This window comes from Poecilia reticulata, chromosome 19 (genome assembly GCF_904066995.2).
Source record: "Poecilia reticulata chromosome 19, P_reticulata-male-v2, whole genome shotgun sequence".
Taxonomy (NCBI): domain Eukaryota; kingdom Metazoa; phylum Chordata; class Actinopteri; order Cyprinodontiformes; family Poeciliidae; genus Poecilia; species Poecilia reticulata.
In genome coordinates this window covers 495,726-605,725 of record NC_088848.1, presented here as the reverse complement: position 1 = coordinate 605,725, position 110,000 = coordinate 495,726, and the positions used below count along the sequence as shown (strand labels likewise).

At 45.5% G+C, this 110,000-nt stretch overlaps 11 protein-coding genes and 1 non-coding gene across 20 annotated transcripts in view; 5 read left to right on the top strand and 7 right to left on the bottom strand.

Annotated features, from left to right (window-relative positions):
- Positions 1–2,810: 2,810 nt before the first annotated feature.
- On the bottom strand, positions 2,811–2,903 carry trnai-uau (transfer RNA isoleucine (anticodon UAU)). The gene is given in 2 exon segments: positions 2,811–2,846; positions 2,866–2,903. It is a non-coding gene; the product is annotated as a tRNA-Ile (tRNA).
- Positions 2,904–12,473: 9,570 nt separating this feature from the next.
- Positions 12,474–36,972, bottom strand: LOC103481144 (inactive rhomboid protein 1). 3 transcript variants are annotated; one of them, XM_081600491.1, is made up of 20 exons: positions 36,517–36,971; positions 28,568–28,778; positions 28,307–28,437; positions 26,758–26,904; positions 22,871–23,090; positions 21,916–22,122; positions 18,142–18,261; positions 16,828–17,015; positions 16,515–16,745; positions 16,327–16,438; positions 16,177–16,251; positions 15,810–15,971; positions 15,629–15,729; positions 15,211–15,274; positions 15,028–15,122; positions 14,833–14,908; positions 14,209–14,309; positions 13,375–13,528; positions 12,835–13,058; positions 12,474–12,763 (listed from the first exon to the last, which is right to left on the bottom strand). In XM_081600491.1, the coding sequence occupies exons 2-20, from the start codon at positions 28,763–28,765 to the stop codon at positions 12,568–12,570; spliced, it is 2,802 nt and encodes a 933-aa protein (XP_081456617.1). In that variant the 5' UTR covers positions 28,766–28,778; positions 36,517–36,971; the 3' UTR covers positions 12,474–12,567. The 3 variants fall into 3 exon arrangements, with proteins under 3 accessions (XP_081456617.1, XP_081456619.1, XP_081456618.1); XM_081600493.1 differs by lacking the exon at positions 26,758–26,904 and having other exon boundaries at positions 12,475–12,763; XM_081600492.1 differs by lacking the exon at positions 14,209–14,309 and having other exon boundaries at positions 12,485–12,763; positions 36,517–36,972.
- A 2,056-nt stretch (positions 36,973–39,028) lies between these two features.
- Positions 39,029–42,179, top strand: hbae4 (hemoglobin alpha embryonic-4). 2 transcript variants are annotated; one of them, XM_008436244.3, is made up of 3 exons: positions 39,029–39,357; positions 39,724–39,928; positions 41,966–42,179. In XM_008436244.3, the coding sequence occupies exons 1-3, from the start codon at positions 39,266–39,268 to the stop codon at positions 42,092–42,094; spliced, it is 426 nt and encodes a 141-aa protein (XP_008434466.1). In that variant the 5' UTR covers positions 39,029–39,265; the 3' UTR covers positions 42,095–42,179. The 2 variants fall into 2 exon arrangements, with proteins under 2 accessions (XP_008434466.1, XP_008434463.1); XM_008436241.3 differs by having other exon boundaries at positions 39,219–39,357; positions 39,724–39,970.
- Positions 42,180–44,552: 2,373 nt separating this feature from the next.
- Positions 44,553–45,576, bottom strand: hbbe2 (hemoglobin beta embryonic-2). The gene is made up of 3 exons (XM_081600638.1): positions 45,425–45,576; positions 45,131–45,353; positions 44,553–44,758 (listed from the first exon to the last, which is right to left on the bottom strand). Exons 1-3 carry the CDS (start codon positions 45,514–45,516, stop codon positions 44,630–44,632), a joined length of 444 nt encoding a protein of 147 aa, XP_081456764.1. The 5' UTR covers positions 45,517–45,576; the 3' UTR covers positions 44,553–44,629.
- A 4,498-nt stretch (positions 45,577–50,074) lies between these two features.
- Positions 50,075–51,116, top strand: hbae5 (hemoglobin, alpha embryonic 5). Its single transcript, XM_008436239.3, has 3 exons — positions 50,075–50,232; positions 50,605–50,812; positions 50,886–51,116. Exons 1-3 carry the CDS (start codon positions 50,138–50,140, stop codon positions 51,012–51,014), a joined length of 432 nt encoding a protein of 143 aa, XP_008434461.1. The 5' UTR covers positions 50,075–50,137; the 3' UTR covers positions 51,015–51,116.
- Positions 51,117–51,207: 91 nt separating this feature from the next.
- On the bottom strand, positions 51,208–54,213 carry LOC103481143 (aquaporin-8). The gene is made up of 5 exons (XM_008436439.3): positions 53,592–54,213; positions 53,035–53,161; positions 52,745–52,959; positions 51,937–52,071; positions 51,208–51,862 (listed from the first exon to the last, which is right to left on the bottom strand). The coding sequence occupies exons 1-5, from the start codon at positions 53,840–53,842 to the stop codon at positions 51,817–51,819; spliced, it is 774 nt and encodes a 257-aa protein (XP_008434661.1). The 5' UTR covers positions 53,843–54,213; the 3' UTR covers positions 51,208–51,816.
- Positions 54,214–55,701: 1,488 nt separating this feature from the next.
- On the bottom strand, positions 55,702–61,253 carry lcmt1 (leucine carboxyl methyltransferase 1). Of its 2 annotated transcripts, none has more exons than XM_081600779.1 (11): positions 60,368–61,253; positions 59,581–59,672; positions 59,371–59,492; positions 59,179–59,255; positions 58,163–58,224; positions 57,990–58,092; positions 57,498–57,618; positions 57,112–57,213; positions 56,870–56,961; positions 55,967–56,099; positions 55,702–55,911 (listed from the first exon to the last, which is right to left on the bottom strand). In XM_081600779.1, the coding sequence occupies exons 1-11, from the start codon at positions 60,451–60,453 to the stop codon at positions 55,822–55,824; spliced, it is 1,080 nt and encodes a 359-aa protein (XP_081456905.1). In that variant the 5' UTR covers positions 60,454–61,253; the 3' UTR covers positions 55,702–55,821. The 2 variants fall into 2 exon arrangements, with proteins under 2 accessions (XP_081456905.1, XP_008434460.1); XM_008436238.2 differs by having other exon boundaries at positions 56,002–56,099; positions 60,368–61,252.
- A 5,908-nt stretch (positions 61,254–67,161) lies between these two features.
- Positions 67,162–77,807, top strand: LOC103481010 (heparan sulfate glucosamine 3-O-sulfotransferase 6). Of its 2 annotated transcripts, XR_014085100.1 has the most exons (3): positions 67,162–67,805; positions 75,088–76,449; positions 77,386–77,807. XR_014085100.1 is itself a non-coding variant. In XM_008436237.3 (2 exons), the coding sequence occupies exons 1-2, from the start codon at positions 67,375–67,377 to the stop codon at positions 75,704–75,706; spliced, it is 1,050 nt and encodes a 349-aa protein (XP_008434459.1). In that variant the 5' UTR covers positions 67,162–67,374; the 3' UTR covers positions 75,707–77,807. The 2 variants fall into 2 exon arrangements, 1 of the variants encoding a protein (XP_008434459.1); XM_008436237.3 differs by having other exon boundaries at positions 75,088–77,807.
- A 13,498-nt stretch (positions 77,808–91,305) lies between these two features.
- Positions 91,306–96,678, top strand: meiob (meiosis specific with OB-fold). Of its 3 annotated transcripts, none has more exons than XM_008436235.3 (14): positions 91,306–91,406; positions 91,672–91,738; positions 91,930–91,987; positions 92,135–92,266; positions 93,237–93,309; positions 93,398–93,593; positions 94,915–95,015; positions 95,094–95,146; positions 95,219–95,314; positions 95,403–95,495; positions 95,801–95,945; positions 96,027–96,204; positions 96,278–96,364; positions 96,435–96,678. In XM_008436235.3, exons 2-14 carry the CDS (start codon positions 91,682–91,684, stop codon positions 96,546–96,548), a joined length of 1,383 nt encoding a protein of 460 aa, XP_008434457.2. In that variant the 5' UTR covers positions 91,306–91,406; positions 91,672–91,681; the 3' UTR covers positions 96,549–96,678. The 3 variants fall into 3 exon arrangements, with proteins under 3 accessions (XP_008434457.2, XP_008434456.2, XP_008434458.2); XM_008436234.3 differs by having other exon boundaries at positions 91,329–91,434; XM_008436236.3 differs by lacking the exons at positions 95,801–95,945; positions 96,027–96,204 and having other exon boundaries at positions 91,329–91,434.
- An 898-nt stretch (positions 96,679–97,576) lies between these two features.
- Positions 97,577–103,865, top strand: mlst8 (MTOR associated protein, LST8 homolog (S. cerevisiae)). The gene is made up of 8 exons (XM_081600682.1): positions 97,577–97,847; positions 98,904–98,955; positions 99,221–99,383; positions 99,504–99,579; positions 100,131–100,283; positions 102,379–102,503; positions 102,596–102,759; positions 103,164–103,865. Exons 1-8 carry the CDS (start codon positions 97,719–97,721, stop codon positions 103,280–103,282), a joined length of 981 nt encoding a protein of 326 aa, XP_081456808.1. The 5' UTR covers positions 97,577–97,718; the 3' UTR covers positions 103,283–103,865.
- A 51-nt stretch (positions 103,866–103,916) lies between these two features.
- On the bottom strand, positions 103,917–108,756 carry bricd5 (BRICHOS domain containing 5). 2 transcript variants are annotated; one of them, XM_081600685.1, is made up of 6 exons: positions 108,464–108,683; positions 107,585–107,713; positions 107,357–107,506; positions 106,543–106,650; positions 105,818–105,968; positions 103,917–104,167 (listed from the first exon to the last, which is right to left on the bottom strand). In XM_081600685.1, the coding sequence occupies exons 1-6, from the start codon at positions 108,503–108,505 to the stop codon at positions 104,073–104,075; spliced, it is 675 nt and encodes a 224-aa protein (XP_081456811.1). In that variant the 5' UTR covers positions 108,506–108,683; the 3' UTR covers positions 103,917–104,072. The 2 variants fall into 2 exon arrangements, with proteins under 2 accessions (XP_081456811.1, XP_081456810.1); XM_081600684.1 differs by having other exon boundaries at positions 107,585–108,756.
- A 97-nt stretch (positions 108,757–108,853) lies between these two features.
- The window catches only part of pgp (phosphoglycolate phosphatase), a 5,248-nt gene continuing 4,101 nt past the window's right edge, over positions 108,854–110,000 (bottom strand). The window contains exon 2 of the mRNA XM_008436233.3: positions 108,854–110,000. This exon is cut by the window's right edge and continues 691 nt beyond it. The gene's annotated coding sequence lies outside the window, so the exon portion shown is untranslated.

The window sequence follows — 110,000 nt, the reverse complement described above, 5'->3', positions numbered from 1 at the left end:
CAGCAAACCCAGAACATTCAGAACCAGAACCAGAGATCTGCAGAGAAAACGGTACCAGCGCCATCATCCTCCAGTCTGTCCTGGTTTGTCCTGCTGGACCTTTCTGGACTCCAGGTTGACGTCTGTCTCACTGCGCTGCCCCCTGGTGGTGACCTTAGGCAAGTGTGCAGCTGCTTCCATGTCAAACATTCGAAACCACCAGCAGTTAGCATTTCTCCTGCTAGCGCTAGGCTAGCACATTAGCTTTGGTTGTATTTACCCAGAATGCCCTGCAGTCCACTTCCTGTTTCAAAGCGGCTCCCGGTCCGCTTGGCGTTCACCTGACTGCAGACTGAGGTCCGTCCGTTTCTAACCCCCTGACCCAACGGGGTCAGGAGGGGCTGCTGCCTCTCCAGCAAACGACTCGGGCGAGAGACGGGTCGCTTGGTCGGGTCAGCTGGTCAGGTCACCTGGTCGGGTCACCTGGTCGGGTCAGCTGGTCGGGTCACCTGGTCGGGTCAGCTGGTCGGGTCAGCTGGTCGGGTCACCTGGTCGGGTCAGCTGGTCGGGTCACCTGGTCGGGTCAGCTGGTCGGGTCAGCTGGTCGGGTCAGCTGGTCGGGTCAGCTGGTCGGGTCAGCTGGTCGGGTCAGCTGGTCGGGTCACCTGGTCGGGTCACCTGGTCGGGTCAGCTGGTCGGGTCAGCTGGTCGGGTCAGCTGGTCGGGTCACCTGGTCGGGTCAGCTGGTCGGGTCAGCTGTTCGGGTCAGCTGGTCGGGTCACCTGGTCGGGTCACCTGGTCGGGTCAGCTGGTCGGGTCAGCTGGTCGGGTCTGGGCTCAGCCTGAGGTTTTTTAAAGATAAATTTAATCACGTTTGGCCGACAATACGTCATAAAGTTTAGTTATGAATGAGTTATGAGTTATGAATGAGTTATGAATGACGACGTTCCGGAACCTTCAGCTGGTCTCGTTTCTGCTTCTTCCTCCTTTTTTTTGTTCCTAAATGTTGAGATTCTTCAAATCTGTTAAGTTATAAAATCACAAAATGTTTCAAGGAGGAAACAGGAAAATGAAGCTGCTCAGCATCAGTCAGTCATGGCTCCAGATGATCAGCATTCGGTGTGTGTGTGTGTGTGTGTGTGTCTGTGTGTGTGTGTGTGTGTGTGTGTGTGTGTCTGTGTGTGTGTGTGTGTGTGTGTGTGTGTGTGTGTGTGTGTGTGTGTCTGTGTGTGTGTGTGTGTGTGTGTGTGCGTGCGTGTGTGTGTGTGTGTGTGTGTGTGTGTGTGTGGAGTATGTGTGTGTGTGTCTGTGTGAGTGTGTAGTATCCGTGTGTGTGTGTGTGTGTTAGCCTCAGACCTTGGGAGGCCGGGTCAGGCGAGCCCAGACTTGCCCGGCGGTTGGACAGAACCTGGCAGAGACGAAGCCTGAAGACACGCAGAGCAAACAAACGATGCATCAGCGTTTATCCGTCTGTGCTTCATCACTGCAGTCCACAGAGAAACAGGTGGGGGAGGGGGGTGATCTGAAGGAAGAGCAGCAGATCTTCACTGAAACGGACCGACGAGTTCAGAGGAAGAGATTCTGCTGAGTCAGCCTGAGTCCTTGTAGCTGCAGGCCAGTGGGACCAGTTGGGGTCACTGTGGACGTTTCCTGTCCAGACTGCTCCGGGTTTCCAGACTGCTCCGGGTTTCCAGACTTCTCCGGGTTTCCAGACTGCTCCGGGTTTCCAGACTGCTCCGGGTTTCCAGGCTGCTCCGGGTTTCCAGACTGCTCCGGGTTTCCAGGCTGCTCCGGGTTTCCAGACTGCTCCGGGTTTCCAGGCTGCTCCGGGTTTCCAGACTGCTCCGGGTTTCCAGGCTGCTCCGGGTTTCCAGACTGCTCCGGGTTTCCAGGCTGCTCCGGGTTTCCAGACTGCTCCGGGTTTCCAGACTGCTCCGGGTTTCCAGACTGCTCCGGGTTTCCAGGCTGCTCCGGGTTTCCAGACTGCTCCGGGTTTCCAGACTGCTCCGGGTTTCCAGGCTGCTCCGGGTTTCCAGACTGCTCCGGGTTTCCAGACTGCTCCGGGTTTCCAGACTGCTCCGGGTTTCCAGGCTGCTCCGGGTTCCTCCTGATGAGAAGCATTTTCACTCAGCAGGGAGACAAACCCAACAACTGGAGGCTTATAGAAACATCCCAAACCAAGCAGAGAGGCAGTGGTTCCTGTTGCTGGGTGAAATGTCTGTTTGCCCAGGCAGCCTGGCATGAAAAGCATTTTAAATGTCACTTATTCATAAAAGGTTTTGGCTCCAGGTGGGGTTTGAACTCACAACCTCTCCTGGTACCAGGCGCTGACCGGCTGGGCCACCGATGGCTGATGAATCTGTTCCCACTGGGAAACCTTTTCTTTCAAACTCAGCAGCTCAGATGTCAGATTTATTTCTGCATCTTTGGCCACAAGCTGCTGCACTAGAAAGTCTTTAGATCTGCTGCCTGAAACTCAGACAAAACTCACCTTCAGTTAATATTAACACATTAATTACAGCTGCTGCATTAACAGGTTTCTGTTTGATGCAGCGTCAACATTTCTGTCCTCCAGCTGAGACTCGAACTCGCAACCTGCCCTCGTTCTGGCTGTCAGTACCAGCTGAGCTGCTGCAGCCGATGCGTTTGTGGATCACTGGGTCCTGCTGATGCTGCCAATAATCTGCCAGCACTTGAGCAACTAAAACCTCAGATGAGTAAAACAACACATGACATCTGCTGCCTGAAATTCAGCTGAGATCCAAGATTTCTGGTTTCTTTCATTGATTATCACATTTTTTAGTTTCTTTGTCCTCTTTAAAAATAGTTTTTGCTCCAGGTGAGACTTGAACTCACAACCTCAGCATTGCTCTGCTGGCCACTGTCTATAAGTACCGCGCGCTGACCGATTGCGCCACTGGAGCTGGTTCCCCTGACCAGGACTGATCCGTTAATCTCAGAGCGTTTCAGACCCAATTCTGACCGCCACAGGTTTCATATTCGGACGGTTCTGTCCAAGCCTTGTTTCATACCGGACTCCAACTTCTTCAACCTTACCGTCTAATTCAGTGGTTCAAAAAACATTTTCTGCCAGCCCCCTTTGTTTTACAATAAAATCCCCTCCAAAGGAGAAACAAATCTATAATTTGTGTTCTATAGTGTAGATCAGGGGTGTCCAGAGTGGGTCCTGCTCAGCAGGTCCATGTTCTCCTCAGGCCTCTAAGAGCCTCATGTGATGCAGGTGAGACTGAAACATCAGGAGGCCTTTGGACGCTCCTGGTGTAAAGAATGTTCTTCAGTGTCACTTCAATCTGATTTCTTTTTGTTTGTAACAATATTCAGCTTTACTGTCATCAATGCATTTAAAAAAAGCCTCTGTGCAAAAAGGGGTTAAAACATGAACAGCTCCCCGTGTGGGCCGCGCCCCACGCGTTGGGAACCACTGGTCTGATTAATATCTTTCCTATTAGCTCCAACTGATAAAAGGCACAAACTCCAGGTGGGGTTTGAACTCACAACCTCGGCGTCTCTCCCGCCTTGTACTGGAGCCGATGGTTGATGATCTAGAATCTGATTTTCTTTGCCAGACACCAACGACCTTATTTTTATTTCACCATCAACTTAAAAAGTGGAGAATATTTGGTTCAAACTCTCAGCAGGTTATGGGTTCATTGACCCTTTGCTGAGCAGTTTTTCCCACGTTGCTGCCAGTTTGTTCATGTCTTCCTGTTCCTGCTTGTTGGGAACGAAGCTCACCAGGTTGGGGCTCATGCTGAAAACGGCCAGACTGAAACCGACCCGAACCGCCGAACCTCCTGACATGTTGGTCAAATTACCGACTTTGCCTGAATTCACACCACATGATTTATATCACGGCCATAAACAGCCTTAAACCGGAGCAAAAGACGAGAGGCTAGCCAGTTGTTTCCGTACATGCTAGGCTAATGGGGCAAGGCTGTCTCCATGGTTACCAACGGTTAGACTCAGACCTTGTCCATAACGCCATGTTTGGCATCTTTCTAACCATATTTACTTATAAAGTTTATGAACGTTAATCTTCTTAGCTTGTAAAAAGTGTTAGCTGTAAATCCAGGGTTACACTGAGGACTGACAGCTGCTGTCCTTCGCCGCCATCTTTCCTCTTTAAAGGTTACAAAATAAAATGACTAGTTTGGTTTGTATCCTGGTCTGTTTGTGCAGCCGACTGCATATTAGGTCACAGATGTCTGTTTCTAGACAGGCTTTAAAGGAGCCATTGGTTGTTTTGCTGTGACGTCACGTGCAAAGGTCAATAAATGGCTGACATGTCAGACAGGAACTAAATGTTTGGTGACTCTTAAAGCAGCATGGCTGAACACCATCTAGTTCATGTCTATCCTAATAACTCCAGCCTGTAAAACCAGGTGAGGCTCGAACTCGCAACCTCAGCATCGCTCCGCTGGGTCCTGATAAGCAACAGGCTGGCCGGCCGCTGACCGTCAGGCCCTCAGCTGTTGGTCACACATTGACCCCAGTCAGTCATCTGTACAGCTACAGCCAAACGTGAAACCTCTGATCATTCTCCAGCTCAAGGAGCCGTTTCTGCATTGATGATGACACAAACTGCTGGTTGCCTACAGACCCAGGCATCATCCACCATCTGCTCTTCTGATTGGCCAACATCGGCTCAGGAAGTCAGAGAGGTTCTGACTTTTATGTGGATGAGTTTGAGTTGATCTTTTCTCTGGGTTATGTGGTGACACAGGCTGCATCAGTCCCAGTCCTGTTTGGTCCGGTTTAACCCAACTCCACTTCATCTGTCTATAAAGTTCGGCTCCGTTGGTGAGGTGTGAACTCTAATCGACCTCTGACCTCTGGTCCTCCAAACCTCGGTCTGGGTTTGGTTGAAGTGAACTCTGGTTCAGCTTGAACCGAAACAGAGACCAGAGACCGCTCCAGAAGCAGGAAGTGGACTATAGTGCAGGGCATTCTGGGTAAATCCAACCAAAGCTAACATGCTAGCCTAGCGCTAGCAGCAGAAATGGCTCCTGGTCTTTAGCCTAAAGAGAAATCCTCCAACCGCTAAAATCCTCCATCTTGTTTCCATCTGGTGAAGAAGGAAGTTGCTCTCAGTGTCTTCAGAGGTTTTTGTGTCGTTTCCTTCAGTGGTTCTTGGTGCAGCGCCCCCACAGGCCAGGAGGGGAACAGGTTGGTTTGACTCAGAGCAGCTGGAGGTGGAGCAGATGTTCTGGTTCCAGTAGAACCGGGTCGACCGGACCAGAACAAACCAATAGCTCATAAACTGATATTTCTGCAAGTTTTAATAATAATTATCAACCACGATGTCCCAACTGGAAAGAAAGTTCCAGCAGCTGCTCCCCAGTCAGTCAAGCCCAGACTTGCCTTGTTCAATCATTAGTCCTGCTTGTCTTACACCAAACACAACAAGCCCCCCCCCTCCCCCCTCAGCTATGCATCCCTGTTGACCCATCACTAACCGACTGAAACCAGGAGGGAGGACCAGACCGTTTCATTAAGAACAATAAAACACATGCAATGTGGGAGAGCCGCATTCCACGGCCCATAATTAGCCTGAACTCTGGAAATGTGAAGAACTGACTGTGTTCTAGTTTTACACCCAGAAGTGTTTGTGACATTCTGAAAGTCATAAAAATCCAACATTTTTAAACATCGAATAACCAATCTAAAGCGAAGTTTTAGGAATATCCTGTGTAAACGTGCAACAGGAGATTTATTGGTCAGAATTCTGCATGAATTTAAGGCTAAATTGTCCCAAATCTGCGAATATTTATGTCCATTAGAGCATGTGGTTTTAGATATCTATGATTTAGAGTCACAGGAAACAACAATGTATTTTAAATTTTAATATATATTTTTTTAACTGTCATATTCCAACAATAACCATCCAATTAATTAAGTATATTTGTGTGAAATGGATGGAGCCAGGTGGGCAACATTAGCTAAAACGTTAGCTGTGCTAACCTTAAGGAGCTAATCATGAGCTTAGCTCCGCTAACGCTAAAGTGCTACACCAATGCAGTAGTTAGCTAAGCTAAAATTCCAAAACACTTTATTCAATCATATTGATATCTATCATAAAAGATTGATATTTAAATTAGAGTATTTAAGAGAAGCAAAACATGCTAAACATTTTGAAAGTTACAAAAAATGCAAAAGTGCTAAGCAGAACATTAGCGCTGTAATTAGATCATTAGCGGATTAGCATCACTGGAAACAATAAAATCCTACAAACAGACATTGTTTAGACTAATGGCTCATTTTTTAAAATAATTTTGAGTTTTGGACCTGAATGCTGTGTCTGCATCAGCTCAGAAATAAAGAAGACGGCACCATCAAAGCTTGAACTTTATAAACTCTTTATGTTGCTAACTGCTTTGCTTTGTGCATTAAACTTGTCTGGGAAGCAGAACTGCTGCAGGAATCTGGTTCTATAAGTCTGGAACATTCTGATTGTTCACATTCAGACAACTTTAGCCTCTATAAAGTATTTTCTACAGAGAGGTGAGAGTCTGATCATCACATGAGTCCAGAATCCAGATGACCAGAAAGCAGGTAACCAAGCCGCCTCCTCGCCGTCTGAACAGTGTTTGAGTGCGAAGTTGCTGTGAGAACTCTTTGTTCCTGGTTGTCAGACTACATGTTCTTTCCTGTCTTTGGTTCTCGGTGAGCGTTCCATGAAAACGTTTCTGTAGAGACTCAACGCGAGCAGGAGGGAGGAGAGATGAACAGGTGAACGGAGAAAATCACCTTCAGAGGCTTCAGGATGGCATCCAGGGAAAAGGTATTGTTGAAGTGATTGCTAATGAGCCGTGTGTGTGTGTGTGTGTGTGTGTGTGTGTGTGTGTGTGTGTGTGTGTGTGTGTGTGTGTGTGTGTGTGTGAGGTGATGAGAACCAGTGTTTAGGACAGCTGGAGGGCGATGAAGAGGCTTTGCCTCCAGAGATGAAGATGAAATGAGTGTTTGCGGGGCGGATGCCACTTGGGAGTTTCTGTGTTCTACTTTGTGCAGATCCGGTCCGATTCTCTCAGGATTTACGTTTATTCCTGCAAAACATCTGCAAAGAAAAGCTGAACGCACAAAACTGAAACCTGAACATCAACACCAAGGTTTGGGTTCATTTGGCTGATTATGCTGAAAGGAACTCAGTGAAGAGTCGGCTTGATTATTCTGGGATGTTTGTGAATTTAACTGATGAAATGCCTGAAAAAACAGAATCGTCATGGTAAAACTGGGCCTCTGTCTCTTTAAAAACTCCTGCTGTTTCTGAAGCTCCGCCTCCAGGAAGTCGTCCCAACATGGCTCCTCTATTAACCCTTTAATGTTTTTACCAGCAGCTCCTATAATGAGCTCAGCAGCTGGTTGCTAATAGCTGCTGGCTAGTCTGGAGGAGCTGAGTGGGGGAGGAGCTACGCCTCGGGGGCGGGGCTAGGTCCACCCTGGCGTTTTAACAGCTGAATGGTTGCCATGGAGACAAAATGATTTCTCAAACATGAAAGAATCAAAGCATCGCTGCAGGAAAAACATGAGATACGATGAAAAGATTAAAAAAGATTTTAAATGATACCGGCCCTTTAAAACTTTGGATCTGCAATGAATAACATCCATTATGTTTTACTAAAATGTACAATTTTATTTATTTGTCTTTTTAATTTAGTTAAAATAATAAGTTTGTGATGTCATGTTTTATTATTCTATAAGGAAAATGACACAAAATTCCCACCGAGTCGAATAAACCTTAATCTGTGTGTGTGTGTGTGTGTGTGTGTGTGTGTGTGTGTGTGTGTGTGTGTGTGTGTGTGGAGGGGGGTCTGTCAGTGTCAGCCCAGCTGGTGTATGGGACCCCACTGGGCGAATGGGGGGGTATAACGTTACTCTGCTCATCAGGCAGGTGTACGCCGCGGATCCCTCTCACACACACACACACACACACACACACACACACACACACACACACACACACACACACACACACGTGTATAAATACCCCACACACACTTCACCTGACAGCAAGGCTGCTGATGAGTCTGAGTGTGTTGCAGTGAATAGAGCGGGTTTGTCACCTGTTGGCCAGCTGGCAGAGTCCCGTTTCAGGTAAACACGACTCCTCCACGTCCAGCATCCCTGAGGAACCCCACAGCCCGGGTCCAACCCCCAAACCAAAACCAAAACTAAACAACAGAGTGAAGAGATGAGGAGGAACGAGAGGAAGAGGAGGACAGACGATTCCTCACGATGATGAAGGCACGAAACAGGAAGATGAAGGCCGGATTATTAATCAATTAATCAAATAAAAATATTGCCACATTCTGCAGATTTTTTTATTCAGTCACTTAAACCTTTTTTATACAATATTAGAAATACGTTAAAAATGAAATAATTCAGAGAACCAGCAGAACGTGCTAGCTTAGCTTCTTTCTAACGATGCTAAAATGTAGCTACAGCTATTTTATTCAAGCTTATTTAACTTAGATGGCCTATTTAAAGTAACAAGAGCCTGTCACTGATATCAGTGGCCTCCTGCAGCAGGATGAGCAAAATGACAAATTATTTAATATTCACCCGATTCATCTGGTCAAATATTTTTCATCCGATTTCTATTTTTATCAACTGAGAAAATAAATTTGACCAGAATCTCAAACATTTAATAAAATGTTTCACCTCTTTGCTTCTGCAAGGCTTTCTGTGTGTGTGTGTGTGTGTGTGTGTGTGTGTGTGTGTGTGTGCGTGTGTGTGTGTTTTCTGGTTGATGACTTTAGAAAACCTGATTTAATCAACAGCAGGTTGCAGGTTTTACCCAGAAATGCTCCATTGGCGCCATCTAGCGGTCATCGAAGGAACGAACGTTTATGTTTTACTTGAAGGAATCATAAAATGGCTGCACAGTGGCGCAGTTGGTAGAGCTGTTGCCTTGCAGCAAGAAGGTTCTGGGTTCGATTCCCGGTCTTTCTGCATGGAGTCTCCATGTTCTCCCTGTGCATGGTGGGTTTTCTCCAGGTTCTCTGGTTTCCTCCCACAGTCCAGAAACATGACTGTCAGGTTAATTGGCCCCTAGGTGTGAGTGGTTGTGTGTCCTGTGTGTCTCTGTGTTGCCCTGAGACAGACTGGCGACCTGTCCAGGGTGACCCCGCCTCTCGCCCGAAACGTTGGCTGGAGATGGGCACCAGCAACCCTCCCGACCCCACCGAGGGAAAATGGATGGATGGAATCATAAAATCTGGGAAGTTTTAGGAAAATACAAAAATGGAAAAATGTGATTACTGCTTTGATCAAACATCTTAATTTAACTCTGCAGACGGAGCAAAACGTTTAGTTTGTCTGGTGAAGTTGGACTGGAGACTGAATATTAACAGGTGATGCTAAATGTTTAGTATTGATCCGATGGGCCAGTGTCATTAATATCAATACTTTGGTTATAAATATAATAAAGCTAAAAGTCATCAGACTTCTGACCGTTAGATGATTTTTTTTCTTTGAATTATTTTTATTCAAACTTCAGACAGAATTTGGACAATATCAGATATAATTGAGAAACTGCGATAAATAATCTAAAACTGAAGCATTGATCTTACCAGCATCGATTAATAGTTTCAGTATTTTGGATCAAATCAGTTTTGATTTGATCTCAAATATTTTTTGCACGTTTTCCTAAAAAGTGCACACAAGTTTGTTTTGTTTCTCCATTATTTCAGTTTATCACGTTAATATATTAAATTATTTCCAAAAACAATTAAAAAAAAAAAAGAGCAGAAAAACGCCTGATGATGAGAAGTTTGATGCTGTATCAAACTTTAAATGTATCTGTGATACTGATCCTGTGTTTAGTTTGTTAGATTGAACCTAAATGTTCAGCATTTCTCACCTCTGGTCTCCAGATTTCAGCTGTTAGTGAGAAACAAACAGGAAAAGTCCAGTTCAGCTGTAAAGTAGCTAAAACGCTACAATATTTAATATAACACAAAGAAAAACAGATTTCACAGTAATTCAGCTTTAAGTGCTTCATTCACAGGATGAATATTTACCACAGGATATAAAAACGTTTCATTCATGATATAAAAGGCTGTAACTGAACCTTAACTCAGCCACTAAAAGGATTTCCAGGCAGGAAGTGAGAACCTGAAGCGAAGGCACATTTCATCGCTCGTCATGTTCCGCCTGGCCGCTGGGGGGCGCTGTGACGTCAGCTTTACAATAAAAACAACCATTTCCCGACAGTTTAACTTTGCTCTATAGACATAATATAAGAGTAGACCCCGCATTGGCTGCTCCGGCGCAGGAAATACGGCGGCCATCTTGGAGAGGTCGTCCCTCCTACTTTGCTCAAGCAAACAGCAGAAGATGCCTCAGCACTGAGGGATATTGTTGTTCTGATCGATGGACGATTGATGTGAGGCTCCACAGACAACATTTCACAAGTAAGATGGACATATTATTGTGTATATATTGTGATTAGAATATTACTTTACTGTATTCATGTCCACCGGTGAGATACCAGCTAATATTAGCTACAGTGCTCGGTGTAATACGGGTTCAGCCGCTATGAAGGATAACTGAGATTCTGTACATCTAAAATAATTATTATTCTCTAACATTGACTTAGATTATCTGACACAAGAGCCTATATTAGAAATGAAACAATGTAACACATATAAAACTTATGTGTTATAACATTCACCAGCAAAGTTTACACAGGTGGTAAAGACTATTATTTATATGTAATTCTTTCACTAGTAAGATACATCCCAGATCTTCCGTCTTTGTTTTGAAAGTTTCTTAAAGACACGATGTGAGGAAGAAAAGGGAGAATCTATAAAGAGAGACGGATTCACTGATGAATCTCACATCGGAGTTTGGACTCAATCTCAGCTGCTGAATCTCTGAAGATAGAACTCATCGGCTGGAAAACATAAATGTATGTTTATAAATGTAACTTTGATAGATGTTTGAATATGGTTTCCAGTAACAAAAAAGCGTGTTATGATCGATTAAATGCGCTGATACGTCCTTGTGCTGCTAAACACATAACGCTGAGTGGAGTGGTGGACCGCTCCAAGATGGCCGCCCGCTCCAAGATGGCCGCCCTAAATCTCATCAGCGACAATAGGCAAGAGCGGCCATGAGGGTCTATACTTATATGATGTCTATGCTTTGCTCCATGTGTTCAGGTGTGAATCCATGTTTTCTAAAAAAAAAAAAAAAAAACGTGGAAATTTGAGTTTGAAAAGTCAAAAATTTGATACAAAGAATTTAAATTTGTAAAAAAATAAAAAATAATAAACCATTGACAATTCTGAGTTTGAAAAGTTAAAAATTGTCCATAAAATACTGTAATTTTGAGATTAGAAAGTTGGAAATTTCTGATTTTGCAATGTTGCAAATTTGCTAGAAAAAAACTGAAACTGAGATTAATCACAGAAATTTTCCAGAAAAAACGGAATCTCAGAAATTTCCAATTTTTCCACCCAAAATTTTTGACATTGATCTCAAATTTTCTAAGTTTTGTTGGTGCAATTTTTCTTTCCCCTGCAGCGGCTCTGATCCGCCCAACTCTGGTCCTTCCTGATCCAGAAGTGATGCATTTGTTCCAGAAGGTTCCTGCAGCGCCACCAGGAAGCGGATATCTAATCCGGTTCTGACGCTCAGACCCGGTTCTGACGCTCAGATCCAGTTCTGACGCTCAGAGCAGGTTCTGACGCTCAGACCCGGTTCTGACGCTCAGACCCGGTTCTGACGCTCAGAGCAGGTTCTGACGCTCAGATCCAGTTCTGACGCTCAGATCCTGTTCTGACGCTCAGACCCGGTTCTGACGCTCAGACCCGGTTCTGACGCTCAGAGCAGGTTCTGACGCTCAGATCCAGTTCTGACGCTCAGATCCTGTTCTGACGCTCAGACCCGGTTCTGACGCTCAGACCCGGTTCTGACGCTCAGATCCAGTTCTGACGCTCAGATCCAGTTCTGACGCTCAGATCCTGTTCTGACGCTCAGAGCAGGTTCTGACGCTCAGATCCAGTTCTGACGCTCAGACCCGGTTCTGACGCTCAGAGCAGGTTCTGACGCTCAGATCCGGTTCTGACGCTCAGATCCGGTTCTGACGCTCAGACCCGGTTCTGACGCTCAGACCCGGTTCTGACGCTCAGAGCAGGTTCTGACGCTCAGACCCGGTTCTGACGCTCAGAGCAGGTTCTGACGCTCAGACCCGGTTCTGACGCTCAGAGCAGGTTCTGACGCTCAGATCCGGTTCTGACGCTCAGACCCGGTTCTGACGCTCAGAGCAGGTTCTGACGCTCAGAGCAGGTTCTGACGCTCAGACCCGGTTCTGATGCTCAGAGCAGGTTCTGACGCTCAGACCCGGTTCTGACGCTCAGAGCAGGTTCTGACGCTCAGATCCGGTTCTGACGCTCAGATCCGGTTCTGACGCTCAGATCCGGTTCTGACGCTCAGACCCGGTTCTGACGCTCAGACCCGGTTCTGACGCTCAGATCCGGTTCTGACGCTCAGATCCGGTTCTGACGCTCAGATCCGGTTCTGACGCTCAGACCCGGTTCTGACGCTCAGACCCGGTTCTGACGCTCAGAGCAGGTGTGCGTTCAGGTCGTACTTCTCACAGAACTTGTCTGTGACCGGGACGCAGGTGAGGAACTCGCACCAGTCGCATTTGAGCGGGTAAACGTAGAAGAGGACGGCCAGCGCGGCGAACAGGCCCAGGAAGACCAGCAGGAAGCCGCAGATCTGGAGCCGCTTCCTGTACGAGTCGGAGCGGCCAAAGCTGAAACAGGAAGTGGACGTTTACAGACGGATCGGATCCTGGATTCTTTTGGTTTCACTCTGCTGACCCACCTGATGTACGGCAAGAAGGCGAAGGACAGGAAGAAGCCCGACAGGAAGCCGCAGACGTGGGCGAAGTTGTCGATCCACGGCAGCAGACCGAAGGAGAAGAAGAAGACGGAGATGGCGGTGAGCTTGGCGAACGCTCGCCACGGCCGCTCCAGGATCTGCCAGCTCTGGAAAAGCTCCACGAAGAGGCAGGCCAGGATGCCGAACTGGCTGCCGGCGGGACCCACCTGGAGCCGGGGACAGGAAGAGGAAACAGGAAGCAGATCCCTCTTTAGGGTTGGGTTCGGCTGGTCGATAAATCTGATCTATCAATGAATGAAATGTTTGCTTTCAAAAGAAAAACGTGAAAATGTTCCACCAATTGTTTCCTGGGGTTGTCGTATTCAGAGTGATGTCATCGCACCCAAAATACAAAAAGACTGAACAGAAACGGTGGAGAAAGTTTCTGCTGTTTGTCTTTGGGATGAAATCCCAACAAAACCTCCAGCTGGTGGATTTAATGTGAGACGTGTGAGGCAGCATGTCCCTGCCAGGCTGCCGTACCTCTGCTCTGTAGGGCAGGAAGATGGCGGAGGCCAGGTTTCCTGTGACGCCGCTCAGCAGGTAGATGATGGAGATCCGGAGCCAGCCGGCCAACTTCTCCAGATCCCTGAGAACCGACATCTGGAAAAACACCGAGACCAGGCAGTGCAGGACGCTGCAGACACACAGGACACGCTGCAGTCACAGCCTGCCACCAGCTGGCGGCGCTGCAGTCACAGCCTGCCACCAGCTGGAGGCGCTGCAGTCACAGCCTGCCACCAGCTGGAGGCGCTGCAGTCACTGCCGGAGGCGCTGCAGTCACTGCCGGCGGCGCTGCAGTCACAGCCTGCCACCAGCTGGCGGCGCTGCAGTCACAGCCTGCCACCAGCTGGCGGCGCTGCAGTCACAGCCTGCCACCAGCTGGAGGCCCTGCAGTCACTGGCGGCGCTGCAGTCACAGCCTGCCACCAGCTGGAGGCGCTGCAGTCACAGCCTGCCACCAGCTGGAGGCGCTGCAGTCACAGCCTGCCACCAGCTGGCGGCGCTGCAGTCACAGCCTGCCACCAGCTGGCGGCGCTGCAGTCACAGCCTGCCACCAGCTGGAGGCCCTGCAGTCACAGCCTGCCACCAGCTGGAGGCGCTGCAGTCACAGCCTGCCACCAGCTGGAGGCGCTGCAGTCACAGCCTGCCACCAGCTGGAGGCGCTGCAGTCAGCCTGCCACCAGCTGGAGGCCCTGCAGTCACAGCCTGCCACCAGCTGGAGGCGCTGCAGTCACAGCCTGCCACCAGCTGGAGGCGCTGCAGTCAGCCTGCCACCAGCTGGAGGCGCTACAGTCACAGGAAGAAGCTGACAGACCCGGCATGCAGGAAGAGAGACAGCCAGAGGCGGGAGAACTGATCTGGGATCTGTGGGTTGAGGAACGGCAGCAGGCCGCAGACATCGTCCATACAGGCCACCTGGAAGACACAGTGACATCATCAGGTGTCGACCATGAAGCTCCGCCCCCTGTGACACTGCTGAAAATCTGCTTTATTCTAGCTCCAGTCTGTTTGCCTAGTCAAAGTCCAGTCTGTTGGCGAGGTGTGAACACTAATCGACCTCTGACCTCTGGTCCTCCAAACCTCCGTCTGGTTCAGTTTGAGTGTGAAAACCAAGCGGATCAGAGACCGCTCCAACAGCAGGAAGTGAACTACAGCGCAGGGCATTCTGGGTAAGTACAACCAAGCTAACATGCTAGCCTAGCGCTAGCAGCAGAAATGGCTCCTGGTCTTTAGCCTAAAGAGAAATCCTCCAACCGCTAAAATCCTCCATCTTGTTTCCATCTGGTGAAGAAGGAAGTTGCTCTCAGTGTCTTCAGAGGTTTCTGTGTCGTTTCCTTCAGTGGTTCTTGGTGCAGCGCCCCCACAGGCCAGGAGGGGAACAGGTTGGTTTGACTCAGAGCAGCTGGAGGTGGAGCAGGTGATGGAGTTTATCTGGTACCTGTGAGCAGAGCGTAGCTTCCTCGTGGAAGTATCCGTGCATGAAGTCGCAGTATTCTCTGGACGTGATTTCACATCTGAAACAAACAATTCCTGTTTCACCTCCAGTTAAACATCCTCATCGGAAAACCTGAAGCCATCTCTGTGTTTGTTTTTAAGGATCCATGTTCTGAATCCGGAAGGTTCGGGTTCTCACCGTCCCTTGGTGCCGATGCAGCAGGGTCGGCCCGTGATGCTGCAGTCGATGTGAGGCAGGTTGGTGTGGTTCCCAGAGTCCAGCTTAGTGCAGATCTACAGGTCCGACCAGAACCAGGAAGCAGAAGCAGACATCATGCAGACATAATAATCATAATAATCATAACAGCTGCGCTGGTCGTACCGGCCACTGTGTGATGTCGTCGCTCCACTCATGCGGTGAAACTGAAGCGGGTTCCTGGCAGATTCTGCACGTTCAGCAGAAACAGTGAATCTGTCAACATGTTGAACTTCTGAGGCGTAAAAATAAAACATCCTGCCGATGAAACAGAACCAGCCTAACAACTGAAACGCTGCAGTTTTCTGACTGTGGAGGAGAACTGGCCCGGTTCGGTCCGGTGAACGTCACACAAAGCAGCCCCCAAGCCTCATTCCTCCACCGCCGTGCTTTGTGCTGAGGGACAGTTTGGGTTTTCATCAGAGGTTTTGACTGATGATTCCGTCTTTTATTTTACTGCTGGCCTCCAGTGTTTCTCCTCCAGAGCAACAAAACTCAGAAACCTTTGGGTCCAGATGCTAAGACCGGTTCTGTTCCGGGTCACCTGGGGTCCTGGTGGCAGACTGAGCCGTGTTGCCGTGGTTTCCCCTCTAAATGTGGAGCGCTGGCGTGCTGAGGCCACTTCACCCAAACTGCCAGGGTGCTCTGCAGACAGACACACTTCAGATCGCCAAGCAGCTTCGGCCTGAGGGAACCTGAGAGCATCGCGGAGTTCTTCCACCCACCGAACATTCCTCCTGCAGCGTCTGCAGGCAGCCGGAGCGGTCGTTCCGGACGCAGCAGCCGGATTGTCGTTCTCTCACCTTTGTCTCCTCAATCAGCTGCTGGATCTCTTCGTCTTGACGCATGCATGGAGAAAACTTAGCACCCAGGTGGATGAGCGCCTCCTGCAGGCAGCGGAAAGAAACATTACAGTTCAGAATTTTCAAAACTTTTTAAGTATTTTTTGCTACTGCAAATTTTTTCAGTTCTAATATTTGTTCAGCAGCTTTAACATTTTTTATCTTCCCTCCTGCTAATATAATTATTTCTTTAAGCGTTTATCAAAACCTTTGAATTGTTTTGTTACAGTTTCTGTGGTTCGGTTCTTACCGAGTTCGGACCGACCCAGAAGTTCTGCTGCTGCACAAACTTCACGTTTTCATAAACCCCCTTATTTCTCAGCACCTGGAGGGAATCGAAGGTGAAACGTTCAGAGAAGATGATTACGGACAGATTATTACAGATTATAATCCGGCTCACAGAGTCGACGGTCTCGTGCTGCGTGAATCCGATGGGCGCGATGCCGTAGATGGACACGGACAGGACGGTGACCAGCAGGTGGACGAAGGTGATCCAGTAGCTGAAGAAAGGCCTGAAGAAGAAAACATGACGGGTCACAGAACCGGCTGACCTTTGAACCCGGAGCAGAGGTCGAGCAGAGGTCGTGCCTGTGGTCGTCCATGTCTTGGATCTGTTTCTGGACGAAGCTGTCCAGGCGCTGGCGGTAGGTCCGGTTGGTGAGCCGGCCCACCATGCCCAGTCCGTACGGCCTCTTGTCCCGGGCGAACAGCTTCTGGACCGGCGCCGCGATCCTGCGCCCACGCCGCCGCGGCCCGTCCGCCGCCACCTGCTGCTGCAGCGCGCCGTCCTTCGCCTTCCGCCAGCCTCGCTCCAGCGGCCTGCGGAGACGGAGGAGGGAGTAGTCATGGAAACGCTCCGGTTTACCTGTGAGGTCACGCTCTGGTGCAAAACTCCGCCCACAGCATCAGGTGAGTCCGCTCCAGCTTGGTCCGGTCCAAAGCACTTCCTGTCAGAGCGCTTCCTGTCGGAGCACTTCCTGTCGGAGCGTTTCCTCTCTCGGCGCCGGGCTCCAGCCGCTGCAGGTCGGTCTCTGACGGCGTCTCAAACACGTCGTCGGCGTAGCTGGACATCTCTTCCTGGAAACCGTCCTGCAGAGGAAAAAATGAAAAACATTTCTGATTTATTTCATACCAAATCAGATTTACCGTATTTTCCGCACCTAAAAACCTCACATTTCCTCCAAAGCCTTATAACCCGGTGCTCCTTCTATATGGACCAACATGGAGCCACTACAGGTCCAGCAGCTACGGTAAGCAGCCGCCGACTTCATTTCCCCGTAGAAGAAGAAGCGCGGTGCATGCTGGGATAGCTGTCAGAACGCTGGTTTGTTAATAAAGGTTGACTGACCCATCTACCTACCGACCTGATGATCAGGTCGTCTGCAGGTCATTCAGCACCACCTTCTCCACCAACATGCTGTGGTGGAGAAGGTGACCATCGTCCGGCCCAGAAATCTCTCCTCTCCTCGCCGACCCGAGTCGGACTGTTTGGTTGACATTCTTTATGTCAACAAAGTGGCTTTAGATATTCATCCGGGAGCTTCGACTAGGGTCACCAAGGGACCAGCTCTATACGTTTAAAGCTGGGGGGGAAGAGAGACAGAGGCTGAGGCGGCAGCGTGTCGGTTGGTCTGTTACCCAGAATGCAGTTGGGCACAATATCACAACACCGTGAGTGAAACAATGACTGAGGCAGCTACTATATAAAGCACTGGGGGCCATTTCTTTATTATTACACATCCACATTAGTAGAGAACGGAACAAATCGCCTCCCGTATCGGTTCAATACGGGACGGGTGGCGACCCAAACTGGAGCGTCTATTCTATGCGCCTTATATATGAACAAAGTTTTAAAATATTCCTTTCATTCAAGCTGCGCCTTATAGTGCGGAAAATACGGTAACTGATTTTTTTCTTCACCGTCTTTCCTAAAAAAATTATTATAATTTTTAAAAAGTGGATTTCATCTCAATCCTCAGAAGACGGAGTATCAGGAAAAGCTATGAGAATTTTTGTGTAATTACAAAAATAAAGTTATAATATTAGCAGAATAAAGACCCAGTTTTACCAGAAGACCAGAAGTCTCCATATGAAAATCCAACAACTGAGATAAAACAAAGTTTTTACATCGGTTTGAACATCAAATAATAACAATAGTTTATATTATTATTCACATTTTTAACTCCTGCTTGGGAAATAAATGAGTGTTTCTCACTCTGCTGAAGAACGAAGTGTCCAACTCGTCCGGGAAATCCGTCGTGTCGTCGTCATAGAAACTGGGAGGCATGAAGCTCCGCCTCCGCCTCCCAGCGCCGCCCTCAGCCGCCGTCCGACCCTGAAATCAACAACAAAACCCAGTCAGGACGCCGGGCCAGAAGCAGAACCGGACCAGAACCAGGACCGGATCTAAGATGGACGTTAGCAGAGTTTAAAAAATCAGCCAAACAAACAATTATTCAGAGTTTGCGTTTGAAAAAACTCCTGGATTTGCAGCTAATTTGATGGAAAAATTAGACTGAAATATTTTTCTTATTAACATCAGAAAGTTGTTGGAACAAATGTTGAAAAATAAGATTTAAATAAATGTCCCTTTTAAAGACAGAAACAGAAAGTTGCTACCCATTAGGAAACACGGTGGTGGCAGTATTATGGCTCAGGTTGGTTTCCAGCATCTGGATGAGGAAAGACTCAGTTTTAATAAACTTCAAACTCTGATCATCAATTTATTTTCATTTCCTAAATGACCAATAACCAAAACCAAGCTGGATCTAGTAACAACTGTAGTTGTATTTATTAATATTATTAATATATTAACTTTTAAAAAGGATCCATGACTGGTTGAACATGTTGCCTAAAATATTGCTGTTTTTGATACGCCAAAACTCATAATTACTTCAAAAATGTACGTCTTTTGTTACATTTGGTCGCCATTTTCCCCCGCTGGGTTGATGACGTCATCAGGTCCAATCTGTGCTGGAGTCTCCAGAGTAAACAGGAAGGCTAACTTTACCCCAGCAGTTGTTTATCATATTGCGGTTGACTGGAGTCATTTTAGATCATGCCACACTATCGGCTGTAATTATAAAATAAAAATAAAAATTGGGACAGAATCTGGATAATTTTCCACTAAAGGCAAGGAGAGCGCAGTGCGAGAGCCGGGGCGGAAACACAACGAAGGGCCTGATCTGGACCCCGGACATTTCTCCACAACACTCTGAGCCATTTATACCAGCAGAACCAACGAAGCTAACAGGGTCGTTGGTTCACCACATTTATTTTTAACGAGCTAAAAATAAATGTGGTGCTGAGACGGGCAGAGCTGGAAGCTCTTTGAGATGCTAACAGGAGCTACAGCCTGCGGTACTGACATCACCGATCCGACCGGATCCATGGCGGTCCGGTGTCGTTGTTACCACCACACCGAACTCTAAGCAGCACAGCTGTTAGCCATTATTACTGGAAAAGCTAACCGAACCGTTACTAACGGAAAGCTAACCGAACCGTTACTGCTGGAAATGCTAACGGAACCGTTACTACCGGAAAGCTAACCGAACCGTTACTGCTGGAAATGCTAACGGAGCCGTTACTACCGGAAAGCTAACCGAACCGTTACTGCTGGAAATGCTAACGGAGCCGTTACTACCGGAAATGCTAACGGAGCCGTTACTACCGGAAATGCTAACGGAGCCGTTACTACTGGAAAAGCCAACGGAGCCGGATATACATAATATAAGAGTAGACCCCGCATTGGCTGCTCCGGCGCAGGAAATACGGCGGCCATCTTGGCGAGGTCGTCTCTCCTACTTTGCTCAATCAAAACAGCAGAAGATGCCTCAGCACTGAGGGATATTGTTGTTCTGATCGATGGATTATTGATGTGAGGCTCCACAGACAACATTTCACAAGTAATATGGACATATTATTGTGTATATATTGTGATATTACTTTAGTGTATTTATGTCCACCGGCGAGATACCAGCTAATATTAGCAACAGTGCTTGGTGTAATACGGGGTTCCGCCCCGCTGTGAAGGATAACTGAGATTCTGTAAATCTAAAAAAAATCAATTATTCTCTAACATTCTCCAAGATGGCCGCCCTAAATCTCGTCAGCGACAAGAGGCGAGAGCGTTCCATGAGGCGTCTATCCTTATATTATGTCTATGGGATCACCGGTACCGAATGGTCAAATTCAAAATGCTTAAAAATTTGAGTTGGACTTTATTGAACATAGTGAATTAAAAGTCAAACTGAAATACATTTAAAGCATAAGAAGAGGAAGAATGTATTATTTACAGCTCTGACAAAAATGAACTGCTGCACTGAAAACCGCCTGGTTATTCACCAAAAATTGATTTCCTGAGTTTCAACATTTGTTTTGTTGTTTCTAAATGAATATAAAATGTTTTCTTTGCATTATTTGAGGCCTGAAAGCGCTGCATCTTTTTCAATATTTTCACAATTTCTCATTTTCTGCAAATAATAAATTTTTGCTTTTAATTTTGGATACATGTTGTCAGTAGTTCATAGAATAAAATGTTCATTTTATTCAGACATAAATAGTAAAAATCTGATCATTTCAACAGATCTCTGGGTTTGAACTCATCTTTACATTCACTACATCATCTAATAATTTATTATTCCTGTTAATTAGTTTTAACTTTCAGTATTCTCTGTCTATACTTATAACAGTGCATTAACATCTGCAAGCCTTTATATCAAATAAATGTTAAAATGCGTTTAAGTTGAACATGTTTACATCCTGTTTGCTTCGCCCTCCTGGTGTATTTTGTGTATCTTGAATTCATAATTTTTCATTTACATAAAAGCTAGGCAGCTAATCCAATATTGGTAATTTAAGTTACTGAGTTTTATGTAAAACCTATTTTTGCTTAAATATAAACCGATTTTAAATAAACTGATACATTATGGAACCTAATAAAATAGTTTAAAATAAATGTTTCTGAAGCTTTTTCTCTCAGTCAGAATTTATTCAGAATCTCTGAACCATTTCAATAAAACAATTATTTCTGAATTAAAAATGTTTTTTGAATTGAATTGTGGCCCTGAAATCAGAATAAATTGATCAAACACTGAAATATTCTGTAATATTCACCAATAAACTGATACGTTCATATACTGATTGGCAGCAGTTTGCTGGAATCAAACCCACAACCTTCAGATCGTTTGTGGTTTCTCTGCAGGTAGTACAAAACTCTGCTGCACGCCTGCTCACCTGCACCCACAGGAGGGAACATATCACGCCCATCCTCAAAGGCTTGCACTGGCTGCCTGTATCTTACAGGATGCACTATAAAATCCTGATACTGACTTTTAGAGCTCTTCATGGACAGACGCCAGACTACATTAAGAACCTCATACAGCCTTATGTTTCAACTAGGAGCCTCAGGTCGTCGAATTTGAACTTGTTGACGGTTCCTCGGACCTTTTTTAAGACTCGTGGAGACAGATCTTTTAAAGCTGTGGCGCCCCGCCTATGGAATGAGCTACCTTGCACCATTCGATCTCTACATTGCATAGACACTTTCAGGAAACAACTTAAGACCCACTTTTTTAATCTTGCTTTTTAGTGTACTACTGTGTTTTATTGTTTGTATGTTGTTTTTAATTTGTTTTATTTTTTATACTTTGTGCAGCACTTTGTGATCCTGGTCTGTGAAAAGTGCTATAGAAATAAAGCTTACTTACTTACTTACTTACTTACTGCCTGGACCAGCTGAACATGAAGCTGTGAATAATTATACAAACGGCAAAAATACCCAAAACCTACAAGCACAAATCTGAAAAGTGTGGCGTGTTTCTGTAAGGCGGCTTCAGACTTTAGCTAGTTGGTGAAAATAATCAACCTGAGTTACATTTCATCAGATTTAACTGTAAACAGTTTTTCAGTTAAAAGTGTTTCATTAAAAGTAACTTTAAAATCACTGAATATTTTCTACTCTGTAAATGCAAACGGACAGAAACCAAACCTTCATCAGCGCCGCGGCAGCCTTGATGCTCATGACGGCCACGGACTCCCGCTTGCGTCGCCGTGGCAACCTGTTGAGGGCGGAGCGTGAGCTGGAGAAGGAGCAGAGGGAGGCGGAGCCTGGGGTGAGCGGCGTCTGAAGGGCGCCAGGTCCGTCCAGGTCATCCCCCATCCGGAAGGCCCGACCGCGAGCCAGGGGGTCCACGACCTGCACACACACACACACATTAAACACACACACACACACACACATTAAACACACACACACACACACACATTAAACACACACACACACATTAAACACACACACACATCAAACGGCGTTGCGGCAGGTTAATTTGGGAATCTAAAAGTTGTAAAGTTTGAATATCTAAATGGAAAAGAAAATTCACCATCAGCTCATCAGGCACGGTCTAGTCCAAGTATCACGTTTGTAAAACCTTCAGCCCATTAGTGGAAACATTTCTGCTAATCAGCTTCCTTTTTTAAAGTCAAACTATTTCTGTTTTTTCTTCAGTCCTGAATCAGTCGAACCCAGCAGGTCCGCTGGGGACTGAGGTGTCCAACATGCGGCGCGGGGGCCGTTTGGGGCCCTCCATTGTAATTTAAGAATGGACTAATTTAGTTTGCCGAATCAGACACAAAAAACTAATTAAAACACGAAGAGGAACAAAGAGTTTGTCATGTTTTTGTTTTAATTACATTTCATAGAAACTAAAATCTAAAAGAATGTAAATTATCACGTTAATTTTGACAACCATAGAAAAAATGTTATTCTTTTTGCACTTTATTGAAAAATGAAGAAAGAAAGCGTCGTGTCATTTGAACTTGAAGTTTCTTTAGTCAAAACGTTTTTAGAACTGAAAATGTGATGAGAAATGAAGAAACGAAGGGAGAGAAAAGTGAATGCTTCTCCAGGTTCTTCCTGCGTCCGGAGCAGCTAGCAGCTAGCCTACCCGCTGCACTCCGTAGCGGTGGCGGCGTGGGGGTGTGCGGGGGGTCGGGTCGGGGTCAGGGTGGGGGTCGGTGCTGGACAGGGACAGGCTGTCCAGGCTGAGCAGCGTCACCTGGGCCTTCAGGCCCCCGAACAGCTGGCTGCAGTGCTGCAGGCTCCGCCTCCTCCAGCGCTGGCCGCCGTCGCCGTCCTTACTCACGCCGAACCAATCAGCCGTCCCCCTGAAACAGGACAGGCGCCGTCAGAACCACAACAAACATGTTAGCGCCACAAGAATTCAGATTTAAAATGTAAAATATCCATGAACTGTTTTAGCTTCACCTATAAAAATGCCTTATGCGTCAAACATGACTTGAGAGCTGTTTGCTAATTGCTGCTGGCTAGTCTGAAGGACCTGAGTGGGGGGAGGAGCTGAGGCTCGAAGGCGGGGCTAAGTCCACTCAGGCGTTTTACCAGATGCTGACACCAGAAAGAAAACATCCAGAGAAACATGTCATTTAGTCTGAGTCCAGTTCAGAGGTTCTGGTTCAGAGGTTCTTTAGAGAACCACCAATGAACCCAGTCAAACCCAGAACTGAAGATGGATGAAACCAGTTACTCTGACTGGAAACCAGTTCTGCAGAAGAGGCCAGACTGGTCACTTTTGTTCTCCTTCACATCTTTCTGTTGGTTGATTCCATAAAATCCAAATAAATATTTTCAGTTTTGTGTTTTTAACATGAGGAAAAGCTTGTGAATAAAACCGTAGTTGCGTCATTTCATCACGCGTGGAGCCTTGGAGGGGGGCGCTCTCTCCCAGTGAGCTTGGTGTCCATGGACCTGTAAATCTGCCCCAGACCTGTAAATCAATCTGCCCCAGACCTGTAAATCTGCCCCAGTGGGTTGTATAGCAGCCGCCCCGGGCATTGTTGACTCATGGTGGCTTAAAGCCTCATAAGCCCGACTGATTTTAATGACATTGTCGGTGTAAAATATTGAATAAAATGTTATGGCTGGCATTATCTTTACTCTTACATTTCACTCTATGAGACGCAAAATTACAAGAGGATCGTCCTTATCGCCTCCAGGTGCATTCTGGGTAAAACTTGTCGTCCACCAACGTCATCAGTCTCTTGGCAACAGACGGAAAACTAGCTGGAACATTTTAACGGACTAAGTTAACATTAGTGGAGCTCCACGGAGCGGCAAAGTGAGAAGGATGGAAAGAAGAGAGCAAGGAAAAGCCAAAACCTGGACGCATATTTTGTTCGTCGTCTTGGAGATGAAGCGGAGTTTTTGTTGGCCGCGATTCAGACCCGCCAAACTGCCAGGCCAGCGAAGGACCCGGATAGTTACAGGTAGCAACTCCAATGTTATTCATAGTGTGAGTTAACTGATTATAAACTGTATCAGCCCAGCCGCTGGGCTCACATCTCCGTTTTCTCTCTGGACGGCTGAGTTATAGTCGCGGTTTGAGCCGAACACCGTAATGGCGCTTATAGGTTTACGTTGGCGCCGCCTGGGAGAGCGGCGCGCGTGACCGCAAACATCCAGAGGTGCACGAGGCGCTGCGACACGCTGCGCATGCGTGTCCGCTACAACCCGCACAGTGAACCGAGCTCCGTGCTCACGATACATGAAAACAAATTCAATAATGTCCATTGGCATGATTTTCTCTTTTTATTTCTCTCTTTCTACCAAAGACTGAATGATAAAAGCTTTCAGGTTTTTGCTTTGGTCTCAACTAAACCTCCTTTTGAAGGACAATTTTATTTACCAAGACTTAAAAATTCATTTTATTTGTCTTGTTTATTTATTTTGGATATTTGAAATGTCTTCCAGTTGCACTGTTAAATGTTCATTATAATTTAAAATTGTGTTCTTGCATTATTATTTCTCTATTAACATTTTATCACTTAAAAAATGGTCTCAAAACAACAATACTGTTTATCAAAAATCAAGATTTGTTATTGTGACAGGTCTACACACACATATAGTATAGTTAGTTTATTCCCATGGTTGGTTCCCATAGTTACTTTGAAAGAGTAATTTGATTACTGAATGAAAAATTCATCCATCAGCTAGAAAACGTGCATCTCTTTTCCCTCCATCGTTTACGTTTGTGTCGCTGGTTTTGTGTCTCCCCACGGAAAAAGAAGAAAGCAACAACATGTGTTGTCAGATATAGAAACAGTGACTTGGATACGTAACTTTAATCTGATTATGGGACTGTAGATAGTAACGCGTTAGATTTCATCACATCATCTGTGGCTGCAGATCATCCCAGTAAACAGAAGCAAACAGAATCAGATGTTTTTTAATTTTTTCCATAAAGAAAAGCAGAAAGGTGAAGAAGAGGAGCTGAATGTCAGGAATGAGGAAGAAACTGAACCGTTCAGCGTCATCACTGAAAGCTGCCATTCTGGATGAAGATCAAATGAACTGATAGTAAAGAGCCAGAACTGAACAGTTCATGAACTGTTCAGTTCTGGCTCAGGTCCTCTCTAACGTTTCCCTCTGTCGCTTTAAATGGAGAGCATCGTAAATCTAATCTGTTTTCCACCATTTTTAGAAAAACTTCTCATCTTTCTGATCGGCTGCCAGTCAAACTCGTCATGCTGCTTTTCTCCTCCAGCTAGCATAGCGACCAGCGTAGCGACCAGCGTAGCGACTAGCATAGCGACCAGCGTAGCGACTAGCGTAGCGACTAGTGTAGCGACCAGCATAGCGACCAGCGTAGCGACTAGCATAGCGACCAGCGTAGCGACTAGCGTAGCGACTAGTGTAGCGACCAGCGTAGCGACCAGCATAGCGACCAGCATAGATAGTAACGCGTTAGATTTCATCACATCATCTGTGGCTGCAGATCATCCCAGTAAACAGAAGCAAACAGAATCAGATGTTTTTTAATTTTTTCCATAAAGAAAAGCAGAAAGGTGAAGAAGAGGAGCGACTAGCATAGCGACCAGCGTAGCGACTAGCATAGCGACCAGCGACCAGCGTAGCGACCAGCGTAGCGACTAGCATAGCGACCAGCGTAGCGACTAGCATAGCGACCAGCGACTAGCATAGCGACCAGCGTAGCGACCAGCGTAGCGACCAGCGTAGCGACTAGCATAGCAACCAGCGTAGCGACTAGCATAGCGACTAGCGTAGCGACCAGCAGAGACAAAATGGAAACATTTGTGAGCAGAAAACGGCTGAAGGTGATTCCAGCTGCAGAAAACCGTCCTGGAATCAGGAGGTCTGAATTCATTCATTCACTCTGAATGAATGTTTGTATTTATACTAAACTGATAACTGGGAGGAAAACATTCGGAGGTTTCTTACATATTTTGCTACATCTTGTGTGGGTTTGCAGATGGAAATGGAAAACTTTGGAAACGCTGCTGTAGATCAGAGTAGTAAATAAATACGACGGCAGGCTGAGCTTCATCAGGAGGAAGAGGAGTGTTTAGAGAGCAGAACGTTCCTACATAAACACTCATCCGTCATCATGGACAGCAGCAGCAGGTCAGGAACCTTTTAAGGCTGAACATGACGGGGAGGAGTAATGCTGCGGGCTCCTCCTCCAGACAGGAATGTTTATGGAAGAACTTTGGAAAAACCAGAAGAGGAAGAGTTCTGGGTTCTGCTTAGGGAAAGTTTTATTCCAGATCAAGACGGAGCTCAGTTTGACCTGACGCTCAGTTGTAGCCGAGTCAGGAAAAATCCTGAAGTCAAAATATTCTGGTCTTAAAGTCTCACAGTGAAGGAAAAAAATCATCCAAACTCAGAATTTGAATAAACTCGTCAGAAAGAAGAATGGTCATATCGCTATGGCAACGCAAGTCTTCTGTTTTCTCCACCTGAGCAGCGCACCCCCTCCATGTCAGCCTCAGGGCGACCCAAACCGGATCCCACTGGTACCTGATGATCTGTTTGGGGATAGACGAGCGGCGCCGGGCCAGAATTTTAGGAACACAGGAGCGGCGGCGGCCGGTCGACGCCCTCCTGGAGCGGCGCTGGCCCTTTGGAGGGACGGTGTTCAGGCGGTCGAAGTGAACCCGCTTCTCACTTCACTCAGCAGGAAGAGGAAGGAGAGCAGACAGGAAGTGGAAGGACAGCAGACAGGAAGTGGAAGGACAGCAGACAGGAAAAGGAAGGAGAGCAGACAGGAAGTGGAAGAACAGCAGACAGGAAGTGGAAGGAGAGCAGACAGGAAGTGGAAGGACAGCAGACAGGAAGAGGAAGGAGAACAGACAGGAAGTGGGAGGAGAACAGACAGGAAGAGGAAGGAGAACAGACAGGAAGTGGGAGGAGAGCAGACAGGAAGTGGGAGGAGAACAGACAGGAAGTGGGAGGAGAACAGACAGGAAGTGGGAGGACAGCAGCCCGGAAGTGGGAGGAGAGCAGACAGGAAGTGGAAGAACAGCAGACAGGAAGTGGAAGGAGAGCAGACAGGAAGTAGAAGGAGAGCAGACAGGAAGTGGAAGGAGAGCAGACAGGAAGTGGGAGGAGAACAGACAGGAAGTGGAAGAACAGCATTGTTAAATCAGGCAAGAAGCAGGAAGAGAGAACAAACTGTTTACAGACGGATTCAATCGGTTATTTAAATAATCCTCTAATAATTTATGGATTCATTAATTGTTAACTGGAGAAAAAAAGAAAACAGAATTGAACAAAAACATTTTGCATTTAAGATAAAAATAAAAACATTAATGTTCCAGAACTGCTCTAGTTCACTTTTAGCATCACCTGGAAAAATCTATTCATCACCTTTTCCTATCAATTATTAATCTATAAACGATAATCACCAGATCAGCTGCACTCTGTATTGATTCTCATGTTGATGTTGGAAGGATTTTTATCTGCAGCTTCACTTTTAGGCAAAATGAGTCCTGTGTTTTATTTTTATTGTATTTCTAAAGTATAAACGTCTTCAGTGGTTAAAGAGCCAACAGATGGAAAAATTATTATTATTCTGATAAAATCTAAATATAACCAGGATTCACTTCATCCTTCATTCTGTTTTATTAATAATTTAAGTTTTTACTTTTGCTGTGTGATTGACTGTATTTTTCTCCCACCTTGGTGCCAGGAAAATAAAATAATGATATTATTATTATTATACTGATAAAAATGAAAAATCTGCAGCATGTGATATTTTAACTGATTAATAATCAGAAAATAATCAATAGATTAATTAATAACTAAATAATAATCAGATCAGCCCTAAAGGAGGAAGAGGAGCGTGAAGCAGGTGATCTGAGATGAAGGTGTGTGCGCGCGTTTGTTTGTAATACATTGTGGGGCCCAATTGCCCCTTGTGGGGACCAGACCCTGGTCCCCACAAGGGGAAACCCTGTTTTTGGGTCAGGGGTCAGAGTTAGGACTAAGGTATGAATCGAGTTTTGGTTGGTTAGGGTTAAAGGTCAGGTTTTATGTGTGTGTGCGTGTGCGTGTGTGTGTGTCTGACCTCTTGATGGACTGCATGACGGCCATTTTCTCCACTGGAGGTTTGAGGTAGGCGTTGGACGTTTCCATGGCAGCAGAGTGTGTGTGTGGATTTTCCCCGGGCATGCTCACACTGCGCAGTCGCTTCACAGGCTGCAACACACACACGCACACACAGACACACACACACGCACAGACACAGACACACACACACACACACACACGCAGCATAAGAGGCTGGACCAGCTGGATCCCAGGTAAAATTCCCTGTTTTCGTTTTTACCTGGAATTCGTTTTTGTCTTGCGCCTCGTTGCTGCGTCTGACTGCAGCAACACGCGGCCCAACATGCGGCGCGGCGGCCTGCAGCGGCTCGTCCGGCGTCAGCTGGATGGTCGGGATGTCCAGCTTCAGCCACGGCGGTTTCTTCCTCTGGAAGCTGTTGGTTCTGCTTCCCGTCTCATCCGGGTTTTCCGCCTTCATCTTGGAGGGCCAGCTGGAAAACCGCAGCAGAAAATAGAAAATGTGACAATTTCAGTTTAAACGTTTTACAGCAAACATTTTAATTTGTGCCGCTGTCGCTTTAAGGATTTTAATAAATATTTCCAGGGTGGCAGCACACTGCAAGTCACAACTACAGATATAAAAACCATTAAAACACAATATGGATGATAAAAGGAAACAAAAACAGACTTAAAGGTCAAAATAAGACTGAAATGCAGCTTGACTTTATTCCCAGTGATTATGAGTCAGAGTCTGATTGGTCGGTTGGTCCTGCAGCATCAGAACCACGTGATGACATCATGACAGATATCATGCATGAATAAACTATAACGACTGAAAATGATCAGGAATGAAAATCAGATGTTAAAAAGAAGCAAAAAAAAATATTTGCAGAAATTTGACTCATTTTGATGCATAAAGAGAAAAAACAAACCGACACTGAATCGATTTGCTGGGACAACAGGAAGTAGGAACTAAAGCATGAACTCTCTCTCTCTCTGCCTCTCTCTCTCTCTCTCTCTCTCTCTCTCTGTCTCTCTCTCTCTCTCTCTCTCTCACCAGCTTCAGCCTTTCTGATTCGGCATCAGAACCAAAACGGACTCAGAAATCCTTCGCCGCCGCCATTCCTTCCTCCTCTGTCCAGCTCAGTTCCTCCTCTCTGGGCTTCATGACAGTCAGATTAAAATCTGTAATCCCTGATTGTCACATGACCCGCTGGCTCAGACCGGACCGGACCAGAACCGCCGTCCGCTCATCAGAGACGAGGCCAAACCAGAAAACATTTACAGATATGATCAGATTCATATCATTCATAACATTCACATCTGAGCCGATTCTGCATCTTTATGAAATATTTACAACTCTTTACCTTTAAATGTCTTTTTATTAAATACATAAAACCGTCCAATCAGAACAAACTTCATCCAACCGTTATGAAACCAGCAGGACTGAGCAGATTAAAATGAGTCCCCCCTCCCCCACCCGTCTCTGCCAGATGTTAGAGCCAACACACAGATACACACACAGACACACACACAGACACACACACACACAGATACACACACACAGAGACACACACACACAGAGACACACACACACAGACACACACACAGAGACACACACAGACACACACAGGGTGTGTTTCCTCCACTTCTCAGCTGCTTTATGCTCACAAACACAAATAAATCTGCAGCCAGACGTTTCGTTTGATCAGAGAAACTGAAACAGAGAAAAACAAAGAAAGGCTGAAGCTGACCTCTGACCTCTGACCTGGGTACATCCCACAAACAGAACCTGCCGCCATGCTGCTGCTTAACGCACCGAGTGAAAACTTTTCACACTTCAGTGTCACTGATGTTTAATCCTGATCATAATTCATCCATCACAGTCAGACTGGATGTAGAAACAGTTCAGCTGCTCAGTTTGACCAACTTTATCAAACACGTTGACAGTAAATCAGATTTAAAAACTCGGCTGAAACCCTGAGAATCTGTTTCAAATGCATGAGAACAAATTCAGGAGCTTAAAGATGTTTTTTTTTTTGTTTATAACTCAGAGACGAGATGAAAAAGCAGCTTAGCAGTGGGAACCAATCAGAGCGCAGGACCGAATCTTCTGCCTCGTCTGAACCAATCAGCTGAGGACAGACTGAGCAGATAAATCCAGAGCTTTTAGATCTCTGCCACCGTCATAAAGTAATAATAATAAAACTTAAAAACGAGTTATTAAGCAGAGGGCTGGGCTGCAGCGTGACGTAAAGCAAAGTTTGAGTTTCCACAGTCAGAGTGATGCATGTATGGAAACCTGACCCAGATACACACAGCCGGTCTGAACAGGAAGCGACGCAGAAACGTGTCACTTCCTGCTGTAAACCTCAACATGACAAAGAGCTGAACTCTGTCAAGACGTCTGCAGGAAGGAGGACAGAGAAGAACTGAAACGATGCAGCAGAAATCAGCAGAAGAAGAAAACGGAAACCTTCACAGCGTCATGGAAACAAACCGAAGAAACAAACGGCCCCACTGGGAGGCGGGAACAGAACGCATCTGTTGATCAGCGCTTTGCCGCCGTTGGGTTGCATGTTTACGTCTGGCGGCGCCTGGACGTCACACACACACCCACAGCTGCTTCTCATCGGGATAAAAACAGCATGGATGAAATCCAGAACGATTCCCAGTCAGCAGACAGAAACCAGTGATAAACTGGTTTCCACTCATCCTGATGAAACACCAGTCAATGGAAACTCTCAATCTTTATGTTTGTTCTTGGAACCAAATCAGAACAGAAATCATGAAGCTGATTCCTGGGTCATCATCTGACACGCGATGCTAACAGGTTAGCAACCAGCAAGAAAACCTGAGTCAGCAGAAACTCTTATGATCTATGATCCGCTCAGAAACGTTTTACTGACTGAAATATGAACTCAGAGAAATACTGAGACAAGGCGCTGATTGGTGACAGGAAGTCCCGCCCCCTTCCCTCCTGCTTCCTGCTTAATGGATCAGGCTCTGAAGAGATGAGACTCCCCGAGTTAACCCTCTACCTCCCCACATTTAGGCTCTTTAGATATTTAAACTGACATTCATGACTACACAGCCGACCAGCCAGCATCGCAGGAAGCTTATTGCCAGGCAACAGAACGAAACGTCCGAACGTCCTACAGGCTCAAAGCAGGAAACGTTCATCTCAGCCGTCGAGTCGGATTTGAGATAAATTTGTTTCTGGGTTTGAGGAGAACGACTTCAGCCTTTAAAATTCATCTTCGTCTCTGTCCAGCAACTCCTCCTCGTCTGTTTTTAACCAAAAGGTTTTAAAAACTGGAAGTGATTTGGAATCGATTCAAAACCATCAGATTCATTTAAAATTGGCTTCATAATTACGTGTCTTTGCGCGTCGCGTCCAACTGAATCAGTTTTTGATATTTCATTTTAAGAATTTCATACACAAACTTAGTTTTGTTTAAATATGAACTGATGAAATTTGATGCCGTCTGGAACTTTATGGAGATGTTTGAAATAAGATTTTCAGCATTTCTTCATCAATCAGCATCTGTAAAGGTTTGAACAGAAAAAAGTTTCTGACTTAAAATCACTGGAAAGATTCCCATCTGTAGTCAGACGGATCCGGAATATTCCAGATTTTAATCTGATCCCAGGATGAGGAGAGAAGCTTCTAGTCCAGATCAAACTTTACGACCCGAACGTCCCTCACAAGCTGCCTGCTCTAGCTCTACGTCCAGCTGTCCTACCGTCCTCTGTCCCCGACTGGAGACGCAGCATGAGACAATCAGAGAGAAGGTGAGGTCCAGATTTCACCAGGATGGGAAAAATCTGCTGCTTCTTCGTTAATCACACCTATAAAATAAATATTATGTGTAATCTTGCTTCATGTATCAGAGACGGGATTAAAGGTCCTCATGTAGATCTCTGGGGATCAGATCAAATCTTCATCATTTGCTCTCTGAGTGGATGACGCTGCATCAAAACAAGCGGCAGTTTCTGCTGCATCAGTTTCTGCTGCATCAGTTTCTGCAGCATCAGTTCCTGCTGCATCAGTTTCTGCTGCATCAGTTTCTGCAGCATCAGTTCCTGCTGCATCAGTTTCTGCAGCATCAGTTTCTGCTGCATCAGTTTCTGCAGCATCAGTTCCTGCAGCATCAGTTTCTGCAGCATCAGTTCCTGCTGCATCAGTTTCTGCTGCATCAGTTCCTGCTGCATCAGTTTCTGCAGCATCAGTTCCTGCTGCATCAGTTTCTGCAGCATCAGTTTCTGCAGCATCAGTTCCTGCAGCATCAGTTTCTGCAGCATCAGTTTCTGCAGCATCAGTTTCTGCAGCATCAGTTTCTGCAGCATCAGTTTCTGCAGCATCAGTTTCTGCAGCATCAGTTTCTGCAGCATCAGTTTCTGCAGCATCAGTTTCTGCAGCATCAGTTTCTGCAGCATCAGTTTCTGCAGCATCAGTTCCTGCAGCATCAGTTCCTGCAGCATCAGTTTCTGCAGCATCAGTTTCTGCAGCATCAGTTTCTGCTGCATCAGTTTCTGCAGCATCAGTTTCTGCAGCATCAGTTTCTGCAGCATCAGTTCCTGCAGCATCAGTTTCTGCAGCATCAGTTTCTGCAGCATCAGTTTCTGCAGCATCAGTTCCTGCAGCATCAGTTCCTGCAGCATCAGTTTCTGCTGCATCAGTTTCTGCAGCATCAGTTTCTGCAGCATCAGTTTCTGCTGCATCAGTTTCTGCAGCATCAGTTTCTGCTGCATCACTACCAACAGTTACCAACATAAAGCATTTTTATATTTTTTATAAAGTTTATCAGGGTTTTCATTAACGTACCAAAACTTCTTCTATAATGATGCAGAAAACTAAAATACAATTTTGCATGTTTAGTTAATCAGAAAGCCAAAAATAAATAAAAAACTTAAAATGCGCCACAAATACGTTTGTCCTTTATAGTGAAAACCTGGATGCAACATGTTAAGGACTTTCTTTGTTCTTGTTGTGGTTCTCGCTCAGCCCGGCGCCTCGGGTTTGGTAACATTAGCAACACCAAATATCACATAAGAGAGAGAAAAGAAAATGATTTAAGAACAAAACGCTGCAACTAAAGTGGGAGAAGCTGTGAAATAATCGCCGTCATTAGAGCGTTTAGAGCCTCAGCATGATGAGCTGCAGTCAGACCAAAACCTTCACTGAGGCGGAAACTAGAGCAAAGTTTTAAAATCCATAACCTGGAAAACGCCTGAAGGAAACCGAGCCGCTGGCAGACCGACTCATCAGAAAACTGCTGCCGACCCAAACCGGTTCTCCACGCCGCAGCGCAGCGATTCCTGTCACAGCCTGTTCAACTCGACCCAACGGGCCGGGCCCAGCGCAGGGGAGGACATGCAGCAGAATGCAGCAGCAGGACGCTGCAGCAGCAGGACGCTGCAGCAGCAGGACGCTGCAGCAACATGCTGCTGCAGCAGCAGGACGCTGCAGCAGCAGGACGCTGCAGCAGCAGGACGCTGCAGCAACAGGACGCTGCAGCAGCAGGACGCTGCAGCAGCAGGACGCTGCAGCAACATGCTGCTGCAGCAACAGGACGCTGCAGCAACAGGACGCTGCAGCAACAGGACGCTGCAGCAACAGGACGCTGCAGCAGCAGGACGCTGCAGCAGCAGGATGCAGCAGCAGCAGGACGCTGCAGCAGCAGGATGCAGCAGCAGCAGGACGCTGCAGCAGCAGGATGCAGCAGCAGCAGGACGCTGCAGCAGCAGGATGCAGCAGCAGCAGGACGCTGCAGCAGCAGGATGCAGCAGCAGCAGGACGCTGCAGCAGCAGGATGCAGCAGCAGCAGGACGCTGCAGCAGCAGGATGCAGCAGCAGCAGGACGCTGCAGCAACAGGATGCAGCAGCAGCAGGACGCTGCAGCAGCAGGATGCAGCAGCAGCAGGACGCTGCAGCAGCAGGATGCAGCAGCAGCAGGATGCTGCAGCAGCAGGATGCAGCAGCAGCAGGACGCTGCAGCAGCAGGATGCAGCAGCAGCAGGACGCTGCAGCAGCAGGATGCAGCAGCAGCAGGACGCTGCAGCAACAGGATGCAGCAGCAGCAGGACGCTGCAGCAACAGGATGCAGCAGCAGCAGGACGCTGCAGCAGCAGGACGCAGCAGCAGCAGGACGCTGCAGCAGCAGGACGCTGCAGCAGCAGGACGCTGCAGCAGCAGGATGCAGCAGCAGCAGGACGCTGCAGCAACAGGATGCAGCAGCAGCAGGACGCTGCAGCAACAGGATGCAGCAGCAGCAGGACGCTGCAGCAGCAGGACGCTGCAGCAGAACAAAATAAAGTTGTAAAAATCTGCAGAAATGCTGCAGAGTTTTCACACTGTGGTTCTGGAGGAAATCAGCTTCCTGCTGCAGTTCAGCTTCTGTTTTTGACGTCAGACCTGTAAATCTGTCTCCGTCTTCCCTGGGATTATTATGGGATTACTATGGATTATGAGTCTCTCACAAAGTTTATCTAATGCTTTTACTTCCTGAATAATTAACTCATGTAAACATGAGAATGTTATCTGATTATGAGCGGTAAATAAATCGGCTTCAGATTCATTAAAAAAACTGCATCAGGTTCAGATGAATTCATCGTTTATCTTAGTGGGGCAGAATTTTATGTTTTCCAGGCACAAAGTGTCATTTTGTAGCATAATTAAATATTATATATATATATATATATAATACTTAAAATAAATTAGACTTCCTGATTTAACATTTTGAAATTGGGTCTCTGTCTCTTTAAGAACTCCTGCTCTTTCTGAAGCTCCGCCCCCAGGAAGTTGTCCCAACATGGCTCCTCTATTGATGTTTCCATCAGCGTCGCTCTGAGCTGCAGCTGCTATAAGGAGCTCAGCTGATGTTTGCTAATTGCTGCTGGCTAGTCTGGAGGAGCTGAGCCTCGGAGGCGGGACTAGGTCCACCCGGGCGTTTAAACAACTGAATGGTTGCCATGGAGATTAGAGGATTTCTCAAACAATAACGAATCGAAGCAACACTGCAGGTTTCATTCTGATGAGGGAAAAACATAAAAATGTTGATTTGACAGGGAGCTGATAGCAAAAGTTCAGGCTGGAAGACTCCGCCCCCTCCGTTCGCCCATCGGCGTCAGGCTCATCTCTGACCTCAGCGCTGGACCTCACCCGGCGCGTCCAATCAGCAATCAGGCTCTGCATAAAGGATCCACACCCACCACAGCCCCTTCTCCACCCACATCCTTCGGCTCTCCAGGACAGAACCCTTTCCCGACCTGCTCTCAGCGTCGGGCCCCGGGGCCGAGCATCAGCCATCAGGTATCGAGTTCACATCAAATCTCAGCTCAAATCAGCTGCCGAGCGCCAAAGAACTGTTTTTCCTTCCTGTCGTTAAATCTTTTAATTGTTCTGAGTCTTTCCAGAAGGAACTAAAACCGGCCCTTAAATAAGGAACATCTAACCTGTCAGAATACGTGGAGTAAAAACTGTTTCTATGTGGATCTGAGGTCCGTTTCCTGTCTGACTCTGTGATAGTTTCATGCTCTCATTTAATGTCTGTGTTTTTAGAAGAGCTGAACAAAGTTCCCTGAGTGGAGAAACAGGCCCATAGCATCACCAGTCCCCCACCGTACCCTCACACCAGACCCATCTGAAGCAGCCGGAGAGAACAACCTGAACTCATGAACAACCAAACGCTAAGAATCCAAAACCAGCCGGGATCAAGAATCCAAAACCAGCCGGGATCAAGAATCCAAAACCAGCCGGGATCAAGAATCCAAAACCAGCCGGGATCAAGAATCCAAAACCAGCCGGGATCCTGCATGGCAGGAGCTCCAGAATTCAACTTCCAGGTTTAAATCACTTCCTACGCGAACGTACAGCCACTGCAGCTGATCCAGGTGTTTGTGTGTCGGCCAGATGTTTCCCGCTTCCTCTCCTCTTCCCAAACAGGAAGTTACAGACAAATCCTTGAGTAAAAAGGTCAGAGGTCAAATGGCCTCAGGGGGATTTCCTTCAACAGCAGAGCAGCCTTTATAGATCAATATCACCCAAAAATCCAAAATGAAGAGTCAGAGAGAGACACACACACACACACACACAGAGACACACACACACACACACACCTGTAACTATCAGGTATCTTGCAGCACCTCCAGCTGTGGAAAAGCCCACACTTAGCGCGGGTCTCCCCCCACCCAGAGCCGGGGTGAGGAGCGGCTCTCCCCGCTCACCTTCCAGCTGAGTCCGGTTCTGGTCCCCCGGTCCGGGCCGGAAGTCCTCCACCGGTGAGGCGCGAACACCTGGCGGTCACTTCAGACGCTCCTCCAGCCTCATCACGAGGAGCGCGAGGACGGCTGCTGCTTTCAAGCGCGCGCTGGAAGCTGGAAATAAAACCAACGAAGAAGCGGGCAGAAACGTCTGGATGCTCGGAGCTCCTCGGCTCTCTGGTGCGTCGGAGTTTCGGTCTAACTGCGATCCTCTCCCCGCTGAAGCTGCACCAGCTGGCCGCCGCTGGAGGAGGCGGTGGCCGCTCCCCCAGCGACACCCAGCGGCCAAACAGGGGAGCTGCAGGAATGTCTGCACAACGTTATTTAAACGGACTTCAGGGGATTTTTCTGCCCAACAGCAAACATTTTCAGTCTGAAAGTAACAACAAGAACAATTCCCCCATTCAGACTAAGTTCGTTGTTTGTTGCAACATTACTTATACAATAGACAAAGTGAGAAAATGTTGATGTTTCTGCAAATATGTAAAAAGAAATCAAAATTCACAGCGTCACCCAGAGGCAGACATAAAATATGATTTATGAAGTGGATAGAGAAATACTTGAGTTGTTTGTAATGTGACTGGTGTTTATTAAGCCCATTGTAGATTGAAAATAGAGTAAATTTTGACATTAATCTCATCAATTTCCTAGAAATAACTTGGAAATGTTCTGAGTTTGTAAAGTCAAAGATTTTTTTACTTTTGGAAAATTTCTGACTTACAAAAGTTGAAAGTTTTTGCCTTCTTGAGCTCAGAAATGTCCCAGGTTTTTTCTGAAATGTTCTGAGCTTCGATTTTTAAATCTACAATAATCAGCTGCTGTGCGTTTCTCTGCTGCCCTCTGGTGGCTGAATACAGCATCTGTAGAAAAATAATCTAATCCGTCATGGAGGTTCAGATGAGGATGAACCTTTATGTGGTGCTGAAGTGTAATGGTTCAATTAAAGTATAACGGTGGGGAACAGGTCGGGTTGAGGCTCCTGTGTTTGACCTTTGAACTTTAAATGGCAAATATCCATCTGGGTCCCTTGAAGGATGAGAAATTACTTTATTTTGTTGCTTTTTTCCCCCCAAACTAAATGGAATTTGATGCCATAGAAAAAAGATTCTCCATATTTATTTATTTTTAACACATAATATCCCACAGTTATCAGTTTGCAGTGTCTGTTTTTATGAAGCACCAAATTCTTCCAGTGTTTTCCAGGTCAGGCCTGTTTCAGCGCCAGGCTACCTGCAGCTTTTAGCTAACAGTAAAACTGAACAGCAACAGTTTGGGTTCATTATTATTAAACTGGTTAACGTTACCAGCTCAGAGGAAAGGCTCCAGCTCCAGGCTGGGATTCTGAGTCCAGGCCATTCTTGTTTAGTGAATCCTCCATCCAAGACTTTAACAACCGAACAGAAAAGAGTTTCTATTCTCTCCTATCTGCTGGGGGGTGATGCAGGGCGGGCGGGTTCAGGACACGAGGTTATCTCTCTCTCCCACCCACAGCCTCTCCTGGTAGAAACTAAACTTTGATCAGCAACACATCAAACTCATTAACTCAACATTAGTTCAGGAAATTTATTGTTAGAAAACAAGAAAAAAATCATGTTTTTCTGCTTTGATGCATTTACTGAAAAGTTGCTGATGTTCTGCTCATTTTGAGGTTTTCTCCAGTCTACACTGTAAAACCTGCTGGGTCATGTTTAATCCAAATACTGGAAGTTGCAGGAGTTTGAACCGAAGTTGGGGTCAGCAGGTCGGACAGAGCAAAGATCCTCAGTGTTATGAGATGCTTCACACGCTCCACCCTGCAGATGGCCGACTTTATCTGCTCAGCAATGTTTACGTTTGTTTCTCTCCTGAAGTTAAAATGTCCTTATTTTAACATTTAAAGTTAGTAAAAGATGTTTTAAAACATAAATATGTTGACGTCTGAGTGTCTTTTGTTGTTGTCAAGTGTTGACAACATGAATGTTGTTTATTTATTTCAAAAGCAAAATGCTCATTACAAAATATGCCAGTTAGCCATCAATGCTAGTTTTCATCTGTAGTCTCTTATGTTATTATCAATATAAAAACAATATGGTGCAGTGGTAGCAAGCAGAAAAGAAAATATTCATGAATAGAAGCATTTTTATCTAAAAAACCCTTGAAAACATATTTGGTTACATATTTGAAAAGAATAAAAAGCCATAAGCTCCAGCAGTTCACCACATAATTAACCCATAATAATCAGAATAATGTTGTTCTGCTTTCTGGTATTTTATTCAAGGAGCTTCTTCATGTGAGATAATGTAACTAAAGGTGAATAATATTTAATACCACTAATTAATAACCTGGATGAGGCTTCAGCTCAGTTAGAGGAAATCCCCAGGAGACGCGACACAGTTTGCTACTGGAGCATCATGACGCACAGAGGAGGGAGGATAGCAGGGCTGCGGCGCCCCGCCCTGCCCGGCGCCCCCCGCCCTGCCCGGCGCCCCCCGCCCCGCCCTGCGCTGGCGGCGGTCTGATAAGGCAGAGGAACAACAAGGCTGAAGCTTCATGGCTCGTTTTCCCTCCGACAGGAATTATTGATCTTTTTCTGCCGTTTGGCTTTGATGAAGTTAGTTAAGGTTAGTTAAAGTTAGTGAGTTAGTTACAGGGTCAGTTAGCCGTTTAGCCAAAGCAGTGATAAAATGGTTGGTGACTGCGGGGACGAGTCCGTGTCTCGGTGACCTGGGGCAGGATGCTGTCCAAGAAGGAGAAGAAGCTGATCAAGGAGATCTGGGAGCGTCTGACTCCGGTGGCTGAAGACATCGGATCTGACGCGCTGCTCAGGTAAACGGATTGGTACCGACTCATGTGATGAAGTGACGTAAGCAACGAGCCTCTGTCACTATGGCTGTGGATGGAATAGTTCAAGTCTGGGATGGTTTTTGTTACACTGTAAAATTGAACAGTAGTAATTTGGGTTATTTAGGAAGTCATAAGAGAAGATATATAACTAAACCTTTAATTCACAAACTAAATATTTAGTTAGCAGATTAGTCTACAAGATAAATGTTTAGTTTATAACGGTTCCCTTCATGACGTTCTGGGTGAGGAGGTGAAAACATGACTGAAAACTGAACATTATATTAAATAAACTAAATGATTTCTGCTCCTCTCTGGACCTGGACATGACCCTGCTCTTCTGTCCTGCAGGATGTTTGCTTCGTATCCCGGCACCAAGACGTATTTCTCCCACCTGGACATCAGCCCTGGCTCCGCCCACCTCTGCTCCCACGGGAAGAAGATCGTCCTGGCCATCGCCGAGGGCGCCAAGGACATCAGCCAGCTGACCGTCACGCTGGCGCCGCTGCAGACGCTGCACGCCTACCAGCTGCGGATAGATCCCACCAACTTCAAGGTCAGGCTGGGGTCAGGCTGGGGTCTGTGGTCAGGGTCAGAGGTCAGAGGTCAGTAATTATCCTCCCCAGACAGACATATTCCTGGAACTCACCTGAGACTTTCTCTCAGTTTCACCTCCAGGCTGTCGGCGTTTAAAACTTTAATCTGAAGGCCGTGTCTCTAAAACGTTAGAAAATACTCGTCTCTGCGGTGGTTCAGACCGTGGTTCCCGGGCTCAGTGGAGCCCGCCGTGGGCCCTGGAGGCCCGGCATCCTGCATGTGTCAGTTCCTCCCTGGTTTCACTCAGCTGGAGCCAATAACGGCTCATTAGATGAACTTTGACCTGCTGAGGAGGAAGTTACTGCCACCAGCAGGGAGGAAGTGGAACATGCAGGATGCCGACCTGCAGGACCACTGAGGGCTCCACACACACACACACACACACACACACACACACACACACACACACACACACACACACACACACAGAGACACACACACACAGAAACACACACACACACACAGAGACACACACACACACACACACACACACACACAGAGACACACACACACACACACACACAGAGACACACACACACACACACACACACACACAGAGACACACACACACACACACACACACACACACAGAGAGACACACACACACACACACACACACTCAGGTGTTTACTGATGCTGTTTTGTTGAAAACTTGAACCATTTCTCTGTTTTTTCCTTGTTTTGTTCTTTTTGTTGTTTCTGGTTTTTGGTTTTTTTAGAAACAAACTTCTTCTTTTCTTTCTCTCCTTCTTCGTCTTTAAACTTTTTGCTTCTCCTCTTGCCCTTATTTTCCTCTTTTCTTCATTTTTGCTCTTTGCGTTTGTTGTATTTGAAACAAAGCCAGTAGTTTTTTTAATCTATTGATCAAGTGAAATATTTCACCTGTAACGCTTCACTTGTGAAAGTGAATCTGTTGGGTTTCTCTGACTGCTGCACGTTTTATAAAATGTTTTAAATTATTTATTTTTCTTTCCACTTCACTGTTATTCTCCAGTTTCAGTCGACCTGTTTCACAAAATCTGGTTAAACATTAAAATTTGTTTTGGAAAATAAGAAATGTGATAAAGGTCGTGAAGAACATCCATTTTATATGACAACTTATTTATGGGTTAGGATTAGGATTAGGATTAGGGCACCGTAATGAATAACCAGCAGAAGAAACACAACAGCCAGACGGTCAGATGGTCAGACGGTCAGACGGTCAGACGGTCAGACGGTCAGACGGTCAGATGGTCAGACGGTCAGACGGTCAGACGGTCAGACGGTCAGACGGTCAGACGGTCAGATGGTCAGACGGTCAGATGGTCAGACGGTCAGATGGTCAGATGGTCAGACGGTCAGACTGTCAGACGGTCAGACGGTCAGATGGTCAGATGGTCAGACGGTCAGACGGTCAGACGGTCAGACGGTCAGACGGTCAGACGGTCAGACGGTCAGACGGTCAGACGGTCAGACGGTCAGACGGTCAGACGGTCAGATGGTCAGCAGCCTGGCCAAACGCTCTGCATGTCGGCACAAGAACTTTAAAGCGAATCCTAGAACCAGAGCCAGTGTGGTGAATGTGGAGCAGCAGAGAAGCAGCAGGAGATGTCCGGCTGCTGCTCTGTGCAGATCGCAGACAGGAAGTGAGGTTTGTCCAGGCAGGTAAGCAGGACGTTACAGTGACCCAGACAGAAGCATGAAGGATTTTCTCCAGGTCAACTGGACCAAGTCGGTGATGAAAAACACAACTGAATGTCATCAGCGTAAATATGATAAGAGATCAATGAAAAGGACTGAATGATGCCAGCAAGTTTAATGATATAAAAATCAAACCAAAGTGGACCCAAACCTCAGCCTGGTGGCGCCTCACAGGTCAAAGGGCAGATATTAATGAACCAAACCTCTTTTTGTCTGTTTCTCTTCTGAAATGTGAATTAATCGTTTCTCCTGCTGCTCCGTCCAGGTTCTGCTCCAGTTTTTATCCGTTGCTCCTCTCTCTCTCGCCCTCCTGCAGCTGCTCTCTCACTGTATGCTCGTCACGCTGGCCTGCTACCTGGGGTCAGAGTTCACGCCGGTCGCTCACGCTGCGATGGATAAGTTCCTGTCAGCCTTCGCAGCCGTTCTGTCTGAGAAGTACAGATGAGCTCAGCCTCCGTTCTGGATCATATTTACATGTAAACGATGTTTTTCTTTCTGGGTTTTATTAAAATAAACACCTGCAGCTTAAATGAGTCATTTGTGTTTTTATTGTATAAACATTTATTAAAGCTGCCGTTTGTGTCTCCTGGTGAAATGCTGATTATGATTTTTAAATTTTATTTTGACACATTTAATTTCAGTTTCATGAACATAAACTGGAGACGATACAAAGATTTTAACAATTATATTTTATGAGAATAATTTTCATGTTGGTGTTACAATAAATCTACCTTTAAGTATTAATATATTCAGATTCCAATGTTGACTGGCGGGCCGCAGGGCCGTGTGCTCGGTCCAAACCTTTGCTTTGTGGATTATGCAGAAACATAAACATTTCAGATTAAAGAACTAATAAAACTGAATGCGTTAAAATAATTTATCAAACTTCATTAATCCACTGAAAGTATAAATTATTTCCATCCAAACTTTATTCACACATTGGAAATTAAATAACCAAAATGTATGTTTGAAAATGTAAAGATATAAAAACATCTGTAATAAAAGAAAACCAGCAGAAGATCCATGACAAGGAATTCAGACAAACTAGAAAGTTCTGATTATGTTGAAGATTTTAAAAAACAACAAATCTTTGCCACGTTTGGAGAACCAGAAAAAAAATAGCTGGGCTGCACAGTGGAGCAGTGGGTGGAGCTGCTGCCTTACAGCAGAAGGTTCTGGTTCGATTCCGGGTCTTTCTGCATGGAGCTGCATGTTCTCCCTGTGCATGGTGGGTTTTCTCTGGGTACTCCGGCTCCAACCCACAGCCCAGAAACACGACTGTCAGGTTAGTTGGCCTCTACAAAATGTCCCTAGCTGTGAGTGTGTGTGTGTCCTGTGTGTCTCTGTGTTGCCCTGCGACAGACTGGTGACCCGTCCAGGTGACCCCGCCTCTCACCTGAAGCGTTTGCTGGAGAGGCAGCAGCTCCTCCTGACCCCTGAGGGTCAAGCAGTTAGAAAATGGATGGGAAAAATAGTAAATTAAGCAACAGCACCACCGTGTGGACAATCAGCAGAACGCTTCCTGCAGATAAAGAGTTAAAACGCAGCAGAGGAAAAAATCTGAATTAAAAATGAAGAACAAAAACTTACAAACATGACAGAAAGGGAGCCGCTGATTGGCCAGCGGGGTGCAGGTGACGTCACCTTACAGCCAGTAAATCAACATGAATGTGTTGAAAAATGAACATCACTAGTTTCTGGGATCTGTAATAAATCTAAAGTATCAAATAAATAAATTATTATCATTCATCTAAATATTATAGAAAACTGATGGAAACTGTGAATGAGACGAAATGTATTAGATTTTTTATAAATTATGAATATTTTTAAGAAAGAGAAAAAAGAAGCTCTGTCCGTGGTGCTGAAGCCGTTATTCCTATTATTTATATTATTTATAATGTTATTTATGATATTATTTATATTATTTATGATATCATTTATGATATTATTTATAATATTATTTATGATATTATTTATATTATTTATGATGTTATTCATAATATTATTTATAATATTGTCATTATCATATCCTCCTGACCACCAGCAGGTCATTTCTGTCCTCTATAGAGGACATTTATAAACTTCCTTTTCCTAATTCATGAAAATGGTGTTTATCAGTAATAACACATTTAATGGGAAGAGACAAAGTAAGAGCATAAAACCTTTTATTACCGAACAAAGACTGTAGGATTTAATAAAATGGTGATTGGACAACATTTGGTCCTGGTCAGGAGGAAATGACATCACGTCTCTGACTGTCTCTGGAGCTAAAAGGAGAATTTATGTTTCGTAAAAATCTATTTTTTCCAGATCTATTAAACGTGTTTTTTCTGATATGATTTCCTGATGAATGATTTTTTAAAATGTTTATAGATTTTCCAAACTAAATCTGGTCGCTTCTGCTGCTCTTCATCCACATGGCGCCTCCTGCTGGACCAAACCGGAAGTTCAGCTCAGAGACGGAGGAGAAGAAAATGTTTATGAAATTAATATTAGTTTTCCTACAATAACATCAAATATCAGGCTGTTAATAACTGATATCAATGATTGATGGATGTTTTTCTTTAAAACTATTATTGTTAGTTTTGCTCTACAGATAAATTTAGCAGTAATACATGAGTTATGTTTGGACTCAAACTATATAAATATAAATGTTTAATATATTATTTTGTTTATATTTTGAATTATTTAATATTCTTATTTAATATTTTGGCCCCAAACGGAAAACAGCTCAGAGTCTTAGAACCGAAGCTAATAATAATAATAATAATAATAATAATAATAATAATAATAATAATAATAATAATAATAATAATAATAATGTCGCTGAAAAAACTCATTTTATTTTTGAACATGACTGTGTGATGTTTGGTTCTGGTGTTAAAACAGGACTCAGGAGAACGTTCTGCTTTTCTCAGCTTTTATTTCTTCCCAGAGGAGAACCGCTTCCCCTCCCGGCTCTGGGCCGCCGCCGCCCGGTTCAGTGGTACTGCTTCCCCAGGGCGGACACCACCACGGCCAGGAACTTCTGGAAGGTCGCCTGGATATCCGGGGTGAAGCCGGAGCCCATCTTAGCGGCGATGACAATGGTCAGGCAGTCAGCCAGCAGCTGCGGGAGGAACACGCAACAGATCAGCGGCTGCCCGCACGGTGGGTGTGCGGGGAGCCGCCGGAGCGCCGGGCCCCGCACGGTGGGTGTGCGGGGAGCCGCCGGAGCGCCGGGTCCCGCACGCTGGGTGTGCGGGGAGCCGCCGGAGCGCCGGGTCCCGCACGGTGGGTGTGCAGGGAGCCGCCGGAGCGCCGGGCTGCGGAGCGCCGGGTCCCGCACGCTGGGTGTGCGGGGAGCCGCCGGAGCGCCGGGTCCCGCACGCTGGGTGTGCGGGGAGCCGCCGGAGCGCCGGGTCCCGCACGCTGGGTGTGCGGGGAGCCGCCGGAGCGCCGGGTCCCGCACGCTGGGTGTGCGGGGAGCCGCGGGTCCTACCTTGAAGTTGTCCGGGTCGACGTGCAGCTTCTCGGAGTGCAGCACGCTCAGCTCGGCGTAGGTGGCCTTGATGTCATCCATGTTCTTGACGGCGCGGTCCAGGCCGTGCAGAATCTTGGTTCCGTGGGTCTGGATGTTCGGGTTGGTTCTGATGGCGTCAGCGTTGTAGAGGTTACCGAAGCCGGCGAAGTACCTCTGAGTCCAGGGGTAGACGATCAGACACCTGCGGACAGAGAGGCGGTGAGAGGGAGCAGAAGGCTGGGAGAACCGAGCCGCACCGGACCGGACCGGTACCTGGTGAGAGCCTTGGGGCCCACATCGTTGTAGTCCAGGTTGGAGAAGATGGAGGTGATGATGCTGCGCTCCTGATCGGACCAGGCTACCATGGCTGCTGTCGAGTTCTGCTTCAGGCTCGAAGAGAAACGCTGAATGGATCCGCAGGCCGAACCGGGTCCATTTAACGGCCCGCGCGGTTCCCCACGCCCTGAGGAGGAGGCCGCTGATTGGCTGGAGATAAACCGGACATCCCTCCAGAACTTACCAGAAAAACCTGGACTGATCCGAACCGACCCACGTTCACTGACGTAAAACTGAAATGTTTTACAGTAAATTTAATGTAAGTTCAGATAATTCAGTTTAAAAAATATTTTAATAACTTTTGTTTGTTTCAATCCGTTTTATAAATAAATTCAATCAAGTTTATTTATAAAACATTTCAGACAAAAAGCTTTACTTCATAAAAACATCAAAATATAAAAACATCAAAATATAAAAATATCAAAATATAAAAACATCAAAATATAAAAATATAAAAACATCAAAATAAAAACATCAAAATATAAAAACATCAAAATATAAAAACATGAAAACCAGAAAATGACATTTTGTCAAATTCCACCGTTAAAATCATCAATTCATAAAAACATGATGATAATTAAATTTATTTGGTTTTAATTAAATGATTTGAACATTTTTGTGTTTGAAGACAAAAAGCAGAAATATGATTTAATATGATTTAATGTGATTTAATATGATTTAATATGATTTAATGTGATTTAATATGATTTAATATGATTTAATATGATTTAATGTGATTTAATGTGATTTAATATGATTTAATATTATTTAATATGATTTAATGTGATTTAATATGATTTAATATAATTTAATATAATTTAATATAATTTAATATAATTTAATATAATTTAATATAATTTAACTCCATGTGGAGAAAAACCAGCAGCTGCAGATCAATGGAGCACATTATTTAATAATAATAATAATAATAATAATAATAATAATAATAATAATAATAATAATAATAATAATAATAATAATACACTCTAAAAAGTGTTTTTGGGCTGAAGTTAATCTTAGGGACTTATTTACATTAATTTAACTTAATTCTTTTGCTTTTGCTATGACAACTTACTTTTTGTGTTCATTTAACTCAAAACTTACACTCTAAAAAGAAAATAGTTGAACCAACTTAATTTATTAAGTTTAACCAATTCAGTATATTCTAATCATCAAACTCAGTTTGTTAATTTTATTTTTAACAAATGTATTAAGTATGTTTAAGATAACAGATTGTTGTTCTTACTCAAATCATTTATTTTCTTCTAATAAACATTTAAATTCTCTTTGTCTTAATTCTACAGAAAGTCGACTCAAACTTTTAAGTTGTTCCAAACTAAATATTTTGGAAAACTCTTTTTACAGTGTCCTCTAAATAAACTCTAATTTAAAAGTTACAAATCTTTTCTAAGGACTTTTTGCTTTGACTTTACTTGAAATAATTAATTTCAACACCATATTTATATCCCACTCTGATGTGAAGTCACTGCCTTAAATCTGTTGTTTAAATCTTAATAAATTTGTTTTAAAAATTAACACATTGAGTTTTATGATTAGAATATATTGAACTTAATAAATTAAGTTGGATAAATTTAATTGAATTGCTTGTGTTTTTATAAAAATATAAAAACATCAAAATATAAAAAATTTTGATGTTGAATTGGTTCAATTCAACTTAATTGAATTGAACCAATTCAACTTTTTCTTTTTAGAGTGTAATAAACATCTAAAATCTCTTTGTCTTAATTCTACACTCTAAAAAGAAAAAGTTGATCCAAGTTAATTGAATTGCTTCTATGGGTAACAAGCAATTCAATTAAATTTATCCAACTTAATTTATTAAGTTTAACCAATTCAATAAATTCTAATCATCCAACTCAATGTGTTAATTTTTTAAACAAATTTATTAAGATTTAAACAACAGATTTAAGGCAGTGACATCACATCAGAGTCACATTCACACACCAATATCCATACCGGAAGGAGGGAGCTGGAATTGAACCTACAGCCTTGCGGTCACAAGATGACTTCTCTACCCACAGAGCCACTGGGGAATCTGTCCCTCAGCTGGAGTGGGATACAAATATTGAACTATTTCAAGCAAAGTCAAAGCAAAAAGTCCTTTAAGGAAAAGATTTGTAACTTTTAAATTAGAATATATTTGGAGGACACTGTAAAAAGAGTTTTCCAAAATATTTAGTTTGGAACAACTTAAAAGTTTGAGTCGACTTTCTGTAGAATTAAGACAAAGAGATTTTAAATGTTTATTAGAAGAAAATAAATGATTTGAGTAAGAGCAACTTAAATCTGTTATCTTAAACATACTTAATACATTTGTTAAAAATAAAATTAACAAACTGAGTTGGATGATTAGAATATACTGAATTGGTTAAACTTAAATTAAGTTGGATAAACTTAAAAAATTAAGTTGGATAAACTTAATTGAATTGCTTGTTACCTATAGAAGCAATTCAATTAAGTTGATTCAACTATTTATTGTAAGTTTTGAGTTAAAAGAACACAAAAAAGTAAGTTGGCATAGCAACAGCAAAAGAATTAAGTTAAATTAATGTAAATAAGTCCATAAGATGAACTTCAGCCCAAAAAACACTTTTTAGAGTGAAAGTCGACTCAAACTTTTAAGTTGTTCCAAACTAAATACTTTAGGCTGCAAACTTCTTATTTTGCAAAACTCTTTTTACAGTGTCCTCTAAATACACTAATCTTTTCCTTAAAGGACTTTTTACTTTGACTTTACTTGACATAATAAAGTTCGATACCATATTAGTATCCCTCGTCTGACCAGGACTCCAGCTGACCAGGGACAGATGAAGCCTCTGTGGCTCTAGAGTCGTCATCGTGTTGGAATCGGAAGGTTGTTGGTTCGATTCCAGCTTCCTGCTGCCACATATGGATGAATGTGACTCCAGGTGCTTTGACTGTCAAAGTTCAGTCCATTTACCATGTTTTGCAGTAAACTAAATGATTTGAGTAAAACTGACTTACATCTGTTATCTTAAACATACTTAATACATTTGTTAAATATAAATTAACAAATTGAGTTGGATGATTATAATATACCGAATTGGTTAAACTTAATAAATTAAGTTGAACCAACTTAATTGAATTGCTTGTTACCCATAGAAGCAATTCAATTAAGTTGGTTCAACTTTTTCTTTTTATAAATGTTTATAATGTTTATGTTATATATATATCTATAGATATCAAGTTTATTTGGTCATTTATGTTATTTAAATAAGAAAAACGTAATAATTATTGAGCTGTTGCTGTTTTTAAAAGTCCGTTTTATTTCTAAAGCATCTTAAAACAAAGTTGAACATTAAAACTAATAAAACAGACATTAAAAAAACAAAACATTAAAGTGATTTTATGATCATCTGGTTTTTATAGCTAAATAAGTTTTTGTTTTTAGTTTCTTCAGAATAAAACGAGTCGTTTCATTTCCTCCTGGTTGTTGAAGGTTTTCGTTTCTCCGCAGCGTTTTGCTGCTGCAGCTGTTATCTACCAGCCCAGCCGGCTGTTATCTGCACCGCCTCCCCTCCGCAGGCGGCGCTGGTTCTGTTTGGACCAGAACCAGAACTCCCTGATAAAAGCTGCAGGCCAAGTTTGGAGCAAAGATAGCAAATGAATTTATAAGTCGAGCCAAAAATGAGCAATTAAAAAAATACAATCAGAGAAAATCTGAGAAAAAATCTGAGAGGAAAAACTGATAAAATAATAACATGATTAAATGTTAGAGGAAATAAACTAACATGTTTATGGTTCACTGGGACTTTAATAAAATAAAATGTATTATAAAAACAAAAATCCTCAGTGGATTTTTACACTTTATTCATTTATTCTGTTAATTAATTAGTTAGTTCATCACTTTTCCACTTTTTTCAGTTTAATGAGGAGAAAAAACAAAGAAACATTAAAATCAGTTTTCACACATTTTGATTCTTTTCATTTTCAGGATCATTTTCCTCGTTTCTCTGGTTTTATGTAGTTTTTTTTCTAGTTTTTCAGACATAAAACGACAAAACGTTGAACATTAAATGTCAGATTAAAACGTTTGAAACAGAATAAATAAAAACGTTTCCAGTTTATTAAAATCCTCCAGACATCAGGATCAAACTGGAGAAAATAAAAACTGATTATTATTATGATTTCATCCACCTTGATCAAAGCCTCCCGCAGCATGATGCTGCCTCCAACGTGTCTCAGTTTTTATGACTTTTGATTTCAGAAAACTGAAAGTGAATAAAAGTTCAAACTGATCAGGATTTTATTTTTATTAATTATTTTCTTATTTGAATTATGATTTTATTAATTTGAGTCCAAACTTTTAGTTCTTGAGAGTTTTGAATGCATCGTCTCTCAGCTGCTCTCTGATTGGCTGTGACCTTTGACCTCTGACAGTTTGCCTATCTTTGCCTCCAGGGTTCGTTCCTGATGGGTTTCTGGCTCCGCCCGTGATGCCGGCCGCTGATAGGGGCCCCCGCTGCTGCCGCCCAGCCTCCTATCAGCCGGGCCGGACCGGGCCATCTGCGTCAGCGGCGGCGCGGTGGGAGGGTCGTCCGGGCCGAGGGGATTTAAACGGAACCGGGATCAAACGTCAGACTCAGGCAGAGGCCGAGACGAGCAGAGATGAGTCTGACGGACAAGGACAAGGCTGCGGTGAAGGCGCTGTGGGCCAAAATCTCCAAGGGGGCGGACGCCATCGGGGCGGAAGCTCTGGCCAGGTAGGTGACCCGACACCCGGCCGCACCAGAACCAGAACCAGAGCCAAGTAATGCAAACGTAGATCCACTGAACTAGAAAAGACGGTCGTTTTGTTCACGGTTCCTCTCATCGCAGCCGAAAGCTGAAATATTAACTCTGACAGTGTTTCCATGACAACCACAGCAAAGATTTGATTTCAGAGTTAAAGACTCTGAAATGAAATAACTCTGAAAATTACATTCATGTTTAGCTACAATATTTAATTTTGCATTGGGATCAATAAAGTATTTTTGAATTTGATTTGGGAAACAAACATTCTCATTTTTTCTGTCTTCAGATTTCTCATAACTCAGACTTTGTCTCTGTGACCTTTGACCCCTGTTCTCCTGCAGGATGCTGGTGGTGTACCCCCAAACCAAGACCTACTTCTCCCACTGGCCGGACATGAGCGCCGGTTCCGGTCCGGTCACCAAGCACGGGAAGAAGATCATGGGTGGAGTGGCGCTGGCGGTGTCCAAGATGGACGACCTGTCCGGCGGCCTGCTGGAGCTCAGCGAGCTGCACGCCTTCCAGCTCAGGGTGGACCCGGCCAACTTCAAGGTTCTGACCCGTTCTGGCCACCCAGACTGGGCCCGCTGCTTCCCGGCGTGACGTGACGTGTGTTTGTCCGCAGATCCTGGCGCAGTGCCTGCAGGTGGTGATCGCCATCATGTTCCCCAACGACTTCACCCCGGAGGCTCATGTCGCCCTGGACAAGTTCCTGTCCAACGTGGCCCTGGCCCTGTCCGAGAAATACCGCTGAGCCGCTGCAGCACCTGCTGCAGCACCTGCTGCAGCACCTGATGCAGCACCTGCTGCAGCACGATGAACAACCCGACAGAGCAATAAACAGCTTTCCGCCCAACATGTCTGCTTCTTTATTTACACTTTTCCTCTCAAAACCAACAAACGACAAACATGAAGCTGTTCAAATAGTTTATTTACATTCATAGAGTAAAAATGTGTGTATTAAAGTCATGTTTATATATTATTTATTCATAATTTATATATAATTTACATATCAACATGTTACTCGAGCAGCAAAGTCAGATAAAGATCCCAAATCCCCAGAACAGCTTTTATTTTGATATTCCACTTATCAACAGGCTCATTTGCATATTAGCTAAACATTCAGCTTGGATATAAATATTTAGGTCTAAACTAAATTGTTTGTTTAGAAAATAAATAATTTGGAGCTAAATATGAAATTAAGAAAATGAATATTTAATTGGAGCTAAAAATTTAGTTTGAAAATTAAATATTTAGCTCACATAAGCATTTAGTTGGACACTAAATATTTAGCTTCTTAACTAAACATTTAATTTCTGAATGAAATGTTTAGTTTGTGACTCTGACATTCATAAATGAGGGAATAATATGGAGAAAACATGACTGAAATATGAGCAGCTAAATAAACAGAATGATTTCATTTTCCTGTCCAGCTTCAGGAACTGGTCCCCATAAACCTGTTTTTATTACTCCCAACAAATCAGCAGCTGTAAAAGTCAGAAACATCCATGAAACATTTTATGAGTTCATAAAGGTTACGGCTCCATGAGAGCAAATCATGACTTCAAGACGATTCGTAACTTCTGGTCTCCCAGAACGAGCCTGAAACAGAACGAGGGGCGTGAAGGTCGAGCTTCTCATGCAGGTCTGATTTATCATGCAGGTTCAGTGCTTACCTGACCAGAGCAGCGGCCAGCGCCGCCCCACTGATGGGCCCCACCCAGTAAACCCAGTGGCAGGTCCAGTGGTTGGCCACCAGGGCCGGACCGAACGCCCGGGCGGGATTCATGCAAGCTCCTGAGATATCGGCTCTGGTTCCACAAAACGCAACTTAGTTATTCATTAAAATGCAGACAAATAATTATTATACTCAGAAACATAAAGAATGATAAGAGATGACGGTAGATCTCCACGTTCAGGACAAAAAGTTCATTTTATGCAAATATTCAGCAAAACTTCCAAAGCCCTTTGATCATAAATGTTTGTTGAAATATGATCTTTAAGTCCAACAAGCAGAAGGAAAGTAAACGCTGCATAAACTTAATGTCAGTTATAATAACGCTGAGGGGTCAAAGCTGCTGATTCAGCTGATTCAGCTCCTGTCTCTTTAAGACTCCCCACCACTCAGCGCCCCCTACTGGCAACATTTTAATAACCAGGTTGGATCTGATTGGCCAGAAAATTCAAGGTTTGTTTGTTTCTAAGGGAAATTATGATGTCAGCAAAAACGTTTGTGATGTTAGAATAGAAAACAGTTTATTGATTATTCTGTTTGATTATTCATCAAACTGATGGATTTATAAACGAGAGGAAACATGTTGATAACTGACATGAAGGTCATTAATGGGACCATGAAGGTCATTAATGGGTCATCATGGACCTTAGTGACCATATTAATGACCTTAATGACCCCATTATTGACCTTAGTGACCCCATTAGTGACCTTAATGACCCATCTGGTTCTGTGGTCTGCTGCCAACTCACCCTGCCAGGATGTTGAACATGATGGTGCTGCCCACCAGAAACGGGGCGAAGGGCGTCTTGGTCCGGCTGTTGACCGCCACCATCAGCACCACCAGGGCCACCAGGCAGGTCATGGCCGCCTCTCCGAAGAGCGCCCGGTACAGCTGGCTCTCTGAGCTCAGGAGGTCAAAGGCCGCCCCGCTGGCGTTGCTGAAGCGTTCTGGGCTGGTCATCAGCTGGCGACAGAAGAACTGCTTCAATGCTGCTGCTGACCAAACAGCGTCAGGACATGTAGCTGCTGCCAGACCAACCTTAGCCATGCCGGCCCCCAGGACTCCTCCCACCAGCTGGCTGACCAGGTACGGCGCCACCATGACCAGCTCCAAGCCGCCACACAGCCAGACGGCCACGGTGAAGGAAGGGTTGAAATGGGAGCCGCTTCAACCAGGGAAGGAAAAACGTTACTGAACCAGTTTCCCCATCAGCCTGGCGGGCCACCAGGCTCCTCTAGCGCCTCCGCCAGGCTGAGTGTGGCTTGTTTTTATATTGAAGGTTTTTTACCCCTGCAGCAGTGAAGATGGTTAAAGAGTCGACATGTCAGCATGCTCACTGCTGCAGCAGTCACAAAACGGGTTTAGTTCATTTGTTTCTTTAATGTTTGAATTTTATAAAACTTTAAGTATCGTCATTAATGTCCTCCAATCATTTTCTGCTCATATTTTCACATTTCCTGTCAACTTTAAACATTTTTGAGCCCAAACCCGGCGGTCAGCAGGATGACCGACCGAAAAAAAGATTTTTAAAGAAAGGAACCATCTGATCCAGGATCAGAGGAGTCCGTGTCGGTTCCGGTCCTGAGGAAAGTCACCTGATTCTGTCCATGACGGCCACCAGCACCACCAGCGCCAGGCCGTGCGCCAGAGCCGGCTGCAGCCGCCCCACGGCTGGAACGCTCTCGATGACGGACACGCAGCCAATGAAGACGAAGAACATGGTGCCCAGCAGCTCCGCCAGGCAGGGCTGGAAAACTCGCTCGTACGTGTTGAGCCGCTTGGACTTCGGCTTCTTGGCTTCGTCCACGAGGGAAGAGTCTGGAGCCTCCATCTCCAGCTTCTCCATGGTGTCCCTTCACTCCTGCTGCGGTCTGCCCACTGAGGCAAACTGTTTCCACCTGCCAGCTCAACCGACGGCCCATAAAATCCAAAGGTGAAGGATAAGCTACAGACTATCTGAGGTCAGAGAGCCTTAAAGGTTCTGCAGCTTCCGGCTCGGGTCCAAAGCGAAGCCTCAAAGTTTCTCTTTGCAGAAAAGATTAGAAAGGTCAAAGTTCAGGAATCCGACTGACATTAACAGGAGGAGAAATTCACAAAGTGACCAGAGAGTTATCAGCTTTCTGCTGCACGTCTTCACTGGAGGAGCTTTTCTATCATTACATTAGATGAATGAATGAATGAATGAATGAATGAATGAATGAATGAATGAATGAATGAATGAATGAATGAATGAATTCAGCCTGGACTCAAAGTCTGCGCTGCTTCCAGGTCAGATGTTTTAACAACAAAGAAAATAATCAGGAGGAAATTCAGACATTTTCTCAAAAAAGTTGAAAAGCTTTTTCAGCGTTTCAGAACCAGAGGATCAGATCTGCAGCCAGACACGGCGGTGGCAGAATGATGCTTCTAATAGTCAATCATTTTAGAATCAAATAATAAAAACGGTTCAAAACCCTGAAGCAGGAAGCTCACAGCTTCAGGTCTCCATGGCAACGCCGAGGCTTTTACGACGCAGATAAGTTACCAAGAAATGAAAATGATTTAAACCCCGTTATTAACGGGAGATAACAGAAGCAAACACTGGACTTGACCTTTGACCCCTGATTATCAGAAAGGCTAATAACCTTTTGTAACAACACACTGTAAAAAATGAACAGCAACAGTTTGGTTATGTAACATTCACCATTTAGAAATGTCACAAATATTTAGTTGGTAAATTATTTTTCACTTATAAGATTTTTATCTGTTATAAGTGAAATAACTGGGTGAAAAAATTAATCTGTAAACCTGCCGTTTTATCCAGCCGGCCATTTTCTAACTCCGTGACCTTCAGGGGTCAGGAGCTGCTGAGGCCTCAAACGTTTCAGGTGAGAGGCGGGGTCACCTTGACCTGGACGGGTCACCTGGACCTGGACGGGTCACCTGGACCTGGACGGGTCACCTGGACCTGGACGGGTCACCTGGACCTGGACGGGTCACCTGGACGGGTCACCTGGACCTGGACGGGTCACCTGGACCTGGACGGGTCACCTGGACGGGTCACCTGGACCTGGACGGGTCACCTGGATGGGTCACCTGGACGGGTCACCTGGCCGGGTCACCTGGATGGGTCACCTGGATGGGTCACCTGGACCTGGACGGGTCACCTGGACGGGTCACCTGGACCTGGACGGGTCACCTGGACGGGTCACCTGGCCGGGTCACCTGGATGGGTCACCTGGACCTGGACGGGTCACCTGGACCTGGACGGGTCACCTGGACGGGTCACCTGGACCTGGACGGGTCACCTGGACGGGTCACCTGGACCTGGACGGGTCACCTGGACCTGGACGGGTCACCTGGACCTGGACGGGTCACCTGGCCGGGTCACCAGTCCGTCTCAGGGCAACACACAGTCAGACCCAGGGAGAATTTAGAGACCAGTTAACCTGACAGTGGTGTTTCTGGAGCCGGAGAACCCAGAGAGAACCCACCATGCAGCTCCATGCAGAAAGACCCGGAATCGAACCAGAACCTTCTGCTGGAGGCAGCAGCTCTACCCACTGCTCCACTGTGCAGCCCCTACCCGCCATTTTATTTTAAATATAAAAAAAAGAATAATTAATTTTTTTAATCATTTCTCCTCCATGTTGATTTTCGCATGAAAAACGAGTTTAACTGGTTTAAGAGCTTTGTTGCCATGGTGATAATAATGACACGAATCTCTTCTCTCGTCTCTCAGTCTTTATTTCCAGCAGATTCTGTTAAACATTTTTAAATATTCTCGTTTAAGTTTTTCCAGCATGTGGTTCCAGTGTGACCTCTGACCCCACAGCTCCCAGGTGATCAGAGCGTCCTCTTCCCCTGCTGCTCCTCCTGCTGACTCTGGCAACCCGACCGTGACCTTTGACCCTCAGAAGGCCAGCTGCGACAGCCCTAAGGAAGCAGAACCGACCCGGCTGGTTAAAGATGGCGGACAGCCGGAGGAAGCTCGGCGGCGGCGCGCGGCGCTGTGGCGGGTCTCACCCAGGTTGAGCCGGTCCTTGGAGGCCCAGCAGATGCAGTAGTGCTGCAGCAGCTGCTGCAGCAGCTCCTTCTCATCCAGGAACTCCAAACGCTCGATTCTGCAGGACACAAAGACACCCAGTCAGAGTCGAACCCACAACCTTCCTGCTGCAAGGCAGGAACCTGATGCACCAGAGCCACCGGTTGGTTGCTCAACATTACACTCACTTAGAAACCAGTGGTTGCTATGGAAACTAACAATGAGCTAACAATGGGATCCATCATTTCTTTGAGGTAGAAGCTCAACCTGAGTTGATGTTTCAGCTGCTTTAAAATTAATAATAACTTTAGATTTAAGGAAAGTTTTATTCTGTTTCCCTCCTTCAGTCCAGTCGACCCGGTTCAGAACCAGAACTCCATCACCTGCTCCACCTCCAGCTGCTCTGAGTCAAACCAACCTGTTCCCCTCCTGGCCTGTGGGGGCGCTGCACCAAGAACCACTGAAGGAAACGACACAAAAACCTCTGAAGACACTGAGAGCAACTTCCTTCTTCACCAGATGGAAACAAGATGGAGGATTTTAGCGGTTGGAGGATTTCTCTTTAGGCTAAAGACCAGGAGCCATTTCTGCTGCTAGCGCTAGGCTAGCACGTTAGCTTTGGTTGCATTTACCCAGAATGCCCTGCGTGTCTGGTCTCCGGTCCGCTTGGCGTTCACATTCAAACCGAACCCAGACGAGGTTTGGAGGACCAGAGGTCAGAGGTCAGTTAGCGTTCACACCTCACCAACCGGACCGGACTTTATAGACAAATGGACTGGAGTCGGGTTAAAGTGGACTGGACTGCTTTAATGCCCTCCCTGCCAGCAGGGGGCAGTGCAGCTGTCCTACCTGGCCACGTCGTCCTGAGGGAGGACGCTGTAGACCGCCATCATGTCCAGAGCGTTGGCCTGATCCCAGCCGGCCCTCAGGAAACGATCCTTCTGCAGACAGAGGCAGGCTGCTTTAAACGGCTGGTTCTAACTGGCTGGTTATACCAACTGGTTCTTACTGGCTGGTTCTTACTGACTGGTTTTAATAACTGGTTCTTACCGACTGGTTCTTACCGACTGGTTCTTGCTGACTGGTCTTACCTGGGAGTCCAGGGACTGGCACAGCTCCACCCCGGCCAGCGCACAGTGCCGCCTCTGCAGGTTCTCAATCATCACCTGACCAAAGCGGTCGCTCATGTTCACCTGCAGGAACAGACCGACAGGTCAAAGGTCACGTCCTGCTGCTTCTTGAGAACTTGGCAGAAAAGCATATGAACACAGACGAGGCAAATGGTGTTGCAGCGTGACTTTAAATAGGCCAATGTGTGAGAATTTAATCAGCCCAGCAAAGCAGGGAGGGTCAAAGGTCATCATCGGTAATGTTAGGTACTGGGTTTAGTTTACCACACAGAGGCAGGAGGTGTGGAGAGATTTTGGTTTTGTTTCCATGGCAACATGTAGTAAAAAGCTGCACCGGTGATTTTTACCTGTTCGTAGTTTATAAACATGGCGGTGTGAAACGTCTGAGCGGCCCAGTGGACCAGGCTGGCGGACTGGGACGGGCTCATGTAGACCAGGACGCATTCTGACAGCAGCAGCGTGGGCAACCTGCGGCAACACAGGACAGGCAACATGACGGCAACGCAAACGCAGCGGCAACTCCTGAGCCTGATCAGCCGCTTTGCTCTGCCTGAATCAGCAGATTTCATCTGAAAGTGTGACTCAGCAAACTGGAGGTTTGGTTCTGAAAACACGCGGCGGCAGCGGCGGGCGTGGCGCCGCCTGCAATCGGCCTCCAGATGCCCCTGACCTGCAGCTGCGGCGCTGCGGCAGATAAGCTGCAGCAGATAAGCTGCGGCAGATAAGCTGCAGCAGATAAGCTGCGGCTGATACGCTGCAGTTCCTGGACCTGCAGAGACCTGCTGAGAAAAGGGACCATGGTCTCCATGGAAACGCTGATCTGAGGTCGCTAAACGTACTCCGGGTCCAGCTGGAAGCGCCTCAGCTTCTCGTCCAGGCCGGGCACGTCTCTGAGGTCGGCTCCGATGATGCAGAACCGGTCCGAGTCCAGAACATGAGACTCTGAGGAGGCGCAGAGACGGCATCAACATTTAACAATCAAATATCAGAATAATGATGATGATGTTTTTACCCAGCAGTAAGGAGTCGGTGGAGTGAACATCGATGATGGGTTTGGACAGAGGGGGTTTTGTCCTAGTCAAAGACCAAAACAGAAACATCAATAACATTTTGCTAAATGATAAATTGTCCCAGAAATTATTGCCATAAATGATAATATTGTGAATTTGAGACTTTTTAAAATGCTGCTTCACCTGATTCTCCCTCTGCCGAAATAAAACTTGAACATAGAGAAAGTTTTATTAATTAAACTGAATGTCAGAGTAAGAGCTGCTCGGTTCCGACTCAAACTTTTCTCAGATCCTCTGTTAACATTTTTACTGTTTCACAAACAAAACGTTGAGCCGTCTGAGGATCTGGATGTTGAAAGCTGGTAGAAACTTCAGGTTTTTCTGATTCAGTCAAATACAAACAGTGACGTTTGAATCTGTAACCTGAACCAACAGGAAGCAGCTCTGGGGTGGGAATACGCTCCCCTGGAGGAAAACTCTGGGTTTTCACACATTTATCACAACATGGTGCTGATTTCTCACGTTCAGCTCCTTTAATCACCTATATGCTGATTAGTGGCGCCCCCTGGTGGCCGCTGCTCTGCAGGACCAGAGGTCAAAGGTGACTTTATCTGCTGTGGTTCTAGTTGAAGCTGTTATTATCAGTAACATAATGCTTCCCTGCATTTATCTGCTCTAATGTTTACATATGAATATCTAATATCTGAGAACAGAAAGCGGATCAGATCAGCTTCACTGCTGATCTTCATCTTTCCTCATTAAAGGATTTTCATCTGCAGATTCATCCTTTGAAGAGGATGACGAAGAGTTAACTAAATAATAATGCTGTTATTGACTTTTAGGCAAGAAAATATTGATTTATTATTTAAAAAAGAATGGAATATTTTTATGCATTTCTAATATTGTATAAAAAAGACTTAGAAACTGCAGAACACAGAATAATTGATAGATTAATCAATAACTATAATATAATCTATAACAGGTCACTAACAGGAGTAAAGAACAGCTGCAGACTCACTTTATGTGGTGGATTTTCCGAGCCACAACAGTCGGAAAGTCAACTTCAAACAACTTTCTTGGCAACTGGTTTACCTCCTGCACACACACACACACACACACACACACACACACACACACACACACACACGTTACAGTTGGTCTGCAGCAGGACAGAGGGCATGCTGGGATGAAGCGCTGCCTGCTTCCTCACCTGCAGCCTCCAGAAGGTGGTGTCCAGGCCGGCGCCCAGGTTGATCACCTGGCAGTGGCCCTGGGTTTTCTTTAGGAAGGCGTCCAGCAGCAGGTTGACCCCCTGAACCCGGGCGTAGTACCCTGAGGTCAGAGAGCAGCAGCTGGGTCAGTTTACACAGACCGGATCACTCTGCTGATCCCAGACCGGATCCCAGACCGGATCACTCACCTCTGTTGATCTCGGGTGCCTTCCTCTCCCCAACGTTCCTCACAAAGTACTGCAGGCTGGAGTCCTTCCAGTAGCCTTTACTGGTGGCAAACCTGATAAATAAATTCAGTCATCAGGAAGAATAAGAACAGCAGAGAGTTTCCAGATGAACCAGGACAACCCTGGAGGAAAACCAGGTAGAGACTGGGAGGAGAAGCCCTGAACATATTATGGGATGGTTTAGATCAAAGGTTGCCATGTCTGATCCTGGACAGCTAAAATCCTGCAGCTTTAGATGTTTAGATGCTGAAGCGGCTGAATCAGATGAAGGTCCAGTTATCAGACCTGAAGGACTGGTTCTGATGAGGAGATTCATTTATCTGCTTCAGGCTGGAGAAGAGACACGTCTGAAAGTTACAGGATAACAGATGAATCAGATCAAAGCAGATTCATGGGCTAGAATGGCCTAGTCAAAGTCTAGACCTAAAACCATGCATCTTGTTCCTCTGGACTCTGAGTTTAGTTGGTCTGTTGCGTAAAATCCATCCATCCATTTTCTTGACACCCTTGTCCTTTAGTGGGGTCAGGAGGTGCTGGTGCCTCTCCAGCTAACGTTCCGGGCGAGAGGCGGGGTCACCTGGACAGGTCACCTGGACAGGTCACCAGTCTGTCGCAGGGCCGCGGAAATACCGATAAATCTATTAAAGTTTGCGGTTCTGATTAGTAAAATGAGAGAAACGTCATGAATGAATGAATGAATGAATGAATAAATGAGTTACAGTCGCCAGATTTTCCTGCTGCTTCTCACCTTTTACAGGTGGTCGCATCGTCGCAGGTGGCTCGGACCGCTTCATCCGCAGTGTCCGCGTCCGCGAAAGGCTGCCTGGCGGCCATCGGTGACCCAGAGCCTCGGCTATGGGTGCAGCATGAGACCGGCCTGGAAGGCGGCCGGAGGCAGTGCGGACAGCGGCGGGGTCACCGCTAGCAGCGGCTGGTTCTCCCGCTAGCAGCGGCTGGTTCTCCCGCTAGCAGCGGCTGGTTCTCCCGCTAGCTGCGGCTGGTTCTCCCGCTAGCAGCGGCTGGTTCTCCCGCTAGCAGCGGCTGGTTCTCCCGCTAGCAGCGGCTGGTTCTCCCGTTAGCAGCGGCTGGTTCTCCCGCTAGCTGCGCTGGTTCTCCCGCTAGCAGCGGCTGACTCTCCCGCTAGCTGCGGCTGGTTCTCCCGCTAGCTGCGGCTGACTCTCCCGCTAGCTGCGGCTGGTTCTCCCGCTAGCTGCGGCTGACTCTCCCGCTAGCAGCGGCTGGTTCTCCCGCTAGCTGCGCTGGTTCTCCCGCTAGCAGCGGCTGACTCTCCCGCTAGCTGCGGCTGGTTCTCCCGCTAGCAGCGGCTGACTCTCCCGCTAGCTGCGGCTGGTTCTCCCGCTAGCTGCGGCTGACTCTCCCGCTAGCAGCGGCTGGTTCTCCCGCTAGCTGCGGCTGGTTCTCCCGCTAGCAGCGGCTGGTTCTCCCGCTAGCAGCGGCTGGCTCTCTAGCTAATGTCCGTCCTGCTGCTCCGAGTCTCTTGGAGCTTCAACAACCTTTGGCGAGGCTATAAATATCAGCATAAATGACAAAATAACATTACAAATACTGAATAACTAAACATGGGAACAGAAAATGTGTGGAAAACTGCAGCCGGAAGCACATTATACACTTCCGGTTGGTGTTTTCATAATAAGATTTTATGTTTTTATAAACTAAATGAATACGTTTTGATTATGTTACAAAATGTCTGGAGAGATCTAAAGTATCTAAAGTTGTATTTATTAATCATGATTAATTTGACTAAGAAAGCGATCCGTGTTTTTATACATTTACTGCTGTTTTAATCTGAAAATACCCGCAGAGCAGGGCAGCATGGCGGCCCACTAGCCACCAGGGGGCAGCAAAGCTAAATGTTCATCCTCTTAAATCAGGGATTCCCAACTTCTCAGCTTCTGACCGTCAACATAATAACGGAGCGGATCAGAATAAAAACACAAACATCAACAGCCATGTATTAGTTCGTCTGTTTCTGATTGCTGTATTTGTATGGCAGGCCATATTAACATAAAATCGGCTTCTTCTGACAATATGCAATTACATCCTGATATCTAAAAATTAGTTTTGACTAGACAACTGCATTGTCTGACAACTACAGCTGAATGATGATTTAAGTTTTCTGCATTTATATTCTGACTATTAAGAATAAGAATTCAAGATAACTTAATTAAAATTTAGACTGTTCAAAATGCCTTTCAAGATGGCGTCAACAAATTCGTCATCTGCGGTTCTGATCCAAACCATTTAATTCTGTTAAACTGATTTTTCCTCAGGTTTTGATCATAGCTGTGCTCTAAATACTGCTTTTATGTAATAACAGATTTTGTTAAGTTATATTTTTTTGTTAAATGACTGTGATCATGTGCACAAACCACTAGGATTAATGCTAAGTTCACCATGGTAACCAGCATTTGGAAACAGTGCTAACGGATAGCAGCTAACTATAATAATCTTTATGGTTAACACTGTGGTATAAAATTTAACTGCTGGTTTGTCGCTCAACCAAAACTTCACCTGGTATGTTTATTGTTTAATGAATATCTGCTGACCAAGGAGCAACAAGCAAGAAGTAGCCAAGCACAAGGCGCTCACCGTGACTGTTCCCACCCTCTAAAACAAAGATGTTAACAAATAAACTGGACCGTATGTTGTACGTTTAGTGATATTTCCACAGTTGCAGTCTTGGCTGGTCTTGAAATAAAATCCTGATCCTCTGCGACCCAGATTGAGACCATCAAAAAATGATCTCGAGACCAAGACCGATCTCGAGTACTACAACACTCTGGTTCCCATGTCTGACCATCAGCTGGAGGAATGAAATGCTTCAGGCTTAGTGTAGATCAGTGTTTCCCTGGTCCTCGTTCTCACTGCCCTGCAGGTTTTATTTCCTTCCTTCAGTCCAGCTGATTTCAATCGATTACTGATTAACAGACGTTTGTTGAACTGCGATCAGTTGAATCAGGAACATTAAAGCAGGGAAACGTCTAAACCATGTAGGACGGTGAGAATCAGGACCAGGGCTGGGAAACGCTGGTGTAGAGCAACAGAACCAAGCCGTCCTGCCTGCTTTTTAAAGCGGCTTCAGCCTGAACAGACGGGCTTGCTGACCCGTCAGCCGGTTCTGACCCGGCTGTGGTTCTTTAAAAGCTTCCAGAGGAGAACATCGGCTGAACTGGGTCACCTGATCACGGTTATTATGACTCTCATCCATTAGGTAACATTTGGGTTTCCCTCCTGACTTTCTGTGGAGAAAATGAAAGAGGCGTCTGAAAAGAAGCCGCGCCGCCATCGGGGGACATCTTTTCTCCTGGATGAATCGCAGGTCAAAGGTCAGCCTCTTGGTAGGCTGCAGACAGAACATGACAGCGTTGCACAAACACTCCATTAACCCGACGGCCCTGAGATGTTTCACCCCCGGGGTTCGGCCTGCGGCGTTCTGCAGAACATGAGGCTTTCAGGGCCGCCACGTCGTTACGGCGTGTTCCATTTCCTCCCTGCTTACAGGTGAATCAAACCACAGGAAGCACAAATTAAACCAAACAGCACATTTCCTTCAAGTCTGAAACCAACATGGATTAGACTTTCTAAATATTATCTTAGAAAAACTCTGGAAAAAACTTCATTCTGCAATTATCTTAAAACAAACAATTATTTTGGAAAAGAAATCATTTCAGCTCCTGAGATCCAGATCAGATTAAAGATGATTGATGAAAATTATTCCATCTTTCTTCGAGTCTCCAGAGCCGAAACCCAGGTGGGTGACATCACAGCTATTAGAGCGTTACAGATGATGTCTGAGCCAAAACACACAGAGGAGAAAAGTCCAGCCTGAAACGCCTGCTACTGAGGGAAGCTCTACTCAGAGACGGAGTGAGTTCAGGTGATGCTCCTGCAGCGTCCTGCAGCGTCCCGCAGCGTCCTGCAGCGTCCCACAGCGTCCTGCAGCGTCCTGCAGCGTCCTGCAGCGTCCCACAGCGTCCTGCAGCGTCCTGCAGCGTCCTGCAGCGTCCCACAGCGTCCCGCAGCGTCCTGCAGCGTCCTGCAGCGTCCCACAGCGTCCTGCAGCGTCCTGCAGCGTCCTGCAGCGTCCTGCAGCGTCCTGCAGCGTCCCGCAGCGTCCCACAGCTCGAGGACGTCTGAGCAAACTGTTGGCTTCTGCAGATCCAAAGGAAAGTTTCTCCTCAAACAAAGACGCCCAGCTGGTATGAAGCCCGGTTCTACTGCAGCCGCGGCCTTTGGGCTCTGTGAAGCCCTGAGTTTGATTCACCACTGAATGAACTAAATGTTCAAACATCATCAGTATCAGTTCTCTGCCCATATCTGATTATTTATTATTATTGAATGAAAAATGAAGAAATATTCTGTGTTAAACATGAAGGAGGAAAACTTCAAAACACACAGAAATAAATGGAACTGAAAAAATTCTGCAAAAGAAAAATGTTTCAGTGTCTGAATGAAACCGAGTCCTCCAGACCAGCAGGGGGAGTCGACCACTAAATCAACAGAACCACGATGCCACGAGTTAAAGATTATGTCTCTGCTGTTTTAATATTAACATTACAGCAGCATATTTATGCCTGACCAGAACCAAACAGAACCTGGGTTGGTTCTGGATCCCTCATCTCAGGTCTCTATGGACCAGGACATTAAGGAGAACCAGAACCTGAAGTTCTGTTCAGGAATGAAGAGTTCATGTCATTTGGTTCTGATCGTGACCCAAACTCAAACCGTCTCAAAATCATTCTGATCCATTTTTCTTCAACTCTTTGAATCTTTTTATTTTTTAGGTTTCGCAGGATTTTATTAAATTGGTCAAAATTGGTTTGTTTATCCTTCAAATTTATTCTGTTTAGTTAAAAACAGAATAAATTTCTGTTTTTGAAATTTAACGGTTACCATAGCAACCGGTAAATTACAGCACCTGATGCTACCTGATGCTACCTGATGCTACCTGATGCTACCTGATGCTATCTGATGCTATCTGATGCTACCTGATACCAACTGATACTATCTGATGCTATCTGATGCTACCTGATGCTACCTGATGCTACCTGATGCTATCTGATGCTACCTGATACCAACTGATACTATCTGATGCTACCTGATGCTACCTGATGCTACCTGATGCTATCTGATGCTACCTGATACCAACTGATACTATCTGATGCTACCTGATGCTACCTGATGCTACCTGATGCTACCTGATGCTACCTGATGCTATCTGATGCTATCTGATGCTACCTGATACCAACTGATACTATCTGATGCTACCTGATGCTACCTGATGCTACCTGATGCTACCTGATGCTACCTGATACCAACTGATACTATCTGATGCTACCTGATGCTACCTGATGCTACCTGATGCTATCTGATGCTATCTGATGCTACCTGATGCTACCTGATGCTACCTGATGCTACCTGATGCTACCTGATGCTATCTGATGCTATCTGATGCTACCTGATACCAACTGATACTATCTGATGCTATCTGATGCTACCTGATGCTACCTGATGCTACCTGATGCTACCTGATGCTACCTGATACCAACTGATACTATCTGATGCTACCTGATGCTACCTGATGCTACCTGATGCTATCTGATACTACCTGATGCTACCTGATGCTACCTGATGCTACCTGATGCTACCTGATGCTATCTGATGCTATCTGATGCTACCTGATACCAACTGATACTATCTGATGCTATCTGATGCTACCTGATGCTACCTGATGCTATCTGATGCTATCTGATGCTACCTGATGCTACCTGATACTATCTGATGCTATCTGATGCTATCTGATGCTACCTGATGCTACCTGATGCTACCTGATGCTACCTGATGCCACCTGATGCTATCTGATGCTATCTGATGCTACCTGATACCAACTGATACTATCTGATGCTATCTGATGCTACCTGATGCTACCTGATGCCACCTGATGCTACCTGATGCTACCTGATGCTACCTGATGCTACCTGATACTACCTGATGCTACCTGATACTAACTACCTGATGCTACCTGATGCTACCTGATGCTACCTGATGCTACCTGATACTACCTGATGCTACCTGATGCCACCTGAGGCTACATGCTGTCCAGCTGTTCCTCGTCTTTGTTACTTAATGTGTTTTATTTCATGTCTAGAGGTTGAAGCTGCTGGACTGAACTTGACTCGGTTCGCTCTGCGTTCCCTCCATGAGGCTGCAGTCTCCTGCCTGCCACTTAGCGTTCCTCCCTTGCTGCGCTCCAAGCCACACCCATGTGTTAATGCAGCACTGCATGGCTGCATGGCTGCATGCCTATACTTAGGCAGCAGCTAACCGCAGCAGAGCTCTTTATTTCTCAGTGACATCTCTGGTAAATTCCTTCAGTTTTCTGTGGTGGATAACATGAGTTTGACTTGCTGCAGCTTTTTTACTAATCGCATGTTTTGCTGCAGCCAGAAGCACAGAAATGTTTCACAGTCAGACAGAAACTGGAGCTGAACAGAAACCAGAAAATATTTTTCATCAATTCTGCAGATTCCATCAGAACAGAAAAACCTGAAATCCATCCAGTTACATCTGAGTTATTACTAAATAATTTATATTTATGTAAGTGGACAGGTAGACGGTTCAGCTGGTGAATCTGAGCTGCAGCAGACAAAGTTCAGCTTCGGTTAGAAAGTCTCTCAGCAGGACGTCTGAGCTCAAGTCTGCTGACAAACCATAAATATGGAAGAGGGAAAACTTTCCTGATGGAACCAAATCTGACAAATTGAACAAAGGGCTTAAATTTAAAGTCAATAATTCTGCAATATTAATTAAAAGAAGGAGAAAAACATCCTGTTTTATATTTTTATCAGGTTTTTCTAAGGTTATTTATACAATTTGTGAAGAAAAGTTTATTTGAGTTTAAGAGGCTCCACGGTCTTTGAAGGCATCATGACTAGTTAAAATAGTCTGTTTGTGTGTGTGTGTGTGTGTGTGTGTGTGTGTGTGTGTGTGTGTGTGTGTGTGTGTGTGTGTGTGTGTGTGTTTGGGGGATATATCAGTGTCATCTTCGGCTCCAGCAGGGTGTGTGGCTGTGCAGGCGGCTCCTCTCCTCTGGACGTGGAGGCTTGAAAGCTCTGACTCTGACTCTGGATCTGGATCTGGATCTGGATCTGGATCTGGATCTGGATTTGGATCTGGATCTGGATCTGGATCTGGATCTGGAGCTGCAGTGTGGAGGATTGAGCGGAAATGAGGAGAAATGAACTCTGGTCGACAATCACAGACTAATATTCCTCCTCCATCATTCTCCAGGCCTCCTTCCCGTCCAGCGCATTAAAAGCGCATTAAATATCATTAAAGTAACGACCATATTCCTCTGAAATTGCTCTAATAATCATTTAACATGAGACTTTTTCCTCTCTTTGACCGGATAATCGCTATTTTCGGGGTTATTTCCGCGCGCCGTGGCGCAGCGTGGGCTGGGGCCGGAGGGGGCGTGTGTTGGACGGACGGGGCGTGGATGTGGGTTTCCCGTGGAGCACCGGGACCAGAACCCGCGGAGGACCAGCCGAACATCCCGGCATGCTGCTCTCCAGTCTGGGGACGTGAGGGTCCCTCAGTGATGGATGCGTGGCGCTCCGCCGTGACGCGCAGTGGGCAGGTTTGGCGCTCATCGCGCCTGTGGATGAGATGATCCGGTTCGCGGCTGAACCATGAAGTCCCTCGGCGTGCCATGCTTCCTGCGCTCCGTCCTCCATGGGATGCAGTAGATGGAGAGCTGCGCTCAACTTCGGACACCTGAAGGCGCAGTCCAGGCTGCCCGTCTTCCTCACCATGATCCTCCTCTTCACTTACCTCTGCTACTGCCTCAGCAGCCGCTGCGACGCGCTGCCCCGGCCGGTGTTCAGCAGCGGCGCTCCGGCGGGCGAGCGGCTCCTGGGCTCCGCGGTGCCGCTGCTCCGGCACCGGCTGGCGGACTCCGCCGGCGGCATGCGGCCTCTCGACAACATCTCCATCTCCAATAACTTCGGCAGCAAGAAGTTCCCGCAGGCCATCATCATCGGGGTGAAGAAGGGCGGAACCCGGGCGCTGCTGGAGTTCCTGCGGGTTCACCCGGACGTCAGAGCCGTGGGCGCTGAGCCGCACTTCTTCGACCGCTGCTACGACAAGGGGCTGGGCTGGTACAGGTAAGACCTGCAGCCGGGAAGGTGGGTTCAGGCAGCGGGAGAGACGCAACATGGCGGAGGAGGAAAACTAAGACAACATCTTCCTGAACCGAAAGTTTCATAATAATAACATTAAATCTAAAGCTGACAGAAAAAAGCAGCTTTCAGTCAAAGTTTAGAGGAAGGCTGGGCGATATGGGCTTAGAATTTCATCGCGATATTTCAGTGCTATTGCGATAACGATAAATATAATTAAATACACCAATTTTTTTTTTTTTTTTTTTACTTAACTGTATGGTTGTGACTGGAAAAGCACAAACTGCGCCACAAACACAAATCCTGCTCTTGGAAAACATTTCTGTTTGATTCTTCAGGATGTCACAAGTTAGAAATATATCATTTATATCACTAAACTGAACACAATCAATTTTTCTGAATGCATTGATTATTTGTTGATGCTCTCCTGGAATAAACAGCTTCAAATAACATTTATGTCAGTTTTTTAAACAAGACAATAAATGAAAATTATTAAGAAATTTGTAATGAAAAATGCTAAACGATACAATAACTGAAGATTCATTAACAAATGACTGAATGAACTTATCCCAGAAATTATTGCATAATAATAATGTTGTTTTTAAGACCATTTTCACATATTGATAATAAATAATAATGCAAGTTCTCAAAAATTAAAACAGTTTTTAACAAACATGTATCATTGGACATGGAAGACATTTTAAATATCCAAATAAATAAAACAAGTAAAAACCATAAATAAAATGGAAATAAAAACCGAAACAATAGTAAACAAATATTAACCACCAGAACTTAAATTAAGATCATTTGAATTTGTCAGACAATTAATTGATTAATTGCTTGTAGTTGCTTTCATTTCTTTCCTCTTCATAATTTTAAGCTTCTTGATCTGTTAAATAAAATCAAACCTGAGAAAAAAATGTGAAAAATGTATGAAAAAAAATATAGTTAATCTGATATGATTAGTTTCTGGCACAATAAACTAAGTTGTGTTGAGTTTTATGATGCTGTTTTGGTTAAGAGGTTTAAATGTAAATGAGTTATTGTCCTATTTAAATGAAGGATACAGGATAAATATTAATAACAGATGCACCGTTGCATTTTTATTTTTATTGCTAAAGGTTTAAATTTGAAGTAAATTTTATTTTCTTAAATGTTCAGGCTGTTTATGTCCTTTTGTTGTGTTAAAGGAAACAATTTATTTATTAATGACATAAAGAAAAACCAGAATCAAAAATGTCCTCATATTAGAGAAAACAGTCAGTTTTCATCAATCAGAACCAATCAGAACCAATCAATCAGAACCAATCAATCAGAACCAATCAGAACCAATCAGATTCAGTCTCCTATCAATGAATCTCTGCTTATAGAAACTGTGAGGTATTTTAAACAGTCACCGCAGAACGATTTTTTTTATTAAACTCATATTTGTTAAATTTTTCTTGACTATTTTACTCGTTATTTATTTAATAAGGAATCCTTCAAGTATAATGAATCTATTAGAGGAATATTGATTCATCTGCTTATTAGCTGCTGTTAACTTTATATTTAATTGTCCTTCATCTTTAATTGCTGTAATTAATGGTTTAGATCTGGGATCTGAGTTTTCTTAGAACTGGGCTTCAGGTTCTGAGCGGGTTCTGACGGCCCGGTTCCTCTGCTGGGAACCAACTAAAACATGCTGGGAGGAAGCGCTGGCAAAAGTTTCCTGCGGCGTTTCGCATCCTGCAGGCGGCGCTGCGGTTTCCCACTGGGCGATGGGAGTCAGAGAGGAAAAGCTGCGCTGCATTCAGGGCCCGTCGGTTAATCCTGAACTGAATCAAACACCAGAGCAGAGCGTTAGGAAAAGCTGCGCTGCATTCAGGGCCCGTCGGTTTTAAACCTGGAGCTTATAAACCAAACTGGTTTCCTCTGCTGCCATCAGGATTTAAATCAGGTTTATTCATAAGCTGCTTCCTCATGCCGACGGTGACATGTTTTTATTTTCCCTCTGTCTCCATAGAGACGGTGTTTTTATTGGTTGTTGACAGTTGATCTGAGTGAATGATTCTGAAGAACCGATGAACTGATTCACAACCTCACTCTGTTTCTGTTGAGGTTTTATGAAATAAACACATAGAAACATCAAGTTAAACGACCTGGTCAGGTTTTCTGTTAGAAATTAAAATCTGAAATGTGTGGAAATTCTGACACATACAGTAACACTGTAACCATAAACAGGAAGTGGAACTGACACTGTAGCCATAAACAGGAAGTGGAACTGACACTGTAGCCATAAACAGGAAGTGGAACTGACACTGTAGCCATAAACAGGAAGTGGAACTGACACTGTAACCATAAACAGGAAGTGGAACTGACACTGTAGCCATAAACAGGAAGTGGAACTGACACTGTAACCATAAACAGGAAGTGGAGCTGACACTGTAACCATAAACAGGAAGTGGAACTGATAAATATGTAAATGAGTGTGAGATCAGAGCTGATGATGGATGGAGATGGAATGAAAATGGACATTTGACCTGTGACCTTTGACCTGTGTCATATTTTAGAGGATAACTGATGAGGAAGAGGAAGCTCTTCTTCCTCTTTAGACAGATGGAGATGCTGAGTCTGCAATGGTTTTACTGGTTTACTGGTTTTACTGGTTCATTGGTTTACTGGTCTGGTTTCAAGAGGAAACTGGTTAGCACGGCTCCAGGTGCGGCGCAGACAGCAGGCGCTCCATTCGGAGCGTTTCCAGGTCCAGAGCTTCACATGCAGCTCAGGTAGAAAAGTATTCACACCCTTCCTGATTTCTCCTGCCTTTATGTCCATCTGCATGTTTCACATCAAACACATTTATATATCAGACTAAATGACCTGATTTAACACAAAAAGAAAGTTTTTCATTAAGTGAACTAATCGTTCCAAACCAGCAAAGTGTTTCTGACTGTGATGAGTCTCTAAACTTGGCTCCTCTTCTGTCCTTCCAGCCAAACCAAATAAGAAAATCAGATAAATGAATTTTTTTGATTAATGTGAAGTGATTAATGTGAGCGTTAACGGAAACCAGCTGATCTGTAAATCTTAGATATATACTCGCAGTGGGAGCCCACATTGCAGTCTGCCCAGGGCCTCAGATAATCTTGGGCCGGCTCTGGTTCCAACACGGAGATAAAACCCAAAGAAACATGAAAATGATAAACCGGCCGAGTCATGAAGAAGAAAAGAGAAACATGAAACCATTTACACACCCTGACAGCCTGAATGACACGACGTCAGTCAGCCTGGGTGTTTGAGTCTGTGTGTGTGTGTGTGTGTGTGTGTGTGTCGCGCGTGTGTGTGTCGCTGCCACTAATTGCTCCCTCCTTCTTCAGTTATCAGATGGGAAAATCAGAAGTTGTGTTCCTGCTGGTCCACACTGGTCTCCTTGTGTGGTTTTATCTAGGAGCAGCCAGGGGCCACGGGGGGGGAGGGGGGGGGGTACAGGGGGCCACGCCCTGCCTGATCGCAGGGAGGGAGGAACCAACAGACTGGTGCAGAGATGGGCAGATTACAGAGTGACACTTCCTGCCTCTATGATGGCCTCCATTACAGAAAAACCTCCAATGTGTCTGAACTCAACAGGCTAGCTGCTAGCTGCTGCAAGCTAGCACAGAAAATGAGCCGGTTACTTATTGAGATTTACTTTCAGGGACAGTAAATAAATGGTAACTCCAAAGGATCAAGCTAGAGGTATTAAATTATGATCAACATTTCTCCATGTCTGATAACACAAAAGCTTTAGCATCCTGCAGCATTATAAGGCTATGGCTAGCAGCTTGCTAGCTCAACATAAACAAAGGAAGTTACACAAGCAATGATGACACATTATATAAAAATTTAAAAAAGGTCCATACACTTTGATTACACTCAGATGTTTACATTTTCTTTTAAAAAGAGGATAAAGCTAGCATGTGGTTAGCTTAGCTCACACAAAGGAACTAAGCTAGGTCCTAACATTAACTCATAACATTAGTTATTTAACAACTAAAAATCCCTAAAAAGACATGAAAAGTTGATCTAATTGAAGTTTTTACATCTAAGCCAACGTCTCAGAGTTAGCATGTGATGCTAACATGTAATAACCTCCAGCTGAGTCCCAGCTTCTCTTCACAGCAACTCTGACCATTTCCTCTCAGAACCACGAGCTGAAGATGGGCTTTGTTGAAACCTTGAGACGTTAACTCTCAGGTTCTCCTGTTGTTTGGTTCTGGTTCTGGTTCCTGAGAGGAAACTCTGACTGACCTCCTCTCTCTCAGGCCTTGAGATGCAGGATTAACCGTTACGCCTCTGTTTTTCCTCTCAGCTAGACACATTCTTCAGCTCTTTCCTACCGACCAACCCCAGTGATGCAAACCTCCTCAGTAAAAACACTTTTCACCGCCGAGCGCCTGCCAGGCGGAAAGCCTCCATGACCTGCCAGACGGCCAGATGAGCTGCAAACCACCGAGAACCGAAGGATTTACATCCCTGTAGTGACGTGACCTCTGACCTTCAGTCATTCTGCCAAAATTACTACCAACAATATCAGTAATAATAACATCCTGCTGAAGTGATCAGTTTTACATGGATTATTGATCTGCAGCTACACACTGCCAGCCAGCAGGCTGAAAGAAAGCTCCTTCACTTTCCAGAGGAAAAGTCCCTTTCCTGTCCCCAATGGTCCCCAAACCGGCCCCCAATGGGCCCCAAACCGGCCCCCAATGGGCCCCAAACCGGCCCCGAATGGTCCCCAAACCGGCCCCAATGGTCCCCAAACCAGCCCCAATGGGCCCCAAACTGGCCCCAAACCGGCCCCCAATGGGCCCCAAACCGGCCCCCAATGGTCCCCAAACTGGCCCCCAATGGTCCCCAAACTGGCCCCCAATGGGCCCCGAACCGGCCCCCAAACTGGCCCCCAATGGTCCCCAAACCGGCCCCCAATGGTCCCCAAACCGGCCCCCAATGGTCCCCAAACTGGCCCCCAATGGTCCCCAAACTGGCCCCCAATGGGCCCCAAACTGGCCCCCAATGGTCCCCAAACCGGCCCCCAATGGGCCCCAAACTGGCCCCCAATGGGCCCCAAACCGGCCCCCAATGGGCCCCAAACTGGCCCTAATCCCAGTTCCCCAGTTGAGAGATTAAGAAACTTCAGGATACATCAGAGAAGTACGGAAGAGAATTAGTGCCACTGACAAAGACAAATTCTGACTTTTTTTGTCAGAATCAAGATTGTTGAAATTATTTATGCAGCATCATAAAAATCTAGTCTGAAAACTGAAACCTACCAAATACATGAAAGGCTTTCAGTTTGGGCAAGTTTACAAATTTCATGACAAGGAAAACAAAAGTTATGCGATTATTTCTATATACTAACAACTGAAATTGAAATATTTGGTTATTTACCTGGATTTTGACATAGATTGACAGAATTAAACTGCTGAGATTAAAGTCCCTGCTCCCTCTCCATAGCGCAGCATTAGCATTAGCATTAGCATCAGGCCTCTGCCTCCACCCGCCGTGTCTCTGCTGGTTCTGCACAGACCCGCTGCAGCCCAGCATGTACACACAGCGCCGATGGAAGCCCTCTGCGCCTGCAGCAGGGACAACAGCTGGGAACAAAACTGATTTTCTGCTGCAGACACTCGACCGTCTCCCTGCAGCCACAGGAGGCACAAGAAGTACTTGAACACAGTCTTTAACACATTGTTCCATTTTTATTCCACTTTTTCTTGTATTCCTTAAATGAAACAAAATGTCGGCCTTTCTGCAGCGGAAAGGAGAGACACAAATATTACAACTGAATTCTGAATGTTTTCATTAAAGAACAAAACTTTCCCTGTTTTCTCTACTGGAAGCACTTAATGTTCACTGACAGACTTCAGAAGAATGTAGAAAACACAGATAGCGCCAGATCTGAGGTTTTAGGTGCATCACTGCAGAAAAACCTGTCACCATGAAACTCTACAAGCTTTTATCCAAAGCTGGAATTTACTTTTAAAAGCAGCTTTTGGGTCATAAATAAGAATGAAGCTTGTTTCTTCCGTAGGACTCAGTCAGTCACCAGGAATAATCCGCTGATCCACCAGACCCCATTCAGCTTCCAGCAGGCAGGTTGAGGTACAAACTTTGGCTCCAAACTGACATTTTAAAAGATCCCTAAAGAGAACCAACCATAGAAACACCACCACTTTCCAAAACCTCTCTGTGTTTGGGATTGTTCTCCTCCGGTTAGCTTCGCTCCAGCCGCTAATGCAGCTCAGACATGTCTGGTGACGAGCCGAGGCGGTGCGCTCGGCGCCGCACGCCAGAGGACATGCTGGACTTGGAACCAAGTGTGTAAAGTTGGATCAGAGCTTCATAAGACCTTCACTGACAGACCAACCACGAAGCCTCCGACCCGACCGCCACCACATGCCTGCTGAGGACGGAGAGGAAGCATGGAAATCAGCCCAGGGTTCCTTCAAAGCTGCAGCTCTGGCATTCTTCACTGCTTACACATGAACTAGCTCCATTATTTAAATCTTGTCTCGACTTGGTGAAAGGAGCTGGATTTTTTGCTCTTCGTAGAAAAAGACAGAGGTTATTACATTCTATTTTTGCTGTCCGCTTGCTCTGGAATATAGTAAACGACACAAGACAAATAGGTTTTCCTTCCCTGTAATTTCCTTCCATTTCTGCTCTGGTGTTTCAGAAGGTTTACAGATCATCCATCTGGTTCTTCATCAGAGAGCAGGAGGTAAAAGAGAAGAGTGATCCAGTTCCCTAAAGCTACCAGCAGAACCAGAACCTTCAGCAAGAAAACAGAAACAACCAGGCCAAGGCTGCGTTCACACCAGCTCTGCTTAATTCGCTTTAATCCGGTCCACTTTAATCTAGCTAGCTCCAAAATGACAACATGTCAGCCGTCAGCCATCAGCCGTCAGCGCTGCTCTTTCTGATCGTTTCTTTGTCTGGGTGGCTTTTGGAGGTGGTTCAGTTTTTATAGGGCTGAAGTAAAACTGCATTAGCATCATCCTTGGCTAACTGTTCCTGTTCTGTAGCTTTGTTAGCGAAGTGGAGCTAGCATGACGAAGCAGAATCAACCCAGACTCCAGACGGTGGAATAAAGAGGTTATGATTTCTTTTAATATCTTTGTTTTCCCCCCTAGCTCACTAAATTAAACTCAGGCTTTTAAAATATGAATTATAAGGAATTGATAATAAGTGAAAAGTATTTTTCTTTACGTATGAAGGTTTAAATATCCTAATGTTGTTTTTCATTCAGGAGTTTAATGCCTCGGACTCTGGAGGGTCAGATCACCATGGAAAAGACTCCAAGTTACTTCATCACCAGAGAAGCTCCGCGGCGCGTCCACGCCATGAGCCGCCATACCAAACTCATCGTGGTGGTGCGGGACCCAGTGACCCGGGCCGTGTCTGATTACACCCAGACTCTGTCCAAGGCTCCTGGGCTCCCATCGTTCCAGAGCCTCGCCTTCCGCAACGACAGCGCGGCGCTCATCGACACTTCCTGGAGCGCCGTGCGCATCGGCATCTACGCCAAGCACCTGGAGAACTGGCTGCGCTTCTTTCCTCTGTCGCGCTTCCTGTTTGTGAGCGGGGAGCGGCTGGTGACGGACCCGGCGGGGGAGATGGGCCGAGTCCAGGACTTTCTGGGCCTCAAACGCGTGGTGACGGACAAACACTTCTACTTCAACCAGACCAAAGGTTTCCCCTGCCTGAAGAAGCCTGAGGGCAGCAGCCGGCCGCGCTGCCTGGGGAAGTCAAAGGGCCGAGCGCATCCTGAGATACCGGCTGAGGTTCTGCTCAGGCTCAGAAGCTTCTACAGACCCTTTAACCTCAAGTTCTACCAAATGACCGGACAAGACTTTGGCTGGAGCTGAACGCCAAACATCTTCCGCCTGTCAGTGCGGCCTGGTTGTGAAAACCACAGAGACTTTTAGGTCCTTGCAGAAGTTTTTCTTATGTCTTGATTCCACTGAGCGGTACGATACGGGTCAGCTCGGTTCGGTTCACCGCCACTGGGCCGGCGGGGTTGGACCCAAACACCCGACCTGATGTCAGAACACTAGTGTCGCAAGCAGTGACGTTTTTCTGTCGCCCAATCAAAGGGCTGTGTTGTGTGACATCAGCAGCTCTTCCCTAACCGGACCGGACCGGTCCGGTGCGGTACCGGTCGGTTGTTTGGGTTTGCCCTGACAATAGAAACAGAACAGCAGCGATGAAAAACAATCGATTCTCATTTACTGCGATTCAGAATCAGTTTAAAAAATGGAAATAAATCCGCCGTCTGTCCGCCTCCATTTTGTAACGTTCTGACGTCGCTATGGAGACGCTCTGCGTCGCTATGGAGACGCTCTGCGTCGCTATGGAGACACTATGCGTCGCTATGGAGACGGTACTGGAACATGGCATAAAGCACCAAAACAAAGAGAAAACCATGAAAACAAAAGAGAGAGATTCAACCGGCCCGTCTTGCATGAAAGAAAACATTTGGACTCCGCTAATGGTCGGAGCAAAGACGGGCTGTGATTGGTCAGACGGCTGTGGGCGGGGCTTATGAAGAAACGTTATTTTGTTTCCGCTAACCGGTCGCTGTGTCTGCTTAAGGAATGTTTTCAACTTGGTGAGGGAAAGATCAACATTAGTTGCAACTATTTACTAAATAACTCCAAAAATTAAAAACTCCTGGATGGAAATGGAAACATCAGAAGTTCCAGTTATTTGGAATCAAAAATTGATTTTGAATCAAAGCTGAGCTAGCAAAAGGTTCCCACCAAGATAAAATATACGAAGCATTACAACCTTGTTTAAGCTAGTAGTTCTTGAGCCACGTTAGTAAAACTGAAGTCCTAGTCAAATCCCTCTGTCAAAATAAAAGCACTCATACAGTCAATCTGTGGGTCAAAGGGCTAATGGACCCGAACAGAACCATACAAACCGAGGGAGGCACTTTGAGTCATGGTACTATCACAATAAAAGCACCTAGGTTGGGAATCAGCTGCTCAAAAATAATTTTAACATTTCAAACGGAAGAACTTTTAAAGTTTATTTCTTAATGCATCCAGGAAGTTCTGGTCCAAACAGGAAGTTCTGGTCCAAACAGGAAGTTCTCCTGGTCCAAACAGGAAGTTCTCCTGGTCCAAACAGGAAGTTCTCCTGGTCCAAACAGGAAGTTCTCCTGGTCCAAACAGGAAGTCCTGGTCCAAACAGGAAGTTCTCCTGGTCCAAACAGGAAGTCCTGGTTCAAACAGGAAGTCCTGGTTCAAACAGGAAGTTCTCCTGGTCCAAACAGGAAGTCCTGGTTCAAACAGGAAGTCCTGGTTCAAACAGGCTCCTGAATGATTCCTCTTCAGCGCTCTGCATATTTACAGACCTGAACTAAAACTCCCAGCTGTTGTCTGACTGGCCTGGTGCTCATTTATGCAGCTTTGTATTTTTGTCAAACCTAATTTATTAGAAAGCAAACTGTTGTAGAGGTGTTTTTTTCTGAGAATTTTGTATCTGATTTTCTTATTTAAGTGAAATTGTGACTAAATCTTTTTACCCTGATGTGCTTCAGGGTCATTTATCCGGAGAAACTGTCACTTCCTCCTGTTTGTATCGACGTCAAACCGGTTCAAGCTGCTGCTGCCAAAAACACGACCTACGTCTGCCGGGCAGATGACTCGGCCCTGCGGAGCAGCAGCATGACGACGACTTTAGTCTCTTCTGTTGACGGCATGTTTACTGAAACGTTCCTGAAACGTGGCGTTAATCTCCTGACAGGATCTCTGGAACGGAGGCTGGTCCGTCCAGCAGCTCCTAAACTGGATCTTCTGGGGGAAACGAGGAAGAGCTTCTGGGCTTCAGGCCTTTTCACTGATCCACCATGGGAGAGTCAAACAGCAAAGACTGAATGTAACGGAGGAAAGGAACACCATAAGCTGAATGTGCAGCTGATTACATCTTTTCACTCGGTAATTAAAGGGACAGTTTACCTTTTTAAGTGAAGTTTATTGGCAGTGATTAGACAAAAAGGGTTTAAAGAGTTCAGAGATCCAACTGGATTCTAGTTTTTACAATTTTGTGGACATTCTACAAATTTTAATTAAGTTTATTACGATAGCAACATTTCACAACAAATGTTAAATATTTAAATTAATCCCAGTTATCAATCCATGCATCAAGTTCAGGTTATTATTCAAATTAGTTTGAAATGTTCGTTTCTACGGAAACCCAGCAGAAATGAGTCGTTACGCAGCGTCACTCCTCCTGACCAGCAGGGGGCGACAGTGGGAAGGAAAAGCTTCTCTTAAACAGGAAGAAACCTCCAGCAGAACCAGAACCAGGTTCAGAACCAGCATCATGTCAGCCCAAACCACAACGGCAGACCAGATTTGTGTTGTAGGCAAAATAAATGTGCAGAGAAACATAAAGATTGAACCCTAAACGTCATATTTAGAGTTTATCTGCAAAGGTTGGTTACATCTGAACAGTCTGCAGGGGGTCTGCCTCAGACTGAACCTGTGAGCTACAGGATCTGCTGACGGCTTAGCCTGCAGCATCAGAGCTAACATTTATTAGCATTTATCATTAAACACAGTAATACTGATAACCGCCATCTTTCCTCGTCCTCGCTGCAGTTTGTCCTCACTAACAGGAAATATTTTAGTTGGTCAGGAGGGGAAATGAAAGCCGCTGGTCAGGTGTGAAGTTGACACAAGACTGGAAGTTCTGATGCGTCAGCGTTTAATTCCTCTCTGACCTCTCAGTTAACCTGTGAACAGGCCACCATAAACACACACACACACACACACACACACACACACACACACACACACACACACACACACACACACACACACACACACACACACACACACACACACACACCTGATCAAACTCAGGCATGCAGCAGCTCCGTCCTGCTCCACTGATATTGCGATGTGCAGGCGGCATGCAGGGATCGATGCGCGTCCGTTTAGTTTATAGCTGGTGCTGGTCGGCAGCGTGTTGCTTTGATTTAACGCTGAGGTCAAGCAGGGGTCACCGGCGTCTATCTGTAAAATTTTATTTTCACCTGATAAACGATCGATCTGAGCCCTGGACCTCCTGGACCTCAATCTTTTTAAGATTATAGTGTCAGACTGGTGCTTCTGTCACGGTCATATTTCTGTTTACAGTCATTAATTTAAGCTTTAAATTGATTTCAGAAGAAATAAAATCAAGATCATATAGAACTGAATAGTTTTCACATGACGAAAACTTGTTACGGTCGTGTATGTATGGATACGTCACTCCGGCATCCATGTTACTTCCACAAACACTGCGCATGCTCTCTGCGTGTGACGTCACTGCGCATGCCGAACCGTTTTAGGTCGTTTGTGAACAACCACACACACAAATTAGATTTCACGAAAAATCGGACATGAGCATTAAGGCCTGCAGTGTGGCTGTAGCCTAGCAGTTGCTATGACAACAATAAACAAGCCACAAGCTCAGAACTAGCTCTCGCCTCGTTCCTAATGAACTTATCGATAATATAAGTACATTACAACTATTAATCAATAAGTTCTTCAGTTCTCTGTCCGCCTGCGTAATACCAACATAAACATCAGTGATACTTACTGCCGAGCTAGCAGCGTTAGCTTAGCTAACGTCTCTGCTAGCTAACAGGGACAAGCAGCCTACGTGTTTGTTGCTACATGTTCTCACTCTGCCAGCAGCAGAACCTCGTTTCTGACACCAAGAGTTGGTGCGTCCTCTAGAAACCCGTTTGAACTGTGACTGTGTGGATTCCAGGCTGTGAAGCTCCTGCTGGATCAACTCTTCCTGTCCGCTGAGCAGTGAACTGATCACAGTAGGAGGCCAGAGGCAGCTCGTTCTCACCGTCTGACTCGTTTCCGTTCTCCGGCCCACAGCTGACATTTTCCTTATATCCTCCCATCTTCCTCTACGCTTTGCTGGACCACCAAGATGGCGCCGATCACTTCCTGTTCAGATTTGTGGGAAATATCTGAAAAAACAAAATCAAAAGAGGGAGTAAATTAAAGTCTCCACTATAAATATTATAAATGCATCATAAAGCAAATCCACACTTTTCAGATGTCAATTTGTGAGAAATATTGAAAGTCCTGAATCATTATAGATGTTTTACAGTTTATCTGTCACCAAATGTCCTCCATTCATTTTCAAATGACCAAATCTTTTTTTTCTGTTCCAAAGAATGAAACAGCATCCATGAAGAGCAAGTTTCTGTTTTCAGTAACAATCCAGCAGCAGAGCCCGTCTGAGCGCGCTCAGTCCGCCTCCCCCGTCTGAGCGCGCTCAGTCCGCCTCCCCCCTCTGAGCGCGCTCAGTCCGCCTCCCCCGTCTGAGCGCGCTCAGTCCGCCTCACCCCTCTGAGCCCACTTCATTCCTGAAGGGACTCCAGCAACTGGTCCCAGTTCTGATCCAGTCCACAGAACCCTCTGTGGGCTTCCACCCAGCTCTGGGGTCACAGTTCAAAGTGCATTCGCTTCCAGGGGTCACTTCTGGTCATGTGACCCCTTCGTTTCCCAGAGTACAGTGGTTATGATTGCTGCCTGGAGAAGAGCTGTGATTAAACAACTGCTGTCCTCTGGGTCTCCTGGTGGTCAGTGGATAGAGTGGTCATCTGTTGACCTTTGACCTGAAGGTCTGAAGGAATGGGGAAGTGGAGGAGTCAGACAAACTGGATGCTTCATCGCTCAGCCTGAAATTTCTGTGAACATGTTTCTGTCTAATGAACCCAAACGGCACGAAGCTGGTTTACTTCAGGGTCCGTAGGAAACCTGGACGCTTTTTAAATGAGCCGTTTCTGAACATGAGACAGAAGTGACCCAGTTTTTCCAGAGGAGCCGCTAGCTCGCTAACAAGAACAGGGCGGTCTTAAAGGGGAACCAGACCTTAAAATATTAAAAATGCTTCCTTCAGATGTCTCATTTATCTCTGTAACGTCCAGCTGCTTGTGCTGACGCCAGACCAACATCCTCATCTGCAGCCAGACTTCAGAGCTCCTGGCAGCCAATCAGAACGGCTTTGCACCTACGTTTCCTCTCTAATTGGCAGATCAAGGCTGCAGCGAGGACAATGTGCCAAACCTGATTACTGATTCTCAGGATGAATGTCCAGGATCTCACATTTCACAGTAATTCATCTGCATGCCCTGGTGATGACAGCTTAATAAAAACAGCCGAGGATCGATTCAAACACATGTTCTCCAGATCCAGATGGGTCAAGTTTCTGCTCTGCTTTCCATCCAAGGATTTTTCATTTTTTGCTGTGAAAAAAATTATTCAGGAAAAGAAAAAAATCCTTGGAAAAAAAGATTTAAATATCAGAATTTAATTCAATGTATTATTACTGATAACTTCTTAACTTGATGAAGTTTAAGAAACAAACCGAGGGGATCATTTACAGTTAGTCAGGGTGACCCTAAATTAGGCATCTGTGGATGACCTTTGACCCTTGAAGTGGACTGTAAGTTTGTGAAATGAGTAACTGACTGCATAATTCTGATAATAGAAACAAGAAGTCCAGATTTTTCTCTCTGGTCATGAAACATAAAAGGCTTCAGGGTTTCGCCTCATTACAAGACAAACTGACAGGTCACACAGTTTTGGGGTCATCAGTTGTTTTGTTGGCCAAATTTTTACCATTGACTTAAAATTAGGAGCCGAATAAAATAATTTCTAGGGACACAAACGGCCCCAGAACCACAGGTTGGACACCCTGGGCGTAAACCCAGACGATCTGGTTCTGGAGGCTGAAGCTAACAGCTGACCCGATGACCGGTGAACTCTGGTACCGTTCGGTTTGAGTCACATTAAGGTTCATGTAAAATATGATTTCAACGACGTTTATAAAAACGACGCGTTTTTATTTGGTGACTGTTTTCACAGGAAGCTGTGGATCCACCAGGGAGACAAACGAACATGGAATTTTACATTTTATCTAAATATTTGGTTTGAAACTGCGACATTTATAAATGAATGACTTGGTGAATAACTCAGACGTGTGAAACCTTCCAAACGGCCCCATCAGACCTCGTCCTCTTCGCTCTGAAATCTAAACTGGGCTCCGTCCCTCGCAGCAGAGGCCTGGACTCAGAGTCTCTCTGGGCTCCTCGGGGTTTTCCCACGTCCACAGAGGAGACGGGGAACGTCTGCAGGGAGCCCAGCGCCTGCAGACGGACAGCTGCACTTCCTCTGTGTTCATCTGGTTAAGGATTCACATAATAACTTGGATCAGTAACTTAATCAGGGAGGAAGAAACGACCTGGATGGTTTTTGTGGAGCAGAAAGTTTCTGAACTGGTGAGGATGGCAGGGAAACGCCTGGGCTGTCGTTCTACACGCTGACGAGGAAACAGACTGAAATATGACCGAAGTGGAAACTTTTAAGGTTATTTGTAACATTATTATGTTTCCTAACCATGTCAGGAATAAACGGTGAGTTTTATGCCGCAGATGAATTGAAATAACTAGTTTGACGCCTTTAATGAGACACATGAGTCCAATGCTTTACAGTCGGTGTCTGGTGAAAATGTTCTCTGCTCATGGTTTCTAATTCATAGCTTATGAGGAAACAGAGGAGAACGTTTAAAATCACCATCAGCTGTCCAGTCAGGAGGGATGATTATAATATCTGCACCCCCTGCCTATTGTCCTGTTGATATGAAACTTATTCCCTGAGCCCAGAGAACAAGTGGGACACAAATATCTTTACAAGTTTCCTCTTTGTTCATATTTCAGTCCATTTTCTCATCAGTAAGTGAGTTTAGAGCGATGCAGGCGTTTCTCTGCATGACACCTGCTCCCTGAGAGCCCGACTCACTTCACTCCTGCTTTAGAAGCAGAGAGGAGAACAAAATCTGATTTTCCTGCTGGGCCTGAGAGTCTCTTCGTTTAATAACCCAGCGCTTTCCTCAGAGGTCAAAGGTTAATGGTCAATAAGAAGCAAGGCGCAGTCAGGAGGAAACGGAGACGCTTCAGCCGCGGATGTTCAGGCATTAGATTCTGCAGAGACGCAGAAACCAAACCCTCCAAACCTGAAGAGACGAAAACACGAAGGGAGACGAGTTTAAACTGACAGCAGACAGAAAACATATATTTTTCATCTTTTTCAGCTTTTAATAATTGCTGCTTCACACCGAGTTCAGTTAGTTAGTTAGTTAGTTAGTTAGTTAGTTAGTTAGTTAGTTAGCTAGCCAGCTGGTTGTGTTCCTGTCCCTGAGCGCCTGCAGAGCGGCTCAGGCCCCAGAACGTGTCCGTCTGAGACGGAGCCACTTGGCGCTGCCAGAGATCGATGGCGCTGCGCGGCGCTGCTCCACCCTTCAGCTCAGCTGTGATGCATCGTCAGTCCCAACACTTGGAACAGCTAATAGAGCGCATTAAATGCAGCGCATGAACAGCCGCAGCCGCCAGGATCAATAGGCAACGAAAGGAGCAGGTAATATGATATTGATGGAGCTGCAATTACTGCGATGTTTAGCAGATGTGTTTGATTTTGTGTCAGGATGTGTGTGTGTGGAGAGCAGCCATGTATGCACACATAGCCCAGAGTTAATTGATCTTTTCATAACATAAATGTATATTTTTCCAGTTTACATCCTCTGGGTTTGCAGCAGTGAGTGTCAGGTCTGCAGGAAATCAATGAGACTCAGCAGGATCTTAATATTATGACTGCAGTTCAGATATGAATGGACTCAATATGGTTTATAAACAAGCAACAAATCCTCCTCACACACCAGAACCTGCAGTTATTCTTAGGATTATTTAAAACGTCATGCTGTTGACCGGACGGGTCACTGAATTCGCTCCAACATGGCCGCCGTATTTCCTGCTCTGGAGCAGCCAATGCGGGGTCTAATCTTATGTTACGTCTCTGGTCCATGTTCATGTTCTACTTCCTGTTTATCACAGCAGGGAGAAAATCTCATCACACCGCGTCTCCGTCCAGCTCACAGGAACCTTTTAATGTCTAAATCTGATCAAAATAAATCATAAAAACCCGCAAAATCCTGGACAGATTGATCAGCGTGAAAAGATTCATTCTAAGAAGGAATCATCGACTGCAGACAGTTTATGATTTTATCAACACGTTCTGACATTCAGTATCCAGAATGGCCTAGTCAAAGTGCAGATCTAAATCCAGCCCAGACTTGAAAACTGATGGCAGGTCAGAACCGGGTCGGAACCGGTCCGCCCACCCAGGAAGGAAAAACGTACCGACTCCATTTAGCCTTCATTTGCTCTGAATGTTTTTTTATTCCTGAAGATTAAAAAACACAGTTAAAGTGTTAAAATGAATTTATTAATATTGAATCAGACCAGCTGAACTGCAGTAAAACAAGATAAACCCTTAAAATTACTGCTGGGATTATTAGGCTGAACTCACATCCAGTTTGTTTAGGTTAAATATTTTATTTTCATTAAATCACAAATTTATAAAACTTCAGACTTTGCCAACAGGCGTCGTTTCTAGTGGTCCTGCATTTTTGTTGTCATGGTCATAAATGAAACGGTAAGCCGCTGAGCGAGGCTGGAGCTGAGTCGGTTTATTGATTTAATAAAAAGCACATCCAGGAGATTTGTGAGCGCTTCTCCTGATTTTTAATCAAAAACAGATTTTTAAAGGAAGTTTGCAGCTAATCTCCTTGGAAAATTCATAAAGTTTCAAAATAAAACCAGTTGGATGTAAGTTTGAGATACATGAAGAGATCTGTTGTGGAGGAGCTTCAAGATATTTGTGAGGAATTTTGTGATATTATGAAATCTACAATAGAAGAAAAAAGACGAGAAAAAACAGGCAGACAGATTCGACACGCAAACATTATAACAACTGAAAGAACTTAAACTCTATTTTTATGTAACGCAGACATGACGTCAGACTGAGAGAGCAGGAGTTTGGTGTTTACCTTTTTCTTTTAGGAAAATTTGCAATAAACTAACAATCATGAGTTAGAATGAAAAAATGGAGGATCTGATGGTTTTGATCTGGGAATCGCAATAAAACTGGAGAAACAGATTAAAGGTGATTTCCCCCTGATGGATCCGATCGACCCGGTTCTACTGGACCCAGAACATCTGCTCCACCTCCAGCTGCTCTGAGTCAAACCAACCTGTTCCCCTCCTGGCCTGTGGGGGCGCTGCACCAAGAACCACTGAAGGAAACGACACAGAAACCTCTGAAGACACTGAGAGCAACTTCCTTCTTCACCAGATGGAAACAAGATGGAGGATTTTAGCGGTTGGAGGATTTCTCTTTAGGCTAAAGACCAGGAGCCATTTCTGCTGCTAGCGCTAGGCTAACACGTTAGCTTTGGTTGGATTTACCCAGAATGCCCTGCGCTGTAGTCCACTTCCTGCTTCTGGAGCGGTCTCTGGTCCGCCTGGCGTTCAAACCGTACCAGAGTTCACTTCAACCGAACCCAGACCGAGGTTTGGAGGACCAGAGGTCAGAGGTCAGTTAGCGTTCACACCTCACCAACCGGATCGGACTTTATAGACAAGTGGACTGGAGTCGGGTTAAAGCGGCCTGAAGAGAACTGAAGAACAGTGCAGAGTTGATCAGAGGAACAAAACGCCTGACCTGGTCTCTACGTCTCTGCAGGTTTTGATCTCTGTCTCCGCTTTGACTCGTCAGTATGTCCATTTCTCTTTACCATTTTTCAGTCTCAGTTTAACCCCTGCCAGACTGCTGTTACCGTCCCGTCACTACGCATCAGACGCAGCCGGGTCTGGCTTCCCACAGGCTCCGGATCTCTCTGTGTGTTCCTCTGCAGAACCGCAGCCCTGAACCCAGTTCCCCTCCCTGTCTGTGCTGGTCTGGCTGGCTGCTGAGGCCAAGCTAATGTGCTGCAGTACATGATGGCCCTGACTAGGATGGGGCCATAATTCGTTCCATTCCTTTTTATTAAACTCATAGCCACACTGTTATTAGTGCCTGGTGAGAGAAGCTGCTCTGTAACAGCATGATGTCTTCCATATGTGATGTTACTACCATCCCAAGGCCCAGCACTACATCTCAAGACTAAAAGAGACAGATGAAGCAAAATCTTTTCCCTCTAATTGTAGAGTTTGGCTTGAGCAGAACCTAAATGACATCCAACTGGATTTGGGATCAGAGCAGCATGGTTTGCCTTCACACGCGTCTAATGCATGGCAGCCCGGCCGTCCATGTGGCGCTCTGAAAAACACCCAGTCTGAACAACAATTTGGACATCCAATCACGTTTGTCTGAGAAAAACTACAAAACTGCAGGATTCTCCAGAAGTGAATGGAACCGCGGCAAGTAAGCTAGCTAACACAGCTAATATTAGTTCAAAACTGTTTCCTCAGCATAAAAAGTTTAGATTTTTTAAACTCTTGGTAAGGCCGACATAGATATGATCATAAAAAAGCTCCTGTTGAAGCAGAATCACTTCTTCTCTAGTAAATAAATACCTTTACACAGATTAGGTCCAGTTGGAGTAATGTAAAGGTTCCATTAGCTTAGCTAGCACAACCCACATATGGAGGCCTTAGTCCTGGACGTGGCCGTCGCAGGTTCGATTCCTGACCTGGCGACCTTCGCTGCATGTCTTCCCCGTCTCTCATTTCCCACTTTCCTGTCAATTAACTATCAAATAAAGGCCACTAGAGCCAATGAAACTGTTGACCTGTGACCTCTGTCAGTTACCGGTTCTGGAATGTCAGTTTAGCAAGTTAGCCTAGTTATCATATCAATATTTGCTTAAAATATAAAGAAACAAAAAGAACACAGGTACATTTTTCAAAGAGTAAAAATTTGAGGAATGTTATTTAATTTTATTTGTTAAAAAAAGAGAGAACTTTGATGCATCCTCAACTAGCTTAGCCATAATTTAGCTAACATCTGGATATTTGATGCAAAAGATATAAACTGTGAAAGTGCTTTTGTATTAAATTGCTTAAATACATTTAGGTACTTTTACAAAGATTATGTCCAATCAGCCCAAAGTTACAGGTTTTGTTTTCAGTAGATGAAGTAGCTAGCTGAGCTAGCGCTCAGAATCTGTTTAAATAATAAACATCAGTTATTCCAAAATATCTGGGTAAAGTTGTTTAACGCAGATGAAACTAGACGTTGTGCCTCCACACACAGAGATACAATAATGGGGTTGATCTTTCCTTTACAAAGCAAATAAATTAACAGGATGTACCAATACAGGGGAACGACTTGTGTTGCTGGTTGGACTCTTAAAGTCAGTATGGAAATGATCAGAAATGCTGCAACCAATCTTCTTTACAGCGTATGAAGGTGAGTTTCACGCCCCTCCATTGGTGTTTCACGTCCCTCTGCGAGACCTTGACCCCACCTTTTGGAACCACTGAATTAAAATAAACGGAAATAATTTACATTTATGTGTCAAAGACTTTGATGTTTGAATCAGAGAAACGTCCTCCACTCTCAGGTTAAACTTTAACGGAGTGAAGCTCAGATATTCTGGATTATCAGATTGTCTGTGTGCTGCTGCGCTGACGGTGTTTTCTGCAGGTCATCAGTCCCAGATGCTGTAAAATCAGCAGCTAATCGCAGCAGCGCCGCCGACCCCCACATGGCCGCCACAAATCTCCTTCATATGTACGGATTTACGGCGACGCCCAGGGAAATAGAACGATTTCATTGTTCAGAGGAACAAGTGTGACAAAAGTATGAACGCTCCTGTTTTCTGTTTCATTCAGCAATAACTGAAGAAACGTGTTTCTGAGCTCATGCTGAACGTTGAACAGCCTGTTTTTAAATGATGAGAGGCTCCTGGGGTCAAAGGTGAAGGACATGTCAGAGGAGAACCAGCAGAGTTTATGAGAAAACATTTAGGTATCAACTTAGTTAGAAGACTCATATTATATATATTAGAATTAAAATGGCAGAAACTATTGGAATAATGTTTAAAATAAAAGATTTAATAAATGCAGAAGGTTTGCATTTTATTTTCACTATTTGTCATATTCCTCACAAATCCGGAGAAATGCAAACAGAACAACTGATATAATACTTTTTATTTAATGCCTTAGTATTACTTTAACGTTCTGCTGGAAGTAATGCATAAAACACTGAACAAGTTTCCTTCTGGGATTCAGAAGTTATTACAGCTGAGAAAGGAAATATAATAATTCACAAAGTTTGTTAATATCTGAACATTTAAAGGGGAAAGACAAGTAAAATCCAGATGTGTTTCAGTTAAACTGGAATAAATTAAATTATCTCAAATTATGAGCTTTGAAAAGCCTTAAAATGTAAAATTATTACAGTTTATACTGTTATGTGTGAGTCTATATGCATATTTACATGTATGTGTACTGATGTCAGTATGGACAGTAATGGGTCGGGTCGGGTCGGGTTAACCCAAACCCGACACACACAGCAAAACGCCGAGGAAAAGACTCACATCCTGAGACATGGGAGAGATTTACTGAGCAACTCAATGTGGAGTTGCTCAAAAAGAAGAGTCAGGGTTCTGGTTCTGGTTCTGGTTCTGGTTCTGGTTCAGGTTCAGGTTCTGGTTCAGGTTCTGGTTCTGGTTCTGGTTCTGGTTCTGGTTCTTGATAAAAGTCGTCATCCTCTACATCAGGTGTTTACCCAGCAGTGCCTTCAGTCAGAGGCGTCTTCAGATTAGTTGGAATACTGACTGCTACTGTCTGCCCACATCTATGGCAAGTCATTTTAACATAAAATCGGTTTTGTCTGACTATCTGTAATTACATTTCAGAGCTTTGACTAGACCAGGGCTGGACAGTCCTGGTCCTGGAGGTCCTGGAGGTCCTGGAGGCCCTGGAGGCCCTGGAGGTCCTGGAGGCCCTGGAGGTCCTGGAGGCCCTGGAGGTCCTGGAGGCCCTGGAGGTCCTGGAGGTCCTGGAGGTCCTGGAGGTCCTGGAGGGTCCTGGAGGTCCGGTGTCCTGCAGCTCTTAGTGTCTCCCTGTTCAACACACCTGGATCCAACAGCTGAATCTCCTCCTCAGTGCCGTCAGGTTCTGCTAACGACGTCAGTATTTGACTCAGGTGTGTTGAAGTGGAGACACGTCTAACAGCTGCAGGAGACCCTGCAGGCCTGGAGGGCTCCAGGACTCCAGGCCTGGACTCCTCCAGGCCTGGAGTCCTGGAGTCCTGGAGTCCTGGAGTCCTGGAGCCCTCCCCTGGACTAAACTCAGGTACATTTTGATTTTCCGTGGATGATTAACGTTCTGCAGTTTGTTTGTTTGGTGCTGATCAGAACTTCTGCTGTCGACCCACTAGCAAAATGAAAATGGAACATTTTTCATTTTTTCATTGAAATTTCCAAATGCTAATTAAATCTGGGACATTTTGACCAGATAGATTATTTACTCCACATGTCAGTGACGTCAATCTGTTATGTCTGAAATAGAAAAGGTGTCTGGATTAAAATGTTCAAATTTCTCTAATCTGGAAATATGCTGTAAGTGTCCTGATTAGGATTAGGAGATGTTTACGTTGAATACAGAGTAAATGTCTATAAACACTGGAAAACGTCAGAATATTTGCTCCTCATGTCCTAAAATGTCATGTTTGTTGCCTGCCAAGGCGCCACAGAGCTGAAGTCACCAAACCAGGCGGTTAAATGATCCAACAGCCGGTCAGAAACCGGCCGCAGCGGGAACAGGACGGCCGTCCTCCATGCCGGGAACTGACGTCACGCCGCTGCCTGCGCTCAGCAGCACGTCATTAAATGCATTCAGTTTCCTCTGCCTCCATGCTGGACCAGGCTGCAGGGCAGGCGGGACACAGGTGGCAGGGAAATTACAGCAGACTGCAGGCTGGACCTGTTCCAGGTCAGGGAACCAATAAAGCGGCTCTGCTAAAGCTGTACGGCTGTGGAGGCCATGCCAGGATATGGCTCACTGCGCACGGGACAGTGCGTTTTATTAGTCGGATTATATAAAATAATGCAGATTGGATTCATTAGGTCATTAAAGAACTGAAACCTGTCGGGTTTTGAACAAAAGCTCCGTTGTTTTTAAAGCGTGAGAACAGAACAGAGGGAACATCCGTCACCAGCTCTGCTCCCTCTTCGGTCCAGATCCAGACCCAAACAGCCGACCTTCAGACGACCTGAGCTCTGAGCTGGTTTTTATGTTTTTAATGTTTCTATGAGTTCATACAGGAAAAGTCTGGGGATGAAAATCTGCATCACCGTTTATGATCATTGATTATTAATCACCAATTCCAGCATCAAACTGATCAGGAATGAACTGTAAAGTTGAGTTACTGATAAATGTTAGTGGCGGTGATCACTGCTGGGTGGACACACTGAAAAGAAACAGGTTTGTGTTTTTATTTTAAGGTTTATGACTGAAAAACAGATGCATAATAACTTTAACATCTGTTCTGTATCCAGCTGTATTTACAAAAGTTCAGTTTTTGACCCATGAAGTGCCAGAGCCTTTAGCAAACTGAAGAACACACATCAGTGATTAGCGGTGATAAGAAGTCAAACATCAACAACTGTTTCACTATTTCATCATTCATCCGTCCATCGCATGATAGAGGAGTGTGGAAGTAAAAACCAGAGAACATGCAGAGTCCCCAGGCTGGGATTCAAACCGAGAACCTTCTGTCTGGGATTCAAACCGAGAACCTTCTGTCTGGGATTCAAACCGAGAACCTTCTGTCTGGGATTCAAACCGAGAACCTTCTGTCTGGGATTCAAACCGAGAACCTTCTGTCTGCAGGCAGCAGAACAACCGACTGCTTCACCAAGCAAATGATACGCAAAAATCATCAAAAATGCTTTTATTAAACATCTTTATTCCTGCTTTATTTACACTATTTGAAGATCTCGCTCTTGGTGTCTCACGGCCCACAATGAGGCCGCGACCCCACCTTTTGGAACCTCTGACTTAAAAGTTAGATCATCTGCATTTTTTCTGACCAAAAGCCTGTTTGACATGTCAAAGACTTAAAGCATAAACCCTTCTCCACTCTTTACCATAACAGATGTCACCTATTGTCATGATTCTGGTTGTTGAGGTTCTGATCCAAAAGCAGAGATGTGAGGCAGCCGCTGAGTGCTGAGGATTTAATGAGGATCTTCAGAGCACAGAAGTCCAGGCAGCCCAGGTGAGCAATGAAACCAAAACTCAAACAGTGGTAGACAACGACACTGACAGACTGACGGCCTGTCCATCTGGAGAAAGACACCAGCACCGCAGGAGGGACAAGGGGACGGTGGATAAGAGAGCAAAGACAAGGATCCGACGGGGAAACACAGATACAGGTGGGATTAAATACACAAGAGGTAACCAGGGAACCCGAGACACACCTGGAGCAATCAGGGCAGACCAGACGAGAAAACACAGGAGCTAAACTGACACACAGGAAAACCACAGAAGTGTGTGAAATTCATATATTACAAGATAATGAGTCAGTTTTTACATTCATAATAATATCAGCAGATTAATTAAACGCCCCCTGTAGAACAAACAACTGTGATACTCTTGTTTCCGACAACATTGAAGGCAGCATCTGTGTTCAGTCGCGTGCGCCGATGTTTGCAGCGGCGCGAAAAGTAAAACCTTTGTGATAAAAACGACGTCGGCAGGTGAAAGACAGCGATTTATAATACACAGGTTAATATTAAACAACATTGTTTAATATTAATAGTAGTCTTTGACTAAAGTTAGCTGAAAATAATTCATGAATGTTTTGTGTAGGCAGCGTTAGACTAGCGTTAGCTACCGTAAAACGTTTCTTTAGCTAAAGCTAACGTTAGATTCAGTTTTATTTTCAAATCTCTTACAAAAATAAATGCGTAAAATACGTGTTTTTATTTTGTGTGCTTTGTCCTATTGTGTTTTTCCACAAAGTGCGCATCAAATGGCTTCTCAGGGCTACATTTCCATCTCCGAGCTTCACCCCAACCTCTCCCACGCTGTGAGTTCGCAGCTCACATCATTACTGCGGATTTCCCAGAATAAACCTCCGTGGTTATTTGGCTGGGACGTTACTTGTGTTTTTGAACGCTGTGTACTTTCAGACGTGTACTTATTGAGTAATTTGGGCTGAATTATTTAAATTCCCACAGATTTAGTCGCTTTCTGTTTCTTTATGCTAATGTTTTCCAGAGAGTCTTGGGGGTCATCATTGGAAAAACGGATGTGAGAAGTTTCCCCGATAGAAAAAGTCAGTACACGTCTCTCTCTCTCTTTCACCTCCTTTTTAACCCGCTGTTAACCTGGCTGCGTTGACCACCAGCGCCCTCTGCTGGTCATCCCTGTATTATTTATAAACCTAGTGCACAAATCAAATCTGTTTCTCCTCTGATTACAGATATTGAGATTGAACGATTCACTTTCGGCTTCACCATAAGAGACTCAGCAGAGTTCTTCATCAATGTGACGGCCTGGGGCGGCGAGGCGTTCATCAGCGGGCTGGCCGACAGCTTCAGCATCGGAGCCTGCGGTGAGGACGACCGGCTGGCTCTTCTGCCGGGATCCTCACTTAGAGACAGAAACATTAGAAACAAGACAGGATGACTGCAAATACTTTCTGTTGAGAGTTTAATGATGGCCTGTTTTTAGGTTCTGTTAAATTATTTTTTCAAAATATGGAAAACCTATTCAATTGTATTTTTTATGTCTAAAATTATTATGGTGAAAGAAAAAAAAAAAGATATATATATATATATATATATATATATATATATATATATATATATATATATATATATATATATATATATATATATATAATATATATATATATATATATATATATATATATATATATATATATAAAATGTTTCCTTCCTGGGCTGCACAGTGGCGCAGTTGGTAGAGCTGTTGCCTTGCAGCACGAAGGTTCTGGGTTCGATTCCTGGCCCCGGTCTTTCTGCATGGAGTCTCCATGTTCTCCCTGTGCATGCGTGGGTTTTCTCCGGGTACTCCGGTTTCCTCCCACAGTCCAAAAACATGACTGTCAGGTTAATTGGTCTGTCTAAATTGCCCCTAGGTGTGTATGGTTGTGTGTCCTGTGTGTCTCTGTGTTGCCCTGTGACAGACTGGCGACCTGTCCAGGGTGTACCTTGCCTCTCGCCCGGAACGTTAGCTGGAGAGGCACCAGCAACCCTCCCGACCCCATTAAGGGACAAGGGTGCAAGAAAATGGATGGATGGATGTTTCCTTCCTTCCTTCAGGAAAACATTTAAACTTTGAACTGATAACTGTCTTTGGTGAACTCTTGGTAATCATTTATATTTTGAATTAAACAATAAATTAAAAACTTTACAAAGATTTATGTCTGGAAAAGTACGAAATTTGAACTTAAAATCTGTAGGAACTGATTTAAAGCAATGCCTAAAAATTAATATTAGTACAATAATAAATTATTTGAATGTCTTTTCTAACTGTTGTGTTATTTGCTTGTTTCTTAGTGATCATTGAAAATCCTTTAGTTTCCACCAAAGACCCGGAGAAAGGAGACAAGTTCTGCCCGGCAACATCGAGGTAAGTGGGTCAGGTGATGGTGAATGTGACTCAGACATTCAGTGAAATGTCATAAAGCGTGACGTTAGCAGGGTTTGTGCTGCTGCAGCCACTACAGGCTGCTGCTGACGGAGACCCACTCCCAGGTGAGTGTGTGTGGCGACGGCGCCAGCGTGGAGCGGCTGCTGCCGCTGCTCCACCTGCCGGTGAAGGACAGCAGAGACTTTTACTCCCTGGCCGACATCGTGGCCAACGGCCAGCAGCTGGACGGCACCGTCATCAACATCCTGGCAGCCGTCAAACTGGTACGGGGCGCCGGCTTCCCGATTCAGCTCCGCTGCTGTACGCCAGATCAGGGGGTCCAAGCTGCGGCTCGGGGGCCGTCTGTGGCCCTCAGCTGCATTTCAGGAGTGATAGAAATCTGAGGACAGGTGGTGGATGCAGAGGGAAACTTTCTCTGTAATCAGGGTGAAATCATCTCTGACATCTTACAACGCTAAGCGTTACATACGACACAAAGTATTTATCTTTTTAATCAAGATTTTATGAGCTGAAACAATTAATCAGATTAATCAATTACTGAAATAATCCATCCACTGTCTTCCACGCTTGTCCTTGGTGGGTTGGGAGGTGTGCTGGCGCTGCTCTCCAGAGGTCAACAGCCGAGAGGCGGGGTCACCTGGACAGGTCACCTGGACAGGTCGCCGGTCCATCACAGGGCATATTGAAATAACCCCCAACTAATTCAGTAATCAATTAATCATTAACTTTAGTATAGACACTCTAAAAAAGAACAACAACCTCAGAACTGTAATTTAACCAAAACTGGACAATAAATCTATAAATTTTGTATTTAAGATAAGAAAACAACCTTTTGTGTGTAAATCTGTTCCACCAGAATGTTCTTCAGTTTTAGCTTCACCTGGTTCACAGCCAGTTAAACACGTTTTCCATCCAGTCATTAGCCAGTTTATCAATAATCATCTCCAGATCATCCATGATTGATGTTCAGATTTTCTCATGTTGATTTTTAGCTGGGGCTGCACAGTGGTGCAGTTGGTAGAGCTGCTGCCTTGCAGCAAGAAGGTTCTGGGTTCGATTCCCGGTCTTTCTGCATGGAGTCTCCATGTTCTCCCTGTGCATGGTGGGTTTTCTCCAGGTACTCCGGTTTCCTCCCACAGTCCAGAAACATGACTGTCAGGTTAATTGGTCTGTCTAAATTGTCCCTAGGTGTGAGTGTGTGTGTGTGTGTGTGTGTGTGTCCTGTGTGTCTCTGTGTTGCCCTGTGACAGACTGGCGACCTGTCCAGGTGACCTGTCCAGGTGACCCCGCCTCTCGCCTGGAACGTTAGCTGGAGAGGCAGCAGCACCTCCTGACCCCACTGAGGGACCAGGGTGTAAAGAAAATGGATGGATTTTTAGCTGCAGAAATTGTTTTTTTGTTGTTGTTTTGCATCTTTTAATGTGTACAAAGATGCAATAAAGTTGACGTTCTGGTATACAAACGTTCAGTTTTCTGGTGGCGCTCAGACGGGCTGCAGTGTGTTTTGGTTAAACATGCAGCTGACAGTGAAACCTGTAAGGACTGAAGCTGCTGCGGCCTGAAGCGTCAGTTTCCTCTGGTCAGATCGGAGAAACGAAGCAGTTTGTCACCTCAGACGGACGCAGAGGCCAGAGGCTGGAGCTCAAGCTGTTTGATGACTCCGTCTCATCGTTTCCTCTCATCAGGTTTGTTTTGAGCGCCACGTTTCCTCCTGGTGCCTCCTGATCAGGGATTTATGATCATTTATCTCTGTTTGTCCCCAGCTGGGACCGGGAGGCCATTCAGCTCCTGCAGAACCTGGTACCCAGAGAAACCGGTAACAGCTGCTTCTCGGCCCAGCTGCTGGCTTCTCCGCCTCTCCATTCGCTGACCTGGTTTTATTTTCCAGTTCTCTTTGTTGCCGATGCAAAGATGAGTTTTGACAGCTTTCGCGGCAGCATGGTGGCGACGGTGAGCTCCAAAACCATCATTACTGTCAACCCTGGTGAGAAAACACAGCCACACAGTCTGAGCGCTCAGAACCAGAACCAGACCCAGTAATAAAGTGTCTAAATGTGGTCACTGGTCCTCAGACACGAGAGAAGCCAGCTTGTTGTTCAGCTACGTGAAAGACCTGTCAGAGTCTGGAGCTCTGGACCAAGACGAGGCTCTGGAGGATCCGCCTGGTGGGTTTCAGGAGTGATTACACTCTTTATTTAATTTATATGAATTCATCTTCATCTGGAACCTGATGAGTCATCATTTCCTCTGTTTTATTAAATATAATTGGATCATACAGGTGAAGGCAGTAGCAGTCTGTCGCTGCTCTTTAACACAATTTATCATCTATTTTACATATAAAAGTCCCAAAGTGGAACCTTTTTATTCCCTTGTTTCTGGTACGCCTGTTAATCTGACGCACCAGCTACATCCCCAACAGCAGCAGCAACAAAGAGTCTTCTCTGGTCCAGTCTGCTGTGTCTTGTTGCAGTGGCGTCCATCACAGCCGTGTTCACGGTGAAGCAGCTAAAGGAGAAGGCCAGAGAAAACGCCGAGCCGTTCTTCGGACTCGCCTACGGCTTTGTCTCCAAGCTGGACCTGGACTCGTCCGTGTCCAAAGTGGTCAGGACGCGCTGGTACTCCAACTCGCTGCCCCAGACGGCTCCTGAATGCACCACGGAGCCGGCGACTGTGCGCTGACTCGCTTTGCCTCCCAGTGCCAGGTGCCGCTTCCTGGTGCAGCAGGAGCTGCAGCGCTGCAGCAACCCGCTGTGTCCGGGCGGCGAGCGGCCGCTGACGGCCTTTGACCTGCTGGTGGACGTCACCGACCACACCGGTACCCTGCAGGCCTGCAGCTTGCGCGGCCCCGTGGCAGAGCAGACCCTCGGCTGCACGGTCCGTGCCTCCTCACTGACGCCTCTGGGGTCAAAGTTCACCAGTAGACCAACCATCCCTTCCTGTGTTGCAGACGGAAGAGTTTGTCGGTTTGACCGACGGTCAGCGGACGGCGCTAAAGTGGAGGTTTCTGCTGGAACGGTGCAAAATATACCTGAAGGTACCGCAGGCATGGATTGCTGTTGCTATGGAGACGAGTCAGGAGTTTAACGCCAGGCGATGTGTTACAGATCCTCCCCTCTGCCAGGATGAAGAGCGGGATGAGGGGGACGATCCTGGGCTGTTCGCTGGCCGACCCTGGAGAGGTGAAGCAGAGCATGTCTGCCCTGCTGCAGGAGCAGTGATGCAGCCGCAACCAACTAACTCAGATAGTATTTATTTAACTTATTCATCTAAATATATTTACTCTGTTAGCATGGGCAGCTTGTTAGATTATTAAATATGTGTTAAATAAATGATTCATTTAAAAGCTTCCATAGCTATTCTGTGAAATGCTTCAATATTTATTATATTTATTAATACTGAACTCAGGATTCGTCTGCAGTTTGAAAAGGTATTTTAATGTCAGGATAAAGAAAATTGAGAGAATATTTATGTTTGCAGACCCTCTAAAATATCATCCATCCATCCTGTATTTAGTTAAAATCTTACTTAGAAAATATGGAGGTCAAGCCCTGTCAAAATTGGTAATAAATACTTAAATGAATAAATTGCTTGATGGAGTAAATAACTTGCTAAATATTGCATCCAAAAAAAGAGAACTTGTCCTACTTGTTTAATTATAGTGTGACATAAATTTATATTTTTTATCATCTACAACAGCAATTTTTATTTTTTTAAACAACTTTTTATTAAGTATAATAAACTGATGTATAATAAAGAGAGTAAATTAAAAAATAATAAATACAGAAATTATACATAGAGAATATAGAAAAAATGAGTAAATAGAAATGTGACAGTAAATGGAAAATGTTAAATTAATACAGAACATAATAAATAATGAAATAAGAAGGGAAACTCATTGAGTAATACGAATGGAAATAAAATGGATCATTAAATAATATAAATAATAATAATATAAAATAAATAAAAGTTTTTATTTTTTAGTTTTTGGATGCAATCAATACTTCAACAGGTAATTTATTTATCTCCATGTTTTATACTGTCCTCCATAGTAAAGGTCTTGAAAACGTTAGTCTGTCCAGGGATAATGAAAAGCACCAGCAGGTGGCGGTAGTGTTCCATTATTTTATCCAGGCGGAACTCTTTAGGCGCAGTTTCAGGTTTCTGACGGACATTCTACGGAGCCGTGCCAGCACAGGAGACAGAAGGTAATGTAAACAAAATAAACACTTTATTTATCAGAAACTGTGTTTTAGTTCCAGCAGAACTAGATTTATTTATTTTCTAGAAGCTAAGCTGGCTAGGATCAGACATGGTGACGTCATAATATCGTTTTCTGACGCTGGTAAAGGGAATATTTCTTGTTTTTAAGCTTTTGCAGCTGCTGAACCATGAATGTGAACCAAGGGACGGTGGGCAGCGACCCGGTCATCCTGGCCACGGCCGGATACGACCACACGGTCCGGTTCTGGCAGGCCCACAGCGGGATCTGCACCCGGACGGTCCAGCACCAGGACTCCGTATCCTGACCCACAATCAGCCGAAACCACAAGTTTACAGCCTTTACCGCCCTGTCTGGTTAAATCAGCAGCTTTAGAAGTTGCATATGTCGTATAAGACAATATTATGTCTTATATTGTGCTTTATTTTATTACACTTTACTTACTATAGCGCGTCACGTAGCATTGCGTCCACAAAGATTCATTTTCTCTCAAATGTTTTGGATATGTTGAAAAAATTGGCAAATCATTTTAAGTCACGTCCCACAGAAAATCCGGGAATGTTGAACCGCGAAGAGCCGAGGGATGTAAATATTAGGAATGTTAGGAGAATAAACTCATATCAGGGGAATTAAGCCGTAATATTAAGGGCTTAAAGTCATAATTTTACGAGAATAATCTTAACTTCACAAGAATAAAGTTTTCAAATAACAAGAATAAAGTCGTAACTTTACAATAAACTTGTAACAGGAGAATAAAATTGTAACTTTATTCTAAAAGTTACTATACAAACAGAAGTAACTCTTCTTTATGCTTTATATTATGTAAAGCGCGTTGTGGTTCCTGGCCTGCAAAAGGTGCTTTGTTAATAAAGTGACCTTATAAATAAAGTTTATTTCATTGCCTTGGAGCTGAATGACTTCAGGTTCTGGGTTTCCTTCCAGAAGCTTCTCTCCATAGTTTTCTGGAGTTGTGGTCCGTTCCTGACAGAACCAGCAGAACTGGGTCAGGATTGTAGTCTGACTGGATGCGGAGAGACATCTGGACCCGTTTGGACCTGTTTGGACCTGACTTTAACTTCCTGGCTGATGTCTATCCATGTTGCATCTTTTTTATGAAGTTCATCAGTTCCTCCAGCAGTAAAACAGTCCCCGCAGCATGATGCTGCCACCCCCACTAGGTCTTTGGTTTTTGTTCTGGGGTTTTGGACCAGAACCCGTCCATGACATCATCATCTCTTACTTAAAGAGACGGTAATCATTCTGTATGTAAGCTACAGCATTAAGACATTTTAACACTTTCAGAGGTTTAATAATCTGCCCGGCAACAGGTGACTTCCTTAACTCCTCCCTGCAGCAGGTGAACTCTCTGGAGGTCACACCTGACCGCAGCATGATAGCTGCTGCAGGTCAGTTCAGCATGTTCTATGTTATCTGTTTCAATAAAGCAGGTTTATGTGTGGAAGGATAAAGATTCTTCAAAATCTTTATGACTAAAGATCTGAAAAGTGTGGTGGGTGTTTCTATGTGTTCATGTGAATCGCATTTCGTGCAGGCTTTACGGTCCTACCAGCTTTGAGCGTCTGCAGACTGCAGCTGTTTCTCATTCTTGTTTGCTCCGACTGAATAAAGAAGCTTTTTATTGCTTGTTGTGTCTGAATCTGTGATTTCCAGGCTATCAGCACATCCGCATGTATGACCTGAACTCTAACAATCCGAACCCGGTCATCAACTACGACGGCGTCAGCAAGAACATCACGTCTGTGGGTTTCCATGAGGACGGGCGCTGGATGTACACGGGAGGAGAGGACTGCATGGCTCGCATCTGGGACCTCAGGTACCGCCGGCGTCAGCTCGCCGTTAGCTCGCTGTTAGCTCACCGTTAGCTCGCCGTTAGCTCACCGTTAGCTCGCCATTAGCTCGCCGTGCAGCAGGCTGAGCTGCTGTCCTTGTTCAGGTCCAGGAACCTGCAGTGCCAGAGGATCTTCCAGGTCAACGCTCCCATTAACTGTGTGTGTCTCCATCCCAACCAGGTGAGTCTGCTGGCTCCAGAGTAACTAGTTACATTTTGGGAGAAATATACTTTTACTACGCTGTACGTTTTAATTTCTACTTGAGTAATTCTATTATGACGTATTGCTACTCATACTTTAGTAAAATGTATTAACTTATTTTAACCAAACCAGACACAGACCTGCAGTTTTTGTCATTTGGAAAAATGTTTCTTTTGCCTGATTTTATTTTGAAGTTGTGGTATTTATATCAATTATTTTCATTTTGAAATATTTTAATTTCCATATAACTTTATATTTTGGTCCGTCTGATGGTGTAAATTTTAAATGACTCGTCATTTTATCAGTTTCTCACTACCTGAGTTTTGCCACATACCTGTTTACTCTAACTTGAGTAATTTCTTAGACGGGTCCTTTTTACCTTTACGTGAGTGAAAACATGTTGAGGTAGTTCTGCTCTACAGTTTGTGGCCCTCTGCCCTCCTCTGCAATGGTTTGCCTCCAGATAAGCCGACGCTGCGCATTGTGTTGGAGTCACGCAGCGTTTGCTTCATGGTCTGTGTGTTTTCCAGGCTGAGCTGATAGTGGGAGACCAGAGCGGCGTCATTCACGTCTGGGACCTGAAAACGGATCACAACGAGCAGCTGATTCCAGAACCCGAGGTTTCCGTCAACTCGGTCCACATCGACCCAGACGCCAGCTACATGGCTGCAGTCAACAGCTCGGTCAGTCAGGCTGCACAGAGCGCGAGCCGCCAGGGCCGTCCCTGGGTTTTAAGGACGAGGGGGGCTTAGGCCCCAGCAGCAGGGCGAGGACAAAATGTCTCAAACTGCAACAAAACAGGAAGATGCTTTTCATTTTTAAAATAGAAAACTCTTCTACTATGAAATATGACTGTAAACAGTTCATAAATATAATTTAAAATGATTTCCTGGGCAAGCATTGCTAAGATAATAATAATTCTCTGCAGCTAAAATTATTAGGTTCCTTTAGAAAAACTTCAGTGCAACCTTTCATGCCTGTGTCATACCAATCTGCACATTATTATACGAACAATTAAAGGGGAGCTGACAAATTAAATTTCAGTTAATTTGATGGGGACAGACACACATTGACAGACAGACAGAGCAGCAGTCCCACATTCACATCTTGATGCTTACAGCAAAAGCTAATTCACAGCACTTGTTTTAAACACTACATCTAAAAACTAGTAGAAAGTGAAATAATAATCATTTAAAAAAATCCAACATGATGTTAACAACATTTATGATCTTATTTGAGTTAAAGGGGCAGTGTTATGTTTTCCAGGCACATGGTGCCATTTTATAACTCCATTACATTCAATTGTTATGAAAATGCTTACATATATATGCATATATCGAACATGACTTAAGATAAATTTGACTTCTGAATTTAAAGTCTTGAAATTGGGCCTCTGTCTCTTTAAGAGCTCCTGCTCTTTCTGAAGCTCCGCCCCAGGAAGTCATCCAACATGGCTCCTCTATTAACCCTTTAGTGTTTTTACCAGCGCAACTCTGAGCAGCAGCTCCTATAATGAGCTCAGCTGATTGCTAATTGCTGCTGGCTAGTCTGAAGGAGTTGATTGGGGGAGGAGCTGCGCCTCGGAGGCGGGGCTAGGTCCACCCAGGCGTTAAACAGCTGGATGGTTGCCATGGAGATTAAAGAACTTCTCAAACATGAAAGAATTAAAGGAAAACTGCAGGAAAAACATAACATGACGAGACTGCCCCTTTAAAAATGATACTTTATGTGATTATTTATTTAAACTCATATTATGACCTCAATATATGGAATTTATTGGCAGTTTTTGTAACAACAAACAAACAAAACAGATTTATTTCAGTGAGGGTTGAGAATATTTCCGGGGGCTGTGGGCCCCCTGAGGCGGCCCTGGAGACGCCCCTGTGGGGCTGTGGGCCCCCTGAGGCGGCCTTGGAGACGCCCCTGTGGGACTGTGGCCCCCCTGAGGCGGCCCTGGAGACGCCCCTGTGGGGCTGTGGGCCCCCTGAGGCGGCCCTGGAGACGCACCTGTGGGGCTGTGGGCCCCTGAGGCGGCCCTGGAGACGCCCTGTGGGGCTGTGGGCCCCTGAGGCGGCCCTGGAGACGCCCCTGTGGGGCTGTGGGCCCCTGACGCGGCCCTGGAGACGCCCCTGTGGGGCTGTGGGCCCCTGAGGCGGCCCTGGAGACGCCCCTGTGGGGCTGTGGGCCCCTGAGGCGGCCCTGGAGACGCCCCTGTGGGGCTGTGGGCCCCTGAGGCGGCCCTGGAGCCGCCCCTGTGGGGCTGTGGGCCCCTGAGGCGGCCCTGGAGACGCCCCTGTGGGGCTGTGGGCCCCTGAGGCGGCCCTGGAGCCGCCCCTGTGGGGCTGTGGGCCCCTGAGGCGGCCCTGGAGACGCCCCTGTGGGGCTGTGGGCCCCTGAGGCGGCCCTGGAGACGCCCCTGTGGGGCTGTGGGCCCCTGAGGCGGCCCTGGAGACGCCCCTGTGGGGCTGTGGGCCCCCTGAGGCGGCCCTGGAGACGCCCCTGTGGGGCTGTGGGCCCCTGAGGCGGCCCTGGAGACGCCCCTGTGGGGCTGTGGGCCCCTGAGGCGGCCCTGGAGACGCCCCTGTGGGGCTGTGGGCCCCTGAGGCGGCCCTGGAGACGCCCCTGTGGGGCTGTGGGCCCCTGAGGCGGCCCTGGAGACGCCCCTGTGGGGCTGTGGGCCCCTGAGGCGGCCCTGGAGACGCCCCTGTGGGGCTGTGGGCCCCTGAGGCGGCCCTGGAGACGCCCCTGTGGGACTTTAACCTGCTGGTTCCTCTGCAGGGAAACTGCTATGTGTGGAACCTGGCTGGAGGGATGGGAGACGAAGTCACCCAGTTGATTCCCAAGACCAAGATCCCGGCACACAAACGCTACTCCCTGCGCTGCAAGTTCAGCCCAGACTCCACGTGAGCGACCTTCGACCTCCATGCTCTCCTCCAGATGCCAGTTTGTCTGTTTTCCCCTGTAAATAAGTCGTGTTTGCGTTTGTTCCCTCCAGACTGCTGGCCACCTGCTCAGCAGACCAGACCTGTAAAATCTGGAGGACGTCGAATTTCTCCCTCATGACGGAGCTGAGCATCAAGAGCAACAACCCTGGAGAGACCTCTAGAGGCTGGATGTGGGACTGCGCCTTCTCTGGGGACTCCCAGTACATCGTTACTGGTCTGTATACGAGCCCTGGAGACTCATGATTCATTTGAACAGTTCTTTTCATCAGAGTGGAACTTCCAGGCTCAGATCTTTACATACACCAGTAATGTCTGTGTTTCCATCATCTCTGGGTTGTTTTAGATTATTTCATCCCCTTTAACCTCGACAGACCCGCAGCATAATGCTGCCACTGCAGCACATGGTAGAAGGTGAAATAGTGATGGAAAAGTTAGAAGTGAACAGGAAACTCCAGTCACTTGGTTGTTCAAAAGTAGTTTCACTAAACTCACAGCCAAACTATTCTAACCTGTTCTGTCTTCAAAGGCTCAAACTGATGTTGGTTGGTGTATGTAAACTTCTGGCCTCCACTTTAAATAGATTTCTTTAGTCCTGGATGACAGTTTTTCCTTCCACAGCGTCTTCCGACAACCTGGCCCGGCTGTGGTGCGTGGAGACGGGGGAGATCAAGCGGGAGTACAGCGGCCACCAGAAGGCCGTCGTCTGCCTGGCCTTCAACGACAGCGTGCTCGGCTGAGGAAGACGAGGGGGACGACGAAGACGCCAGCAAGCCGGTTCCTCGCGGTGGAGGAGAGTTAGAGGTTTCCCTGCAGCATCATGGCCGCCTCAGGCTTTACAGGACAGACTTTATCAGGCAGGCAGGAGGAGAAGCAGAAGGTAAACCTCACATTTCAACACGTTTCTGTATTTATTCACCACAACTGGACATTCAGCTGAGCTCACATTGTGTCACCTCAGAGCCCCCTACTGGACTTTAGGTGAAAAAACGCACAGAATTATTGTGAAGGAGAAGAAGAAATAAATAAATCGCTTTCATATTCAGCCCAGAATAAACAAGTTTGTAGAATTACCCAGGTTTTTTCTGTACGTCTCATTTACAGAGTTAAAGTTTTACATCTGCTATAATCTGATACCAGGAGGGTCACAATAAAGAGGCTGAACACAAATGCACGCCACACTTTTCAGATTTGTGTTTCTCTTCAAAACGATGCGCTACTTTGTTGCATAAAATCCTAAAGGTTTGTGGTTGTGATGCTCTGAGTTCAGATCTGTTTCTCTGTGCCTGGTGGGTCAACTGGGAATAAACCAAATGTTTGTCAGTTTTAGTCTCTTTTCTGTGAGATTAAATGAAAACAACTTGTCAACATAAATACCAACAGTATGTGTTTTAATAGGCAGATAAAAACATTTCTACAACAACGGCTGCACATAATTAATTACACTCCAGCCTAAACAAAAACAAAGATTCTGTCTGGAACCTCCACATGGTGCCACCAGGGGGCGCACTGCTCCCAGGCTGACCTCCGTCACTCAGGCAGGTAGTAGAAACACACCGACACGCAGATGTTGCTGGGGAAGCAGATGTCGATGCAGAAGTAGACCAGCCGCTGTTTGCCTGGGCCTGGGGCAATTAGAGGCACCATGGGGGTTAGAAACGGATCAGGCTGCCGGTAAACGTTTACATGGACCCACGTTTTCCACACGCAGCTGAAAATCAGATTAAAACTCGCTTGGTTTTTATAAAAGTTACAGTCGATCAACAGAAATGATTTGTGTGATTTAGCCTGACAGAAGAGAAAACAGTTTGTTTTATTTTCATTTATAAATACCACAAATTCAAACTAAAAATTAGAAACAGACTAGATTGTTAGCTAATAAATAGTCAACTTTCTTTGCAGCATTTGGTGGATTTGGTTACCGGGAGATGAGTCGGCTTTCTATTTAGCTTGTAAGCTAAATATTTACAGAGCAAACTGGCTTTCCAACTAAATATTTAGCTTTAAGCTAACAAGATATTTCGCAAGTCACCTTGCTATGTAATTCTTTAGTTAGCCATAAGCTAAATAGTCAGCTTCCAACTAAACACAACATATTTACTTAGCAAGCTTGTTTGCCAAGTAGATATTTAGTTTGGATCATAATCTTATAGAGGCTCATTGGGGGGCGTTGGGGGGCGTTGCCGCCCTCAGAGTCAGCCGTGCCCCCCTGGACTGGAAGCTGTTTGCTGTTTTACCTCAGAGTGGCCAGCTCTGTTATTCCTATACGATTTGATACAACAGGAGCTTCAGCACTTCCCATATCTGTACCTTCTGTCACTTTTTTTTCAGCAGTTAAATCCGTTTAATCCGTTGTTAACATGTCGTAACCCGTTTTTCCGAGCCGCCTTTAAACGCATCATGAACGCTGAGACGCTCGCGCTGGGTTTACACCTGCACAGCAGCGAAGGAGACCTGCTGCTGCTGGGTGGAGCTTCAGGTGTGTTAGAGTCATGGCAGCAAAACACTAAGAAACTTGCACAGTTTTTACCCCAAACTAACCGACTGAGTTGAGTAAAGCTACTGGATGCAGCTAATGTTAGCTAACAGGTGACTAGCTAATGTTAGCCAACAGGTGACTAGCTAATGTTAGCTAACAGATGACTAGCTAATGTTAGCTAACAGGTGACTAGCTAACACCAATACAGCACCTTAGCATCCTGTAGGCTACTGATGTTGTCTGTGTCTAACAGTGGGTGGAACTTGTTACATTCACTCAAGTAACTTTTTTGTAAAAAAGGTTTTTATAACAGTGGACTTACTGCAATGTACCTTTTTCTTAACTTGAGTAATGTGATTATTGATTCATGTTGCCCCCTGTTAAACTCGTCTGGAGCCGGGCTGGTCTAATATATGAATTAAATACAGAAACTGACATTTATAAATGAATAAAATGGTGAAAATGTGACTCTGAAAAGACGAACATTAATATTCCTTCAGGCTAAATGTTAGTCTTTGTCATGTTGGTCTCTGCTGACTCGGTGTTCAGGGACACAACGACCTTTCAGTCAGTTGAAAGGTCAGAGTTCGTCTCATGTTGCAGCTGGTTGGAGTCCTTCCTTCTCCCAGGCTGCGGTGCAGACAGATGCAGTTTGATTGGTTATTGATTGGGATAACAACTGATTACGTTTTATTTTCAGCCCCACTTAGCTGCCTGAGAGTCACTGCTGTGTATGAGTGGAGAGTTGAGTGAAAGGAAAACATTTATCTCATCAGTGGCATGTTTCTGCTCTCACCGTCGGTCCTGCGGGTCCGGTGGACGGTTCTGTCCCGACACAGCGTCCGGAGCGGCTCGTCCAGCGAGGCCACGCCCACCTGACCGCCCGCCATCACGCCCAGGAACCGCGTCCGCCTCTGCGTCTCGTTCCCAGACAGCTGGACGTCTCCCTGCAAGGACAGGGTGGCCGTTCAGACCAACACGGGCTGACAGAACCAGAACCAGAACCAGCAGGAATCATGTTGAGCTTAAAGAGCTGCTGATGACCGACCACAGCTAAACAACAGCCTGAGCGAAAGGCTGCGATGGTGACCTCATCAGGCAGCTGGTTCCTCCATGCCAGATTAAATTACTCATCTGCAGGAACGCGACCCGGTTCCGTTCGGCAGGAACGCGACCCAGCTCCGTTCTGCAGGAACGCGACCCGGTTCCGTTCGGCAGGAACGCGACCCAGCTCCTTTCGGCCTCAGATTATTGTTAGGAATCAGATAATCCAGCAGAAATCATACCTGGCATGGAACCGGACCCGCCTCTGAATCGGGCAGCAGAACAGTCGGCCCTTTGAGAGCCACAGAGTGACCATTGTGCCCCGGCCGGGTCTCTGCTGAAACCGGACCGGCCCGGATCGGATCACCGATTCAGCCTGGGGGCCACGGAGGGAGAGCTGCAGCTGCTGAGCCCGACTGAACCGAACCGAACCGCTGCTGAGCCCAACAGAACCGAACCACTGCTGAGCCCGTTCACCTGGTTCTGTGGTCCGCTGAGCAGGGAACCCACGTGGTCGTAGTCGGACCGCTCCATGGTCTGCAGGAAGCAGCGCTGCTGGTCTGCAGGTTGGTAGCAGATCAGGCCCTGCAGCAACATCATCATCATCATCACCTTCATCATCATCATCATCATCATCACCTTCATCATCACCTTCATCATCATCACCATCATCATCACCTTCATCATCATCATCATCACCTTCATCATCATCATCATCATCATCACCTTCATCATCACCTTCATCATCAAATGACCCTGATGGTTCCTGATTTTCAGCTGAACCCATTGATCGGTTATTGAATCAATAGACTGATTCCTGCTTCTGGATCTCTTTGTGTTTTTTACCCGTTAAATAAATAAAATGAAAAATTGTCAACTAATTGATTATAGAAATTCTAAAAAGGCCATTTTCTGAAAAAACACCAATAATTAACAAACGATAAACATTTAGCATCTAAAATAAAAAACATTTTAGTCTGTAAACCTGATCTTTTATAGTTCAGCTTCACATTATTAAACACTTAAACATCAGTTATTGATGGATGATCTCCAGGATTTCCATCTGCTGATTCATCGTTTGCAGCCAATGACAGAGTTTATAAAGGAAAGCTGCTGTTGGCTTTTAGGCAGCAAGATCTTTGCATCTGTTACTGTATTTCTATGACGGATTAAAAGGCTAAAAGGACAAATCACCTGATTAATCATTAAGATAATCGATTAATCATCAGAAATGGAGCCAGCTGTTGGTCCTGGTTTACAGGAGAAACGGTAGAAAATCTCCTGGACGTACGTGTTTGACGTCGAACAGAACCGTGGACGTCTGATTTCCTGCCGCGGTGACGGAAAGTGTCACCAGGTGGTTCTGCGGGTCCAAAACGGCCATCTGGTTGAGCAGAACCCCCGTCTGGTCCGGCGCCGTCAGCCGCACGGTCTGCAGGGCCTGAAGTGACGGAAACGGAACCGTTTAGACGGCGGCTCACAGGAAAAACGCAGCGCGGTCCGGATGCGAGCGTGGTACCGTAGAGCCCGGCCCGGTCAGCGCCAGGTAGCCGGTCAGTCCCATCGCCATGGCGACCAGGAGCAGCAGCGCCGACAGGCAGATCCAGAACGCCTTGGCTGGGAAGTGGGCCGAGCCAGAACCTTCACCCTGAGAACACGGCAAGAACCTCAACAGGTCTGCAGCCGGTACAGACATCAGCCGTGAAAAGTATTCACACCAATCTGAAAAGTGTGGAGAGCTTCCAGGACGGCCTCAACCAGAGAAGCTCTGGAGGAGCTGCAGCGATCCACAGCTCAGGTCCGAGTGTCAACAGGGAGAGCTGCTAGAATAAAGGCGGCTATTCTGCCTTCGGCCACTAGAGGCAGAAAAGAGGAGGCCAAAAATTAACTGAGGATGTGGTGGTGGCAGCATCATGCTGTGGAGCTGAATCAAGAAGAAAACCAGAGACTGGAGGTTCAGCTTCCAGCAGGACAATGGTTTAGACCAGAGCTGGTTTGTGGCCTAGTCAAAGTCCATACCTGAATCCAACTGAGAATCTGGACAGACTTGAAGACTGATGTTGAGAGCTGGTGGAAACGAACGGCGGTCTCACCTGGGATTGAATAGAAATGCACGCCACACTTTTCAGATTGGGATCTGGACCAGTGACGTTTTATTTGTCGAACATGAAAACTTTCCGATCCGTTTTGTAACAAATCCCGGATCACCAACCGGATATGCTCATGTCTGATCTGCTCTGGTTCCTTTCTAAATCAGGTTTGATGTGGAGCCGCTTCCTGCCTGACCTCCGTCCTTACCGCCTGACCTCCGTCCTTACCGCCTGACCTCCGTCCTTACCGCCTGACCTCCGTCCTTACCGCCCGACCTCCGTCCTTACCGCCTGACCTCCGTCCTTACCGCGCCCCGGCCTCCTCCTGAACGCGTCCAGCACTTCACCATCCTGGTTCCTCTGGTGGCTCCTCACGCAGCTACCCGCATCGGTCTGCAGTCATGACCCGCTCCGACTGAGGCTGGCTCACCTGGGCTCGCGCTTTTTACCCCCACCCCGCCCAGCAGGAAGCACACCTGAGCACAAAACCCTCAACTCCTGCAGGTTCGGGTTGGATCTCCGCCGGCCGGCCGGCGGGCGGGCGGGCCGGCCTTCCCGGCCTGGCTGCGCAGCCCGGACCGGACAATGGACAAAGCGGCGCGGACAGCAGCCGTCAGCGGCCCGGAGGCGATAGGAGAACCGGAGCCGCTGACAGAACCGGGGTCACTTTCAGCTGAAAGACTCAGGTGAGGCAGGCGCTGGGAAAATACGGGCTTTTATTGGGGATCTTAAACATCTGAAATCATTTGGATACAAACTGATCAGAAACGCGGTTCGGCCATAGATAGAAAAAATAGATTTCAGCCAAAAAACAAACTTTGAAGGTAAAATCAGAAATTTAAAAATGTTATTTTTTTCAATAAAATATTTGACTTGGTAAATTATAAGTTTTTCTGAAAAATGTCTGAGATTCTTGTAGCCAACTTTTGACTTTTCAAACTCATAAAATGTAAAGTTTCTTTCTAGAAAACCTTTGAGATGATCATAATTTGTGTTTTTTAGCAGAAATTGAGTTTTTATTCTATCCATAATACCAGTAAACATCTCTGACATCTTCCAGCTGCACCACGAACTGAACCAACTGGAAATAACAGATTTTGGAGCAGAGGTGTCCAAACTGGTCACTAAAACAAAATACTGACGTTTTAATGCACTGAACAATAAACCAAACGATTAAATGAGTAAAATGTTGTTTTTTTGAGGGGTGTGTAAATAATCATCGATCCAAACAGGTCTTACCTCTAAAAAGAAACGGTCCAATTTGAGAATTTACTGAGCATAAAAACATTTTTGTCAATTCTGAGCAATAAAAACTCGATTAGTCTGTAATTGAAAAGTGAAACCAGGTTTACTGAAGAGACCAGAAGCAGCTCTGGATGGACGTGATCCTCACAACGTCTTCGACTGTAAGATTTTAACTTGGCTGTAATCATTTTTATTTAAAATGAACAAAATCCTCCATCTGCATCGACCACCTTTCATCTCTAATTGGAGTCGTGGGCTGCAAACACAGCCAGTCCCGGGCCGTAAATGGCCCCGGGCCGCGCTTTGGACACCCCTGAACCAACAGCTGCAGGCTGAACATGGCGGTGCTCAACAGGAAATGACATCACAGACAGGATGGAGACAAAGTGCTTCCTTAAAGCTGCATGAACTGAAACAAATACTGCAGACGGCAGCGCTCCATCATAGGAGTGGCCTAGTCAAAGCATTAAGTACAACCTGGATTTCCTCTTCCTCCATTTAAAGCTTAAAACTGTCACCATTAGTTTGATATGAGGCAGATAATCAGTGGACAGATGGATCTCCAGCTGCTCTGAAGAAATTAACCAAAAACAACCAATC

Coding starts and splice junctions, on each gene's coding strand:
- LOC103481144 (XM_081600491.1), bottom strand. CDS start 28,765: ATGAAGGCGGAAAACCCGGATGAGACGGGAAGCAGAACCAACAGCTTC. Junction 23,091..26,757: donor ATCCCCAAACAGATCATCAG/GTACCAGTGGGA, acceptor GTCCTGTTTCAG/GGGGACGGCTGATTGGTTCG. Junction 16,439..16,514: donor CAAGACATGGACGACCACAG/GCACGACCTCTG, acceptor TTTCTTCTTCAG/GCCTTTCTTCAGCTACTGGA.
- hbae4 (XM_008436241.3), top strand. CDS start 39,266: ATGCTGTCCAAGAAGGAGAAGAAGCTGATCAAGGAGATCTGGGAGCGT. Junction 39,358..39,723: donor GGATCTGACGCGCTGCTCAG/GTAAACGGATTG, acceptor TCTGTCCTGCAG/GATGTTTGCTTCGTATCCCG. Junction 39,971..41,965: donor GTCTGTGGTCAGGGTCAGAG/GTCAGAGGTCAG, acceptor GCCCTCCTGCAG/CTGCTCTCTCACTGTATGCT.
- hbbe2 (XM_081600638.1), bottom strand. CDS start 45,516: ATGGTAGCCTGGTCCGATCAGGAGCGCAGCATCATCACCTCCATCTTC. Junction 45,354..45,424: donor GGCCCCAAGGCTCTCACCAG/GTACCGGTCCGG, acceptor CTCTGTCCGCAG/GTGTCTGATCGTCTACCCCT. Junction 44,759..45,130: donor TCGACCCGGACAACTTCAAG/GTAGGACCCGCG, acceptor TTCCTCCCGCAG/CTGCTGGCTGACTGCCTGAC.
- hbae5 (XM_008436239.3), top strand. CDS start 50,138: ATGAGTCTGACGGACAAGGACAAGGCTGCGGTGAAGGCGCTGTGGGCC. Junction 50,233..50,604: donor GGGGCGGAAGCTCTGGCCAG/GTAGGTGACCCG, acceptor GTTCTCCTGCAG/GATGCTGGTGGTGTACCCCC. Junction 50,813..50,885: donor TGGACCCGGCCAACTTCAAG/GTTCTGACCCGT, acceptor GTTTGTCCGCAG/ATCCTGGCGCAGTGCCTGCA.
- LOC103481143 (XM_008436439.3), bottom strand. CDS start 53,842: ATGGAGAAGCTGGAGATGGAGGCTCCAGACTCTTCCCTCGTGGACGAA. Junction 52,960..53,034: donor TGGGGGCCGGCATGGCTAAG/GTTGGTCTGGCA, acceptor TTCTGTCGCCAG/CTGATGACCAGCCCAGAACG. Junction 51,863..51,936: donor CTGGCCGCTGCTCTGGTCAG/GTAAGCACTGAA, acceptor GTTCTGTTTCAG/GCTCGTTCTGGGAGACCAGA.
- lcmt1 (XM_081600779.1), bottom strand. CDS start 60,453: ATGGCCGCCAGGCAGCCTTTCGCGGACGCGGACACTGCGGATGAAGCG. Junction 59,493..59,580: donor GGCACCCGAGATCAACAGAG/GTGAGTGATCCG, acceptor CTCTGACCTCAG/GGTACTACGCCCGGGTTCAG. Junction 57,619..57,989: donor CGCTTCCAGCTGGACCCGGA/GTACGTTTAGCG, acceptor GTGTTGCCGCAG/GTTGCCCACGCTGCTGCTGT.
- LOC103481010 (XM_008436237.3), top strand. CDS start 67,375: ATGGGATGCAGTAGATGGAGAGCTGCGCTCAACTTCGGACACCTGAAG. Junction 67,806..75,087: donor AAGGGGCTGGGCTGGTACAG/GTAAGACCTGCA, acceptor TTTTTCATTCAG/GAGTTTAATGCCTCGGACTC.
- meiob (XM_008436235.3), top strand. CDS start 91,682: ATGGCTTCTCAGGGCTACATTTCCATCTCCGAGCTTCACCCCAACCTC. Junction 96,205..96,277: donor AGCAGACCCTCGGCTGCACG/GTCCGTGCCTCC, acceptor CCTGTGTTGCAG/ACGGAAGAGTTTGTCGGTTT. Junction 96,365..96,434: donor GGTGCAAAATATACCTGAAG/GTACCGCAGGCA, acceptor GATGTGTTACAG/ATCCTCCCCTCTGCCAGGAT.
- mlst8 (XM_081600682.1), top strand. CDS start 97,719: ATGAATGTGAACCAAGGGACGGTGGGCAGCGACCCGGTCATCCTGGCC. Junction 97,848..98,903: donor CGGTCCAGCACCAGGACTCC/GTATCCTGACCC, acceptor TCCTCCCTGCAG/CAGGTGAACTCTCTGGAGGT. Junction 99,384..99,503: donor GCTCGCATCTGGGACCTCAG/GTACCGCCGGCG, acceptor GTCCTTGTTCAG/GTCCAGGAACCTGCAGTGCC.
- bricd5 (XM_081600684.1), bottom strand. CDS start 107,761: ATGTCTGTACCGGCTGCAGACCTGTTGAGGTTCTTGCCGTGTTCTCAG. Junction 107,507..107,584: donor TGACCGGGCCGGGCTCTACG/GTACCACGCTCG, acceptor CCGTCACTTCAG/GCCCTGCAGACCGTGCGGCT. Junction 104,168..105,817: donor CCGGACCCGCAGGACCGACG/GTGAGAGCAGAA, acceptor TAATTGCCCCAG/GCCCAGGCAAACAGCGGCTG.